The sequence below is a fragment of the Dermacentor variabilis genome, chromosome 2 (genome assembly GCF_050947875.1).
Source record: "Dermacentor variabilis isolate Ectoservices chromosome 2, ASM5094787v1, whole genome shotgun sequence".
Lineage (NCBI taxonomy): Eukaryota > Metazoa > Arthropoda > Arachnida > Ixodida > Ixodidae > Dermacentor > Dermacentor variabilis.
Window position 1 is genome coordinate 227,909,141 of NC_134569.1, and position 144,179 is coordinate 228,053,319.

General features: G+C 47.1%; 1 protein-coding gene and 1 non-coding gene across 2 annotated transcripts; both read left to right on the forward strand.

The window, feature by feature from the left end:
* Window positions 1-23,762: 23,762 nt before the first annotated feature.
* On the forward strand, window positions 23,763-94,305 carry LOC142571210 (uncharacterized). The gene is made up of 9 exons (XM_075679482.1): window positions 23,763-23,920; window positions 38,395-38,427; window positions 45,912-46,067; window positions 53,537-53,763; window positions 64,948-65,048; window positions 67,267-67,372; window positions 86,070-86,231; window positions 88,749-88,880; window positions 94,085-94,305. The coding sequence occupies exons 1-9, from the start codon at window positions 23,803-23,805 to the stop codon at window positions 94,274-94,276; spliced, it is 1,227 nt and encodes a 408-aa protein (XP_075535597.1). The 5' UTR covers window positions 23,763-23,802; the 3' UTR covers window positions 94,277-94,305.
* Window positions 94,306-131,453: 37,148 nt separating this feature from the next.
* Window positions 131,454-131,526, forward strand: TRNAP-CGG (transfer RNA proline (anticodon CGG)). Its single transcript has one exon. It is a non-coding gene; the product is annotated as a tRNA-Pro (tRNA).
* Window positions 131,527-144,179: the final 12,653 nt, after the last annotated feature.

The window sequence follows — 144,179 nt, forward strand, 5'->3', positions numbered from 1 at the left end:
AAATTTTTGTCATATCCATAGGCTTCCATCGTTTATTGTTTAACCACTCTGGGAACAGAATTACAAGTATCAACAGCATAATCACTGCATTTGTCTCGTGTGGATTGTCTTCTAGAACATGTCTGTTACTTGTATTTTTCAATAATCGACTCGTACTTTAATCATTCGCGAAAAACCCGCTCGTTCCACTGAAAACGCACTAGCTTCGCGGCTCTGCCACTCGGAACGCTAGTTGATGTGTGTCCAGAAAGGCTGCATATGTGTAACTCGATTATCTTTTTTGGTAACCGATTATATGTAACCAATAACATTTTCCACGAAACAAGTTCCGACAGCACCTAAATTTGACGGGAACTACAGTATCGAAAGGGATGAAAACTTGTACATGTACAAGTTACCTTCTTCCTACAGTCAGTACCCTGCAGCTACGTCTCGTTCGCCAGAACATGACAGGCTTGCAGGTTTCCCCACCTCACTTGGAAGTCTGACATCTGAGTTTTCCTCTTAACACATATTTTTCTTTTCTCTCTCCTTGAGGCGCCTTTGGGTGGCCTTCACAGGTGGTAAGAGTTGCTGCGCAATTTGGTTACCGCCGTCTGTGCATGGCTAGTCCGATACAGGGAGAAGTCACTGGCCGTTACGCGCTCGGGTTTTTATCTGTTTGATGAATGCGTGACTCATATTGATCCATTTCTGTGATTTGACAAACAGTGTTTTTAGGGTTGCATAATATGCAGCTTTATAATAAATTACGTTACAAGTTTTGCCACCCTTTCAAGGAGTGTGAATATTTGTTGGAGTCTGCTGCACTCAGTCGTCTATGTCTAAATAGCTAACCAGGGAAGGCCGCCGGAAGGTGTTCTACCGGATGTTGGCTGACAAATGAAACGGCGCTCCAATGCCTTCATAGCGATCGCCCCTTCGAACATTTGTGTTCAGCATTTACCTATGGATCCTTCCTCTAACCCGAACAACTATGAAACGCTGTGCTTCATGGAGGACCCAGACCCAAATATCGCGGCATTTTAGTAACCACAGCCTTTACAATCCATACGTTACAACACAGCGCTTTCCTCTAACGCACACATTGATTAAGGTTTCAGTGTCGCGGCAGCCATCTTAACACGAAACCTGTGAAAGCTGCAATGCCCTGAAACGGTCAAGCCGGTTCGTCCTCCTTTCTGTATATTTGTAACGTTATAATACAGTTATGGAAGAAAGTAACGCTGGTAATCGATTACTCTTAATTATTGTTCAGTTACTTCCGCAAGACAGTAATTGGTCAGTGTAATGGATTACATTTTTTAACGTAATTGTAATTGTAATCGTTGATTTTTTTCTGTAACGTGTACAACTCTAGTGTGTGTATGTGTATATGTGTGTGTATGTGTGCGTGTGTGTGCGTGCGTGTGTGCGTGCGTGCTTGCGTGTGCGTGTGTGCGCGTGCGCGTATGTGTGCGCGTGTGTGTGTGGTATGTATGTATGTATGTATGTATGTATGTATGTATGTATGTATGTATGTATGTATGTATGTATGTATGTATGTATGTATGTATGTATGTATGTATGTATGTATGTATGTATGTGCGAGGTGTGTGTATGTGTCTGTTTATATAGGGTGTGCCAACAATCATGTACCAACATTTCAAAATATGCATATGGCACGTAGCTGAGCAGAGTTAGGTAATCGTCTTTACCGTCGCTTGAAGAGACTCAGAGAGCTGCGTCGGGAGTTTTTCATGATTCCCTACAATTTTCTCATTGACACTTTTAATCTAATTAATATATTTGACAAGTTGATTCATGAATTAAGATAATGTAATTAGGTCGAATGCAAAAATTTATCTGAGTGTCTCCTAGCGATGCCAAACACCATTACCGTAGTTGTGTCCGGCCATGTGGCATTTGCATACATTTAAATCATGGTACCTGATAGTTGGGACACCCTGCATAGACATATTTATAGCGAGTGAGTCTGCCTCTGTCGTAAGATGGAAGTTGACTGATGATGGCGCTAGAGGAAGGGAAAAAGAACACGATGACTGCAACCTATACTAACAGCTCGTGTTAACAGTTTCTTTTTCTGTTGACTGTACAAAATGACATATACCAGGTAGCCAACCAGCTCTTTCTTTTGACACTGCCTGGTCTTCTGTGTAGCGCACCACGTCAGTGCTGCGGGTACGCTTAATTTGCTTGCGTTTGCGCCAGGTCGGAGGTGAGCGTGGCGACGGGGTCGACCCAACCGAGCGACAAAGACGACGAGGAAACCAAGAAGCGGATCATGGTGATCGTCTGCTGCGCCCTTCTGCTGTTGCTGCTGCTCTTGTACTTCGTCGCCAACGCGCTGCTCCTTGGTACGAATCACTTTGCAGAAAGAGAAAAAAAAAAGAAAGCCATCGTATTTTTTAGGAACATAAGCCATGTTTTTTCCCCAAAAAAACCTTCGTCGGTGCTTCGTTGCGAGTTATATGTAGAACCATGCAAGATGGCGCGACCAATATGACCATTTTTCTTCCTTAGCACACTACGCCGCAGTGGTCGTATAATTCACCGGCAAAAAATGCCTCGTAAAAGTTCGAGGCGAACCACGGTGAAAGGACCAGCGATACTGCCGGCCGAAGTAGCTGAAATTTATTATTTTTTTTTTTGCTTGTATATCTGCGTCGGAGTACGAGATATCTGATGTCCTCGAGGGAAGGGCTCTAAATGTTGTTTTTCTGCGCCTATGAGGAGTGTTCGCTGAGAGAGAGAGAAAAGTGGCTTTATTTGAACCCGTCAAATAGATGTCGGGGATAGAGCCTTGAGCCTAGACCCCCAACATCCTCCCTAACGTTGGCCGGGATCCCCTGCGACGCGACGTCGGTCAGGACGAGACCGATTACTTGCTGAGTTTTTTTTTTTGTCTGCCTGAATGTTCCGCTTGTAAAAACTTTGCGTAGGAAAAAAATTCACGGGGTCGCAACATTCATATGGGTACGGATTACTATTGAAACTGTTTGGGCTGCATACTGTCACGTAGTAGTGAGAGAGAAGGCAGCAAAACTGTGATTAACGAAACTAGCGTTTTATTGGGCGAACTTGTGCCCTCAAAAACAGGCTACACTCAAAGAACAACGATAGCGGCGAACACACTCGGCGATCGTCGAAAATCTGATCAGCGGCTCAAGCGCGTTGGCTTTTATACATCAGTCATCAAATGTTCCAGAGTATTCGCTGGGACCCGCGTGTCTTCCACAAAGTTCTACATTATTCGCGTCGCGCATACATGCAATCAGGCTACACAAGGTTCGGTCATAGACAGCGGATGAAACCATCGATAACATTCCAGAAAATTCCTATACATGCAGGCGCGTCCTGCGCTGTGCGATAACATTTGTTAGGCGGTGAAACGTGGTCGCCCGATAAAGATAAAGAAGTACACGTGTCAATACAAATTCTGCGCTTTTGCATGGTCCCGCTGTCTCTCGTTGTATTCGCGTTTCATTCGCGTAGACGCCTCTCCGGTCATTCCTCCGGCGTGCGCCAAAACAATACACCTTCACAAGCGTCGCGCGGTCACCGCACCTCCCATGCACCTGCTGTAACTGCTGCTGCAGCCGCACCGGCACCTCCGACATGCGTGACGTCATAACTACAGACGCGCAAGCCACCTGCACAGGCGCCGTCGCCACACTATTTTCCCCCTCCCTGCCCATTTTCATTGCTGTTGTGATGTCGCCACACTCTTTCCCCTTCATCCCAAACCGTTTCCATTGCTGTAGCGCGGTCGACACACTCTTCCCCCTCTCCCCTATCCATTTCCATTACTAAAGCACCGTAACCACACACTCTCCCCCTCATCCGATCCGTTTCGATTGCCGCAGCGCGGTCACCATACCCTTCCCCTTCATCCCACTCCGTTTCCACTGCAGCAGCGCGGTCACCAGACCCTTCACATTCATCCCAATTCATTTTCATTGGTACACCACGGTCGCCGCACTCTATCCCCATCTTCTCTATCCGTGTCCATTGCTGTAGCGTGGTCGCCACACTCTTTCCGCTTCTGCCCTAACCGTCTCCATTGCTAGAGCTCCGTCGCACACTCTTTCCTTTTTCCCCTACCTATCTCAATGGCTGCAGCGCCATCGCCACACTATTTACCCTCCCCCTACCCATCTCAATTGCTGCAGCGCCGTCGCCACACTATTTCCCCTCTTCCCCGGCCCGTCTCCATTGCTGCAGCGCTGTCGCCACACTCTTGCTGCCTCTCCTCTATCCATTTCCTCGCTGCAGCGCGGTAGCCACCCTCTTTCCTCATCTCCCCTACCCGACTCCATTGCTAGAGCCCCGCCGAAAAACTGTTTCCTGTTCTCCCCTACTCACCTCAATTGCTGCAGCGCTGTCGCCACACTTCTTCCCCTCTCCCCTATCCGTCTCCATTGCTACAGCACTCTCGCCACATTCTTTCCCCTCTTCACTATCCGTTTCCTTGCTGCAGCGCTGTCACCACACTCTTCCCCCTCTCCCCTACCCGTTTCCACTGCTGCAGCGTGGTCGCCACACTCTTTCCGCTTCTTCCCTACCCATCTCCAGTGCTAGAGCCCCGTCACACACTCTTTCCTCTTCTCCCATGCCCATGGATGGATGGATGGATGGATGGATGCTATGAGCGTCCCTTTTGAAACGGGGCGGTGGGTTGTGTCACCAAGCTCTTGCTATTATACTGCCTAATGTCCTACCTAATTAAATAAGGAAAAAAGAAAAAAATACACTATGAACTACCACGTCCAAATTTTGCGATCCCCTATTTCGGACATGTTTGCTTTACTACTGTTCCCGCTGAACCAAAGGGCATTAAGGAGGCTAGTGGTGCCTAAATGGACCGCTGGGTAGACGTCTTCACATTCTAATAAAACATGCTCCATAGTCTTTCTAGCTGTACCGCAACAAGAACATGCTTCTTCTTCCTTCTTCTATCTCGCTTTATAGGTGCGTGTTCTAAGGCATCCCGATCTCACTTCGAAAATTAATGAGCTTCCCTTTGAGTTATCATAAATTGTTTCTTTCCTGATTTCGTTTTTTCCTCTTAAGTAGTTACTCATAGCAGGTTTCCTTTCCATTGCCGCCACCCATGAGGTTATTTCAGCCTCTCTGACTTTCCGCTTGACCATCTTTGTTGCTGTGTTGCCCCTACCCCCCCCCCCCTACAGGCCGCATACTTGCTGGTAAGCTTCCTAGTTCTTTTCCTCCACTGTGAATCAATGTTTTTCCTGTACAGATACCCGAACACTCTCCCAGCCCATTTACTTTCTTCCATATTCCTCAGCCGTTCTTCATACTCAATTTTACTGCGAGCTTCCCTCACTTCAAAACTAGTCTAGCCCATATCACCCTGCACAGCTTCATTTGTAGTCTTCCCGTGAGCGCCCAATGCGAGGCGACCAATTGACCTTTGGTTCCCGTCGAGTCCTGATTGTACCCCTGATTTAAAGGAAACAACCGCATTTCCAAAACTAAGTCCTGGAACCATTACACCTTTCCACATACATCGGAGTACCTCATACCTATTGTATCCCCATAGCGCTCTGCGCTTCAATATGCCGCATTTCTCTTCCCCTTTACTGTTATGGTTTTCTCCTGTTTTTCCATATATCTATTACCTTCGTTTATCCATATACTAATGTATTTATATTCTGTTACCCGAGGTATTTCTTGGCCCTGTATCTCCACTATCTGTTCACTGTTTCCATTGAATACCATAACACCTGATTTTCTAACACTAAATTTCAAACCTAAATTGTTGCCTTCCTGTCCACAGATATTAGCCAAACGTTGAAAATCACTTTCCTTGTTAGCTAGCAACACAATGTTGTACGCTAAAATAAACCTGGGAGTTGATGCTCTACCACTCTACCCGCCAGTTTGTATGAGAGATTGAACTCGATATTTCTTCCTTTTAGCGCCCTCTCCATCCTAACCATGTACATCATAAACAGCAGCGGGGATAAAGGGCACCCCTGCCTCAGTCTCCTGTTGATATGAACTTTCTCCTTGCTCCTCATCCCTTCCCATTCGACGCAAACGGTATTTTCTAGGTAAATCTCTCTCAAAAGCTGTAAACAATTGCCACCTAAGAATTCCCCTTCCAGAATATCCCACAAAATGTTGCGGTCTACATTGTCGTAGGCTCCTGTAATGTCTAAAAAGGCCACATACAACGGTCTGCTTTCTGCTTTTGATATTTCAATACACTGTGTAAGAACAAACAAGTTATCATCCAAACGCCTACGTATTCTGAAGCCATTCTGAAGCTTTCCCAAAATGCCAATTTTCTCTGCCCATGCTTGAAGCTTTAATTTGATTGCCTGCATTGCTAGCCTGTATATTACCGATGTAATGGTCAATGGTCTAGACGAGTGAATTCTGTCTTTCTCCCCTTTACCTTCATAAATTAAATGCATTCTACTTTGTCGCCAACTGTGTGGTATTGGTCTATCTCTTAAAGTTTTTTCCGCTGCTTTCACCAGAGCTTCCTTGCTTTTTGGTCTTAGTTTATTTATCAGCCTAACGGGAACCTCGTCTAGCCCTGTGGCTGTGCGCTTAGGAATTTTCTCTTCCACTTTCTTCCAGTTTAAATTTGTCAGCACCAGCTCCTTTTCCACTTGATCTCGCTCATGCTCTTTTTTTCTTCAACTACAACCTCGTCATTGCCTTGGAAAGATTCGGCTGTTACTTTTCGGAAGTAATTTATTGCCGCTTCTTCATCCAGTCTGTTTTTATCTTCGTCTAGGATAGGTTTGTTGTATTGTTGTTGACGTCCTGCCTAATAGTTTTATGTGGTTCGAAAATATTCTAGGTGCGGCTTTCTTTTTCTAACGTATTTCTGACAACCAACGTTCACTTTCACCTTTTAATTTTGCTTGCATCAGTATTCGAACCATAGACTTTTTCTCCCGGTATATTTCCCATTTACTGGTTACTTCATTCTGCGGCAACTGCGCCTTTTTTGCCTGCCTGTGCTCTCGAGATGCTTTCTGTCGTTCGGCGATCGCTTCTCGTATCTCCTTGTTCCACCAGCTTTTCGGTTTCTTTTTTTCCTTTCCAACGAACATGTTGTTTGTTTTTCTGTATTTCTGTCGTTATAACACTTAGAAGCTCACCATATTCCAACTCTTTACTTGGCCATTTGCCAAGTTGTTCCTCACCTCTAGTGCCTATATTTGGTATTTGTTCAGCGTTCAAATTTGGACTGGCCATTTTGCTCTCCTTGCTCTCTTTCCCAACTACATCTCCCATTTTCAAAATGATGGGTTTATGGTCACTCCCTATGCTGCTATACCCTTCCTCATCAATGACCATTTCTTCAGCTTATCATGAATTCCTTCTGCCATCAGACAATAATCAATGGTTGATTGCCGGTTTCCCATTTCTCACGTGATCTGCCCTTCACACTTAGGCCCTGTATTCACGATAACGAGGTTATGTTGCTCACAAATGTCTTGCATTGACTTCCCGTAGTTGTCGGTATAGTCATCTAAATCTTATAAGTGGGCATTCATGTCACCTAATAGGACAGCTTCAGCACCATTCTCGAAAGCCTTAATATGAGCGCTTATGCATTCCACTAACTCTTTATTCTTCTCTGCGCAAATATTTCCGGTCCACAAATACGTAACGCCCAGCCAAGTTTCTTTCCCACTCATTGTACCTGATAACCAAAGATGCTCTTGACATTGTGAATTTACTCTTTCTCATTTGGCTCCCTGATGGATGAACATTCCGACTCCCCCTCCCTTTCTTTCCGACTTAGTTCTGCTGCACCCTTCCCAAACATAATTCTCAATAACTGGCGGCTCTTCTGAGTCTCTAAGGTGTGTTTCTGTAACCGCATACACCCCTATTTGTTCTCTACTTAACTGCTTCTCAATCTCTGCCCACTTTTTCTTTCTTCTGCCCCCGCTGCGTGTTTATGTAGCCTATTGCATGGCGAGCTCTCTTTCTTGCTTTCCTCCGTTATCGACGGCGATGCTGTTCTGATGTTCCCCTAGGGCACATTCTTCATTACTTCTACTCTGACCTCCTGAGCGCCCGCGGGCCCCCTAAATACGCAGCAGCGCGACCACCAAGTCGCCAGCCCCCTTCTCGTGCCAGCCTGTAATTGAAGTAGATCCCGTCTCCTTTGAAACCACCACTTCTCACTTCCTTGTTCAACCTCGAAGCCTTTCTCTCGGCTCATTTTCCATATTGCCTCATTAGCAGCCATTACGGCTCTTTGTACGTGACTGTCACGCACAGGCACCTCCGGCACCGTGCACACCACGACCTGCACCTTAGGGGATAGCTAGCGCAAGCCGTCCATCCCCTTCGCCAAGCGCTGGGCTAGTCCAGGCCCTTTCTTGTTTAGGACTTCATTTAGCCCACCTGCCACTATGACAAGGTTGCGCACGTGGGCATTTTCCGCGAGCTTTTCTTTTGCTCGCTCCATGACAGAAGCCAGTGTCAGCCCTGGAAATGTCTCTACCGCCACTCTTTTGTCGCCTTTCACCCTCTCCACAATTGCTTTTGAGCACCCAGCCAGGTTTGAGTCGCCGGCGATAATCACCCTTTCACTCTCTCCTACCTCGCCGTGCTTTCCTGTGTCCTTTTCCGCGTGATTCGGACTCGACTAGGGGCATTGTCCCCTGGGCTCCTGCTTTTGCCACTCTTTCCAGCTTGTGCCACTCTTTCGAGCGAACCCTTCATCACGCTGCATGGATTCCACTATCGCAGGATAATCGCAGGAGACGAAAGATCTGATCAAGAAACGCCAATGTATGAAAGCATCTAACCCTACAGCTAGAATAGAACTGGCAGAACTTTCGAAGTTAATCAACAAGCGTAAGACAGCTGACATAAGGAAGTATAATATGGATAGAATTGAACATGCTCTCAGGAGCGGAGGAAGCCTAAAAACAGTGAAGAAGAAACTAGGAATTGGCAAGAATCAGATGTATGCGTTAAGAGACAAAGCCGGCAATATCATTACTAATATGGATGAGATAGTTCAAGTGGCTGAGGAGTTCTATAGAGATTTATACAGTACCAGTGGCACCCACGACGATAATGGAAGAGAAAATAGTCTAGAGGAATTCGAAATCCCGAAGGTAACGCCGGAAGAAGTAATGAAAGCCTTAGGAGATATGCAAAGGGGGAAGGCAGCTGGGGAGGATCAGGTAACAGCAGATTTGTTGAAGGATGGTGGACAGATTGTTCTAGAGAAACTGGCCACCCTGTATACGCGATGCCTCATGACCTCGAGCGTACCGGAATCTTGGAAGAACGCTAACATAATCCTAATCCATAAGAAAGGGGACGCCAAAGACTTGAAAAATTATAGACCGATCAGCTTACTGTCCGTTGCCTACAAAGTATTTACTAAGGTAATTGCAAATAGAATCAGGAACACCTTAGACTTCTGTCAACCAAAGGACCAAGCAGGATTCCGTAAAGGCTACTCAACAATAGACCATATTCACACTATCAATCAAGTGATAGAGAAATGTGCAGAATATAACCAACCCTTATATATAGCTTTCATTGATTACGAGAAAGCGTTTGATTCAGTCGAAACCTCAGCAGTCATGGAGGCATTACGGAATCAGGGTGTAGATGAGCCATATGTAAAAATACTGGAAGATATCTATAGCGGCTCCACAGCCAGCGTAGTCCTCCATAAAGCAAGCAACAAAATCTCAATAAAGAAAGGCGTCAGGCAGGGAGATACCATATCTCCAATGCTATTCACAGCGTGTTTACAGGAGGTATTCAGAGACCTGGATTGGGAAGAATTGGGGATAAAAGTTAATGGAGAATACCTTAGTAACTTGCGATTCGCTGATGATATTGCCTTGCTTAGTAACTCAGGGGACCAATTGCAATGCATGCTCACTGACCTGGAGAGGCAAAGCAGAGAGTGGGTCTAAAAATTAATATGCAGAAAACTAAAGTAATGCTTAACAGTCTCGGGAGAGAACAGCAATTTACAATAGGCAGCGAGGCACTTGAAGTCGTAAGGGAATACATCTACTTAGGGCAGGTAGTGACGGCGGATCCGGATCATGAGACGGAAATAATCAGAAGAATAAGAATGGGCTGGAGTGCGTTTGGCAGGCATTCCCAAATCATGAACAGCAGGTTGCCGTTATCCCTCAAGAGAAAAGTATATAATAGCTGTGTCTTACCAGTACTCACCTACGGGGCAGAAACCTGGAGGCTTACGAAAAGGGTTCTACTCAAATTGAGGACGACACAACGAGCTATGGAAAGAAGAATGATAGGTGTAACGTTAAGGGATAAGAAAAGAGCAGATTGGGTGAGGGAACAAACGCGAGTTAATGACATCTTAGTTGAAATCAAGAAAAAGAAATGGGCATGGGCAGGACATGTAATGAGGAGGGAAGATAACCGATGGTCATTAAGGGTTACGGACTGGATCCCAAGGGAAGGGAAGCGTAGCAGGGGGCGGCAGAAAGTTAGGTGGGCGGATGAGATTAAGAAGTTTGCAGGGACGGCATGGCCACAATTAGTACATGACCGGGGTTGTTGGAGAAGTATGGGAGAGGCCTTTGCCCTGCAGTGGGCGTAACCAGGCTGATGATGATGATGATGATGATGGATTCCACGTATTTCGCTGACACTCCCTCGCCTGTCACGTCGGGGGTCTGCGTTCCATTGTCACGCACATTCTCGTTCACAATGGCGGCCCTGTCCAGCTTTTCCTCGGCTGCTTCAAGTCTCTCTTCAACTATCTTTCTTTCGTCACGCTCCCTGTTTAGCTCATTTTTGAGCTCTTGCACCTGTTTGAGAAGCTCTTCCTGGAAAGCCTCCATTTTCTGCAGCCTAGTATTGACATCACATTGTGTGCCGGTTGATTCGATGCCCTCTCCATTCTCGTCCGTCTCCTCATCTGCCTTGAGGGACCCCTCGCGCACTGCTTGTTTGCCCGTCTTTCTCGTCATGTATTGCACGGATTTTGCAAATACTACAATACTATAATAATGCTACTACTGATGCAAATAGTACAACACTATATCAGCGCAGAGCGCGTGCCTTTTAGCAAAGACCGATACGCACAGGATCCAAATCCTCAAGATGTCGCAAAGCAACTCTCACAACTGTTTCAAAAACAATGAATGCCGTGGAGACCGAAGGTATGACACGCTCTCGCACGCGCTCGACCACGCGGCCACGCTCTCACTTTCCTACCAAAACACGCACAGTAAAACCACTAATAGCTATTTTTCTTGCCACTTTCAAGCTGAAATTTAAGCGTCCCACCCGGTTGCACGTGTTTGAGCACGTGGCACGAAAGGACGCTCTAACCATCCTGAAAAACAAATGTACACGAAGCACACCCGCGCACCCGATACACGAGAGACAAAAAAGGAAAGAAAACGACCCAATTACTATCTAAAGGCAAAAAATCAGCAAATAAAAACAGAAGCAAGCTCAAAGCATGCTCAAAAATTTCGTCGCCTCCACGGAACCCCGAAAAACACGTCCATTCGCCACAAAATCCAAAGAGAAAACCATCTCAATCAATTGCTGCAGAAATCAACTACAGCAATCATCTCAATTGCTGCAGCGCCGTCGCCACACTATTTCCCCTCTTCCCCTGCCCGCCTCCATTGCTGCAGCGCTGTCACCGCATTCTTTCCCCTCTACACTATCCGTTTCCTTGCTGCAGCGCTGTCGCCACACTCTTGCCCGCTCTCTCCTAACCGTATCCAATCCTGTCCACGCGCCGTGTCCCCGATACGAGCATAAGCCGCCCAGGGTACCTTCCACGGGAACGCACGTGGGGAGCGCATACGTGGGCTCAATGTAAACAGCTTCGATTTAAAAATGTAGTGCCCTGAAATGGGTAAGTACGGCATTTTGTGATGGGTGTACAAACCTGTATAATCGCGTTTTATCATGCCGACCTAGTTACAATAACTGCATCTTATTTACCGGCATTAGGTATATACCATTTTTTCTTAACACTCGCTAAAAGTTGGGTTACGATCTAAAGTGCGAAAGTTGTGGCAATTAGAATAAAGGCAGAGAGGTTCGCATGAGGTACAATTCTCGCAAGTTAGCAGCTTTGCTCAGGGAGTAAGGAAATGTCGCAAAGAACGAAGAACAAGATTGGTGATGACGACGGCGGAGGGAAGAAGTACAATTGGCAAGTCTATTATGCTCGCGGGCAACTTTCTGTGGCTATGAAAGCAAAGCTACAGAGGCAAAGCGCGCACAAGTGAGAGCGCTTCTGAAGAGTGTCCCGCGTTTTCACCCACATTAGTTTAAGCTGGACAATAGAAAGCATACACACCTTATTAGCAATAGGTAAATAAGAAAAAGCACACCACTGAATGTAAAAGTTTACATATTTTGCGGCTGTTCTCTTCCGCGTCTGGGCAAAAGCGAAACCATCACATGTGTAGGGTGCGTCGATTCGCCGCCTGGTCTGAGCAACCAAAAGCTCTGTCAAACGCTGGCGAACTACTTCGCGCTGTAACACATGTGCAGCAGCTTCGCCTCTGTACCTTTCCACGGAATGTTGTCCGCGAGCATAGTAGACTTGGCCATTGTGCGTTCCACTTTCCTCAGCAGTCATCGCCCCCAATCTTGTTCTTCGTTCTTTGCGACATATCCTTACTCCTGCGCAGAGCAGCTAACTTTGCAAGGAATTTACCTTGGACGAACCTTTTTCCCTTTATTCTAATGATGAAACGCGATCATACACGTTTGCACACTCATCACAAAATGCCGTGCTTACCAATTTCACGGCATTAAACTTTTACAGCAAAGCTGTATACCTCTAGCCTCCGTATGTATTGCTCACGTGGTATAGCCTGCAGTCCAGGCCTGTACTTTTTCAATATAATTTAAACAAGACCTGCATGGCCTGAGAACTGAATTTACAGCCACACTTTCACTATGGCTGGGTGTCCAGGCGGGCACGAGCATCATTTAACATCTATCAACCTTCAATGTTCTGAGGGCAGTTACGTAGCACATGCTTTACAGATCCATGCACATGGCCCTGCTCACAGTCTGAAGACTCGGACCGCGCCTCCAAAAACAATAGCATCATGAGGGATCATGTTATGAGGGCACACGCACAGTCGTCTGCGCCTGCATTGTTACAAGAATGGCGTGTGCTGTCAGTTTCTCTTTGGTGCAATATCACTTTCATTGAGGCTGTTGTTGATGGCACGACCAATCATGAAGGCTGAGCCTATTTACAGACATCAGAAACCATGTCATTGGACATAATGCTAGGTGCGTTCTGATAGTGATAAATAAGAAGCAACAGTGTATTCATTTGTAACGAATTGCCAGGATGGCCACTAGCTTCCAGATATTCATTCCCTAAGTGCCCGATGAAATACTCGTCCGTTGACATACCAGTTAATTTTGGCTTCAATGAAAAAAAAAAAAACGGCGTTTTGGTAAATTGTACTTTAACAGCGAGTTTGACGACGCATTTTTTTAAAACCAGTGCCATTTCCAGAATTAGTTCCAATCAAATGGGCCTTGCAAACGCACCGGCTATAATTTTTAAATTAAATTCCAATATGTGCGGTTATTACTTAGGAGCCCAAATGGTCAAATTTTGTTAATTAAGAAAGCATGCTTCTTTGTTTCGTTGTGGAGGTAATGTCGGCCACACTGAGCGAATCAATTAAGGATTATTGTTGCACTTACTATCATAGGGAATTTTTTCTAAATACGTGTAGTCTAAAAATTCTGGTATACATTTAGTGCACTGACATAAAAACATATTCGTTGTCCGTAGCATTTGTGGCGGTGTTCGCAGCTGCACAGCCTTTTTCGTTTATTTTTCATTTGTCACACTTCATAACAATTTAAATTATAACCCGAATTATCTCCCTGGTTCGTAGGCGGGCATTGCGCCAGCTACGAGCCCATACCCTACGAGTTCAGGCGCCCATGCCGTGCTGCTACAGCGCTTGAAAACAACGCAGTGCGAAAAAACTGTGGCACCATTGCTTGTTTTTCTTTTGGACAAACTGCTGCATTTCGCTGTGGTGTACAGCTTTAACCATGATTTCAGAAGTGAATGCGTAACACCCCCCAACAGAGAGAACAACCACTATTGTATAGCAAGGAACTAGACGCCACGTAACTAAGAAATTTTGTGCTCTACGAAGCAGTTCTGTCTTGAACTTATTGCGTGCGGAAGAGTTCATAGTCTGGCTTTTCACTAGAACAAACGGTTTGTGATGATTTGCTGCTTAAAGAGATTTAACGAACGACGAGCAAAGAGTACTTCAACTCGTCTTTAGGTCAGAACAGCTGTGTCGGCTGCGACGCGGCCAGCAACATTTAATTTCGTCGTCTTCTGTTCTGGTGGATTTATGGGCCTCATGCACCTTACAAAGACGCACAAGAATACTTGATATTCAACCTAATAAGCTAATGAAACTGATATGTAGGTAGGTCATGACAACACTGCGTAAGTCGTCTTTTTGTGCACAAGTCATTTTCATTGGCACAGCCTAAGTGATCTGACGCTATACAAGTGGAATTTTTATATATTTGTGTTATTTTGTATTTAACTTGCCTTGCTTTTGTTTGCTACACTTACGTATTTACGGGAACTACCGTGTGTTTAACTTTCTTTACATCCTAAGACTATCGTACGTCTTTTATTTTGCAGACGAAGAGATGATAGACGGTAAGTAAAGTCATGGTACAGCCACGTGTACGAAGAACTAGCGAACGCCTCGCTTGTATTCACGGCGCCTAAGAACGAAAGTTGCTCCAATTATTTTTCCTCCACTTTCTGATTGCCCTTGGCGCCACAATGCTTTCCTTGGGTGACAACATCGACCTGCCCTTGCAAAAGCATTCTCTTTTCGAATTTCTAGCATTCATCAGTTCATGTTCAAAATTGATGCCGCTCTTCTGGCATTCGTCCATTCTTTGCCTAGTCTTTTCTTTTCTTGAAACGGTTGCAAACACTTGGCAGAGAGAAGGCGGGTGGAACATTCAGTTTACTTTGCCGCTTCCCGTCGATCTTTGTTGTGAAGGCAAAGTTAAGTCAAAGTGAATAATTACGATAGAGTTAATTAAGGCACTCGAACCAACGACCTTTGGTCGAAGTCGTACCCACGATCTTTGGTGTTAAGGCGAAGGTAAGTCATATTTAATAATTAGGGTATAATTAATTACGGCACTCGAACCAACGACCTTTACTGGGAGTCAAACCCACTATGTTTGCTGTTAAGGCGAAGTTAATTAAATCATAGTTAATAATGAAGATATAGTTAATTAAGGCACTCGAACCAACACCCTTCGTTGGGAGTCGAATCCACGATGCTTGATGTTAGGGTGAAGTTAATAAGACACAGTAATCAAGAGAGTTAAGGGCACTCAAACCGAAGCCCTTTGTTGGGAGTCGAACCCACGACCTTGCGTTGTGGCATAACGTCTAAGCATCGCGCGGTGGTCGCACTGCTTTCGCATTCATCCATGTAGGTATGAGTAAGTGCCACTTTAAGTTTCGGCCCCGTCTTCTGCGACCACTCACCCAACGGACCTCGACGGAATTTTTAATGGTCTTCAATTGCAATTGTCTTCACCTGAAGGGTCTTCGGGACGCATGGTTCCAGCATGATGGTGCCCTCCCCCCAAAAGCATTAGTCAAGCTCGAGGCTAGCTTGACGTGGCCTACCAAGGAAAGTCGATCGGGCGAAACGGACCAGTGTCATGGCCTTTAATGTCGCCATACATGACTCCAATATACCTTTTTTTAGGATACGTCAAAGACCGCGTATATTGAACCGAGACCATCCTACCAGACGCATCAAAAGTAGAAGTGCCCAAGTTTGCAGAAATTCCCGATGATGTCGTCAGGAGTGCATCGGGAACGTTTTAAAATGGTGTCAGTGTTGTATCGTTTCAGAGCGAGACTTCTTTGAGCACATCTTGTAGTGCGCAAAGACTAAAGTGAGGCGCCCGTCAAGTCTCATTTCGAAGAGCGTATACCTACACGGCGTATGTCCTTTTTAACGCCTCCTACCACTTCTCGGTGCCCCAAGATGGTGCCACAAGATGGCGTTCCAAGATTGTGTTCCAAGACTTGGTGGCCCAAGACTTGGTGCCCCAAGACAGCAGGGAAGCTGAAGAACCGGATTCCGTTGCTCCTTCGTATTTTGGTTTCGGCTGAATACCCTACCGCATGGTTTGCCTTTTACGTTTTACTTCATCTGACGTTTTGTAGCCTGACGTCCTGGCTGCAATCTTTGGAATAGGGAAATGAAGTTACGTTGTTCTATTCTTTGCACTCACAACTTAAGCCTGGCCCCCACGGAGCTTTCTTGCACGAGAAACGTGCGGCCGTGCTGCCCTAGTGGTGCTATCATACGCACTTCCCGCGCACTACGATGGTGCAATCACGCGGCACTGCTGCGTGCGTGTCACGCGAGGTGCATCTTCGCGTGCAAAAAAAAAGGCTCCATGTGGGCTAAGCTTTGCTTTCTACAGGAGCGGCGCTCGCTTGCTTTTCGTGACACATCAGCAGTTTCTGACGCGGCCACCGGAAACTCCAAGCCCGTCCCAGACAGCGTTGCAGAGACAAGCGGAATTTCGTTTCCTGATCGGTCGTCCGGGAGCGCTGAAATAGCGGCGCTATCCCGGGCTTGTTTCTGCATTTCGCGGGCTATCTTTAAGGTCAAGTAAAAGGAGCTCCGTCAATGGTACTTGGTTGCAAACACTTTAGTCGTCTATTTTTAAATGTGATCTACAACTTTGGTATTGGCACTTTTTTGGTAAAGCCAACATATAAAAAGTTAGGCAATTAGTTCATACTAATTAATTGACTTTGCAAAATAAGAATACCGCAGGTTAGGCCGCGCGTATCCAACCCCACTTAGTTGGCTTCTGTCTTCTAGACACTCCGTCGTTTTTAAAACATTGGTTACTTTTAGCTGAGACATCCGCTATACGACACCAAGCGAAACACTAGAACGCTTACAACGAGACTAATGACATGAAATTTCTGTTTTGCGGCACGCTTGAGTTAGGACGGCTGGGACGGACGGACGGACGGACGGACGGACGGACGGACGGACGGACGGACGGACGGACGGACGGACCGACCGACCGACCGACCGACCGACCGACCGACAGACAGACAGACAGACAGACAGACAGACAGACAGACAGACAGACACAGACAGACAGACAGACAGACAGACAGACAGACAGACAGACAGACAGACAGACAGACAGACAGACAGACACAGACAGACAGACAGACAGACAGACAGACAGACAGACACAGACAGACAGACAGACAGACACAGACAGACAGACAGACAGACAGACAGACAGACAGACAGACACAGACAGACAGACACAGACAGACAGACAGACAGACAGACAGACAGACAGACAGACAGACAGACAGACACAGACAGACAGACAGACAGACAGACAGACAGACAGACAGACAGACAGACAGACAGACAGACAGACAGACAGACAGACTATCGTTTCGTATCGTATCGTATCGCATACCAGTTGTACCAAGCCAAGCGACACCGCATGCTCATATGGATTCCTACTTCTCATATTTTATTTCAGATACAGACAGCGGTGAGACTGCCCGCACTTATGGTGAGTTGTAGAACTTGGTGGGTCGTGTTTAGCATAGGTTACAGCAAAGGAAAATGTTCGGTAGAGTTTTGTTATTTCCCTGCGCAATTACAGAATTCACATCTCAACTACACGCGCGAAACAGCAGGTGGACGCATGGGCAACCGATGGGCAACCGAAGACGCTATTAGCGAAAAAGGGTGTTCGGCTGCATGAACCGGCTCATGAAAGACCCAGGTCATCGTGCACACCGGTCATAGACATCGCGCGAATAAACCATTCATGACTAATGTGTGTGCGACCAGCAGTTCTATATAGTCGAGATCTTAGTATTGCCTAAGATAACCCAATTGTAATTACGCATGACGACTCCATATAAAATATACGCTCGTATTCACGTAATTTTTTTTTACTTGAGAACGTATCCTCGTTGACCGAAGTTCGTTTGCCGCTATGATATTGACCGGAGGGATAAAAATACTGCTGCTGTGGCGATTGCGAATAGCACACAGTATTTCTGAAATAGCAGTTTTCTGACGAAAAGATCAGTGTTCACAAATACATTCTCACGCTAGGACTACTCGTAAGAACAAATTCCAGCCAGTCCTTTTCATGCACGTAGTTTTCCCGGGCACGGCCAGCAAGTGAAAAAGATCAATGACGAGCAAAAAGCAATGTGAATACGGTCCAGATTCTCTGTGAGGACTGGAGCTTTAGCAGCATCGGTTAGCATGGCAACTCGTATTCTACATGGACACAATATTCACAAAATGTAATGTCAAATCTACAGTGAACTAGCCGAAGTAAAGTGCTGATAACGAAAGGAAAAAGACATTGTATTTTACAGTCGTTCGCCTGCGACATTACCACCTCTCCATGCGCTATGTCCCGCAATTTATAATTTGTGCCGACCAAAGAATGGAACACCATTATACTGCAGTAATGAATCGAGCCCATATTCGCTACGAGATCGGCGACAGCGCCGTCGTTGGGTTATGTGTGGATAGGCGGGTGGCGACGCGCATGGAAATGTACGCGGAGGCTGTGAGAGATTCGGCCAAATTTTCTGGCAATGAAACGCGCTGACTGTTGTGATCTGATCTTACATCGCCCTCCAAAGCCACATTCTTGCGCAAAATGCGCTACAACGTTTCTATTTACTTCAAACAAGCACGTACAATCATTTAACGAGGACTGGAGCTCAGCCGCACAGTCTCTAGACACTTTCTCGGGGCTTTTTGTACATGTTTCTCTTGCGTTCCGCCTATTCGGTTAATACTGTTGCACCAGTTATTAATACCGCAAGAATACTGCACTGGTTTAATTTCGGAAATCTGGACTCCTGTACAACGAAGTTAAAGTGCACACTCCACAGCTGCTTTTTTTTTTCTTTATTCGCTGAAATGCCAGCAGTTTGAATTCAATTAAGCAACCTATATGACACTGTTCGATACAGTACGTTAGCAGGGTCGTGCGGTTCATTGAGACGAGACTATTTTCATTGCCCTTGAACGCATACGCACACGACAGCGATTTCACATGGTTGTAACTGTTTCATGAGCTAAAATCATTAGGCAGTTTTATTTCAGCTAACAGTGACCACTGTGTTGCATCAAGCTCACAACACCCAAATGAAGAGCGAAAGGAAATGACAATATCCCGGCCACGGCGGCCGCAATTCAAGGGAGGGGGGGGGGGGGGGGTCAAATGCGAAAACACGCGTGTACTTAGATTTAAGTGCACGTTAAAGAACCCCAGGCGGTCCAAATTTCTGAAGTCCTCAACTACGACGTGCCTCATAATCAGATCGTGGTTTGGTACGTGAAATCCTGTAAGAAAATTACAAAGCCGCCTTTCAACTCAGTGTTATGACGTCCTGCGTCCAGAGACCAGCGTGTTACACGTGACCCTACTTTAACTTTCCTCTTGTAGCAGCGAACCAAACTAAAAAAGGGAGCGATTTATTTCTGAGGCAAAATTAATTCGCCGTAGTGCAACACAATAGAGCAACTTCTGTGGACGCGCCACCATTAAGCGAGAGTCGTGCAATTATCGCAATTATTAGGATGCAGTTATCGTGCCACAAAGCGTATGACGGGACGTGATATGAATGCACGCTTACGACTCTTTTCTTTTTTTTTATTGGCGAATGATGTGCACGTCACCCCGTTCGTGTTTGGTGGCATCACCGACATTGCGGAGTGATCAACACGTCGTGACAAGTCACTCAACCGCGTTACTCACGTCCGGCTACTACCACTTCAATAGTTTAATTAAAACAACGTAGAACGCTTCTTGTGACGTTCTCGGAACACGAAGCTATAGTAAAATTGATATGATTGTGGCAATTGGAGGGTGCCGTAAATCCCACACCGCGCGCTCGACAAGGTTTCATTGATCTCGCTATACCTCAAAGATGACAGTGAAACGCTAAATGCTTTTGTACACATGCAAACCAGCATTTATGACTGTGCTACAGCCGCGGTAGAACAGCGCGCACATGTAAACGCGCAGAGCCCAGCAGAGCCCGCGCGGTGCAATGCACGCAGTCGGTGGTTCAGCTGTGCCCTCGAGGCGGCGACTCTGCTCGGCCTCGCGGCCAACATTTATCGAAGCAAGACGTGGGCGAAATGTTTCTCAACGTTATTCTAGAACTGCTGGATATGTTAGCTGTATCATTAAATAAAATGAAGCTCTCTATTCATTTGCCTTTCAACTGCAGGAGGAGGAGGAGGAGGAGGAGGAGGAGGTTCCCAACGTAAGTAATTACCCTTCGGCAGGGATCACCGGTAAATGGCTTCGCGCAGCCTAGGCCGCTCGGCGCTGTTAGTAGCGGCATAGAGCAGATTAAGTATTTTAAAAATCTTACGCGGGCTATTTAGGCACTTGCCCGACCAGTGTACAGTATTGGTATTAGTGGCTATAGCATTGGTGTTGCTAACCACGTGGTTTCGGGTGCGGTTAATAGCATTAGTTACCACATTCTTATGCCTACAATAGACAAAGATAGTGTAATAAGATTTAGTACAGCGGGCTAAAAAGAAAAAAAATGCGAGGTGGCGAAAATTCATCGGCAGCTCTTCCCATGGCGCGATTTCATTCTCCGTAGCGCGTTTTCGTGACGTAGATCTGCACGCACTCGTTCGTGGTCAGTCAGAGCCTGTAACACGGGAAACATGGGCTGTAAATCACGACTAGATTTAGATGAGAAAGTACTCACAAACAAAAAAAAGTGTTCTTTACGCATTGCGCTAGCATGCATTACTAAGAGTGCTATAGGTGTGTTTCGTGGTTGCGGCCGCATTTTTAATTTACTTCAAGAATTTTGCAACGCCACTGTACAAACAAATTACGCATATCGAACGCACATGCTGGAATCTATATGACGCGAAGCTCTCGCGAAATGGTTAATAAATAAAACCCTGTAAATTTGCCCATTTCGTTCCTCCGTCTTGGCGTGAAGAAAGCTGGCGCACGCCTGTGCTCTCGCTTACACATCCTACGGAATGTGACAAATCTTACACTGGTTAACGTTTCCTCACTTGTCCTTATGTAAATATAGCGGCCGCTTCCTATCCTACTGCTCGTTGCGGGTATGTGCCACTGCACCAAAATCATCAGCACCGTTATCAACGTGCAGATGCACTTCGTGCGCGATCCTCCATTGTGGTTGTGTTCCGTAGCGTGAAAGTCGCGTTCATCATCAACAATCGGTGGTCATCCCAAAGAGCTGGTTGGTGGCGCGATATGTACCGGCCGCTTCTAGGCTAATCCCTCGTTGTGGGTGCGTGCCACAGAGAGAAATGACCACCATAATCAACACCCGGACACGCTTCTTTAGCCGATCCATCACTGTGGCTATCTGTCATAGTATGCAATTCATAACCTTCGAGAAGCGGTGATCATCTCAAAGAGATAACTGGCATGGCACAATAGGTACCGCCCACTTCTCGGCCAGTCTCTCGTGGTGGGCGTTTGCCATTGTACCGCCCGCTTTTTCGGTATGGAAATTACCTTGCCATCGTATGGAAATCGTCATCATCACAATCAATACGCTGAGACGCTTATTCGCTAGTCGCTCGTTGTTGGTATGTGCCCATAGTACGGAAATAATCATCACAATCAACACGTGGCGGCCATCTGAAATAGTTATTTCGTGTCGGCACGAGAGAAGTATACGTGCGATTGTGGCCGAATGGTTGGAGCGTGAAACTGCTTTGTTGGTGGGTCAGGGTGTGAATCCCGGCGCTGGATGCGCTTTTTTTATTTAGGGGAGGTTTAATCTACGCGGCAAGAGCCCAGCCTATTGGCCATATCACGGCATAATAGCCAAAGAAAGCTTCGCTTTACTAACATGGTGACTAAGCGCTAGAGATTGAACACGATCCCGGCGTTTTAACACACGCACACACACAAAAAAAGATATGTGCTGCAGCAGAAAGGCAGGCGTCCATGAGTCGGCTCTCACTGGCGGCTTCCCCGAAATAATAAAAGCTGGTCCCAAACGTCGTGTTTTTGTCTATTGCAGACACCAGAAGCTGTGACAGGCGCTGGAAAAACGCAATAACTACAGTGTGTGGCAACTTAGCCGTACGCAATAAATTATAATCCGCACTTTACCCCTCCTTTCCGAGAGCCGGTTTTGTTCAGAATATGTACGCTGAGCCCGAAAAATGGCGCAGCTCCTTGCCTATGTTGCAGCGTCCGCTTTATCCGCGAGCCGTGCTTCACAACCCCACGCAATTTCCTTTACGTGATTTCACGGAACTAAAATATTGCCCATTCGTTGGCGGCAACATAGCAACAATAACATAACGAAAGAACTTACTGACTACTGGTAGTTCCCGGCATAGTTGCCTGTAATACGGCAACGCCTGTATACAGCCTGTGACGGCCCTCTCAACTTTTCACATTCCAGCGAAAATTTTTTTCTTCTGACCTACTGCGACGACAGGTCACGGTGGTCCGCATACCTGCCTCCTATAGCAATGTTAGGCTGTCATTGGAGGAACCTGGCGCCTGCGTCTCGTCACGCAGCACGTGTGCGTGGGTAGAAACGCATGCCGCAGTTTCTGTCAGGCCGCAGAGGCAGGAATAAACGGCCGAATAACAGCCGCTCTTGCCAGTGCCCTTCACGCTCTTGTATACGTGAAATTTCTGTCCTTGAGCGTTTTTCTTTACAACGAAGCTCTCCTGCACGAACTCTTACAAGTGAACAGAGCATCGAACGGGTGCTTCAGCTGAGGCGCGACGTCTGCCCACCGATAGCGAAGCAGCGGCGTACCCAGTAATTTTTGGTTGGCACGGCGGCCCGGCAGACTGCATGCTTTACATAAATTCAGGAGGGGGGACGCACGTGCCCGCTCGGCCCCCTCCCCCACCCTGGCTACGCCGCTGCAGCCAAGCGGCGCCTTCCTCCCGCTGTCGATGCGGCCGTCTCAACTTGCATAGCAACGCGCTTGCCGCTCCCAACAATGTACTATATATAAATTACATCTGGCGCTTTGACTGCAGCAGCGAGGAACAGAGACGCGCAAGGTGTATATATGGGAAAGGACCACCAGACTAGAGAGGAGGGGGGAGGGCGGCTTGTGGCAGCAATACCAAGCTATCCTTCTCACCAACATAGTCTTCGCCTGTTTGTTTTTTCATTCATCCATCCATCCATACATTCATTGAGTGGTTTTAATGCCACGTGGAGGGTTACAGAGAAGAGGCCGCGGTTTCGAAGGGCAATGGACAAGAATTGCTTTCAATGTAGACGGGGAGGCATTTCCAACTGGACGCTGTCTTTGGCAAGAACGAGTCTGAATGGTGGCTTGTACGGCAGCTTGGGACCTGGACCCCGAATATGCGGTCGACGCGAGACGATGTAGTAAGGCGCTACGAGCTGTACTTACTCGAGGTCTTAATTGGTGTGTTTTACCTTGTGCAAAATGACAAGTCGTGCTATCTTTCGTAATCCTGGGAGAGGAGGAAGGTCAAGCAATTCCCTTCCTCTCACACTTACTCCCACCTTCTTTCTGGTTCTTCATTCTTCTCCTGCAACTGGCGACAACATGGGTATGTGCTCGAAGACTGCATTTAAAAACCGTGTAATGGCTATCTCTTTTTCGAAACGCAGCACCAAAGACGACGACAACAAGCGAGAAGCCAACGCAGGCGACGCCTATGACGACGATACCTTCACCACCCACCCGGCGCCCTGTAGCTCCTAGGACCACCCCTACCACTACCACCACCACCACCACCACCACCACCACCACCACCACCACCACCACTACCACATGTGAGTGCTCACTGAACGCATTGCGCCATGACGATGTAAGTACGAGGCATGCGCATTTTTCTCAGTGTGGGAAATTCTCGTCGTAGCGAAGAACAGAAGGGAATTTTGGCGGGTCGCTGTTCGACGCAGTTACTACTTAGTGTTGTGGCCCCGGCTAGTGATAATTTGGTTTAGCCTGTTTATATATATAGCTTCAAATCAATGCTTTCTTTGCCTGTTGCGTAAAATTCGTTCCTGAGCGAGTTCCTTGAAGTCTAAGGGATAGAAATAGCGCCACAAGGAAATAAACATTTGAGAAGGGAGAAGAAAAGCATCCCCCTGTTCCTTTGTACAGCCTCCTCCTTAAGGTTTTTGTTTCCGTGTCGTGCTATTGTGTATCCATTTCTTTGCATCTTCCCCGCATTTGTTCTGGGCTAGCTGTCTCCCTCTCTCTTACGCGATTGACCAGTACCAGACATAGTGCGTCCAAGTGCAGCATACAGGGTGTTTCACGTAACTTGTGCCAAGAATTTTAAAAAGGTGGTTAGCCGTAGCTTAATGAAACCAAAAACTTAGAACTTGCTGTACCGTGACGCTGCTTAAAGCATTTTTTTAATATTCGCCTAATTAGGTAATTAATTAATGTGAATTATGAACAAATTTTATAGTTACTTTAGGGCCAAGTGCATTTCGTTGCGTTGTAGAGGGGATTCAGCAACAACCGATCCATTTCTTTTGTCGCAACGTACCTGCTGCGTGGTGATTTTTTTCGCATATAAAGAAAACTCGCGAAATATGAAATTAAACCACGTGACTGCGCTCGTGCGCTATCGCATTGCAGCGCTCTCAACAGCGCTTCGTGCGGCAGGACCGTGCGGGCGGACCGCGGCGAAGTGAGCGGCCGCGGCCCGAGGCATCGGCTTCACAGTGCGTCAGGATCTCTGGCGGCTGCACGGGCAATGGAAGCGCCGCCGTCCCTCATAAACCAAAGGCTCGACGCACGCTTGCAAGCACTGCAAGATGACAGCGCAAGAGCGCAGTCACGGGCTTTTCTTGCTTATTTCGCGAGTTTTCTTTACACGCCGAAAAAAATCGCCACGCAACATCTACGTTGCCACAAAAAATTGGGTTCCCTTTACAACGCAACGAAACGAACTTGGCTCTAAAGTGAATATTAAAGATGTTGTACAACTCATCTTAGTTAATTAACTAATTAAGCGGAATATGCAAAATACTCTAAGCAGTACTGCATGACGGCAAACGATACACCGTTGGTTTCATGTAGCTCCGGCTAACCACTCTTTTTTTTTAAAATTGGTTCGAGTTACGTTGAACACCCTGTATATTGCAAACCCAGGAGGCCCAGGACGGCAGTTGATGCACGTAGGCATGGTTCTGAATTCCAACACAAACGCGTCATCTTCGTCATTCGATCGCCTTTTAGGGCGAAAATATTACATGCCCCATTAGGCTAAAATGCGTGACCGAAATATGGTACCAAAAATGGCCGACGGCGCGACGAGTAAAAACGCGCTAAAGTGCTCGGATTGACGTCAAACTTCTCAGGCAAGTTTCTGTTGTCGAAGTCAGTTACTGGAATTGAAAAAAAAAAATTGATACATATCAGTGTGGGTGGTATTCGAGCCCGGGCCTCCAGTGCGGTAGACGTGCACGCTTCCCCAACGCTACGGTGGCGCCACGGTCGAGGTTGACTAAAGTTGTGCCTAGCGCGTGCGTCATTGCACACGTCATGTGACTGCCTCCGTCACTGGCTCCCACGTGTCATTTGCTCTTCGGATTTCATCCGTGCTGTGTCTACTGCGATGCACTCTCGACGCCAAATCATGAGTGCATAAAATGAGGTGGGCCTAGGGCGTGCGTCATTGCACACGTTACGTCATTGCCTCCCGCGCGTCACTTGCTCTTCGTATTTTTTCGGTGCTGTGTTTACTCGGATGCACTGCGGAGTGTCGGTCCCAGCGGCATCTGCGAAGCGCAGTCGCTCACGGAAACACGCCGCAGAAGACGAAGCGACTGGAACACAAAAAGGAATGCCGTGCAAGTTTACAACGTATGGGTATGAGGAACCCGTATGGGTTTCCTTTGTAGCATTTGCTACGAACGGGTGGATGTCTAGTTTTCTCTTTATTAAGTGTACAACTTGCACGACTACATACGGATGAATACCGAAGTGGAAACATTTGCCCACAGCTACCACAATGCTTTCGCACTTCCACACGTAAGCAGTCCTAAGTGTCTCTGCCAAACTTTATTCTATTATCATTCCTCCAGTAACGTTGTCACGCCATCGCCAACGCTCCACCGTCTTTACTTTGTCGAAGTCACTGCGTTGTTGTCTTGTGTTCATCGCAGTGCCGTCATCATGTTGTCATAATAGCGACATCGTACCCGTGCAGTCGTCGTAATTTCATGATACGTCGTCATTCCAATCCAACCTTCGTTGTCCTACCGGAGTCACCGCGCCATCGTAATCATCCTGGCGTCATTCTTTCACCAAGCTCCCACCATTTCGTTGTTGCCATGTCATTCTCATCATTGCGACATCGTGCATTTGTCGACGTATTTTTTCATTCGAAAGCGAATAGTGTTCGTTGACTTTTTCGGCCGTTTTCGTTGTGTCGTAAGTCGGGTGATCCGACGGTGTTCTCGCGTAGGAGGGGGAAGGTGAGGAATCGCACCATGGATAAAGGCGTGTGCTCTTGGGCAACCGAGTAGCGAACAGGGCGAGGTGAGGGCCATCGTGCGTGAGCTCTCCTACCTCATTGTATTCATTACCCATTGGGGAAGAGTCACCATGGTACCCCATTGGGAAAGGGGTGCGGGAAAGTGGGGGGAATCAGCACTGCCGCTCGTTAGCTCGTTCGTCGCGGAGAGTGCAGGGGCACATGCTCCAGGGCATGCGAGTGTGGCGTGAAGGAACCCAATGAGAGAGAAAAGCAGATTGTCGCTCGCTCATTTGTCGCACATCTCGCTGGCCGCCCGACGGTGGTCAGCCCAACGTGAACGGCGCAATGGACGAGACTCCATAGCGGATTTTGTCGCACGAAAACTGAACCGCAGGTGCATGCAAACGTTCCGGCCAACGCTGACGGCGTTGACGCCGACGCACCAAGGACAGCAAGAAGATGACTTGTTCGCTCTTCACCGCTGCCACGAAGAAACTACCGGAAGGGAAGCGAAGTCGCCGAGAGAGAGAGAGAGAGTTGCGTGTGCTTTCGGGCAACGGAGTTGCGGGGATGGACGACACGGAAAAAGGGGTGAGGGGGGGGGGGGGGGGAGCGGCTATCGCTCGCTCGTTCACTCGTTCGTTCGTTCCTTTGTTCATTCGTTCAAGCCGTTTGCTTATGTTTACAATCATCGTCGATGATTTCCGCATAACTTTCTCCTTCTTTAGCTTTAGTATAGCGCCTGTACCTTCGCCAATCCCCATTGTCGGTTGTGTCATATGATAGTATACAACATCATAAACACGTTCTGATCATCTCAAAGAGGTAGCTGGCTGTTTGCACGATGACTAAAAAAAAATCTGGGGTTTGGCGTGCTAGAACTACGGTTTCCTTATAAGGCACGCCGTAGTGAAGAGCTCCGCATTAGTTTTGACAACCTGGTGTTCTTTAACGTGCACCCAAATGCACGATGCTCGTGAGTTTTTACATTTGGGCTTCATCGAAACGTGGCGCCCGTGGTTCGGATTTCATTTCGCGACCTCGTGCTTAGCAGCGCGACGCCATAGCCACTAAGCCAGCATGGCGGGTGGTACGATAGAAGTACACGTGTGTGTATGACCTAATGGTTAGGGAAAGTCAGCATAAAGACGTTAGAAGGGCTTGCTTCATGAAATAACATGGCGTCTTGATGAGGTATATTTGTTTCAGGGAGGATATTTAGGCAATATTTGTTTGATCACTGAATAATTCCGCAGAAAATTAGGCCAGCGCCATTAAGGACACTTATAAGGGTGGCAAAGACGACAGGGCTGTCCTATGTGCGAGTTACTCGGCAAGACAATAGCAGCAGCTCTCAGCCAGCGGACACGGTCACGAAATTCCAGAACGGTTCTAAAGGAAAGCTTAGCTTTAATAAAAATTCGAGCACCCGTAAGCACTCTGTATGAATTGTGAATTTCCAAGTGAACGCCGCTGAGCGCTTCTTCGAGTTACGAAATCCACGCGGGCACCCGAGCGCTTTGAGACGCTCGCCGCACTTTGATTCGACCTTACCGAGGCACAGTTATCAAGTAGGCGACAGGTTGCGTAAACAAGGAATGCACGGACAACACAGGCTTCCGAGAGCGGCAGTGCCCTCTCCCCTCGCGCAACACCAGTTATCGCAGCCAGCAGGTGTTCGCCCAATCTGCTCCCTCGAGGCGCGCTCGTGGCGTGCCGTCGCAGCCAATGGGAATTTATTGCACAACGTGGATTATGTACTGTGGCGTGCAAAATATTCGCGAGCGAGTAGAGTACGCAAGCACATGGTAATTAAAATTTCCTATTAACTGTCGTAAACTTAGCAATTTCGGTATAACCTCCATCAGCCGTTTTATTGCGATAGCAACTATGTGGACATCCCAGGTGCATTTGTGTCGTCGGCGTCGCCGTCATGTTCCGTATAAAGTCCAAGGGCAACGAAACCATGACCAAAACACTTAAGAGACAGTGCCTCAATAGAATACCACATACAGAAATCAAGAAACATGGCGAACAAGAATTTGGAAAGAAACTGGTCAATGAGTACCTGCCGCTGGTTCCAACCAATACATACGACGAGGAAGCCGACCCGACATGATATCAGACAGTCAAGTGCTGTAGACAAGCCTTACACCTTCAGTATGAGGGGCATCGCGTGGCGATACAACGTGATGCGTACGCGCGTAAAGTACACGCAGTGCAAGATTTCGCAGCGACTGTCGATTGGACAAATAACCACGAAAGGTTCTATATATACACACTCGACTAGTACTAGCAGCGTTTATGAATTCGTGCTGGCTCAAATAAAAAAAGGAAATCCGCGATTGCACGCCAAAAAACCACGATCAGATTATTTGGCGCACCATAGCAGGAGAAATTTGAATAATTTTGAGCACCTCGGCCCTTTTTACGAGCACCTAACGCACGGTACAGGAGCGTTTAATTGCGAAAGCATTATGCGTCCCATTACGAGAAAATCCGGCGTTGTAGTCGTGGGCGTGACAGAATGATGGTCGCAGAAATGGCCGACGGCAAAGAGTGAAAAACGCGTTAAAGATACTCAGATTCACGTCGAATTTCTCAGCGAGGTTCCTGTAAACAGAGTAAAACAATGCCTTTGCAGAAAAGTATTGGGAAAATTCAGGTCTGGGTGGCAATCGGCGCCGGGCCACCGGGGTGCGAGGCGAACCCGCTTCCCGGACGCTACGCTGGCTCCACGCTTCTGCCCGGCCGAGTGTAGGCCCAGTGCGTCCGTCGTGGGGCACGTGACTGCGCAGACAGTGGGTGGGAGGTGGCGCCACGTCATGAGTGTATAAAAAAAATTACAGCGCCTATTAAGATCTCTCCTAAGAGGTGAACGGCGAAAGCCTGCTCTTCCTCCTCTTGTCATTCACCTTATTAGTGATAATTTTTAGTCATTTATGATCAATTCTAGTCGTTACAATTCGTCGTTAGACATATTGGTCATTAGTAGTCATTACTAGTCATTACAAGGCATTCCAGTCATTATGAGCCATTACTGCTGACCTAAGCATTTTAGTCATGTGTAATCAATTGCGGCCATTACCAGCCATCGTTAGACATATTGGTCATTTCGTAGTCATTAGTAGTCATTACAAGTCATTAGTAGTCATTTTATTTATTACTAGGAATTATTAAAGGGACACCAAATGCCAATACCAAGTCGACGTGAACTGTTTAGATACCATTCCAGCAACCTCGCAACGCTTGTCTCGTGCGAAGAAAAGACTTAGTTTATGAAAAAAAAAATTGCTTTTGAATGGTCCGAATGCCTTTTTCGAAATTCAAATCCCCCGCCACCCAACCGGGGGAGTGGCGACGTTGCATATGCCATCACCACGCTTTGCTCGTCGATGAGTAAAATGTCGCGCGACAGACGGCGGTGTACCGGGCCAAGACAGAGCGGTGGATTCGCCGCTGCAGCTGTTTTTTTGGTCAAGTGGCGTAGGCCGTTCGGGCATTCCGCGACGTCATATGGACGTTGAATTTCTGCTACTCGGAAACCAGTAAAACGAGCGCAGCACTACGCGGTAACGAAGCAACTGAAATGAGAATGTGCGGGCAGTGCAGAGTCCAACGAAAACGAAACCTTTAGACCGCCCGCGTCGTTTCCAAGGGTAAGGCCATTGAGTTCTTTGCTCTAAACATGAAATAGAACTGCAGAAGTAGTATGTTCTTTTGTCTTACAATGCAATTCAATTCTGTTTTTATAACGAGTGCTTGAGTACTACTGACAGAATTTAGCTGAGGAGTCCTTTCGTCGTCGGGCGAGTACTTGAATATACCGGGGAAGTCTCTAATGATATCCTGCATTTACCTCACTTTATCGATTATTGAGGCTCTGTTCGCGACAATATTGACGCCTTAGATATTCTCGAGCACTAATCTATCATTTTAGCTTGACTTCTTATTTGCCTTTAGTGTCCCTTTAACCTCTACCAATCTCTGTTATAACGCTAACATTCACTAACTCTCACTATCAATCATTTTTCATTCTTTAATCTGTGTTTAATCTCTCTTCTATGGCGGCATGACGCTTCGGCGGACACTCCGGCGGTCAGGTCAGCTGACACAAACTTCACCATCAGGAGTTCGCTTTAATAAAAAAGCATTGATGTCCACTTTAACGCAGCTGAGTGGTCCTCCGTGTTATGAAACCCACGCGGGCAAGCGACCACGCTGATACGCTTGGCGCTTTTTCATTTGGCCTTACCGAGGCGCAGTTATAAACGCTGGTGACAGCTTGCGCGGACAAGGAACGCGCAGAAAAGAAAAACATTTCACTTGAGGGGCTATAATGCCTTCGCATTTCCTCACGTGACCAGTGTTAAAGGGCAACTCCGGCGATTTTTTTATGTCGACGGACGTCGATCAAATTCGCTGGGTATCCGTTCCTCTGCACATTCCCGTCATGTCCTAAAAAAAGCAGGTTTGAGAGTTGCAGATTCGTTACTAATGCATTTAGTAAATTGCCTCGAACACCCTTACCTGCTCCTCAGTTGAAGGCAACATTGTGTATGACGTCAGTGGAGTCCCACTCGGAGCACGCCGGGACCATGCAGACGACAGCAACGAGAGCGTGGAGTCAACGATCGTGAGTTAGTGAGAAGTTGGTGTCACGAGAATTCGCCTTCCCTGTGCACGGGCAAGTGATGGGCGGTGGCAAGTGGCGTTGCGTTGTTGGCTGCATGAACTTCAGCCCTCGCCATCCGCACGCACAGTTTGGTGCCGATGCCGATCGCGTTCAGCTGAGGTTAAACCTATATATGTCAGAGTCTCGTAGTTCATGCGTCTGCTGGTGGGGGACCTGAGTGACTGGCCTGAAGCTAATTAAGCCATCAGAGTGAAGAAAACTTCTGTGGTTCAGTTTGGCCCACACGGATTTGAAATAAACGATTGCTCATTTCGTACAGTCCATACACAAAAAGCGAGAAACAACGACACGGAGCAGTATCGACATCGCTACGTTGCCTTTTTCGACGGAAAGCTGCCCGCCGCACTTACCGGCACTTCCCTAAATTAAATGCGACTGCAAAGATGGGTGTACTTTAACGTGTTGTCTTGCCGACTCATTATTTAGCTTCCGAGGTGCACTGCTTGCCTCGTATCCCAAATGGGCAGCGAGCGTAGGCCCCTTCTATACAGCAGCGCAAACGCCGCCTCGTTCAGCTGCCAGCGGTGTCAATACTGGCATCGGCGTCTCCGCGAGAAAACTACGCGTTCTCTAAACGAGCAATCACGCGCACAAAGTCCTCATCTATGTCCACTTTACGGAACATATTGTGCATGAAGATAATACAAGAGAGAGAGAGAGAGAGAGAAATAACGTTTATTTGCACCCGAAAAAAGAGCACCGAGGAGTCAAGAGTCTTCCTGTCTCTTCGGCTTCCTCCTCCCTTTTCAGCTGGCTGATTCTCTTTGGAGCTCAGCGGTGTCCAGGACCATGCGGATGACTTCTCTTTGATCATCTTCCTTCGAGCTGGTCATTAAAGTGTCCCAGGATTGTCTATCCCTATTTGGTTTATTGTATCTAGGACATGTCCATATTATGTGGATCATGTCCGCCTTTGCCCCGCAGTGTTTGCAATTCATGTTCTCAATGTTATCGTGCCATTTCTTCAGAATGTAGGGGTTGCAGATCACCTCCGCTTGGAGTTGCCTCCATGTTACTTCTTCTTGCTTACTTAGTTTCTTATGCGCCTCTGGCAGTGTTTTCCTTCCCATTCTATAATAAGCGAGAATTTCACTGTAAGTGTTTATGCCTTCTTCTTTTTGTAGGGGCTCCCCGACTTGTGAGGCTGCATTGGTGTACCGGTAAATAAGCTCTCGGGCCAATGCGCGCGCTTTCTCGTTGCCGGGCAAGCCTTCGTAGGCAGGAGTCTATATAAGGTTTACTAATTCTTCTGGAATTGGTCCTTTCTCCAATATGTTGAGCGCCCCTTTGGAGATTCTCCCTGCGGTATAATTCCTGATGGCTGTTTTTGAATCTGACACTATGATTTTGACCCCTTTTTGAGTCAAAGCTAGGGCTACGGCCACCTCCTCTGCAACCTCCACTCTGTTTTGCGGGGTACTGCAGCTCTTTGAGTTCTCACCGTTAGCCTGTGTCGTCACTGCGACGAAACCTGGTCTGCTTTCATGTTCTGCTGCATCCGTTTAGAATACCCCTTGCTTTTTATCTAGCGATTTTTGTAATGCTTTAACCCTGTCTTTCCTCCTATCCTGGTGGTGAGTGGGATGCATATTCTTCGGGAGTGGTAGTATGCGTATCCTATCTCTGACTTGTGAGGGAATGGCTCCCGTGTTTCTTACTTTGTTGTGGGTTTTGTATCCTAGTTTCTCTAGAATTATCAGACCACCTCTGCTTCTATTAGTCTCTGCTGCTAGGAGACTAGTGTGGCTTCGATCAACTCTTCAAGGGCGTTTGGAATGCCCATGTTTAGTATCCTCTGCGTAGATGTGCATGGTGGCAAGTTTATGGTGGTTTTAACTCCTTTCCTAATGAGGATTTCTATTTTGTTTTTCTCGGCCCTTGTTAGTTTAAGGTACGGTGTCGCGTATGTGATCTTGCCGATAGTGAAAGACTGTACTATCTCTAATAGGTTCGCCTCCCTCATGCCTGCCTTCTTGTTGGCGATTCTTCTGAGGAGTCGACATGTTTGGCTTACGCTCATTTCAAGCTTTCTAATTGTTTCCGTATTTCTTTCATTGTCCTGAATGTGCAAGCCTAGCACTCGTATAGATTTTACGTTTGGAATCGCGTCCCCATTAACCGTGACTTTTATCCCCTGGTTAGGCATTTTCTTTCGCATTTTCTGTGAACTGATGAAGAGAGCCTCCAACTTCGTAGCTGAACATTTAAGGCCGGCTTTTTCTAAGTGCTCTTCAATTCTATTGATGGCATTTTGCAGTGTTTCTTCTATGTGGGCGTCACTGCCTCTATTTATCCAGAGGGTGATGTCGTCCGCATAGATCGTATGTTCTAGACCCTGTAAATCCTTAAGTTTGTGCGGGAGTCCCATCATTACTATGTTAAAGAGAGTTGGCGAGAGCACAGAGCCCTGCGGTGTCCCCTTATTCATGAGCTCTATCACTTTCTCCTCGTTACCCCCTAGACTGACCGTTACCGTTCTGCCAGTCAGAAAGTCCTTTATATACTCTTAGGTACGTCTCTCTACGTTTAGGCTATTCAATTGTTCTAAGATTGCCTTGTGGTCTACGTTGTGAAACGCTTTGGCCACGTCTAAGTCAACGATGGCTTTCGTGTCCTTAGTTTGGTGGTCGATAATTTGTTCTTTAAGCTGTAGCATGACATCGCACGCAGTTAGGTGTGCTCTGAAGCCTATCATTGTTCGTTAGGTTTATTATTGACTTTTCGTATAGGTTGCTCAACATCCGATCGTTTATTCTGTCCGGTCCTGCAGCTGTTTTCATTCTTAGTCGATTCAGCTCGGCCCTAACTTCTCCTACCGTGACGCGGCTGTCGAAGAAGGGGTTCTCTTCCCCTTTGTAGTCCGGCAGTGTTTGTTGCGGACCGCATTTAATATATCTATCCTTAACTTCAGCGCACAATTGTCTATTAGTACATTCGTATGTATACACTAGTTTCTGCATGTTTCTATGTGTCTATGATTTGCTGCTTCGGGGATCTAGTAGGTGCCTCAATAGTTGCCATGCATTTGATTTACCACTTTTGTGATCCATCTGTTCGCATATTCTATTCCAATTTCATTTCGTAAGTTCGAGTGCGTATTCTTCAATCTCTCCGTTCAGGTGCGCTAATGCCCTCCTAATGTTTTTATTGCTTCTATTATCTTTAAATTTTTGCTCTAGCTGCCTCTTTTTTCTCCATAGTACGACCATTTTCCGGTCTACTACCTCTTGCGTTTCGTCTGCCTCCGCCTTCTCGCTGGCCTCTGCAACCGCTTCCAAGAGGGCGTTGCTCCAACTGCCTACATCTTTGAGCTCCTCTTTTTCGGCACATTTCTGCCTAAAGAGGTTCCAGTTTACCGCTTCGATCTGTTTGGGTTTGGGAGTTGGTATGCCGTGTTCTACCACTGTCTCTTTTATTCTGTGGTCACTCCCCAAGTCCTCTCCCACGTTACACCATCGTGCGGTTATGTGTTCCCCTATGAGAGTAAGGTCCGGTGTGGTGTCCCTGAAAACGCTATTTCCTTTTCTCGTCGATATTTGAGGATCTGTTAGTAGTGTTACTCCATGCTTGGAGAAAGTATCCCATAATTCTCTGCCTTTTTGTTGCGAGATTTTGTTCCCCCAAGCCGTGTGTCGCTCATTAAAGTCTCAGACTCTGACTATGGGGCTGTTCCCTGCAATGTTTTTGGACGTTTCAATCAGCTGATCGAAGCCACAATTCTTCCTTTTTTTTCCTTAGGACAGCTGTATACGTTGAGAACGTATAGGCTGCTATCTTTTCTTTTCCTCGGTACTAGTTCAATTAGGACGTGGTCAATCTTATTTGTGTCAGTCTCGTGTAGGACTGCTGCTCAGTTCCTTCTAACTAAAATAGCTTTCTGCCGATTGTCTCCTTTCCCAGTGTAGGCTGTGTAGCCGGCCAATTTTGCATTTTTCCCACACTCTTGCAACGCAATGACATCTGGTTTATCGATGTCGGTTAGGGATGTTTGTAGGACTTCCCTTTTTTTCAGGAAGCCCCTGCAATTCCACTGCCACATCGTGTTATTTTGCCAATGCATTTTGAATGTTAATTGTTTTCTAAACCAATCGAATTCCGCTTTTAAAGCGAAGTCGCGTTTCTCGAGTTATGTTTTGAGGGGGATGTCGTGCTTTTCAAATTCTGCTCGCGTTTGTTCCCTGAATTGCATCATAGCTCCGTTTCTCAGGGTAATATCCTGAGTAACTTTGTCCATCTTGCTGTCTAAGTCTGTCTCTCCCATTCTCTTATTTTTGAGCAGGGGCCGATCTGTTTTGTGCTTTTTGTCCCCTACGCCCTCTTCGCGTCTCGTATTGTTTCCATCCTTCCCTTTTTTCATCTCCTCGATTATCTTAAAAAATGATTCTCTCTCCTTTTTCCTATCCTCAATCAGCATTCCAATTTGCCCTTCCTACCTCTTAATAAGCGCTTTTAGCTCCTGGCTTTCTCTATCCTTTCCTGAATCCTGGGCGACTTTGTCTGACCAGCTCACCTTGTTACTTGTTTCCTTCTGTTGTGTCTGGTGTTGCGGCGTCTGTAGCCTAGGGAAGGACTCCTAGCGGCTCCTGGTCCTGCTGCTCGATCTCTCGCTTGCCCTGCTTTTACGAAGTTCCTCTTGGTTCCCCTCCTCGGCCGCTTGTTTTTGCTCCCATTGTCTCTTCTGCACGACGTACGGGGTGCGGAATAAATTTCTGCACTTCTTATCCCCAGTAACGTGGTTTTTGCCGCAGAGCTGGCAATTTGGTTCGCATTGATCTCCTTGTGGTCTCGTTACCCCACAACCTCTACACCTCGCTTCGTCGTTGTCACACACGTCTTATCTGTGCCCGAGTCCTCCACACTTGTAGCTCTTCGTATCGTACCCCTTCTTGTATAGCAAGCACTGTAGAATAGCTTCCATGAAGAAAACCTTGCGTGGAACTTCCTCTTCGTCAAAAGTTGGGGGGAAGTTCTCGTTTCGCCCATTCTTCTTGCTTCGAGATTTCGTTCGAGGATCGTCGGGTTGTCTTCATCCTCGTTTAGGTTGATTAGGACTTCTTTGTCGGAGTACATTTCCTCTATGCCGTGAATAACTCCACGCCCACAGCTTGCCGGTGCGTTCACGTAGGTGACGACCCCATAATCCTTTTCTCCGATTCTGATGTTATCTATCTTGTTTATTCTTTTAGCATTCTCCATCGATAATGTGTGGTAGATGATCGTACCTTGTTTGGTCTTTATCACGAAGCGGTCTCCCTTGGCTTCTTGTAGGCTGACGCCAGCGCTTTCTCGCACTGCTCTTCCGAGGCTGACTTCCGCTGCCTTCTGAAGCACCGAGAGGCCTCCTCGTAGCCGTAGAGTAACTTTCCAGCCCGTGGCCGGCAGTCTCGGTAGGTTCGATGCTACCGATAGCTCCGCTTTCTTCTTCCCTGCTCCCTTCTTGTGCGCGTCGCGCCGAGCGCCCTTCGTCGTCTCCGCGCCAACTAGCACGGTCTTTTCCCTCCTTTTCGCCAAAACGGTGAACCATCCTTCGTTGTCAGATCCCTTAGGATCCTTTTAGTTGCCTTCCACCGTCACTTCCACGTCGCCGCTTCTCTGGGAGCCGCCGCTGGCTTGGGGCTGCCCGTCGACGCCGTCCGTGGCCGAGGCAATGCCGAAGCCGAGGTCAGGCTTAGCGTGGCGTTGTGCTCCGGTCACAGTCTTTTAGCCGTAAAATTACTAAAAATCCACTCACAGACACAAACAATAGTGTCCGCCGGCTCCTTGTCACTTCCGAAAATCGATTTTAGCACTTTCACAGATCATTTTGCCAGAATAACTACCAGAATCCTTGGTTGTTCGCGGAGACGGCGTAACCACGTCCTTACTCCTCGACGCTACCTGGCGTGCCCAAGAGAATACAAAGAATGATAAGTAGGCAGCCTAACGCTCCCGTATACTACAGTCTCCCGCTCGCTGTTTTCTAAGGTGCGTGGTCACTCATATCAGTGCGATTGAGAGTGATGCAACGATGCTTATGTGCACAAAATCTGCCTGTTTTGATACGATATGACATTGTTTGATGTCAACGTTGAGCGGCTAGTATTATATCTCAAGCGAACGACGAGTGGTCGCTGCACCTGCCGATCGATGTAAACAAATGCACCGTTCAGTGCTTTGGACTGTCAGCGGCGTTTTTGCGAGATAGAAATGCGGAAAATCGTGCTCCACATCTTACAGTGAGCATGCGAAGCGTTTCCCTCAGAAGGAGTGAAACACCTAAAATAGCAAGCAGCATGTATAAAGTCAGAGGTTTAGGCTACCCTTGGTCTTCAAGTTGCAGCGCGATATATATAGCGCAGGGGCGCTGGCTCTCGTGATGGTGGGTCGAATGCGAACGGCGATTCGTGGCTATCGAATTCGTAAGAATCATACCTCTCAATATCTGACAGATCCGAAGCGCTGGTGCAGCTCACATTGTCACCCGAAAATCCGGCGCGGTCACGATGCAGCCGAGCGTCTGCTCTTGGCTGCCAGCGGGCGATACCGGCATGCCTTGCGCGCCTTCCTCGGTGTAGACACTCGTGACGTCACACGAAGAGGTTCGCCCGGCTGCTTAGTCCGGTTTAGGTTTCACTTTTGCACTCTTTTGCTTATTTAAAGCTATTTTCCAATTTACGAAACATTTCTACTATCAGACGCGTGACAGGGGGTCTTGTGAACCTAAATATTCTACTACCTTGACATGGCCGAAACATCGCCGGAGTTCCACTCTATGTGTTCCTGCGGATTTGTTTTTGCACTCTGCCTCAATGGGAATGCAGCTGCCGCAGACCGAATCGAACCCACCACCTCGTGCTCCGCAGCGCAACGCCATGGATCCATTAAGCTGCAGCGGCGGCGTGAAGTTTCTCACAATGCAGTCGGCACTGATTTATTTCTGTGTAGTTCTGCGAAAAATTTTCCTGACAAAGCGTGGAATTTTTCTTGTTAGTCGTCTCTATCCTTCCATCTGCAGTCATATTGTGAACAAAAAAAAATCAACTTTCTGCATATTCTAACAATAAGAATCTTTTTTGCTAATTTAAGGAATCCCTTAAGAGTCCTAAATGAATTCTTTCTGTTTTTGTTTTCAGATCGGCCTTCAAATCCCAATTACGTGAAGAAAAGTAAGTCACCCGTTTTTTGTTTCTTTAGGCAATCAGATAGCAGCACACTGACAAGTAGGCAAGAATAGGGCTCAAGCGTTGACGTGTAAAGCGCGTGCATACATATTTTCGTGTGGTTTCCGCGCATGTGTGGCAAATAAAGAAACCTTTCAATGTGCGGGCTTCTGCTGCGTCACATCAAGGCGCCGACTACGGTGGGGCTCCGGACCCTGAGCTCCCTCCAAGGCTTCCTGGGGGAGGCAGAGCCCCCCCCCTCCCCCGGCGATGCCGAAGCCTATCCCCCCACCAGTCACACACAGACCTAAAATGTCATTACCATTGTTTTGTCACCCACATTATGGACAAGCCTGTGTCTAAAGAATGAATATGTTGCTGTATGTTCACCTCGACTCAAATTGCTTTGCCTGCTTTTTTGACTCCCCCCCCCCCCCAAAAAAAAGAGAGAATCCTGCAGACTTCAGTAAGCCCTTGGGCCGAGTATTTTATCAATGGCATGTGAAGTGCACGTGAATGATATGTGTTTCAGTATTGCATCTCCTTCTAGTAAGCCATTCTAACGACTCATGAAAGAAAAGATAAACGTAAACTCTTTTAATAGGTTACGACATTTATTAGGGATAGAAACATCGCCACTTGCATGTAGAGGTCATAAATATATACAGGGTGTCTTAATTAACAATGATGCACCAACATTTAGAAAAAAAACAGCAATTGCGTTACTCCAAGAAAACTTAATGCATATTGTTTCCAGTACAGTGGAGTAGCCCCAGTAATTTTTTCGTTACTGAGAGTTATTTATGTAAATATAATTAATTATCTACCTCGAGACGTACTATCCTAATTATCAAAGTGTCAGGCATTGGTAGGTACATCTAACTGCGGTATTTTCAGCGACGTACCAATTGCGTACAAATTTTTTTTCGACTGATATGCAAACCCCGCGAAATATGAAAAATACCTCGTGATTGCGCTCCCACCGGCATCATAAAACAACGCCCTCGAGCAGGCTCCCTCTGAGTTAGTCAGAACGAAATAAAGGAAATAAAGAAAAAACATCGTGATCGAGCCTTATCTGCCGCGCTTCGGCCGAGGTAATACATCGCGTTCGGCGTTAGTTGGCAAAAAGCTGTAATAATAATAATATTTGGGGTTTTACGTGCCAAAACCACTTTCTGATTATGAGGCACGCCGTAGTGGAGGACTCCGGAAATTTTGACCAGCTGGGGTTCTTTAACGTGCACCTAAATCTAAGCACACGGGTGTTTTCGCATTTCGCCCCCATCGAAATGCGGCCGCCGTGGCCGGGATTCGATCCCGCGACCTCGTGCTCAGCAGCCCAACACCATAGCCACTGAGCAACCACGGCGGGTGGCAAAAAGCTGTGTTACCTGTAGTATTAGCGTAGATAAATTGCACGGATTGTCCTTTCGTTTTGCCACAAAGCCTGCCATCACAAAAGCGACTTGACAACGTCAGTGCAAAGGTCTAAAGGTGTGTTTTGTTTCGTCCCAGTTGCCATGTCTTACTCTAATGAGCAGAAGGATAACATGATCCTTACCTTGGGAGCTACTAATGGCAACAAGAGGAAGGCGGCAAAAATATATTGGTCATGGAAGTGTGACGGTAGACTTAACGCATCGACTATAATCAGAAATTATGAAAACAATCAGAAATTATAAAAACCTGAGACAAACCGGCAGCTTCCAGAAATAGCGGTGGAGGACTCCATCTTCGAGTCCTAGCGTACGTACGGATGTTCTAGCATTGATGGCCTCAAACCCTCATGCTAGCGTCTTGAGATATGCCGCCCAGGTATCAGTTTTGAAATCATCAGTTTCGAGGATTCTAAATTACTCGGCCTTTCACTCCTACCACCTTAACCAGCACGAATGCTTGGAAGATAGGGACCTGCAGCATCGTGTAGATATCTTCAATTGGTTCCTCAAGAAAGCCGATGAGTAACGAGACTTTTTGTGCAGCATCATGAGCGCAGATGAAGCCAACGTTTGCAGAAGCGCCCAGGCAAATTTGCATAGTGCGCACAATTCGAGTGACTCCAATCCACACTGGGTAAAGCGCACTCGGCACCAGTGGGCGTTCATTGTATGGTGCGGAGTTTAAGCCGGGGCTGCAATCGGCCCCGTCTTCGATCGCACACTGACTGGACAGCGTTACGTGGACGAAATACTTGAAGGAGTGATGGATGAGTTTCTGAGCGAAGTCCCGCTGTCACGTCTTCCACTTCTGTGGTGCCGGCAAGATGGAGCACCAGCACACAGCAGCAGCCGAGCACAAAACTGATTGGATGGGTCTTTTCATCTGCAATAGATTGGAAGGCACGGGCCTGTAATTTGGCCGGCCAGGTCACCTGACCTCTCTCCACTCTACTTCTTTCTTTGGGGTTATATGAAAGATCGTGTTTACATGGTCAAGATGGACGTCAGATTAGCTCAAGGCAACGGTAATGGATCTCTGCCGTAGAATTCCAGCGTCGGTCATCAAGAAATCCACTGATGATGTGATAAAACGGACATAGTACTGAGTCGCTGCAAAAGGAAACCCATTTGAACACATCCTCTAGGCAGCAGCTGGTGTTCAACGGAGCTTACCAATTCACAGATAACAAAGGCACACTGAAATCTGATGGTTTTCTTTTTCTGTTGTTTTTGTGCAGATGTCCCGATTGCCAATTCGGCTCATTTAGAAGTGGTACATTTACTTTCTTGAACGCATTGGCTTTGCCTTTCCTCTACACGTGGGTCGCTTGAAGGTCTGTTTATTCGCTTTTATTTTTTGCCACGAGCTTGTTTTTGCAGCAGGTTTATACTCTCATGCAAAATAAAGCCGCCATTTTAATTTGGCTTTGATCCGAAGCAAGTTTCTGGCGCGAAATATAGCTGCGTGCGCACTCTGTCGATGCGGTGCGAGCAGAGCCGGGATTTTGAAACATGCTTTCCCTATTGCATTGCTTTTCGCGTTTTGTGCGTGCCCAGAGCAGCGTTTCGGCCACGTTATCAAGGGGCCTTTGTTATCAATGTGATCAGTCGGCCTTGAGAGACGGATAATAAGTGTGATGTATGAATTAGAGGAAGGGATAGCGGCGAAGCCCCGAAACCTGCTGCTGGTGCTCCTTCCATACCATTATCGAGGTGATGAGCTGTCTCTTCGGGTTTGCGACAGGCAGATCAGTTGCTTCCAATCAGCTTATTTGAGGGCGCTGCTTTATGATGCTGGTGGGAGCGCAGTAGCGTGATATTTTTGATATTTCGTGGAGTTTATTTACGAGCCGGAAAAAAATTAGTATGTCATTAGCGCCTTGCTGAAAACGACAGTTAGATGTCATATGGGGGTGCATACAAATGCCTCATTGAAACTTTGATAACTGGGACGGTACTTCTCGAGATAGATAATTAATTATGATTAACTGAATAAATCTCAGTAACAACGTGTCGAAGCCATTCTTCAAGATAACGTTGCTGACATCGCTGTTTTCACAGAAACATGGCTAACCCATGATGTCTCATCTGATGAGCTACTGACAAATATGCCATTTTCTGTGCACAGACGTGACAGGGTCGGACGGAAAGGCGGTGGTGTTCTAGTTCTCGTGAATCCCAACCTACCTTCCTCTGCACTCGATATTGAATGCCATCACGATATTCTCTGCGTCAACATATCTCTCCCTGGAAGCACTACATACTCATCGCTTGCTATCGTGCGCCTGACTGTGACATTTCCTTTCTAAAAGAACTACACACTGTCCTTCTCGGTTTGCACAACCGCCTTCCTAGAGCCAACGTTATTCTCTGCGGTGATTTCAATTATCCTGATATAATCTGGGATACTTTATGCGCTATTTCTGGGCAATCCAAAGAATTCCTCAATCTTGTACTTATGTATAACCTTACTCAGACAGTAAATATGTCAACTAGGATCAACAACGCCGTTGATCTAGTTTTTGTTTCGCACCCAGAAATGGTCCACTCAATGTCTCGCGCTCACGGTCTCAGCGATCACAATATAACTTTATTTACCCTATCAGTATCGAAGCCTCCCCGTAACTCTTCCACTAAAGTTATCCGTGATTATAACACAGCAGATTTCACTACTATGAACGCTGAACTCACGAATCTTTATCACACCTTTAAACAGCTCGCTCCTTCCAGGACTGTCAACCAAAACTGGTTAATATTCAAGCGCAAACTCTTGGCACTAATTGAAGCCTGTGTTCCAGTCATATGCATTCGTAGCGACGCTGGCAAACCCTGGTTCAGTAGTGCCCTAACTAAGCTATCCCGGAAGAAAAAACGTCCTCCCCCCCCCCCCCCCGGAAGGATGCAAACTTTCCGCCTATGCGTCAAATGGTATGAAGGCGCTTCTTTCCCATGCGACGCATTACTTTGGCCAAGTATACCTTGTTTTCTCAGTAATACTAATTGGTTCGTATCTCACACCTATGTATTGCCTTTGCGAAGTGATCCTGAATACGTCTGCGTGAGATACCCAGCCAGGTGGGCTCTGGCAAGCAACAAGACGTCAGAGCCTGGAGATGGCTAAGTTGTCGAAATTGATCATCTATAAATGGACAACGGGATAAATTATAATCTCACTAAATGAGATAGTATATGAATGCAGAAAGTAGAGAGTAAATAAATGAAGGAAACATAAGCCAGCAACATGGAAGCTAGGTGTATGCAGCACCAATGCAAGTGCGGTTACTTCAAACCGGACATTGTCCTCAGCACTTGCAGTCAGTTGCCCAAAACAGCTACGAATTGTCAATAATTGCGAGCTTTTGAAGAGTTCTTTAGTAGCACAATGGCCGCAACGGCCATGACTCTCCTGCTGGTAGGATTTGCGATAAAAATATACGGATAAAAAGAAGGAAAGAGTACAGTCACGGCTTGACGTCTGGGGATCCACACAGGTACCACGTTCCTAATTCAGAGGAAGGCATCGTAGTTGCCTTAAATGAGTAGCAGGTGACGCAATGAGAAAATGAACTTGGGGCGTTTTACTACCCGCCCGAACATTAGCAGGAAAAAAAAACATTGTCCATAATAGAAAACTATGCCTCCTGGTAACGGTAGACTTCAACTCTTTATTTTGCCGGGTTCAGCGCAGTGGGTCCAGATCAGAACGAGATTTCTATTCCCATGCGTTAGGAGCTTCCGAAGTAGTTTTCTCTTCGCAGCAAGGCTTGTAGTAGTGCCACACACAAAAAATTGTTCCGTTCAACTTTCCAATTTTGTTTCGTCAGCTGAAATTATTTTGAATATAAATAAAGTATATTAAAAAGCATACTTACGAAAACCGCGATATGATTACGAGGCACGCCGCAGTGGGCCACTCTGGCGACCTGCGGTTCTTCACCGGCCGCTCAATTCGCCGGCTTTCGTGCATTTCGAAATGCGGCCATTGCAGACGGCACTTCATCCCGCGCCCTCGTAGCGGCGCTACGCCGTATGTATATATATATATACAGGGTATTTCAGTGAACACTTTCAAAATATTTTAAAGGTTGCCTGTGGCAGATAGCTAAATTCTAGCTTATGAGACGGTCTACTCCAAGTGGCGGACACTACTTTCACCAAAAATTGAAATGCAAAATCGCCTAATTAACAAGAACCCACTAATTATCTTTTTAGCTAATTATCTTATTACCCATATTGCAATTCACAAATTCTAGCAGTTGACTTCGCAGGGCTGATCCACGTGGAACGAATTCCCAGGGCGACACCAGTTTCGAGATATAAATTCCGGAACTTTGCCGAGAAATGCATTGGCGTTCCAGTTACTTGTGTGCTACAGTGCATGAAACGACGTTTTGTTAACAAATATTTCTCCCCTTACCTTTATAAATTAAATTAATTCTACTTTGTCGCCAACTGTTTGGTGTTCTATATTTTGAAGTTTTTTCCACTGTAATCACCACAGCTTTCCTACTTTTTGTTCCTAGTTCATTAATTAGCCTAACGGGAACCTCGTGTAGCCTTGTGGCTGTGCGCTTACGAATTTTCGCTTCGGCTTTCTTCCGGTTGAGCTTTGTCAGCAGCAGCTCCATTTCCACCTGGGTCTCTTTCATGCTCTTTTTGTCTTTAAACACAACTTCGTCCTTGCCTTGATTCGGCTGTTATTTTTCGGATGTAATTTAATGCCGCTTCCTCTTCCAGCTTGTTTCCACCTTCTTCTGGGATAGGTTGCATTATTGTTGACTTCCTGCCTAATAATTTTATGTGGTTCCAAAATATTCTAGGTGCGACCTTCTTTTTCTCACGTATTTCTGACATCCAGTGTTCCCTTGCACCTTTCATTTTTGCTTGCGCCAGTATTTGAACCGTAGACTTTTTCTCTCGGTACATTTCCCATTTACTGGCCACTTCACCCTGCAGCAACTGCGCCTTCTTTGCCTGCCTGTGCTTTCGGGATGATTTCTGTCGTTCGGCGATCGCTCCTCGTATCTCCCTGTTCCGCCAGCTTTTCGGTTTCTTATTTTCCTTTCAAACGGACATGCTGCTTCTCTTTCCGCATTTCTGTCGTTATTACGCTTAGAAGCAAATTAAGATAACTGATAGCGCCATCTCTATTCAGTTGCATGAACTTATCGCCTTAAATTGCTTACATGGGGACTTAAATTGAGATTGGGTCTTAGCGTTACTCCTTGAGGGACAGGGGTCGTTCGACGGATGTGCATAGATCTCGAAGGCCCTCGCGGATCGCACAGACTAATAGCGTTTGTCGTAACAGCGGCTGCTTTTGTAGGAAACGGGCGCGACATTAAGTTTCGGTTCACAGTAGTTCCTTACCATCGCACGAATTGGTGAGAAGTGTTTTGTCACTGGACCAATACCGCACGGACAACATGACTGTTTCGTGGCAGGCCTGACGTAACGTGAGCGATTAAAAAGCTGCACGTACTCGGACACCGAAGGGATCATCCAGCAAAAGCATTTTATACAGCGATGATGACATTTAAACAAACCATTAACACTATCCCACATTAATGCAGCGCGAATGATAAAATACACTAGGTTCAAGCACATGTCATTTGACGTCAAATAAATGAAAACGACTTTCTTGTGCTTATTATGCCCATGGCAATTTGGGTTTAGTAACGTAACAATTAGCTGTTCGTGACATGTCACGTGAACGACGGCAGCAGCCGAGCCGCTAATCCTTTCACGCTTTTAGCCTTCAAGATTCGCTGTGTCATTGCCGTTTTCCTTTCAGCCCGTCTATGCAGCGTACGACCTAAACGACGCTTTCTCAAATAGTTTGCTTACGGAAGCGTTTTCTTGTTAGGTATGGCGCACACGAAAAAAAAAAACAGCTTAGGAAATGCTATGAGGCTCTGGTTAATCTTTAATCACTGCGGCTTTAGATGCAGAACAATGTTTATTTCTTGGAAACGTTTTGGGCTCGTTCCACAAACTAAGTATGCTTGACATACCGTGAGAGCGGCATGCTTCGTAACAATTGCGCAGACATCACTGGCCTGCTTTGCCACACCGTGGTGGATAGCTACCTCAAGTATGCGGTGCCGGCGGGTTGCGACTTCTTCATCGCCGATGTCAGCATCGCTGTTCCAACGAGGCACCCACGATACTGGCCGTACATGGCCACCGTCAACCTCAAAGTTGGTATGTAAAGTGTTACATGCGTACTGGTTGTTGCATACCTGCCAACCCTTAAGTTTTTCGTAAAGAGCGCAAATTTGGGTTTGTTCTGCTATCTTACGAATGTTGCGTTAAATTTTTACGAAATGTACATTCTGCTCGCAAAAAAAACAAAAAGGTTTTAACGTGTCATAGGATGGGGAAGCATAACGTTGCAAAATTAATAGCTATGATCGGCCTGGAATTCTGCGTCGCAAGTCTGGCCAACGTTCCAGCTCGCTTTCCGTTGTGCAGCTAATTGCCCTTGTCTACGAGAAAACGTCATCACTTTTGTCCCCTGCCTCTCCCCGAGCTGACTCACAGGCAAAGACGAGCCACGAAGGGAAGGAGGCTCGCGACGTCGCAAATCGACAAGAGCACCAAAAAGTTGGCGGCAGACACTCAGGGACTGGCATCGCCACGGGTGCACTCACAGCCCCTCCCTGACGTGACAAGGAGAACAAAGATAAGCCGAGAGGGAAAAGCGACTCCTTCCTCATATATCCTCAGGCTTTCCTGGACAACCCTAATTTGGAGGTCCCCTCGCATTTCTTGACAGTGGACCTCTCCGCTATACCTGGGATGCTATTTAAGGACGCCCTGGCTCCATTGTTATCCACAGCCTTTCGAGACCCTCCTCAAGTCACTACCTTCTACTAATCACGCAAATGTAGATACATTAGTTCTCGTTTTCATCATCATGATGCCCGCATTGGTTCCCGTCTCCCGATTCCTGCAGTGAAGACTCGCCTTTTTCCGGACATGGTCGTATCATAAAGCATACAAAAACAAAATTTGATGGTGCATATGCCGCCTTTGTGTGGCAGCGCAAGTCGCCTTCTCCTCGTACCAGAGCGGTACATACGTCCATCAAGTTTCTACAGAGAAACTTCTGAAACACGCGAAATCGGTAATAGTGAATCCCATAAAAATAAATGTCAAAGAAGAACGTGCAGGTTGCTTTGCAGCCGCTGTTGCGCCAAGTTTGTTCCTTTAAGTATGCTGCGTGTAAAGGCGAATTTTTGTTAATGCAAGGCATACATACCTCTCCAAAGGTATGTGCTCTGGGAAAACTTCGAAAAAAAAAATGCAGGCAGATGTCATCTATGTACTACTTTAGTGTCGTTGTACAGAAGAACGACGTCATTACTCCGACATGCATGTGCAGTGCACACAGACGGCGCCAACTTCGCGCAATGTGCGACGCAACCAGAGATAAGTGCAGCCTCATGTATGGAGTTGACAGAGGCGCCGGTACATTTGTCCATCCGAACAGGAATGGTCGCATTTTAGAGCGCTCGCTGTGCCATAGTAAGGTGCCGTGGTATGCCATGGCGGAGTGATGGCACATCTATCAAACTGGTGCTCGTGTGGAGTTACAAGACCTATACGTGCCCAATTAGTTGCAGAAATTTCACCCTTGCGCCGCTGTGGACTCGCACGTAAGCACCTAAGGTCGAGAAATGAAGTGAAGAGACTCGTGAGCAGCAAGACAGATGGATATTTAGCTCCTTCGGCCACGGCGAAAAGTGCTCGTCTGCATAGGGAGCGCAAGCACAGGAGAATGAGACAAGCGCAGGAGCCCCAACCATCTACAAATGCGGAGGGCCACCACACTCGAGCGAAGAAGGACCGTCTCGGGCGTCACCACCATTCGCGGGTCATTTCGCTACCCGAGTGCCCAGACACCCTCTGCTGTACGAACGAAGCTCACTACGACTATAGGGAGGAGGCACGATTGAAAAACTAGACGGCAACACCACGCTAGCTGTAACTTAAGCATGTAAGCTTTCTCATGTGTGCATAAGCACACCTTGTGTATTTGGTTACGTCACTGCTGTACCCTAGTGTCCATGCACCATTGGTAGCGCACGCAGGAACACGCGGCCCACTGCCGCTGCGTCCCTGATACAACCTACCAGAATTTCACTCTTTTTCTTTTTTGCTTCCATGCCCTTTTATTTAGTTATTTTCGCATACTGCAGTCCCTAGTCGGGCTATAGCAGGAGTGGATAATACAATACAAAAAAGAAATACAATCGGAAACAAAGAAAGTTAAGCGCAATGTTGAGGGAGCACAGACAAGAATTCATTTAATGGGAGAGAGCGGTTGGTTCCTGGTAGCGAATTCCAAGTTTCAATTGTTTTAAGCAAAAAGCTGTACTTAAAAGTATTAGTGCGTGCAAAAAAGGGTGCAATGTTAGGCGCGTGATGTCTCCTACTAGAGAAGATTTTTGCAAAGGTGATATATTCATTACTGGAGAGGCGACAAGACGAATGAATGATGCCGTGAAATATTTTTACAGAATTAACGTGTCGCTGTTCGGCGGGCGATGGTAGGTTGAATGAGGACAGGACTGACGATGGTGAGATGGGTAGATAAATTTATTGGCTTTCCTTTGGACGGCTTCAGCTTTTTCAATTTCATACTGCTTGTAGGGATTCCAAACGATACTACTATACTCAAGTATAGGGCGAACAATAGTTTTATATGACAGTAATTTAGTGTCGCGCGGAGATTAGACAGCGTACGACGTAAATAACCGAGTTTTTGTAGAAGTTTAGTCGTAATGGAATCAATGTGCTTTGACCAGGACAGGTTAGTGGTGAACGTGAGACTAAGATATTTATATTCAGAAACGCATTGAATGAAATTATCATTAAATTCGTTGCTGAAAAGGAACGGCTTAGCTTTGTTAGAGAAGGACATAACGGCAGTCTTACGGAAGTTAATATTCATTTGCCATGTTTCACACCATTTAGAATATCTGACGAATGATTCAGTAAGGTGAACATGATCAAAGGGAGATGAAATGTCATAAAATACGCAGCCGTCTGCATACATTCGGATTTTAGATGATATCTCGCGTGGCGAATCATTAATATACAGTAAGAAAAGTAGAGGACCGAGGACCGAGCCTTGAGGGACGCCTGATAACACATCCACCACCGAGGAATTGATCGAGCTAAACCTTACGAATTGAGTGCGGTGAGACAAAAAACTCTCTATCCAGTTCACTAATTGAGGGTTGTTAAGAATGGCATTTAGTTTGGACAGTAGTTTTGAGTGAAGTACAGTATCGAAAGCTTTGGAAAAATCTATGAATATAGCGTCAATTTGAAATCCCTTATCCAGGTTAGAAGCTATGTCATGCGTGAACTCGACAAGTTGTGCTATGGTGCTAAAACCGCGTCTGAATCCATGCTCTACATTAGGGAGAATGCGGTTTGATTCAAGGAATTCCATAATGTGTTTGTATATTATATGCTCTAGTATTTTGTATGAATATGGTGTTAAAGATATTGGCCGGTAGTTAGGGAGATGCTGCTTACTACCTGACTTATGTAAAGGAAGCACCTTAGCCATCTTTCATGATGAAGATCCTATGCCGGAAGTTAGCGATTATTTGAAGAGTAAGGTATCTTGAAGCCCTAAGGCATACCGAACGAGAAACAAATCCGGGATTCCATCAGGCCCTTCATTTTTCTTTGTATCAAGATTGAGTATGAGGTTTAAGACACCTTCTGTGCTAACTAAGATATCATTAATGGGGCAAGTCGGATAAATGTTTGGAAAAGGAGGAACAATATGATTATCGCAAGTAAAAATGGAGTAAAAAGTATGCGTTGAAGGCGTTCGAGATTAATAATGAATCACTAGTCATTTCGCTGTTCACACATAAAGATGTACAAGAGCTGTCACGAGGAAAAATGGATCCCCAGAACTTATGCGGGTTACTTTTCAACAGAAGCCGTATCTGCACAATATAAAAAAAAATCTTTAGCTGATTTGGCTTTTGTACGAAGGTCCTCCTTCGCCTTAGCAAATTTAGCAGTGTGCACGGGGTTACGGGAGTCCTTCAGTCGTCTAAGCCTGCGAACACGACGTGACAGATGTAGTGTATCTCTGTTCATCCAAGGGATTTTAGTATTTTTCTTTTTTGTTTTGATGGGAATGAAGTGTTCAATACAGGACATGAAAATATTTTCGAAATATATCACGAGAACACTCACGTCACTTGATATACTGAGTGTTTCAAAAGTGTCAAAGCCATCAGCCAATGTATCTACAATAGAGGTGTCGTGAGCGTGATTGAAATCGCGAAATGTAGTAAGAACGAAGGATGGTTTAGGAACAATGCACGGAAGGGAAACAAAAACAGCCTTCTGATCAGAAATGCCTTCTACCACTTCTCAAGTGTAATCATTCGCGGTGAGGTTCGAGCTAAAGAAGACCAAGTCTAAAAGAGCATTCTGCTTGGTAAGCTCGCAAACGATCTGAGTAAGCGCCAAATTCAGTTTAAAATTTAGAAGTTCCTTATCGAAAGTGGCATGACCGCACGTCGATAGAAAGGGCTAATGAATGTCCGGTGCGTTGAAATCACCGAGACAAATAAAGTTGGAAGGACCTAGGTTGTGCATTTGCATGAACGTTTCGATTGCTTGAAGTGAGTCCACCGTATATCGCGGGGGGCGATAGAAAGTGCCGATTACAAGGTGCATTTTTTCCAACTAAAGTTTGCACCAGGCCAAATCCGTATCTAGAAGAGCTGGAAGAACGGAAAACCTAAGATATGACAGAAGCAAAAGGGCAACGCCACCCCTTTGCTGTTCTGTCTGTCCGTCCGAATTGCGATATAGTCCGGTGGAGTGAATTCCGAGTCAAAAATCCCGTTGTGTAGCCACGTTTCCGTGATGTCAACACCGTGAGGACAGTACGAGTGAATAAGAGATAAGAAGGCAGGAATTTATTGGCGATACTTCGTGCATTAAGATTGAGTAAACGAAGGCAATAAAGCGATGTGGAAGCTGGTCAAAGATGCGATGATGGTGACACAGTATGGCTGCTCGCGTTGGCACGGTTGGTAACTAAAGACACCGATGAGGAGCGAAAAAAAAATACTGGAAGATTTCACCATTGAGTTAGACGCGTGATCCCAATGATAGCGAATCTTGTTAATAAAGACATGATCATAGCGCATTTTTACAACAAAACCTTTGTCGCGAAATGAACCGGAGTGCTCCCACAGCTTTTTGCGAACACATCTCACATTTGAAGACAGGTCATCGGTGAAGCGCAGATCGGAATTTTCTAGTTTGGAGGCATTTTTGAAGATCTGAAGCTTTTCCTGGAAACTTAAGGTCTTCATTATTACCGCGCGCCAGTGGCCTTCCCGAGGTTGACCCATCCTGTGACATCGCTCAATGGACGGACATTGCATCATCAGTGTCTAAGAGAATAGCCGTGAAACAGTAGCTAATAACGTTTCGCGAGTTTCGCCAGTCGGTTCATCAAGACCCCGTAAAATTATATTGTTGCGACGAGACCTATTTTCTAGTTCATCATTCTTGGAAAGTAGCCGTGTCACAGTTTTCGAAAGCGAAGCCACCTCTGCCTGTAGTTTGGTGCACAGGTCAGTGATCGCGGGGGCGTTATCCGCAGCGGTCATGCGATTTTCTATGTCCTAGAGAAGTGAAGAAACGGCTTTGAAGTTGTGTTGACTGAGACATTCTTCCAATTCACCATTCTGCGTGGCAAGCCTGTTCACTGTAGTTGTTAATGCCAGAATTTGATTTTGCACGCCATCAGACACAGCGCCAGAGGACGAGAATTAAGATTCAAGTGTAGCTAGACGGCTTTCAAAGGCCTGGAAACGGAAGTCACCGGAAGTTTTAAGATTAGCAATGTTTTGCTCAATTCTATTCTGTCGAGCGAGGAGCTGACAAAACATATCACCAACGTTGCGAGGGTCACCAACCGCTGCTGGCGACCTATGGAGCGTAGAGGTGCATATGGACATCACCACTCAACAAAATGCTACTAACAAGATGCACAAGCTCCGTCGAAATGTACGCGGAACAGGAGCTGCAGCATTGTAGGCAAGGCAGCAGTAATAAAGTGTGGTCATCAGATCAAATGCAGCAAGCATTATTAAAGTGACATACCTGCACAAAGAGCAGAATTCGTCTTAGCATGGTGTGGAGTTGCTGTCACCTTGCGCACTGAAAGTGGCCAGTGGTGCTGCTCTTATAGTCGCAGGTACTGACGTCACAGCGTTCGTTACCAATAGGATTGGACAGTCCGTGATTACGTAGTGGAACGGCAATAAGTTGAAATCGGCGGCGGTCGGGCCAAGGCTATCTTCACCAAAGAAGACAATGCAGGCCAGGCACGGGCGAGATGAATCCTGTATCCGTTGTTCCGGAATCGACGACGCATCCTGGAGAGCCGGAGGGGGGCCCGCAGTAGCAAGGAACCCGAAGAGAAACTGCACAAATAACAGAATTCGTCTTAGCATGGTTGCGGCGTTGCTGACCCCTTGGCCACTTGCTTGTCAGCAGAGCGACTAGATATCTTTTGTAAAGTGTTTTTCGTGCTTTTTTGATAAACGGTGTAGTAAGGCGGCGTAAAATAGAACTTCTGCCTACCGCGCGATAAAATCGTACGTCTCTCCTCTGCTGCGGAAGTGACTATGCCTGCAAATCAGGACTTCCACAAAGCGCTAATCGGAATCAGCTTCTGGAAAAATGGTAGTGCGACAGAAGCTTTGTTTTACGCTACAATATTACGTCGCCAAGGGGTTGGATAGAAAGCCGCGTTTCGCCCTTCCGCTTGCATAATGAGGTACGATAGGCGAACAATTCGATGCCTATTGTTTTGGTCTATATGGCCCCTTTGAAATATAAAAAAAACGGAACTAGACCTTCATGACAATTCCTTCCTACTTTCTAGCAGCGACATGAGCCGGGAAGTCTGTAAATATAAGAAGTTCATGTAATTAGTTAAATTTCTGTAGTGACGTAATTTATCTGTACGGAGGAGGTCACTTATGCACAATAATTACCAGTCCCCGAAGAAGCTTGTCTCACGATAAGCACCGTACGAATTCGATTCGTCCGTTTATCGACAAAGCAATTTACTATTTTGTCATTCTCACCATGTTTGGCTTCCTCCAAAACAGCGCTCGGCATTGTTGTCTTTAGCTACTTCAACGAGCACTACACTCTATGTATCTCGGCACGTGATGTTCCTTTTTTTTTCATCGCTGTCGTGATCATGGCGCATTAGACATAATCCTACTTACTTTTGTGTGTGTGTGTGTGTTTTATGATCAGGCTTCTCATTTGAAATGGCATCCGTATTTAGCGGCACTACATATATCACATAATGTAAACGAGCCTTTCGTTGCCAAAGAACCTTCCGTGCGTCCGCACAGAAACTTTATTTCAGTTCTCTGATTATTATAGTTAGGAATACTCGTTATTCGAATGCCTATTTGTTTGCACTATTCTAATTCAAACAAAGATTTCTAAATTTCGCTATTACAACGCCTGTGCATTGGATTCGGGCAGGTTGGTGCTGACGAGGACACGCAGTAGTGGGCGTGGAGCGAGAGAAAAGCGCACTGTCGAGGTTTGCGTCAGTCACACTGGGCTAAAATACACTCCAACAGCTGCGCAGAAGCAGGCGGTGATGAAACGGATGCAGCTGGCGCCGGGCAAGGGCCTCATCCTGATGGTGAACCGCAGCGCACTGCGGCCTCAGAAACCCCAGGCGCGGCCGCAAGCCATCGTGCGCGGAATCCTCCAAATCGTGACCGACATTAACGCCGACGGCGTCGGGCTCACCGACCAAAGCTTGCGGGAGAGCGACGTCCAGGAGGTCAGGTCCGATGCCGACGTAAGTGCTGCCCTGGGGGCCCTTCAGGATACGCTAAAGCAATGCACTAATTTAGCTTAGTCTGCAGTCTGACATTTCGAGATGTATTTACTTGGTGGAAGAACAACCAGGAGAGAAAAGGGATCGTAAAGGGTATTTTTTTTTAATTCTTCTTCCGAAATTTACACTGATAGCAGCAAATTACGTCCCCCTCGCCACACAACTTCTCTGCAAATTTGGTAAAAAGTTAATTCCGCCCCCGCGACCACCAGTTGCGCACAGCTGCGAGCTCGCAAAGAATCACCTCCACATGGCAAAAGAGGTAATGGCAATAAAAAGGAGTCGACCAAGCGTCGACGCTAAAGAAGGTAATTCCGACGTACAAGGTTGTACAAATGATTCGAAGAATAAGCGCTGATTATCTGTACCTATTCTCTCCATTTTTTGGTTCATTAATGCATTATTTCATAAACCTTGTTTGTATTTCACGCTGAGTTCCGTCGACCGTCATTGTGTTTCCTTGGCCGCCTTGCAACGTACAAGGCACTTCTTGTATTCTTCAGAGCTCTCAGCAACCGCGCGTCAATGATGGGCGACTCCGTTCCGCTCCGTGACCTGCAGACGCAACACAACGTCCTTCCGCTCCCGGCGGGCTCGAAGCGATTCACGCACTTCGACGAGACGTGTTTCGCGAGCTTCCGAGTTCTCTTCTTGCTGTGGCTGGCGCGTGCTTTGGCGAGTTGAGCTTCACGCGTATCGGTATTCCCATTGGCCCGTCGAATGGTTGCGGTCCTCGGCGCTCTTGCGTTTCCTTTCTTCAGCGCTTCAGTATTGACAGCTGTCTAGTGAAACGGCGACATGTGGCCGTTAAGAACCTCTCGCACGCCTCACACGTCCCCTGTGACTGCACCACGCTAGTTCGGGCAGCGTCAAGGCCACCGCGCCGACGCGAAAGCGTCGGCGCACGCTTGCAGACAAGCGCGCAAGCGCACTCAGGCGCGCTTTCCGACCCCCCAACTCTCTTCCGTCCAGAACTATATACCTCTTACAGCGCCGCTGCATGGGGGCTACCATCTTTGAACACGTGACTACGTCGCCATTGCGTGCCTTCTGGCTTCCAAACGCCATAGCGAACAACGTGCTGACTACGTAGAGAAAAACAAGGTATTCACTTTCTGGGGGGATTGCAACTCGCCAGTAATGTAACACTTTCAACGGAAAGCGCCAACAAAACATTAGTGTTGATAATTTACACACGGCCTTGGTTAAGCCTGATGGTGGTGAACGAATGCTTCCAAGTTGGCGCGGATAGGTCCATCGATGAAGCAATAACTCATCACGCGTACTTAGAGCGTAGCTTTCAGGCGCCCGTTCGTGGTTTGGGCGTGGGCTCTCTTTTTTTCTTCTATTTCCTTGCGATAGCAGATAGCTCTTACCACCTCAGCACTGTGTAATCCGTCACAATGGTGGTTATGTGCTAGCAGTATGTTGATAATATTGCTTTTAGTGTCATTAAAAACGTTATGTTCGATGACTACCATACTTCTTAATGCGAAATTTGAGCGCATCTGTATACGTCTTTTCATTTCGCGATATACTGAGGCAAGGAACTTGAGACCGAAATTACCCCACTGATTGGCGGTGGACCAGTGCCGTCAGCGCCTTCGCAGAGGGAGGCATAACGTGGAAACGTTGGCATGATGAGTGGCACGGGAGCCAGCCGTGGAAGACGACGAACGCGCGAGCAGTGCCCCGAGCATGTTCGCGCGGTGAGGCCCAGGGACGACGACGCTCAACAGAAACTGGCGCCAAGGAGCTGCGCTCTGAAAAAAATGTATCTGCATATTTTTTCACTGCCTCTCACAGCCATCAGTATTTCTTAACATGCAAGATACTGATACCCAAGCAGCAAGAATGGTCGCACGTACATACTGATGGAGGTCGGCCCACTTAGCGGCGCTCTTCTGATACTAGCTTATCGTTTTCCGAGTTAGACATTCGGATAAAATTAAAATGATTCAAGTGAACAAAATTTAGCGCTCAAAGTACCTTGGTAGTTTACGCTTCAACGAAACTGCAGTCGGTTAAAGACATTTCGTTGTGCTTTACATGCTCAGCATGAAATTCGCACTGAAGCAACGCCGTTGTAATTCTTGTACGTGGGACAACATAGGAGAACGGGCATACATGGGCTATACGTTTTCGGTTTATCATGACTGCGTACGGCAATCCACTGTGATTCCGGGTATGTGCGAGCACTGACTGGTCGTCTCCTCCTGCTAATAAGATGTTCATTACTGGACGGGAAATCGCCGTTATGAAGCGTGGAAATGCCGCGGCGTCAAAAGCGCATGTGCGAGAGGACACTCAACTGTTCCTAGCTCACTTGGGCTTTCAACTTAACGTAAGATTAATGTCGCTGCTAAGTATCATTTTCTTTTTAAAGCTGGCTAGCTTAAACAGTAAAAATACTTATTCAGATATGACAAACAACAATTTATTAGCTAAAAGACACTCTCCAAACAGCACGATAACTCGCGATTTCTCTTATTCCTGCTGCAGGGTACGCTTATATCGCATAGTGTCGGATGATACTGTTGCATGTGTGTACTTAGATACACTGCTTCGTTTATGCAATATCTTATCATAACCATTCAACGGAGTTAGCAAAACCCTATTCCCATTTTGCGCCAATTCAGGCACTCGGCTGTACCCAGAAGACGTCGTATGGCGACGGAACCATTAGTGCCATCTCGCGCAGGTCACCAAACTAACCGCTGTAAGAGGTCGGTAGGCTATCTCGTAGCGCGCGCCCCTCTCCGCGAGATCTTTCTCGTCTTTGCCCGAGCGTCGTGCGCATGCGTGAATTGCCTTAGCAATATCTGGGAACTTTTTGTTGCTCGAAATCTGCATTTCCCTAGGTACTATACAACAGAGGAAGCCGCCCTTTGCTCCCTTTGTCCCTAGCCAAGCTGCACTACGCGAGAGCGGGTTACTATGAAATAAGCTTGCTCTCGATTAGCAGGCTGAGCGTCTACGCGCGGCGCTTATTACCGGGACGTCCGCAGCTCAAATCGCGTGTTTGATAAAGTTGTTTATAATAATGTTCTAGCATAACTATGTCATTTGCTCCTTTGACTTCTGCAATAGATGGTTTTTTTTTTATCCTATGCTTCAACACGATGTCTGACACCGAGTGTCCCGCAAGGCGGGCGAAGCCACCGGGTTCGGAGCACTGGAGGGGGCATGGGGCAGGAGCGGAGGAGTAAGTTTAGGCAGACATCACTTTAGAGCAGCTTGAGATCAATTATTAATGGCACGTTGTTACTTTGCATTCGTTTTATTGTTAAATATTAATTTGGTGGTTGTACTGAATTCATGTTCATAGCTGGGCGGAGCATTTGCAGAAGAGGCTCATGTGTCGCATACTGTCCAGATCTTTTCCGTCGCCTGCGACCGTGACACTGGCGGAGCACCGAAAGCACACCTAAAAAGCTACTGGTGCCACAGTTATCCGCGACAGCCACTGAAGACAAACAGCCACTCCGCTAATGCAGATTCTGTATCGGCCGCTATGATGCCGTTTGAACGTAAGGTCAAGGCACTTAAACGAAAGAGGGGGGACGGTGAAGGAGGGAGTAGAGCGCGTGGTCCTGAGTAGTATCTAGGTAAGCGCACATTAGAAGCAAGAGACCGCAGCACTGAGTGCCCAGATCTGGCAAAAGTCCACAGATCCCTCTCTCGGGAATTTCTGACTCGGGCAAATACGACATAGAAGCTCTCGTCCCTCCCGCTGTGCGCGGCGACCAGCGCGCACCGACGCACCCAACCAAACTCTGGGACACTGTGAAAGAATAGACAGGTGTCCCAAGGGCGCCGTCGATCTGCAGAACGCGATGACTACGATTATGTTCATGCTTCTTTTAACGCGACAGCGTTAAGGAGCTCGTGTCGCAGAAAAGCCGGTGTCGGCGTCGGCAGCGTTGACCGTGAGCGATAAATCCCAGAACGCACTTCATAAATAAAAAAACATCTTGCAAGATGGGCTGGTGGGAATCGAACCAAGGTCTCCGGAGTGTGAGACCGTGACGCTACCACTCAGCCACAAGTTCGATCGTTCAAAGCGGGACAAAGTAGCCTCTAGCGAATGCGCGTTGCTTTAGAAACGTGCCGTTGAAAGTTATACTGCGGTGTATATCGGCAGTTATGACCATGTAAATTACAGAAGTCGCAGTTTCACGAGTAGCGAAGTAAGTTTCCGCTACATTTCTTCTGCGCTATGCACACACGCAGAGCCATCTTGTGGCAAACCCAGAAGACCACCTCCTCGCAATGTATGGCGCTGCCCCGACACGTGGCGCACCACTCGCCCCATGATCGCATAGTGGGCCGGCTGTTTGCCTCGCGTAGATCGTTTGAGTAGGCGGCAAGGTCGATTCAAATAGATCGCAAAGCTTCGGGCGAAAAGCGGTTCAGTACAGATTGTCACCGACATCAGCATGGGGGTTTATGGGAGCAGCGATTGAAGCGCGACTATGTTTGGAGGGAACAAACATTTGGAAAGAAAAACGCGTTTTTTTAATTCAAACGAGACACAGTTAGATTCATTCAACGAAAATAAAATTCCTAGTCATTTTTATATATTCGTGACGAGTTAATAAAATACAAGTTTAATTTTATTATTATTAATAAATGCATTTCTTTTCAGCGCCCATCGCTACAGGGGGCGTTGACGCCACTATCACTCGCAATGCAATGCACGTTTTGAAATGGGCAGAAAGGCGCACTCGTAAAGTTCACCTGTTGAAATACGCCCCCCTCACAGTGTGTGCTTTCTTGCTTGTCGAAGTATGTCTGAATTTGGTGACGCGGGTAGCTTCATCGCTTCTTAATCTGTTCAGTTCAAAGGAGTGGGTTACGACCGCCAGATAATTGTGTAGTTGTTTTCGTGAGACTGCGCTGGCCGACGGGCTTGGCATCCGACAATATGATCAGCACTCTACTCCTAAAGCTTTCGTCGGCCTCCAAAGAAAGTATGTTCTGTGCAGGGATGCGATTTCGACAACCATACGGCTGGCCTCTTCCTGCATCGCTTTCCACGCTGAAAGCTCGAAACACCCATCAAGTCGAATGGCGGGTCACTTGAATATATAGCTCCAAAGGAAGAACAACAAAACAAATTTCGCGCCTTCGAAAACAAAATGACGTCACTTCTGCTTTTAACGGACATGGCGTCACATTATTTTTTCTTCCGCCGGAAGTGTTCCCACCACATACAGATGGCGCTAAGCCCCATGAACCGCCGATGGACCGCCATGTTTTGAACGTATGGGCTCCTATGGAAGCTTCGCTACCAGGTATATTTACCTTGTAGGCGGTGCGAACGGGGTGCGATAACGCTATCGCGTTCCATTCTTGAAGGCGAAGCTTAAGCGTCCTCCACTTTCTTCCTCGCCGTCAGGAGCACTGCGGCAATGGGGGTAATTTTCTGTCGTCTGCTAGCAGCGTGAGGCCCTGAAGCTATATTGCGATCGTAATTATATGGACGCTCCAGGCGCATTTTCGCCATCGCCGTGATGTTACGTGTAAAGTCTAAGGGCGATAACACTATCGCCACGCTTCGCATTGTTTGAGTGAAAGCACGTGAGGGAAGCCGACTATCGCGGTTCAATCTGGCGCACGTAAAGGAGGAAAGCGGACAACAAACACATCGTCTTCTGTCGCGCGAAAGGCTGTGAGGGGATGTGACGGAGGGAGGGTGACGGCGTTGTGCTCCGGCAGCGACTGCGTATTTCGCGCAGGGACGCGCAGTGGGAACTGACGATCGTGGTTCAATCTCGCGCGCCATAGGGAGGAAAGCGGGGAGGCAGCGCGGGAGGGAGAAGGGCGGCTTCGACACCTCCAGCAAGTGCGTACTTTGCAAGGCCGCGCGCGGTGGCGCCCGCCGCATATTGAAAGGGATCTGCAGACGTGCCTTCGCACGCTCTGCGTCCTCGCCACTCTTGCGCCGAAGCAGTGGACAAGGGTCACTCCGCTCGCTAGCGCGCTTGCTCAAACCAGCGTTTTGACAGCGAGTGCCCGCGCTCATCGAGTGTGACGTGTTCGTGTTTGCTTGTGCGCGCTCACAGCATGCTAGTTAATTCAGTTACTAAGCGAATCTCTCAAAATTTACAAGGCCGGTGAGGCTGCTATCATTACTTCGTATAGCTGTCTACTAATTTCCTATGGCAATCGATGCTTCGGCTTTCGGGCGAAACTGCGACTTTTGTCGCTACGAAACGGCATTCTAATGGGTCATTTTACTTTTTCTCTGGCACCACTAGCTCTTCCCAATTATGTTTTACTTTTTCTCGTGGTATGTATATCGAAAAATTGAATACTCAACTATAAACCTTCTACTGAACGACTTCTTGGGTTTTGATTGCCAGTGCGGTCATCCATTATTGAAAAACGTCTCAGTTGATGCTTTCAGCAAGTTTTTCGTCTCTTCTTGCCTAGTTGTGTTTTTGTTGTGTCTCAGACAAAAAGTGCTGCAGCAAAGCCTCGATTGTTCGTTAGCGTGCAGGAAATGATACAGGCGTACTGAGCGGTCGACGCCGTGCGCACATTTTTGTCTAGATGTACCAGAACATTCGAAATTACTCATTTGTCAGTACAGGTCATCTTATCTATCCCTTGCATCATTCAGACATTAATATATTTCCAATTGGGAAATGTCTATACAGTGTGTACTTGTGTTTGCATCATTTTCGCCCCACCATGTCGTGTTTGTATTCTGTGGACTATAGGTCGGAACTACTCGGCGTAAATAAAAGATTAGAATGGAGTAACTTGCAAGATACTGAAGATTAGAGTAACCAATATTAACGGTAATTCGTGCGGTGGTTAGCAGAAACCTGTAGAAATGAGCGTGGTAAGCATGCATGCTGACCACGCACATTACCGCACTCGATAAGCTGTGGTTGCTCGCCTTGAAGAACAGTGCACCAGCACTTTTATTCCTCCAGAGCTTTTATTTCGAAGAATCCGTGCATTTCATTAATTTAAGTTGTGAAGAAGAAGACGCGCCTCGCGGCACAGCCGCATCGCCAACGCGCGGCTCGGCTCGGCTCGCGCTGTTGATTGCTGGCGTCTTTTTGGACAGTGCTTCGCGCTGCCTCGCCGTTCCCGGTCCCTGTGCCTTTTCATTAGGAGCCGCAAATAAACCTCTTCTGAAAGTATATATCTCGTGGTCCGCATATGTTCTCTCATTGTTCATCGTTGCACAAAGTTTCTTGGTAGAAAGAACAAGTACCGTGTCAATAACAATGAGAAGCGCAATTGAAAGAGTGATTTCGCCAGTGCAACCATGAATCACTCGGAAACTGACTTAGCGTGATTTGTCCCGCGTGCGACCTTGAAGTCATATGGGAAATCTGAAACCATGATGTAGCGCCCCCAGAAAATATATATTTGTGGCTCCCCGGTAACCATATTAGGAAAAAAAAATATCCTGCGTGAAATTTCAAAAGTACGGCATGCAAAGGTTATACCTGGCGTGCCTGTGCGCTTGAAGTGAACACGCAGGATCGGAGACGCAGACAATCTTGGGAATATGCGGCTACCCAGTGACCGTGTGGAGCTGTAATTTTTTAAGTAAATGTGGAGATGTAAAGCAAGATACACATCTTACGAATAATACGTGAGACAAAGGTATGTTCGAAGCAGCGATCGCCTTCCGTTAGTGAGAGCTCATGGCTAGAGGAAGTGTTGACGTCAAAATCGCGTGTAGTTAGAAACCGCTTTCCGAGAATTCTCCATCCCGCAACAGCCGGATGGCTTTCCATTCGTATCAAAATTGAGCGCTAGTAAACATGCCGTCTCCACAGTGGACTTTCAAAAGTGCGAAGCAAATGTAGATTTGGATAGTGCTGCGAAGCTTAGATATTCAAGAGGACATATCTAAGCTCGCTTCCCAAAGGGTCTCCAGACGCTTAGACTGGTACACGGGCATACGTGGGAGAATTCGCTAGCGATTCTTCTACGCGCGCGCGTATTTCAGGAGCCCCGCGCGCCGCACCATTTACTCTGGTCAACCTCCAGAAGCTCTGGCTCCCTTCAGGGAGCCAGAGCTACTCTTTTGTTTTCCGCGCGCCGCTCGCACCGCTTCCAGCAGTTCTAGCGCCGCTATTCGCCGAACGCCTTCACGTGGTCAAGGCGGGCTCCATTGTGCTGCGGAGGTGCCAACCGTCCGCAGGTGATGCCAACACTCAGCAGTAAACTGCCGATCAGGTGCAATTAACACCGGCAATGTTGTTATTCTTGTTGCTAGTTCCTCGATACTGCTGGTCGGAAGACACGTGTGCGCAGGCGTTATCTCGGGTAAATTTCGCAATCAATATCATGCGACGCACTGACAGCTCTTGCAGTACGACGGGGTGTACGAAAAAAATTCGTTTTTTTTTAATCTAATCCCGGCGCCACAAAGTTTCACAATGCGATCTACCCACGTGAACTTTACTCGTATAATAAATACCTAACGCATGCAGTTTTAGTCAGCCTATGTGTATGCTGCATATGACACCCACAGCGCGGCTAAATTTTTCCGGGATGCGTGAAACACGACAAAGCATGCTGTCATCGTTAGAATCAACATAGTATTGCAGGGGTCAATGCAAACAATGTACCAATGCATGCAATTCCGCCCGTTATTCACCTGAAACGTATTTAGCTCCATTACCTTACACATGAGGAATGTTGGACGCGCCCACCGCTGTTTCTGGTGTACGCGCATTCACGTCTATTAGCTGTCACGAGCCAGGGTCACATGCGTGACTAATCAGAATTATAACTAACCTTTGTGTTCGACGCTTTGCATTGAGATTGGAAAGGCTCACGAACGTTGCCACAGTGCGCATTAGACAATAAGGCCCGCAAGCATAAAATCCAGGTTCGTAATAATCAGGTGACAGATTGACTTGCACTAGTAAAATAATAGAAAAATTAAATGAAAGCGAAAAAATAAAGTGCTGCTGCCATTGTCGCACGAGCGCGGCTATGGCGTGCACGGGGCGTTCCTTTCCCGCGTAATTTCGGAGTCCAAGATGGCGTACCTTGGCGCAACTCTAGCTCCCTAAACGTAGCCTATACAGTAAATCTATGAACACCTAATGATCTGCCCCTTCTGCCGAGAGTGACGTAAGCCACGACTGGAAAAATCGTCCGCGCGGCGGCCCCGTTTCAACACCTAGTCTATCTTTTCCACCGTGCTCAAGGATGCTTCAATACGCTCCTGCTGCCCTGCTCCGTGCAGGGACTGGGGAGAGCTTGGCCGCCAAGTTAGATGGAACTTGGTGGATCCACGACAGAGGGAGACAGCGACTCATGTCCCGCGCTTTTTTCGGCTAATTACACTCGGGTTTTACTGCACCTTTACTTGTAGATATTTTTTACGTGTACTCGGCGTGACGAGGAATCATTTATCGCCATTTTCATGTCCCTACGGGATCTACAGGTCACCTAACCAGTTGTAACTTTTCTAAAAATGGTTACAAGATGCCCAGATCCCAAATACGTCAAATCCATCTGAAATCGCCAAAGTCCTTGTCTTCAAAACTCTATTCGGAAAACGGAAGTATACGAGTTCTGTGTGATGTGGGAAGTTCGAGAGGAGCCGAAAGCCTTAAGATAGGGCGCAAAGGCGGCGAGTCACACGGGGCCTGGGTTCAATGGGCGCAGCAAGGTACGAGTTAACTTACCGATCCAGCTGAGCCTAACATTCCCTTAAGCTTCTCTTCAAGGAAAGACAGAAAAAGAACACTCCAAACTTGGTTACTTCGCATTTTTTTTTTGCCACCATCGCCCGACATACGGTATAATCTCACTGCGTGGGAGATATTGAACAATGATCCATAACTAACAATTTTGAGGTGGTGTGAAAAACAATAGAAATTATTTTTTGCCTACGTGATTCACTTGAAATTATTAGACGCAACAGAAGATCCGGCAAACGGGTAGCCTTCCGCGGCAATGTGGTCAGCGCTATTCGTTGCTGTTTGGTCGTTACTGTATTGTTGGTAATAGAGGGGCACAAAATTCTTGCTAATTAGCGGATATTGACCCCAATCACAACAGGAGGCCCCCAGTTCTTTGCTATATTTCTAAACCTATATTTCCGTGGAGGTGCTAAACTCTTATAATTTTATGTAGTAATTAGTTGTAACGAGTGCACGAGTTGCCACTGTCGTAGGAAATGTAGGGTTGTTGTCACAGTTGTGCGACTGTCTTGTAGCCACTTATTTTCATCAAATCACGTTACTTGTAACCTATAACAAGCAAGTGTGTCAAATTTTCTTTTATCAATTTGTTCTCTATTTTAGACGCTTATTATTTAATCTCTGCAACTTTGCGTTTGAGCAGGAAATTGGGAAACAATGGCTACAGCAAGACATTACACCAGCAAGGTAATATCGAGAGATCTATATTTCTTATTGAAAAATTGATAATTTGCATAGCAGTACGATGTAATGGTGGTCGGTATAAGTAGATCGTCCATATAATAGCGGATGAGTTCTTAGTTCGAACCTGAGGTACGATACATTTTTTATTAGTTAATGCACCTTGCATTAATCTTTAGATACAATTTTTCTGTCCAGCTATAGAAGCCGACTATTTTTATTAAGACCCTGTTACGGTGGAAAACTAATTTGACAAAGGTGCTACTAGGTAGTCTAAAGGACATGTTACAGGTTAAAGGCAATTTAAGACACACACAGAAGAAGGAAACAGACGACGGCACTGGGCAACAAGTTTGGAAAAGACACACAAGAGGCCGGTTGTACTACAAATATGTTTCAAGGGCTCTGTTTACTAGATGTAAAGAAAAGAAGCTATAGCTATAATTTGCGAAACAAACCATGCCCTTCAGCAAATACCAACTAGGCCAACACACAGTTAGGTAGGTTGAGTATAGAAAAGAAGCGCGACCAAGCTCAATACAGCTAAGGGCAGGGAAATACATGCTTTTCAACCGGTTCGCATCACTTCTGGCCGAGCACCGGAAAGGTTATTTTTATGCTGTATAATAAGAGGCTACACAACTCCACCACGGAATTCGAGCTGGCAGGTTCAGTATATATGTGGCCAACTTTTTCAGGCTAGGAGAGATCCTTGTTAAAATGAAGTAACAGATATTCGTGAACTTAAAACTTCAGTTTCTTGTTTCAGATATTGTCGGACGAGATGCGACAATACCACGGTCTCTACAGGCACGAATTGTACACCGGATCCCACAATGTATTCAAAGATCTGGTCACGCACATTGCAATGTAAGTGGACCAAGTACAATAGGCCTCAATCACCTGATTGCTCTGTCACAACCGAGACAACTGCTCTCGACAACTACGAGGTGTGCGTAAAAATTTTAGTTCTTTAATTACATACCAAACCTACGCATATGCCTACATACATATCAGCCTACATATCGGAAGGCTGATATGATGCAGTGGAAAGAAAGCTGATTCGCCAGATATCGACCAATAATCCAGATACGGGAATCTTGGAAGAACGCCAACCTAATCTTAATCCATAAGAAAGGGGACGCCAAAGACTTGAAAAATTATAGACCGATCAGCTTACTGTCCGTTGCCTACAATGTATGTACTGAAATAACCGCAAATCCAATCAGGAACACCTTAGACTTCTGTCAAGCAAAGGACCAGGCAGGATTCCGTAAAGGCTACTCAACAACAGACCATATTCACACTATCAATCTGGTGATAGAGAAATGTTCGGAATATAATCAACCCTTATATATATAGCTTTCATTGATTACGAGAAAGCGTTTGATTCAGTCGAAACCTCAGCAGCCATGCAGGCATTACGGAATCCGAGTATAGACGAGCCGTATGTAAAAATACTGACAGATATCTATAGTGGCTCTACAGCTACCGTCGTCATTCATAAGGACAGCAACAAAATCCCAATAAAGAAGGGCGTCAGGCAGGGAGATACGATCTCTCCAATGCTATTCACAGAGTGTTTACAGGAAGTATTCAGAGACCTGCATTGGGAAGAATTGGGGATAACAGCTAATGGAGAATACCTTAGTAACTTGCGATTCGCTGATGATATTGCCTTGCTTAGTAACTCAGGAGACCAACTGCAAAGCATGCTCACTGACCTGGACAGGCAAAGTAGAAGCGTGGGTCTAAAAATTAATCTGCAGAAAACTAAAGTAATGTTTAACAGTCTCGGAAGAGAACAGCAGCTTACGACAGGTAGCGAGGCACTGGAAGTGGTAAGGGAATACATATACTTAGGGAAGGTAGCGACCGCGGATCCGGATCATGACACTGAAATTATCAGAACAATAAAAATGGGCTGTGGTGCGTTTAGCAGGCATTCTTAGATCATGAACAGTAGGTTGCCATTATCCCTCAAGAGAAAAGTGTGTAACAGCTGTGTATTACCAGTACTCACCTACAGGTCAGGAACCAGGAGGCTTACGAAAACGGTTCTACTTAAATTGAGGACAACGCAACGAGCTAAGGAAAGAAGAATGATGGGTGCAACTTTAAGGGGGGATGAGAGAGCAGATTCGGTGAGGGAACAAACGCAAGTTAATCACATCTTAGTTGAAATCGAGAAAATGAAATGGGCATGGGCAGGGCATGTAATGAGGGAGGAAGATAGCCGATGGTCATTAAGGGTTACGGATTGGATTGAAACTGAAGGGAAGCGTAGAAGGGGGCGGCAGAAAGTTAGGTGGGCGGATGAGATTAAGAAGTTCGCAGGCACAATATGGCCCCAAGTAGCACATGACCGGAGTAATTGGAGAAGTATGGGAGAGGCCTTTGCCTTGCAGTGGACGTAGCCAGGATGATGATGATGATTCCAGATGTCGAACGGTTTCTCACGCAGGCGCTGTGGCTGTATTACGAATGGCGAATGCATGTATGCGGGCTTTCGCGTGTAAATAAATTAGTTGGAAGTGACTCTCTGTACGTCCTAGTTCTTTCCGCTGTCCGTGCTCTATTTTCGTTTTAGCTATCTTAAGATGATAAAATAATGTATGCTTATGTGTAAAGAAAGGTCACTTGGAACAACTGTGGTACACCTGATCTTCTTAAAATAGTACAACAATTTCACAAAAACAGTATAGAGGAGAAGGTTAAACATCTGTAGACCGACGAATAGGTCACAGCGATTAATTATTTCCCAAAATACTACAGATATAAATTAATGAGCGCAGGTTAGTTCTACACATTCGCTCGCAGTGAGCAAAAACAACAGTAAAATGGGTGAGGAAAGTTTTACTAAGGGTTATTCTGCTACAAGGCAACGCGCCTGGACCCATGACTTCGAAAGCACTGACTGTCTTGAATACCTTAGTCGACCAGCCTTCTTCAAATACCTTGCTTCACCTGAATTTCTTGCTGCTTGTTCTTTAACGCTTTCGCCCATCCCCCCTCTTCATTTAGCATTTTCTTATTTGTTTTAAGTGGCTGCTTCAGTAATGCCATCGACGCCGTATGTCTTACGCAGGAAATCTTCACTCGTCTTCGTATACAGAGTCTTTGGTCGCGCGACATACTTCTCAGCTCCCTATTACACCAACTTCTTTATGCAGAAAAAGAACGACACACCAGTGGTGAGTAGCCATTCCGTTTAATTTTAGGCGCGCTGGTACTGTGGATATTCATTTATTTATTTATTTATTTATTTATTTATTTATTTATTTATTTATTTATTTATTTATTTATTTTTATTTATTCATTTATTTGACATACTGTCACTCCCTCAAGGGATCATAACAGGAAGGGCAAGTAGAAATGGTAGTAGGATCGACATTTGGGCGAGTTGGTACTGGTTGAACATCAGCTCTGTCCTGTGTATTCCTGCCTTCTGTCTTCGTATTATTGCGCTGCCCCTTCAAGATGTTACAAATGGTAGTATTCCTGAACAAAAGATATAAATACATTATATAATTACGAGTGTGTTATTACAGAGGTATTGGCTTCACTAAACAAAAAATTACCTACTTCGTTACAAATGCAATATATGGGTACAAATAGTATAACCAAGAAGAAACAGAGAAAAGAAGAAACCAAATAAAAATAACGCCTGGAAACGCTTGTGATATAAAACACCTAATGAGCATGATAAACACGATGCAGTCATGCATGTAACGCATCATACAAAAAGAGCCCTTATAGAATAAAGCGTTAGGATATGAAGATCGGTAACAAACCAGAGTAAGTAAATCATAGCTGTAAGGCGAGAAGATGTTTTTCCACTGAATTGGCAAATGTATCTAATGATAAGCGGTGACTAATGGATTCGCTCAGTGTATTCCACTCTCTTATCGCCAAAGGAAAGAATGAATTCTTGAAGCAATCGGTATGAAAAGAATGCTGATTGAGTGTTTTTGTGTGTTTATGTCGCGTTGGCCGTGTTTCATTTCAGGAGGATCTATCTAGAGGTATCAATATTAAGCTCGTTGTGTAGGAGCTGGTATATAAGTTTAGAACGGGCTAGGACTGCTAGGTTTTGTACTGTTAAGATTCCGGCTTTGTTAAGTAGTTCGGTGGGCGAATATGTTAGGTTATGTTTATTGTATATATACCGTAGAGCTTTCCTTTGTACACCTTCTAGCTTTTTAGTTAGTTTAATGTATGGGAACCAGATAACATTTGTGTAGTCAAAGAATGACCTGACGAAAGTTTTGTAAGCCACTTTTATATCGTCTGGGGCTAGCCGGAGGTGTCTTCCAGGAAAGGAAATGTGTTTCAATGCAGTCGCAGTAACGTTGTTTATATGGTAGTTCCATCTGAAGTGAAGTATTAATGTTAATCCGAGGTACTTGTGTTCATGAACTCGTATTAGCGACACGTCGTTAACGGTATAAAGCTCGAGTTACCTTCTTTTCTAGTGATTGAAAGACAGCAGATTTCTTAGTATTGATTGTCATCTGCCAGTCGGCACACCAGTTAGACACAGGTTTCAAGTCGTTGTTTAACGTTGTGTGGTCATCACGCGAGTTAATATTTCGGTAAAGAATGCAGTCGTCTGCAAATAGCCTAATGTTGCCTGCGATTTTTGCTTGTAGATCATTAATTTATTTCTTTTGTTTATTTATTTATACCTACTGCAGCCCGTTAGGGCTATGGCAGGAGTGGGTGTACATGCGAGGAAAACTGATTATGATATGCAGAAACAAGAACACAGAAATATAAAAAAGTGAAGGAACTATACAACAGCAACAGCATTTAAAAATTGGGAAATGGGTAACAAACGAACTTTGGCAGGTAACAAAATCCACTGTTCAATCATGCGGGGAAAAAAACTGTATTTGAAAGTGTTAGTGCGTGGATGGAGTGGTCTGATATTAGAGGCATGATGAGCTCTAGTTGAAGTCGGGCAAGCAAGCAATAAAAGGGAGGGATCTAATAGGTGACAAAGAGAGTTCTTATCAGAATAGAAAATCTGCAGAGATTCTATGTGCCGCCGTCTAGAAAGAAACTGGGGGTTTAATTCCGCAAGAGCAGTTGATGGTGAAAAGTCTCGGTCGAAGCGACGGTAAACAAAACGAATAGCCTTCCTCTGGACCGACTCAATACAATTAATTTCACATTGTTTATATTGGTTTCATACGGAGGAAGCATATTCTAAAAGTGGGCGAATGAGTGTTTTGTATGCTACTAATTTAGTGTCCGTCGGAGCAAGAGACAACGTCCGGCGGATGTAACCAATTTTTTTAACGCGTTACTACAAATGTAATCTATATGTTTAGACCAAGACAAAGTGGGTGTAAAAATGACGCCTAAATATTTGTATTAAAAAACTCGTTTTAGTGGTACACCGTTGCATATATAATCATAACATACAGGCATGTGCCTGTTAGTAAAAGACATTATAGCAGTTTTATAAAAATTTGTGCTCATTTTCCAAGTAGCACACCAGTCACAAAATGAAACAAAGGCATCTTAAGGCGCTGATGATCAGCGAGTGAGTCGACTGGGCTGTATATAACACAATCATCTTCATAGAGGTGTATTTTTGAAGTAACTTGGTCTGGAAGGTTGTTAATAAACAATAAGAATAGTAGAGGGCCAAGTACGGATCCCTGTGAAACTCCTGAGGTGACGTCGACTACAGACGAATCCGCAGAATCATAGCATACGAATTGCGAACGCAAGCGAAGGGAACTAGAAATCCAAGACACTAACTGCGGGTTATTTAGAATATTATGGAGTTTCAAAAGCAATTTAGAGTGTAGTACTGTGTCAAAAGCTTTGCTAAAGTCAACGAAAATGGTGTCAATCTGATTACTTAAGTCAATCGATGTAATGGGAAAGGTCATGAGTGAACTCCGTAAGTTGTGTTAGAGTACTAAAACCGCGTCTGAAGCCGTGCTGAAAGCTGTTCAATAGGTTATTATATTCAAGGAACAGTATTATATGCTTATAGATTACGTGTTCTAGTATTTTACATGGGGTTGCAGTTAAAGAAATAGGCCTATAGCTAGATAAAAGCCTTCTGACACCAGATTTATATAAAGGTAGTACTTTAGCTCTTTTCCAGGAAGAAGGCGCAATGCCACTATTAGGAGACTTCTGACATATAATGAACAGATATTTAGATGTCCATAGCGAGAATCGTACTAAAAAGGAATTCGGAATTCCATCAGGGCCGGCTGGTTTTTTAGTATCTAAGTTTAGTATGAGATTCAAAACACCGTCGAGGCTAATGTTAATATCATCAATTGCATATGAATTGTTAGTTGAAAATGTTGAACGACTGGAATCATCCGAGGGGAATACTGACTGAAAATATGTAATAAACGCTTCTGAAATCTCTAATGGATAGTTAACAACACTGTTGTTGATTTTAAAAGATGTGGAAGAAGAAGAGCCAGAAGATATGAAATACCCGAATTTACGGGCGTTAGACTTGAGCAGTTTCGGCAACTGTACATTATAGAAGAAATTTTTGGCCGAGGTGGGTTTTTTCTGGAGTTGATTTTTTACCTGAGCAGTGCTGAGAAAAATCAAATCCAGTCATTCGTCACTACGGGTGGGACTGTGAATGACCTGCTTTAAGCCAAGAGATAACGATAATTCAACAAGTTTCCTGTGTAATGCATTACCATGATAAAAATGAGAGAGACTTTCAGTCGATTCCGGGAGCATTAAAATCACCCAGAAAGACGAAATTTGAGGTAGCTAAATTCTCTTGCAGTAAAAGTTGACCATGGTTGTCAAGAGTTTCCCACGAACTATTAGGGAGGCGATAGAAAACGCATATGTTTAAGAATTGTTTACCGTAGTAAAGTCTACAGCAGACTGATTCTATGTCTAGTAGAAAGAAGAGGACTTTGAATTTGAAATCCGAGCGATAAAGCAATGCAACATCACCACCTCTTTGATTATGACGATCATTTCGCACAATGACGTAACCTGGCGGTGTAAACTCCGAGTCATGAATACCCGCATGTAACCAAGTTTCGGTGATACCAATAATGTCAGATGAATAGGACAAAACAAGAGCCAGAAAAAGGGGAAATTTATTAGCTTTGACGTTCATAATGGTAAGATCTCTTTGGGTTGTATATGAAGGTCAACCTGTTGCTGACTATGATGCGGGACCTACAGTCTTAGAAAAGTTGCGACGATTGGAGATTTTTACAAGAGAGTTGGTGGAATCGCACCAGTTATACAGAATGTTGTCAATGAAAATATGGTCAAACCTTATCTTAACAGAAGACCCATTGTTGCGATGCTGACTGGACGCCTCCCATAGTTTCTTCCGAATACCACGAACTCTGGGAGAAAAGTCATCAGAAAGCCTAAGTCCGGAATCCGTAAGCTTAAAACCATTCTTCAGCAAAGTAAGCTTTTCATTAAAATCAAGCATTTTCAAAATTACCTGGCGTGGATGGTTTTCACGAGCTCTTCCAAAACGACGGAGGCGTTCGATGCGAGGACATTGAATGCCAAGACTCTGTTGAAATAATTCAGATATTTTGGAAAGAAGGGAATCGTGAGTTTCATCAACAGTTTCTAATAAGCCATGCAAAAACATGCTGTTCCGCCTAGACCGATTTTCTAGATCCTCATTCTCTCCAATCAACTCAGTGACTGTACGCTTCAGTGCACCTATTTCGTTATGTAACTGACCATTTTCAGGCCGTGAAGCAGGGGTGGCCAATGCCTTTTCAAGAGCGGAAATGCGCAATTCAAGTGCCTCGAAGCGCATACCAACAGAACTTTTTATCTCTGCAATGTTGCGAGCCATGTCCTTATTGCTAGTCAATATTTCAGTCAAAAGTTGTACAAGCACAGAATTATCGGAGTTCGACAATGCTTCCTCAACCAGCAGCTCTCCAGTAGGATTAGAAGCCCTCGGCGAATTAGCAGAGCGGCTTGAATAGCCCAAAAAAGCGCGAGCCTTTTTAGTCGATTTAGTCGACCGGGTTCCCGTAGTGGGTCCAGGGTTAAGCTCGATATCACCACTCAAGAGAAGGCGGTTGAGGGCCGTCAACATTACAGAGCATAAATCATGAAAAAAAAAGTGGCTGTGGGCAACACAGCAACAGCAAAAAACGATCGTCGGACTTTAATCAATGAGCCTTTTTGGGCAACATACCTGCATAAGCAAGAAATAGCATTTAGGCGGCATTCCGTAGCTGTTTCCAAGCTGCCCACTGACGAGGGGAACCAAACACAGGGCTTTTCAACTCCTGCCTGATGATGTCGCTGAGCTGGGAGGGTTGCTGATTGGTTTGTCAGGAATGACAACGTTGAGGGCGGTGTCTAGTGGCAGAGATGAGTGGATTGATGGCCCGCACCCATGACACACGTGGGCGATAGTGCAGACCTGCGCAGCTTCCTCGATGTCAGCCACGTGCAATTGCACCGGTGATGGTGCAGTCAGCCGCGTGAAGGCAGCAGCAGGGACGACAGTTCCGAGGAAAAGACTGGCAAACTGCACAAGCAAGAAACAGCATTTAGGCGGCATTCCGCAGTGTTACGTTTCGCCTACGACGCGCGGTTTAGCCGGCGCGGATGCAACGGACGCCGGGGCTTCGTTCAAAGCGGCAGACATTTTGGCCCGTTCGGCGCCGCCGCTACGCCTCCCCGCCAAGCGCGTCCAGGCATGTTCCGATGCCACGTGTCTTCATGTGCGTGTGTGAGTGTATGTGCATATTGGTGCCCACGCTTGTCGAAGCGCGGCAGCCGGGGAGAGGAGCTCCCAACAACTGTGAAGCGAAGGGGTCTGACAGGCGCCGACACGACAGTGTGAGCCACCTTCTCCTCCCCATTGTGCCCGACCGGCGCCGACACGACAGTATGAGCCACCTTCTCCTCCCCATTGTGCCCAAACGGCGCCGGCACGACGGCTGCGTCACATTATCCCATTGTCCCCGAGCGGCACAGTCACGTGCTCGTCTATAGAGGAGTTCCTTCTTGCCCTCAACTGCGAGAGTATAAAAGCAGCTGCCCCCGGACTCGAAAAGAGGGCTCCGTTTTCTTCTGTTGAGTAAAGTGCACTCCCGTCTCTCTACTTCGGTCGACCTGACCGCCAACTCTTTGCGTTGTTAGAATAAACAAGTTGTTTTGTTGTTACCAGTCGACTCATGCTTTGCCGGGACCTTCGGATGCTTCCAGTTGTACCCCAGGCCGCCAGGCCAACGCTACCCTTGGGGCTTGCGACCCAGGTGCAACAACGGGCGTCAGCGCCGATTTCCCAACAACTTGTACCAGCGGCGCGATTCAAACAACTGTCTGCCAGCGGTGAGATCGCGACAACGGAGGGCCAGCAGCGAAGAGATGCAGTTGACTGTATGCTGAGCAGCTCATCGACGATCCGGGAGCAGTGCAACGAGCCCTGTGTGATGACTGGTTGCCTGAAGCGGAACGACTGCGCGGAATTCTTGGCTGCGAGGTTTGGTGAGTGCAGGACTTTCTTCTTCTGAGCTTTGCCAGGCTTTTGTTAGTGTCAGAAACAGAGCTGGTAATTGTGGTTGTCGTTGCTGCCGGGTTAGTTTGCGGCAAGACAATAGTAGGCAGTAGAGAAAGCAGCATTCAGAGCAGCCATGGATTTGAAGTCGTTGCGCAAACCGAAATTGCTGGAGCTTGCAAGAGAGTTGGGTCTGGATGTCTCAGACAAACTCAGAAAACCAGAACTGCTAAAGGCTATTCTTGAGTTAGAGGCTGAGGATGACGAGCTGTCGGAATGCCTTGAGACTATTGAGGAGAGGTCAAAAAGACATGAGCGCGAACTTAAAGAGCAAAAAGAGAGACAGGAGCGCGAACTTAGAGAGCAAAAAGAGAGACAGGAGCGCGAACTTAAAGAGCAGAAAGAAAAAGAAGAGCGCGAACACGCTTTGGAAATGAAGCGTCTCGAGGTAGAGATGGAACGCGCTCGTAATGGAAGTCAGGCACACGGTGCAGGAGAACGCGTATTGTTCAAAATGACTGACCTGATGCGGCCGTTTAAGCTTGGAGAGGACATTGGTTTGTTCCTGGTTAACTTTGAGCGAACGTGCGAGAAGCAGGGGTTCTCTCGGGAAACGTGGCCACAGCGCTTGCTCACTTTGCTACCCGGCGAGGCGGCCGACGTAGTCGCTCGCTTGGATAGAGAGGAGGCAGAGGATTTCGACAAAGTGAAATCGAGTCTGCTAAAAAAGTACAGGCTGTCAGCGGAGGCGTTCCGTCGGAAGTTTCGGGAAGATGAGAAAGGCAGAAGTGAGTCATACACTGAGTTTGCGTACAGGCTAATGTCAAACATGCAGGAGTGGCTCAAAGAAGAGAAAGCGTTTGGTGACCACGAGAAAGTTCTGCAGTGTTTCGGGCTAGAACAGTTTTATAGTCGGTTACCTGAGAACGTGCGGTACTGGGTCTTGGATAGGCCAGACGTTTGTACGGTGGCTAAAGCCGCTGAGCTAGCCGAGGAGTTTGTGACGCGTCGGGCTCGCGGAGCTAAGGACGGTCAAAAGGGTGAATTTGGCTCCAAGTTTGAGAGGCCAAAGTTCACACCCATGAGAGCAAGGGGCGACACACGTAGTGCGGATGAAAGGAGACGGCGGAGACGGCGGCAAAACGAACCTAAGGAGACGGCGGCAGCCGAAGCCGAACGCAGAAAGCGGTTCGAGACGAGGCAAGCGCGCATTTGTTATACGTGCCAGAAGCCGGGTCACTTTTCGGCGCAGTGTCCGGAAACAAAACCAAAAGTTGTGTTTTTGTCAATATGCAGCACTGACGAGAACATGAAGCTTCTCGAGCCTTACATGCGAGACCTCCTCGTGAACGGGAAAGAGTGCCGAGTGCTTCGCGATTCCGCAGCTACAATGGATGTAGTTCACCCGTCTTACGTAGAACCCCATATGTTCACGGGCGAGTGCGCATGGATCAAGCAAGCCGTGGAAGCTCATAGCGTGTGTCTGCCCGTAGCAAAAGTGCTTATTCAAGGACCATTCGGAGCGCTTGAGACGGAGGCCGCAGTGTCATCTATGCTGCCCCCTCAGTACCCGTACCTATTTTCGAACAGGTCCGATCTCCTCCTGCGCGAGAAGGGGCTTTTGTTTGGTGAGGCTAGCGTTCAGGCCTTAACCAGATCGAAGGTTCGGGAGCTCGCTGCAAAGGCGGTAGTTGCGGGGCCGACGTTATTAAACAATGAAAAAGGGTCAGAGGCGCAGCAAGCCGATATTCAGAGCACGCCCGAACTGAATAAAATTGAGTCTGTAACGTTAAAGGCACCAGATACTGGAGAGGAAATTCCCGATGCGGGAAAGTTAGAAGAGCTATCTGCAGATTTGCTCATCGCGCCTACGTCAGATGGACTTAATAGGTTGCTAAAAGTCAGCCGGTCGGCTTTGATAGCCGAGCAAAAGAAGGATGGCAGCCTAGAAAACATACGCTGCAATGTCAAGGAAGGTATCGCCAAGAAAAATGCTCGCTTTGTGGAAAGAGGTGGAGTCCTGTACCGGAAGTATCTAGACCGCAGAGGAGTGGAGTTCGATCAGCTGATCGTGCCTCAATGCTATCGTGAGGATCTGTTGCGCTTGTCGCACGGGGGTTCGTGGTCCGGACACCTTGGAGTTAAGAAAACTAAGGACCGTCTCTTGCAAGAGTACTATTGGCCAGGGTGTTTTCGGGACGCAGAGCATTTCGTGAGGTCATGTGACACCTGTCAGCGGGTGGGCAAACCAGGGGACAAATCGAGGGCGCCGTTGAAGTAGGTACCTATCATTACGGAGCCTTTTAGACGGCTCGTTATTGATACAGTGGGACCTCTGCCGGTAACAGCCACGGGGTACAGACACATTTTGACTGTGATCTGCCCAGCGACAAAGTTCCCTGAAGCAGTGCCGCTTAAAGAACTCAGCTCAGTTGAGATAGTCAATGCACTACTGTCCATATTTGCGCGAGTTGGTTTTCCTGCGGAAATCCAATCAGATCAGGGCACAGTGTTTACTAGCGCTTTGACGACAACTTTTCTCGAAAGGTGTGGGGTAAAGCTGTTACACAGCTCAGTGTACCACCCACAGTCGAATTCCGTTGAGAAGCTCCACTCCGTCATGAAGCGCGTGTTGAGAGCATTGTGTTTTGAACATCAAACTGACTGGGAGCTGTGTCTGCCTGGGGTGATGTTTGCATTAAGGACCGCGCCGCATGCGGCTACGGGGTTTTCGCCAGCTGAGCTGGTGTACGGTCGCTCGCTTCGGTCTCCGCTTCGCATGCTTCGAGAATCGTGGGAAGGCAGGGGCGACGACCCAGTCGTGGTGGAGTACGTGCTTAAGCTCCTCGAACGCTTAAGAAGGGCACAGGAGTTGTCAGGTGAAGCAATGGCAAAGGCCCAGCAGAGGGCCAAGGTTTATTATGATCGGACAGCCAGGGCCCGTCGTTTTGAGGTGGGCGATGAGGTCATGATATTGCGCACATCGCTAAACAACAAACTAGACGTGCAGTGGGAGGGCCCAGCACGAATTGTTCAGAAACTGTCGGACGTTAACTACGTGGTGAGTCTGCCAGGAAAGCGGAAAGCACAGCAAGTTTACCACTGTAATCTGCTCAAACCTTATAGACAAAGGGAAGCAGTGGTGTGCATGATGGTAAACGTTCCTGAAGAGCTTCCGGGACTAGGCTCAGTGACGAACAGGGAAGACACCGGTCAAGTCATTAGTGACCTTATCAGTAAAGCACCGCTGTCGCCTGAGCAGAAAACCGAACCACACCAGCTCTTACAAGAGTTTCAAGGTCTGTTCTCTGAGAGGCCTGGTAGGACTTCTGTACTTACTCATGATATAGAACTTACCTCCCCAGAGCCAGTACGATCCAAGGCGTATCGGGTGTCACCCCGCCAGAACGATATTATGGAGGCTGAGGTAAAGAAAATGCTACAGCTCGGTGTTATTGAGGCAGGTGAGAGTGATTATACCTCCCCTTTGATTTCAGTTGAGGTACCGGGCAAGGAACCTCGTCCTTGCGTCGACTACCGCAGGCTTAATTCCATCACTAAGGATCAAATTTATCCGATCCCTAACATCGAGGAGCGCCTTGAGAAAGTTAGTAGCGCTCAGTTTATTTCCACTCTAGATCTTGTCAGGGGTTATTGGCAGGTTCCACTTACAGAAGAGGCTAGTAGGTATGCGGCGTTCATTTCACCAATGGGAACATTCCGTCCTAAAGTGTTGAGTTTTGGTTTGAAGAACGCGCCATACTGTTTTTCAAGCCTCATGGATAAAGTGTTGCGGGGACAGCAAGAATTCGCTTTACCGTATCTAGACGACGTAGCGATATTCTCCGCATCCTGGTCTGAGCATATGGCACACTTGCGGGCAGTGCTAACCCGCCTGCGCGAAGCGGGCTTGACAGTCAAGGCTCCTAAGTGCCAGTTAGCACAGGCCGAGGTTGTCTACCTCGGTCACGTGATTGGTCAGGGTCGTCGCCGCCCCTCTTAAATAAAGGTGGCCGCTGTGCGAGACTTCCCGCAACCGCGCACGAAGACCGATATTCGGTCGTTCTTAGGTGTCGCCGGCTACTATCAGAGGTACATCCCCAGGTACTCTGATATCGCGGCTCCCCTGACGGATGCTCTAAGAAAGACAGAGCCGCAAACAGTCGTCTGGGACGAGACAAAGGAAAGAGCTTGTAGCGCCCTAAAGAGTGCCCTAACAAGCCAGCCTGTGCTACGATCGCCAGACTATACAAAAGGGTTCGTTGTTCAGTGCGATGCTAGTGAGCGAGGCATGGGCGTTGTACTGTGCCAACGGGAAAATGGAGAAGTAGAACACCCCGTCCTGTATGCTAGTCGTAAGCTGACCAGTCGTGAGCAGGCGTATAGCGCCACCGAGAAAGAGTGGGCGTGTCTCGTGTGGGCCGTTCAGAAATTGTCATGCTATCTAGCCGGCTCGAGGTTTATCATTGAGACGGATCACTGCCCTCTCCAATGGCTGCAGACCATCTCTCCCAAAAATGGCCGCCTCCTGCGCTGGAGCCTCGCTTTGCAACAATATTCCTTTGAGGTGCGTTACAAAAAGGGGAGTCTCAACGGTAACGCCGATGGCTTAAGTCGAAGCCCCTAACGTAGGAATCAGCCTCAAAATTGTTTGTTACTGATGTTTTTCTTCCTGAGGCAGGATTTTTAACATATTGCTTTTGTTTAGTGTTTCAAAGTGATGACATGCTTTCTAGTGCAATTTTCCAATTTGTGGACGCGTTCTAAGTGCTGCTAGACTACTGTAAGGAACTAGGCAGTGGTATAGAAGGGGAAAGAGCCTGGCAGGGCTTAGTGAGGGTTGTGCCGTGCTTGCTGACTGAGCGGTTGAGTTTCAGCGTAGTTCTAACGCTTGCCGGGAACGAGAACAAAAATGTGAACTCTCCCGAAGTCACTTTGCAGTGTCCTGTGCGAACCTGAACGAGAGAACGAGGCCTTCTCTGTGCGCTGCGCTCAAGAAACGTCGAGGGACGCCCGACTTCGGTTATGAGCATCATCGAGCGACATCCCTCCGCACAGCGGATGCAGTCCCCTGACCATCGGGATCTCCTTCCCCCGGCGGGGCGGTCTGTTACGTTTCGCCTACGACGCGCGGTTTAGCCGGCGCGGATGCAACGGACGCCGGGGCTTCGTTCAAAGCGGCAGACATTTTGGCCCGTTCGGCGCCGCCGCTACGCCTCCCCGCCAAGCGCGTCCAGGCATGTTCCGATGCCACGTGTCTTCATGTGCGTGTGTGAGTGTATGTGCATATTGGTGCCCACGCTTGTCGAAGCGCGGCAGCCGGGGAGAGGAGCTCCCAACAACTGTGAAGCGAAGGGGTCTGACAGGCGCCGACACGACAGTGTGAGCCACCTTCTCCTCCCCATTGTGCCCGACCGGCGCCGACACGACAGTATGAGCCACCTTCTCCTCCCCATTGTGCCCAAACGGCGCCGGCACGACGGCTGCGTCACCTTATCCCATTGTCCCCGAGCGGCACAGTCACGTGCTCGTCTATAGAGGGGTTCCTTCTTGCCCTCAACTGCGAGAGTATAAAAGCAGCTTCCCCCGGACTCCAAAAGAGGGCTCCGATTTCTTCTGTTGAGTAAAGTGCACTCCCGTCTCTCTACTTCGGTCGACCTGACCGCCAACTCTTTGCGTTGTTAGAATAAACAAGTTGTTTTGTTGTTACCAGTCGACTCATGCTTTGCCGGGACCTTCGGATGCTTCCAGTTGTACCCCAGGCCGCCAGGCCAACGCTACCCTTGGGGCTTGCGACCCAGGTGCAACAATGGGCGTCAGCGCCGAGTTCCCAACAACTCGTACCAGCGGCGCGATTACAACAGCAGCTGTTGCCGAGCTGCCCAAAAATTTGAAATAAAATGGGAGCCAGAACACTTCCTTGGGGGACTCCCGATGTTACCCGGCCTGTCTGGGAAATCTGTCCGTTCACTTCCACAAATTCAGTACGGTTAGTAAGATAGTCGCAAGTCCAGTCAATTATAGGGCCTCTGCCTAATGTAACCTCAAGTTTCCTTATTAGCTTTTTGTGTGATACCCGATCAAATGCCTCCGAGAAATTGAGTAGGATGACGTCTGTTTGTCTGTGTTCGTCGATATTAAATTATATGCCGTGGGTTAGTTCCAGTAGTTGAGTGATTGTAGAAAGGCCTCTGCGAAAGCTGTGTTGATATCGTTTTACGATACTCTCTTTTTCCAAAAAATATGGTTATATGTTTTCGTATGATGTGTTCAAAATGTTTCCACACGGTACTCGTAAGCGAAATTAGCCGAAAGTTGGACGGGTAGTCTTTGCAGCCTGATGCAGCGTGATTTATGTAGTGGGCCAACTTTTGCAGATTTCCATTCCTTTGGAAGAACCAATGATGATAATGATTTGTTAAACATTATACAAAGGTACTTCGTCGTCCATTCTGCGTATCGTTTCAAGAAAGCGTTTGGCATTTTGTCCAGGCCTGGCACTTTTTTCGTGACCAGGTTTAGGAGAAGTTCAATACTACGGCCTCCGTGACGGTCAGAAAGTTTAGTCTGCTCTTAACGGTGATGTCGATATGAGATACTTTCCCATCGTGAGTTGTGAATACAGAACACAAATAGTTATTTAGTAAACTAGCGCTTTCTTTGTTAGTTTCGGGCGACACTAGGGGATCACTTGAAGCCTTAGGTTCAAGGTAGTTGCAGAATTTGCTCGGTGAATTTCTTAAGAATCCTTGAAGTGTATTTGTGCAAAAGTTTTACTTCGGGGTCTCTATTTTAAATTTCATGTCTTGGATATATGCAGTAAGATTACTTCGAGATAAAGGATTAGATGCTATTTTCATTGATTTTCTGAGACGCTTGACTTTACGTTTGGCATGAATGATGTCACGTGAGATCCATGGATTGTGCTTCTTAGAAACACAATTAAACATTATGCTCTTGATACTATGCCACAATGTTTCGATGTTTGTGGTGCGATGTACTGAAAGTGCTTCAAAGGCGGTAAATTCGTTAGATAAGTAGTCAATAATACTGGTATTGTCTGCTCTACATGAAGTTCGTGTAAGTGATGAGTGGTTGGGAGGAAAATGCAGTATTATGAGCAGGTACAAACATAAATTAATCTTATAATCAGATATGTCATTGATGAATTCAAGATACGTTTGGTCTAACGAAAAATGATGGCCAAAAGAATAGCTAATCAAGTGTGTTCGAAGTAGTTCCTGGAACACGTGTGGGCTTTCTTACCATTTGCCTGAGATTCAATGAAAGCATAAGATGGAAAAGTATATCAGCACTTGATGGGTGGTGTTCAAATGTTTGCCCGTTCACATCAGGCAGGTTAAAATCCCCTAGAAGTATTAGTCTGGCCCCCAAAACGTTATTTCGCGCATACAAGCACAGTCTTTCCATCACTTTAACCTCACATGAGGGACTACGATAACTACAGCCGACGGCAATATTATATGTCGAAAATGTTAGCTTACAAAACATTCTTTCCACTCCTGTGACATCAGGTAACACGGTATAAGAGATTTACTTTTTAATCAATAAGGCGACGCCACCGCCACATGTTAAGCGGTCCTTCATACGATTACGTAGTTTGGCGGTGTGACTTCAGCCTCCCTGATATCGGTTGTTAGCCATGTCTCAGTTAAAGCAACAAAATCTGGTTCGATACCAAGAAGTAACGCTTCAAGGAAGTCAGTTTTCTTTAGTATGCTACGCGCGTTATTATTGCAGAAAGTTACTTTGGACGGAGTGCGTGGCGTCGAAGGCGTGTTGCTTGCCTTCCTGCTTCCTGTTCTTTTTTTTTTGCTCAAGGTAGCTGAATGCGGTTAGATTAGGGCCACATCGCTTGTTTCGTCATCCCATCGGTAGAGGTTATCATTGATACGCAGTTTTTCGTAGACCAGCGATACCTTGTACCCAGATAGTTTTCTAATTTTCGCGTAGTTCCATAGTTTTTCCTTATGTTTCTTACACGCCAGGAAAAATCTTCGCTTACTGAAAAACTGCTCCTCTTCAGCTCATAACAGTTGTTTCGGATTCGCGATGTGTCACGGTAGTCCAAGAGCTTCAAAATAACCTTTTTACCTGCTGGCCTGCCCAATCTGTGAATCCTTTCAATCGTTACATCTTCGACTTTGAAAACACCTTTAAGAATGTTTTCGTGCACTTTGTGTTCGAGTGAGCTTTTGTTTTCCTTAGCTTCCTCGGCAGGACCGTAAACGGTTATATTTGATCTTCTGGAACAATTTTCGAGATCGCCCACTTTTAGTTCAAGTGACATTAGTGCTTTGTGCAGGCTAGTAATTTGTTCCATGCATGTAGGAGCCTTGGTTTCAAGATGGCTTAGGCTGTCCAGCTTTAAGTCGATGATGTATATTTGGCGTTCATCTTTGACAACATAAAGGTCGCCTGCAATATGTTTTAGCCGCTTGAAAAACACATTATCAGGCTATCTTTCAGGTCATAATCAGGCTATCATAATCAGGTCATATCTTTCACTAACGGTCAGGGTGCAAGAAGAAACGTATGAACATGTGTTTTTTCAAGTTCTCAGGCCTTGCAAATGGCAGTGCAAAATGATTGGAAGCGTCATGTGCGCCCTGCGCCCCTACTCCCTGTCGTCTGCATCACATGTCATTGCTCCTACTGCTGCCGTCGGTGGCGCTGCTCGCCTTGGCGCTGCTTTATAGACAGACCTTTATGAGTAGCATGTCTTTATATTAAGGAAGCTTTACGACAACGTAGTCTGGGAATTCCTATGGGATATTCTCAAGGCCGAGAACATAGACAACGATATTGTGGAGCTGCTGAGGCACAAGTAGGAACAGCCAAGTAAATATTGTACGGCAAGACCGGAAACACAATGAAGTTGTGCAAAATCACCGATGAGTGAAGCAACAATGTCATCAGGCTCCATTGTTGTTTACGCTTTATGTTAATGGCGTAGAAAGACGTCTGGAAAGCACTGAATTAGGGTTTGATCTATCTGACATCCGTCATGGCCAAAATGTGCAGCATAAGTGCCACTAGTGGTCAACGAAAAGAATTTACAGAAACTTGCGAATATAAGTGGCAATGCAAAGGCAAAATTTCGCCTTACATTTACGCAGAAAAAAAATCGGAATTATTATATTCACTGTAGAGACAAGTATTGACCTGGCATCAATTCAACAGGAAGTCATACCCGCTGTAAAGCAATATACCTGGGTGTATCCATAAGCGGAGGAAAAGCCTACTCAAGCGTCCACCAAGATTATATAATAATGAAACGGAAGCGAACTGGGAGCAATAATGATACTTGGAGCACATTGAGGCTGCAATAAATGCGAGGTGGTGCGAGGAATTTCGAAAACTGTAATGGCGCCAGCGCTAACATTCGCAAATGCAAGTGTGTGCTACTAATAAGAAATCTGGTCGGGGCTGGAGAATAACCATAAGGCTGTGGGCTGACTGGCGTTGTGAGCTAACGGCCAAAGCACAAATGAACCAATGCAAGGTGACATAGTTTGGGCTTTTTTTTTTTTTTAATCAGAGAATCTTAGAGCAAGATAAGTTTTGAAGAGAGGCTACGGAATATGGGTGAAAAGAAGTGACCGGCTAATGTGAAGAAATATTGCTACCTCAAAAGCGTTGACACGGAAGGTAAGAAGAGGTCACTGAAGTTGGCAATGAAGTACAGGGTAACTGAAAGTGTAAATACACAACCAGGAGTCAGAAAAACGTCGCAATTTCGCCAGAAAGAGGAAGCATCCAGCGATATCAAATTATTACACATCTGTAGGAGGCAAGGATGGTAATTTTGTCTGCCGTATATATTTGAAATATTCGCTTATCGCTAAATTAACAATTAGGCATGATGCCACGCGCGCACAGGAAAGCATGAGCAGATGTCATTCGACGAGCGCGCGCACTCGCTGTCAAAACGCTGGCGCGAGGAAGCGCTGCAGCAGCAGCGAGCGAAGTGCTCTCTTTCTCTTCAACGCGAACTAAGCGGCACAAGCACAGCGCACACGAAGTTATCAGCCCTCAGCACATCTAGACTCTGTCCCCATTGCAGATAGCTTTAAGATGAAGCTCGCGCAGCCACCGCCGGAATAGAACGTCCCTCACCCTCCCCCCCCCCCCTGTCCCTGGTGTTGGAAGAAGACGCGCTTCCATTATCGCTAGATTATGGCTCACTATGTCACGGAACATTCATCTTCGAATATTCGTGCGCATTCGGTACAGTTGCCTTCACGCATACTTCTGCTCATTGATTCAAGAGCACGCATTTTCGCTTATTCCTTATTATGCGTAGGCGTTACAGTGGGTGGAAGTTTTCGGGTCTGTTGGGGTGGATGTGTATGGATAACATGCAAGAAACTATGCCAGGAAGCATGCGCTACTCCTTTTGTACCCATGTAACAAGCGCTGCACACTCTTGCCGACTTTCCGGAGTTGAAGTCCTTTCTCCGGAGGCTGGCAATATAAAGCAGGCGGATGTCATCGCGAGGAAGGCCGCGCATCCAAAAAGGCCGACAACATAAGCAGTCCACTCCTTATGTAGCAACTTGGCCCCACAGATTCTTTCGATTCCTTTGTAGCGACCGTCGCCTTGCTAGGGAAATCTAGTTGGCCTCGCCGTGGGATCATTGTGTCCTGCTCTATCTTGGAACCGAGGCGGCTGACCGACGGGGCCGCCACCACAGCTATTAGGCAAAGCTGCTTATATATATATATATATATATATATATATATATATATATATATATATATATATATATATATATATATGTATATATATATATATATATATATATATATATATGGACCTCCTGGCCAGGCTTTTTAGGGGTGCGTTGTATATATATATATATATATATATATATATATATATATATATATATATATATATATATATATATATATATATATATGTATATATATATATATGGACCTCCTGGCCAGGCTTTTTAGGGGTGCGTTGTTTGGGATAGGTTCGTACAAACCACGCCAAGCGGACACGAAAGCACTAAAAGAAGGTGTATACACAGGTATGGTTAGAATGCTGGACATATTGACTGCATACGTGCCATGCATAGACCATTTCAACGAAAGAGGTGGAAAGAGGGAAACTGCGCGCGCCAAGCCTTTCCTCCTCTCTGTTTGTGCTGCCGGCGGGGCCTTCTTTGAAGGCGTTGCCATCGCATGCTCATGAACAATTTGGGGACGTTTTAAATTGTTCTTGAGGCAAGAAAGTCACTTATGACAGCTCATACAAGATCGTTGAGGAACAACTGTGTAGCCTTCTATAGCGCAGGAGCAGCTTCTTGGCTGCGCAAGCACACGACGTGCACCACGAGCCATGGTGTTTGGCACGCGTTGTTTTGACAGTGTCAGTTACCATTCGACGAAGAGCAGCGACGTGTGCAATATCTGGCTTAAATTTGAAAATCTTCTCGCTATCTGATCACTTGGCCTACTCGTGTATGGCCAACCCTACGCAACCTGAAATATATAAGCGTCAATCGTTATAGAATATTTCTGGCAGCGACCCGCGTCGTTCTCACGCAGTTGAGGTCTAATATACGCCAAGTCTTCGTTAGGCTCCTAAAGGCCGATGGCGTGGCTCAACACAGGGATCAAATCGGTTGGTAAAGCGGCGTGAAATATGCAAGCTTTGTGTTTCAGCATTGCCTTTTTGCCTTGTAATCCAGTATTATTCAAAGGGGAATCGCATACAAAAGGCGACGGCCATTTGTGAGGATGCGATTTATGTAAAACGGGTGAGCACGCCGAACAAGACCGAACACAGAAATTGGTACTGATCCCTTTGCGCCTTGTTTAGCTCGAGTCACGCTTGTCTAAGTTAGAAATGGACCGAGTTTACCGCAATCCTTTGCGCGAAAAAGTGACGCGGGCTCACGCCCAAATAACGCCCCGTATGGTGATGCCGCATGCTCAGCCCTTGCGATGGAACACACAGACCTTAGGACACTCGCGTAGTGCGCAGCTGGCCAGTAGGTGATGCTCTTATTACTAGCAAAAACTCTTTTTTATAGTGGAGAAAAAAACGTCGTCGTAGGAACGAGTTAGTCACGAAATGTATATACAACAACTGGAACGCCTGTCAAAGTGCCCAACTTCTCTACAGAGCGGTACCCACGCTGTTACGGTCGCCGTGTACGTTTCTTAGTTACTCATTGCTGCTAAACCGTAGCTTAGAATTACAGAAAGAATGTTGCAGTAAGGTAACATTCGCTAGACGGATTTATAGAAATATACGGCCGATTTCTGGCGCTTACTAGGCTCAAACACGCGCGCTCGCATGGCGCTGGGCGCACCGATGCCCGCACTGTGTCTGTGTGTTTGTGCAGATGGAGTACATCAAGCAAGACGTCATCGCCCCGCTATCGCAGAAGCAGGGCACCAAGGCTGTCGCCCTCTCCATGTCGCTGCGGGTTCGCAAGTGCGCCAAGTACTCCCTGGACGGAGACGAGCCACCCAAGTGCACAGAGTTGCCTCTAGACTTCCAGCGCGTGGGTGACACTTGCTTTACGCGCGGGCCTTTGTATTATGTCTGCAACAACGCAGGTGCGTGCTCTGTGACGCACGCACGCACACAAACGCACACAAGACAAGGCATATCGTGTCGTGTGGGCGCGGCAAGAAACTCGTTTGAACCTTGGCACGGCGTCGGCCCTATGGCGCTCCTTAGGCGTCGCCCCATTAGCCTCGTGACCGCTGTATAATTATCCGCTACCCCCTCCAAAAGCACTACAGAAATGGCAACGCTTACCTTTCTACTAACGTGCAAGCGCAGAGGGAAGCTAGATAGAATGCTAGAGAGGAGTGGGCAGTGCAGGCAGAGAATGGGTAAAACCGACGCAGTCGCGAAATGAGTGAATAACAGGCTTGCCACTCTGCGCTTGCAATTCCCGTTCAGGTGTGGGGGCAGAGGGGGGGGGGGGTGTATACGCAAAAGGTGACGTGAGAAGGCAAGGAAACGCTATTACGAGTACTGTAGACACGACAGCGGTTGCGGGCAAACAGGGTACCTTTAGGTTCAAGGTACGGTACGGTACGTTTCTGATATTTCTGAAAAATAAACACCATGCATATTCGTCAAGCGAACAACTAAGCAGGGCGCGCAGAAGCAGAGCCGCATTACGGCAGCGGTCACACGTGAAATCAACACTTCTGTACCGGTCGCGGATGCTTGGCGGCTATGGCATTGCTCGAGGTCGCGGCTTGATTGCGATCGCGGCAGCCGCATTTCGACGGGGGCGAAATAAATAAAACGCACTTGCACTTAAACTTACGGACACGTTAAAAGGACACTAAAGGCAAATACCATGTCAAGCTAAAGTGATAGATTAGTCCTCAAAAATCTCTAAGGCCTTAATATCGCGAACAGAGCCTTAATAATTGAGAAATAGAGGTGAATGCCGGACATGATTAGAGACTCCCCCGGGATTTTGACGAAACCACTCCTTAATTAAATTCAGTCACTAGTACTCAACCACCCGTTGCAAAAAATATCGTTGTATTGTATTATACGACGAAATAATATTCTACATGCCCAGTTCTTTTTTTTATTTTTGGAAAAAGAACTAATTGGAAATCACCCTTAACAACGACGTGGGCGGTCGAAAGGTTTCGTTTTCGCTCTACACGCTTCGCCGCCCGCGCTTTCGTGTTTCCTTAGTTTCGGACCCTTGAGACGCAATTTTCTCGTAAACAAAGTCTGTTCTTGGCACCAAACAAGCGTTCCCAAATTTCTGTAATGGTATTTAAATAGTCTACATCGACTTGGTAATTGCCTTTAGTGTCCCTTTAAAGAACATCACTGTTTCAAACTTAATCCAGAGTCCGCCACTGCCGTCTGCCCGATAACCTGATTCCGGCTTAGCATGTGCAGCCCCACAATTCTAATAAAGTTCAATACTTATGCCGCGATGCCATTTTCCATGTGAGGCATTGAATACGTTCTGGCCTTTCCGAGATTATGAAATACAACGCCACAGCAAACACCTCCCTCTGTGTTCTTTGTACTACGCAGACAAAACAGCAGTGGTGCACGCAAGGTAACGTTTAACATCAACTCACCGCTTTGAACTAAACCTTGATGAAGTAAACAGTAGCCGTCAACCTCACCGCTAATTATCATCGATCAAAACAAACCGCGCAGAAATCCGCGCACATCGATCTCCACAGCACAGTGCGTGGGATCCGCATAACTTTTTTCAGGCCTGTTTTCGGTTTCTTTTAAATGAGGACCGGAAGTTGTAATATTTTTCTTGCTCGTTCTTCTTGTGATTTGGTTTGCTCAATAGCCAATTTGTGCAATAACAGCGGCGCACCGACGTTCTTGCCAATCATGAAAGCAGCGGATTTTGAACCCAGTTGTTACAAAATGTGGAACCAGGAAGATTAGCCCGGCAAAGTGTACAGCGCTGGAAACATGCAATTCTGACGGTTACCTTGGTTTTCTAGAACTTGCTATTTGGCACCTCGACGGTAACGAACGCAAAGTTACTGTAGCTACAAAAGTGTAACTCTCGACTTAACGTGCTACTTCCAGTATTTCAGCTCTGTTGTGAATACGTATTTGTGCTCCTTTGTGTAGGATACTCAGTCGTGCAGGAGAGTTTAGACAACTTCAGTGAGAACTCTCTTCATGTGGAACTTCGGGGTACAATATGAGGCACTTAGAAAATAGAGGACGAGGATGCCGTTTGCACTCATGTATGCATTGTTCACCTCCCGCTTTGTTCTGTATTACTACTTGCTGCAGAACTACATGGTTCGTATGCATTGTGTAACTGTAGTCGCGGCGCAATGTGAAGTAAGAACTGGAAAGGAAGCATCATCTCTTTGCCCTTTTCTGAGTTGTCCTTACTTCACAGTGACTTGTACTGATCGACCGTTCACGTAATGCAGTCACTATTCGCCGACCAGGTCTGAACCTTCCGATTCCCTAATTTTTATCCCCTTGTCTAACACGTGACAGAAGGATGTCAGACGGTAGAACATTGACGCCCTTCTCTTTTCAGATCTGCGACATAAGCATAGCGAACATCGAGTGCCATTTTTATTCGTTGATGACTAGGCGATGGATGGGGGGATTGGACGAAGACCTCACTGACATCCATTTTTTCGAAGTTGAAGAAACCGTTTCGAGGAAGGTGAGAGGCCGAATCTGCGCCCCGCTGTCATTACACGCCGGGGTGGATCTCTAAACAATAGCCTACAATTGGGATAATTGCCTTGAAGTAGGGCTCCTGTAAAATGTTTCATCGATATCTAAAAAAATAATGAAGTATACGTTAAAGAACATTGGCTTAAAGCGACCCCTCCTGGTTAAGCATGCACCTCCTCTGAAGGAGAGGCTGGAGCTCTCAAGAAATGCCGCGGCGCGTAATTAAGAGCAGCGACCACGTCTGTCGAAACTCGGCTCTGCCAGCCACTTCCTCGAGTCGAGGTGGGGTGCTGAACGGAGGCATGTTCTATAATACGTGGCTAAGGCTGCCGGAGTCAAGACGATCATTGCGCAATCAGCCAGAAAAAAATCGAACAGAGAGGCACATATTGTAACAATCGCAACACGAAGCCAAGAGGCAATGAAGCCAAAGGAAGCATTGCGTAAATTGACACTTGTAATGATGAATTAGGTGCAGTCAGACATACAGCAATAAATGGATTGGGGGGGGGGGGGAGTGATGAGTTTCACTCGTTCACTCCTGCGTCGAAAAAGAAACTTCGCGGACCTATTGGTGCGCGTAGGTGAAGGCGATAAGTCGCAATCACGGTGCCATCTGCAGAGACGTGAAGGCGTAATTGGGTGCGCACAGAGTTCTACAAACTTTGTATAATGATCTCGCTCAATATTGAGCCCTCGCTGCTCTCCTTCGAGTTGATATTTTAAGAACCTTATTCTCGAGCCTTAGTTTCTAATGTGAATGAGCTTTTCTGCACGTTATGATCGTTAAATAAGAACTGAGCAGCGTTCAAGTTGCATTTGGCGCTTGTGCGCATGAAAATTGCGAAATTAAATGGTGTGTTAGACCTCCTCCTTAGGTTGCTTCATGTGCGGCCTTAAAGGGAAGCTGAAGAGTCCGTCCCATTCAATAACACGCTCATATACGGATGTGGGAACCTTATAAACAACGAAGGTAAAATTTTGGGGGGGATTTTTCACTTAGGAGCGACGCAATCGTCGGTTAACATTGCGCTGTAGCTCCGCCCCCCGTCCAGCGCCGCGCGCTGCTGCTGGCGCTGACGATGCGAGCGGAGACGGGAAACCGCGGCTTAGTGACGTCAGCACTGGTGTTCGGTTCCTTCGCAGTCTCCGCGACCGTGCCTGACTGGGCTCATTTCTGCGTGCGTGCCGTCCTAATCTACTTCGCTCGACCCTACATTCCTTTGTTTGTTTGTATATAGTAGTGGTAGTTGGCGTGTGCAGCATCAATTGAACTTGTAGGCCGATCATGCCGGCGTTCTGTGCAGCCTACGCTTGCACGAACACCAGCGGCCGCGACGATGTTCCGATGTTCCATTAGTTCCTGCAAGACAAGAAGCTTTCAGCTAAGTGGGAGGCTGCTGTGAAGGGAAAGAACTTCAAGCGCTCAAGAACAAGTGTTGTGCTCTAACCACTTCCGTGACGATTACTACCGGTGTTTATCAATAATGCGTGCTTTGGGTTCTCCTAAAGAAAAATAGTTAGCACGCTGAACGGAAGGTGCATGTTTATCGCCCACCCTTGACGGAGGTTTCATCGCCAAGCGCCTCGAATTTTCTATTCGCACGTGTGTTGTGAAACAGCCTGCATGCAGCTACCATAATGCAGTGCAAGCGTAAAGTTTACATGTGTTGGAAAGCCTGCTCACGCTAGGACGTTGCGCTCCCCCTTCTCTCACACAAAGAGAAACCGACCATCTCAAGTAGCCGACGGAATTCGCCGGTTACGAGTAGCGTGCGGATGGCGCGCTGATGAAGGTTCTATACTACACGTGCTACAACAGCCGGTAAACTTTTCCCGCGTTTAAACCGTCTGTGTAGATTGCCGACAGCTTTGGGGCAGCGCACAAATGCTGCAGATCGCATCACCGCTTACGTTCTACGAAGAGGCATGCAGGAACATAACACTACAGTTGTTTGCCCGGAAACGTACTCACTGGAACGCTGAATGCAGCTTAGCAAAAAACATACTCGCCAAAGAACATTGCCAATACAAGGAGATGCTAACACTTCGCTTTCATTCGCGTGGAAAGGAGTGCTTGCACCAGCATTTTTCGCTTCTTGGAGAGGCCGGCTCTTCGCAATCGGCTCGTACATGTAGTATGTACAAGTATGTACGTACGTGTAGTGTGCACAAGTATAAACCCCTTGCAAGTGATCTTGCACGCGACAGCGACAGCGCTACAAGCGAGGCGATGGCTGTCGCGTTCACTCGTCGTCTGCAAGCCGAACTCTACGCGAGCGACGGCTTTGAGCGACGACTTCCCGGTATGAGGGCAGCAATATACGCGCCGAAACTAGCGTGACGCATGCTTTATCAATTTAAGTTGATCTATTTTACTGAAGAAGGAGCATAAAATATTTCTGAAGGTCTTGCACTAGGTTCTTATTCTTGCACGTGTAAAATTCTATAGTTTGCTCGTTCCGTGCGACAAACAGTAGTATTTGAGTTATGTACATCCAGTTTCGGCTTCGCACAATTGGCTAGTCGCTCATAGCATTTCCGGGCGACGAGCCACGAGTTCTAGATTTCTAGAAACGAGCGATCGAGCGACAACACCGAGCGATTTGTTCAAGCGACGGTCCGTTTTGTCGCTCGAAGCCGTTGCCCGTCACCGTCGCGCGCGAAATCGCTCTCGTAGAGTTTGGACTTAACGCCGAACTCCTCAGAGAAACGCAAGCTCTCGAAAATTTCCATGACCGTCTCAGCAAAACACCACCAAACTACTTTGCGCCGTGCTTCGTGTGTAGCGGCAGCAGTCGGTCCGGACGAACACCATTGTTGACGTCACGAGGCGCCCGACCAGTCAGAGGCGGAAACGAGGCGCGCGAGCTGGGCGTGTCTGCTGCTGCACTTTTCGTCGAAATTAAATATGTTTGCGCTTTCTATCGCTCGATTTCGATGCGATATTGGAATTCAGAGGGTTGAAAACCACGGCGTACTGCTCTTCACTCACTTTTTCTGGAAAAGCTTTCAGCTTCCCTTTAAAGGGCCCCTCACCAGACCCCATAGCAAATTTTGGTTATACACTGGAAGTTCTTACGTGTCCTCTAGGGAGCGTTCTGCCGTAAAAAAATTTTCAAACCGGCTCACTATAGCCGAGATAGAAATATTTCAGTGCCGCGAACTCATGATTTCAGGAGACGAGCTTCACTGACAAGCGAGACGTTCTCTCCCCTCGTCCCCTCTAGCCTCCGCAAGCGAAATTTTTTCGCTGCGTTCTCCCATTCCGGATCCCAAGGATCGCGGGACGCATACGTCACGGGCCCCGCTTTAATTTTTTTTTGTCGCTTTTTTGCGGCGCGGCGCACTTTTGCTGACGGTGTCGTGCACGAGCTGTTATTGTATTGTTTCGTGCAGCGCACGATTTTGCGCGCTGTGCACGAGGACCCCTGACAAGAAGTACAAAGTCAGTGCTACACGAATACTGAGGCAGACACAAGCCGATCGCAGAGCATGATCCCACGCTGGAGCACGCTAGAAAATTACATCGTTTTGTTGTCTGCGCACGCGACTGCACAACGTGGGAACAAGCAGACGAAGCGGAAGTACATACCTCTTGCTGCAGCGTGAAGTAAAACAAAAACATGTAGACATTCGATTTGTGTGTTTTATCATTTCTCTAATCTTTAATTCGTCTATTCAAGCAACATATTACTCAAATAACAGATTTATTTAGAATAATTGTCGAAGTCATGTGTCACCACGAGGGATATAACAGCAGAAACACGTGTACGTAGACGCACTAGCACGTGTACGTCATCCTCCGGCTTGGAGTGCGGCGGCCGCGAGGAGAAGGAACAATGGCGTTCGGTTTGAAATCCCGGATATTTCCGCGGCGCGTAGCCATGTAATACTTTGCAGACACAATCGTTATCGCGCATTTTGTATGCTCTGCGCTTCTCAGTTCAAAAGGGCCAGACCTGGTGAGGGGCCCTTTAAAAGAAATCCACTGTCTTATATATTCCAACATCAGTTTTTGCCCAGTAGTTTCGAGTGCCTTCAACGATCACAAAGACTCACAAAAGTTACAGCATTACAATACGTTACTGTGTGGCTACCTCGTACTTGGAACGGGGAATCGCATACTAGCGACACTGGTTGATTTTGTTCTCACACCTTCTGTTCCTTATTAAAATCCCGAGTTAAGTCGTCTGAATTTTACGCTTCTCTTCCTGTATTCTGCAATAAAAAGCTGAAGCGAAGGACGTACAGTCAAGCAAGAAAGTTTACCGGCAGTATGATTTAATAAAACGCTGAATATCTACGCAATTTCGGAACACGGATTTTGTACACAGATTTCCAGCCATAACCAGCATATACGAACAACACATTATTCTACGGTTTAGTTGACTTCTGCCACAGTGTACTCGGAAATTCAGCTGTTTCCCAGTTACCGTTTTTCGTACTTTCGCGGTTGATTGTGTTTCGTCCGGCAAAGTGGAACACGTCAGACACATCAGACCTCAAGACATTAATTATAGCAAAATTTCTGTCCTCTAAGTCCAACCATGATCATAAACAAGGAAGGAACGTTTACAATGTAACTAGACCAGGCGTTTTGAAGAGCCAGTGAAAGTATATCCCTTTAGAACGTGAGATGTCTATTGAATTCCGTGACGATTCATTTTTCATTAAATATGCAATTATAGGGGATAACATACTGAACGTAGAAATTATAACAATCGATGGCCTTTTTTGTATGAGATTATATATTTAAATTTCAATTTAAAGTAATTTTAGCTTTGCCAGAAGTCGTAGCCTCTGTAATTCGTAGCTGTGTTATGTACTGTTCCACCTCTCACTCTGACAGACCTGCCATGGTGGCTCGGCTACTGAGCTCGAGGCTACTGACTCCCGGCTGCGGCCGAAATGCGGAAGGGCTCGTGCGCTTATATTTGGGTCTACGGTAAAGAACCAGAGGTGGTGGGAATTCCGGAGTATTCTACTACCACGTCCTTCATAACATGACGTGCACTTTCGCGACACTAAACCCCGCCACAACTGACTACTGTGCCGGACATAGGGACATACCAGGCATTTTTAAACCAGTCGGTGCATTGTGCACTTTCGAGTGCGTGTGGTTTAGCCGCAGAATTGTTTTGATGAGTTAATTAGTTGCGTTTCGCTCTTTTTCCTGCCTTTCCACAGGCCCGCCTAATGGCTGACCAGCTGAAGAAGGCTGGAATTAAGACGATCGGCATCATTGTCGAGCATTACGAGTATGACGCGGACAAAACTGTCATGACTTATTCACACGACAAGCAACGGAACGTTTCGTGCAAGGTGACCCCGTTTGGCATCACCAATCGCACGAAGGCGCAGCTGGGCAAAGTGCTCTAGTTTCCTACTGCGGAATCACGACGTCCAGCTGATTGCGCCCTTCAATTGTGTGCTTCAGATTCAGCCACAAGGAGGTTACAGTCCTGTGCTGCACGGTCAACTTTTCGCCTTTTTTTAACTTCCTACCTAGGCTCAATAGCGCCTAGTATTTTAGAGTGCCCGTTTTTGAACATTATACTTGGACGTTCGTCAGTATTTCTTTTTTCATCTAGGACTTTATTGAATGTATTTATCCCTAGAACGTACGCTGTTCGCTTTGTCTGGACCACATCCAAGATGTCAGCAAAAATGAACTCATTTGATGTTTATGAGCTTGCTTGACCATATGTTAATACCGAAATATGTCAAAGTCAAAGTCGAAGTATTTTATTTAGGCATCAGAAAACGGATGCCTAGGAGGCAGACACAAAGACAATTAATGCATGGTCATGCATTTTAATGTTGTAACTCAGTTTATTTTTGTTAGTCACTAACAAACCAAAGCGGGCCGGTCGACTTCGCTTACACATTTTGCGACAACCACAATGGCCACACCATTTCCCCGTGCGTTGCACTCCACTGCGTAGCTCATGACACGGAGCGGAATCGGTGCTGAAAAAAAAATGCTGAAAATACTATTTTTCGCCATTGAATTGTAATTCTTTCTTTGAGCTAATTATTTAAAGCACTGACACACACAAACGAAAGCCGATGCCATTTTATTCTCCAGCCCTCGCCTGCTTTCGGTAGCTGCCAGCTGAAGCCCACTGCAACTTTGCCTTAATAATACGTTTTTTTTTTCGCAGAGGTTTCATATTTGCAGATTGTTGTAGCCAGGAAGGAAGAGTGAGATGGCGAAACGAAGAGCCACATACACACACGTTTAATGGTTTCTCAGACGTGTTCTATCTCAAGAAGAAGAAGAGAGTCGATAAGAAGAAGAGAACCTGAGTCGATTCCGAAGGTGATGGCGTATGGACAAAGTGCGTCAAAAACAAAGGCAGTAACATGTCGCATAGTGAATCAAAGTGCTGTAGCTGCCACAGCCGCAGGTTGGGGCAAAGTGTCGCGACTACACACCTTATAATGAATCCTGGTTATCCGTTCTAAGACACGTGCCAACTGCTTTAAAACGTTTGCTGAAACGAGTAACAGAGAGTGGTCAGACTGCTACTGACTTGTCGCGTGCGTGCGTCCGTGTAATAATGGGTTAATCGTCCTTCTTTTTGGCTGGGAGTGCCCACGATTAGAATCTCGCCCTCGGAGACAATTTTGCCGCAGTATGAATGGTCTTCATACAGAGAGCCAGTATCGGAATGGAACGGACCGAAATGTCACAGCCCAATATGGCAGCGCTCGGTCAAACGCGTAGCAGTTTACTTATATTAATTTGTTTTTAACGCAGTGCAAGCCGCAATAAGGTCCCAGGAGGACAGGCACGCATAACAAAACGCAAACAGGCACAAAATTCACTTGCAAACATGACACTACAAAAAGCACGGTTGTATTCTACATATAATACGTATAAGACTGAGTCAAGCGCTTCCTCTGGGATGTTGTTTGTGGATAGAGCGAGAAGTGAAAAGGGTTAATTTTAGCACAATACGTAGTTGGATAATGGGCTCGATGATGATGTACATGCCTCGTGGAGAGAGGCAATAAATATATTCGAGAGCCAAGTGCTAACTTAAGATCAAGATGCAAGTAAAGAGGCTTAGTTGGTTCTTCGTTCTTCGTAGTTTAAATTTTTTCATATTGTTAGCAGTCATGTGCTCAGTGTGCAATTAGGTCGGTAAGCCCTTACAAAAATTTTTATAGAAAGTCCATAGACAGTCTATAGACATTTGTCTATGAAGTCTATAGACTGTATATAGACATTTCTTTAGACTAGTCTATAGACAGTCTATAGACTTATGGCCATACACTTTTTATAGACTAGTCTATAAAAAGTCTGAGTCTATAGACTGTCTATACACAGTCTATAGACAGTCTATAGACTTATGGCCATACTTTTTATAGACTAGTCTATAAAAAGTCTGAGTCTATAGATTGTCTATAGACTGTCTATAGACTTATGGCCATACACTTTTTATAGACTAGTCTATAAGAAGTCTGAGTATATAGACTGTCTATAGACGGTCTATAGACTTATGGCCATACACTTTTTATAGACTAGTCTATAAAATGTCTGAGTCTATAGACTGTCTATACACTGCCTATAGACAGTCTAGAGACTTATGGCCATACACTTTTTATAGACTCGTCTATAAGAAGTCTGAGTCTATAGACTGTGTATAGACTGTCTATGGACAAGTGTATAGGCTTACAGTTCTACTTTTGTAGACTGAAGTCTATAGAATGTCTACAGATGAGATTTGTCCGTAGACATTTCATACACTTCAGTCTACAAAAGTAGAACTATATATATACAGTTCTACTTTTGTAGACTGAAGTCTATGGAATGTCTATATACAAATGTATATAGATAGTCTATAGACATTCTATAGACTTCAGTCTACAAAAACAGAACTTTATAGTCGGATACACTTTTTTTCTATGACATTCTGCAGACATTTGTTAACAAATATGAATTTTTTTAAATCTATAGGCAATATATATACACAGATATCTTATAGACAAGTCTACAAAGAGTGTATAAGGCCATAACTCCATAGCGGCTATCTACAAGTTAGTTTACATTTTTGTTTACATGCGGTAGCAAAAAGTTTTGAATGTATTTATGCATGTGCACCTGTTGCTTTTCATCTAAACTTATGCATTACCGTTAGTACATTAATAATGCTTCTGAACCAGCTGTACTTTCATATATGTTGCATAAACAGAAAGAATTTATATAGTGCTGAATCATGCAGTGCGAAAAATAAAACAAATGCACCAGCAATGCATTCACCGTTTTTATTGCTCGATATAATAGATGAATTCCTTAAATTCATGTCGTATGCTATTATGGAAACAGATTAAATATTTACACTACTCCTTGGCAAGCATGGTCGCCAGGCTGGCCTTGACCTTTGTGTCATTAGTCCCAAAGGTGCTGCAGGTGTATGCTGCAAATAAGTAGATGCAGCAATATGAGGCAAAAATAACAAGTGTATATTCTTTGTGTGTTCATTAAGCAGCTTAATATATTTGCTCAAACCATCTAAGTCAATACTTAATGCGGTTTAACTATGACTAACGGCTGCTTGTCAATACAAATCAGCACGTTTATGCAATGTTTTATTGCATGGTATCGTGAACAATTAAACAGTCACAACTGCTGCTCGTGCCAGCAACAGTATGTTCCCTTTTATGACAAGTTCATATATGATGCATTATTGTACTTATCCCAAATGGTCTCTATATTTATTGCTGAAACGTTACCCAGTTGGGCTGTCTGTACATTTTTTTTTTGGCTGGTAGTTAAGTATGCCCGTGCAGAGGGATATTTTCAGAAGACGTGACTGGAATATTCACAGTATCATGCCTAAGATTGTAATTTATTTTGCTTAATACACATTTAAATGTCTTTCTCATACTTTTAAATGAATGGGTGATTGGCCATAACTTCAACGGAAGGCAGATGGGCTGATTGTATCGATATGGTCACTTAATTTGTTACAGGTAATGAGGCCTCTTGGGCGTGCTAACAGGTTTCCAAGTTAGGTATACCACATGAGCACCCGCAATACCACACGAGCACTTTGTGTCATGGCACGACAGATATGCACCTCCTAGGAAACAGAACTGATAGTATAGTTCGAATGAATTCTATTACAGTAAATTATTTAAGGTGCTTTGAAATATGAAAATTTTTTCTAGGCTATCGAGGTTCAGGACGTTTAGTTAACGCAAAAAAAAAACACATATTGAGTAAGAAATGCCTTGTCAGTAAGCTTGACTTTCTTTTACTTTTCAATAAATGGAACCAATTTCCTTCAATTTTTATCAGGTGAAACGTTTTAAAAATATATTTAACTCAGAGATTCTCTGGAAACTTTGTATGACATATAACAAGACAGCATACCTATGTGGCCATTTTAAAATTTCCCGATCTTTTTCCAAGCCTTCCCTGGCTGTTTTCATGAAAATTTTCTGGCAATGGATGACGCCTGCAGCTTAAGTGTAATAAAAAAAAATATTGTGGTTTAATGCTTGCCAAGTACTGCCAGTCCATAATATTTAGACAAAACGAATAACACGTCAGTCACTTGACATGCAGTATTAGATTCAACTGACTTGAATCCCTTGATTAATAAAGCTGACAAGGGCTTCGGCAAGTTCGTAATTGATGGCCACACGTGTACAGCACGGAAGACACAGAGACACACGTAAAGCAAATGCAACAATGTGAGGAAAAACTATACAATGAGTTATACAATTAGTTATTTTTACGGTTCAATAGTAGTTTTCAATATAATTTGCTCTCATCACTTATGCCTCTAGTTAACTTTGTTTACCTCTGACTAAAGACTACATGGCAATATTAATCAGTACCATTATGATGTTTCGTTATACTACAGTATGATAAGCAGTTAGACAACCGTAATGGTCGCCGGTGCCAGCAACGGTACGTTTCGTTTTAAGACAGGTTCATGTGACACACAGTGTACTTATAAAAATAAAAGAAATGCGAGAATCCTAAACGATTCCTATAATAATACTTGTTGAAACAAAGATACCCGGCTGGACTGTGCACATTTTTCAGGTGTTAATGCAATATGCCCGTGCCGAACGAACATGCTCAGCATACTGACTGCAGTTTTGAACAATCACGTTAAGATTTGCAATTTATTTCCGCTTAGAACAGTCTGCAATGTCTCTTTTCTCATACTTCGAGATGAATACATTTGCCACACTTTCAGTAGAATGCACATGAATGGGGGCGTACTGATCAGGTTACTTATCAACTAAAACATGTTACGATCTCTTAGGTGTGTTGATAAGGGTAGAACAAATGCAATGCCCACTGAATTATTTGAATAATCTGTGCGTTATCTACTTAGAAAAGATCACCAAATTGATAATCTGGCTCTTTTTTCTTTTGTACAGCGCATATTGTATGCAGTCTGTCCAAGACGACGGCCCTACATGCAACAGTAATGAAAACCGGAACACTTATTACGCACGACAATGGCTTCATACCATGCACGATTAGCACAATGCGAATCTGCGCCCGCAGCTGCCTTGTGATTAAGAGCACGTAAACTGCAGAACGCCGAAGCATCGGAAGCCGCTTAACGCTTTTCATATAGCTCGAAAGATAACTTCTGCTGCTAAATTGTTTAAAAAAAAAAGAGACAAAAACAAATCTTCCAACTACCGTCAAAGGCAATGCCTTCAGTTTGAAACGTGTAAAGGTGTTCCCGGAGCGACTAATTTATTGTTCTCTAATTTTTTCGGCTAAGTTGCGAAGCTGCAAGTGACTGAGCTTATCGCAGGTTTCATGCTCCAAAAGCGTTTGTGGTTGCATATAAATAGATTGGGTGAATCTAGAGATTTCTACTAGATATTTCTTCAAGTCTCGTGTTTTGCTTGCTGTAACTTCCCAAAATTATTTAGATTGGTTGCCAGGAACCTTAAAAATACTGCTACTATTAAACTATGCGAAAACGGCAGCGCACACACTGCTGATGCATGCCCCGCAAACACGGCCTTTCATCCGAGTACGCTAGCAGTTATTCAACTATGCCTGTCTGTTTGAAAATTCTTGATGCTAACACAATTTCGAGATATATACGTAAAGCGTGTCACGAGAATTTCACTACACATACGGTGCAGCATTCATCGCGGCCGGATCAAGCGCCACTAAATGAGATCTACCACACTGGCTGCCCAACACACACAATCCGCTTAGTGGTAGCTCAGTATCAAGTTAAAACATGGTGTACTTCCTTTTTTACGCACCTAAGCTATAATGATAAAATCAACAAGCACGAGCGATCGCTCGCCGTAAAACATTCCGTATAGTAGAAGCGAGAACAAGAGCGCGTTATCAAACCATGTCAACGACAAACCGACACTATGCCCGAGTCGCCTGCGCTACATGCAGCCGGTTCGCGCTACGAAATGCGCTCACATAATCATGAGGTATTGACGCAAAACGTCTTTGATAAAGCTTACCATTCAGTGTAGTTGACGTGTGATGCCACAAAGACACGCATACACAGACACCAACGTTCAGGGAGACACCGCTCACCGGCACAACCGTTTACGTGCCTGGCGCACTCGTTGAGACGGCGCAACGTCGCGCATGCGCAAGAGCTACGTGCATGCGCAGGAGCTCCGCGCGGGAGGGCGTGCGCGCTCGGAGGAGTGTGAGCGCCTTTTCCTCCTTCATTTTTTTCTTTGTCTCTTTCTCTCTCTCTGCGCGCCATGCGCGCCGGAACGGGTGGCTTTTCTTTTCCGTTATACATTTTTTTCGTGGACGAAGGATATGCGCTGGCAGGTTGTATGACAAACGCTGTGGGCTATCGTATGAGACTGGAACGCTAACATGAATGCGCTGTTTGTAAAAGCCGTTACGGGGCCCTTCAGACGTTTTAGACGCATTATTGCCAGAGTCGATGAGTAATACAGCGTATTTGTAGCATATCTTCCAGCGTACCGCCAAATGTGATGCCCGCACGTATGTTAGTGCTAATTTTCTGTTCGGATGATAGGTCAAAGCAATCAGTACAGCATTGAGGTACTCATATGCGTGGCTGCGCAGGCATACCGCCGGCGAAATACTGGGTGGGCTCAGAGAATTTGGCACCTATTTTAAGTGAATGAGAAACTTTGATGAGTTTATAGTGCAGGATATCAGGCAACAAAAGTCGCCCGATGTTAGTGACGCAGCCGAGATATGAAGACAATGTGAAAAGTATCCGAGAATCGGACGGCACACAACGCGAACACCACATGCGCGACATCGGTTCATGGCACATTCACAAAGTCCGCGTTGTCAGCTACAAACATTACGACTGTCTTTGCTGTTAGCTTGATGCCTGTTTCGAATCCACTTGTATCTGAAGCTGGCGTTCATAACATATATTTTAACAATTGGATCGGCGTTTTGCTTCCGTTATTCTACTGCCGCAAAAGTGATGCGACAACTGTGAAGACTGTCTTGGGATTGCCGAGAGCGACTACGTAGATCATATGTGGTCAACAAATGCGGAGGTATACACTATGTGTATACTAAAGTCTACAAATAGGCTCTACAGCAATCTCAGCAGTATACAACTTTAGTGGCTTATATCAAATGCAGCTATGTATTATCCACCGGTACCTACGCTTGGTTACAGCGTACACGGGTTGGGCCCAGATTAACGATGTTTGTCTATTGTTAATCTATAGACACGCAAGACCACGACAACTCAGAGGTGGTGAATTCACCACCTGGTTTGCGGGCTTTCCCCACTTATTCGCCACATTCGCCACATCTTCACCATCTGACCTTCACCACCCGGTATTCGCGAAGTGTACGTCCGGGAAGCAGCCAGGTTTAGGGCCTTCGGGTGCCTGGAAGACCTTGGTGACTCGGACGGCGCCTGCTCCGCCGCGATCCTCGTTCGGTGCAGCTGCACCGAACGCAGACTAGCAGTCTGCACGGTTTGCCCGTCGCGCCGTGGTTGCGGTGCCGTCGTGCATGAACCAGTGCCATATCATCGCGTTCGCAGAGGGCGGGGGGTATGGGAACTCGGAATTACATATTATCGACTTTCTTCTATAGACATTCAATACACCAGGAGTAGAGTAAAAAATAGAAACCTTGTCGACTATTGGCCACAATATAGAGAGTCAACAGACAAAGTATGGACAAAAATAAACAGAAACTGTATCGGCTTTCGTCTACAGGTAGTCCATATAGAGGGGAAGTAGACAAAGAAGAAACAAACTCCTTATCGAATTTTTTCTATAGACCGTCTATAGACTGCGAGTAGACAAAAATAAATAGAAATCTTATCGACTTTCGTCTACAGAAAGTCTATAGACAAAGTATGGACAAAAATAGATAGGAGACTGTATCCACTTTCGTCTGTAGGTATTCTATAGAGGGGAAGCAGATAAAAAGGAAACAAACACCTTATCGACTTTTTTCTATAGACCGTCTATAGACTGCGAATAGACAAAAATAAATAGAAACCCTATCGACTTTCGTCTATAGAAAGTCTATAGACAAAGTATGGACAAAAATAGATAGAGACTGTGTCGACTTTCGTCTGTAGGTATTCTATAGAGGGGAAGCAGACAAAAAAGAAACAAACACCTTATCGACTTTTTTCTATAGACCGTCTATAGACTGCGAGTAGACGAAAAAAAATAGAAACCCTATCGACTTTCGTCTATAGAAAGTCTATAGACAAAGTATGGACAAAAATAGATAGAGACTGTATCCACTTTCGTCTGTAGGTATTCTATAGAGGGGAAGCAGATAAAAAGGAAACAAACACCTTATCGACTTTTTTCTATAGACCGTCTATAGACTGCGAATAGACAAAAATAAATAGAAACCCTATCGACTTTCGTCTATAGAAAGTCTATAGACAAAGTATGGACACAAATAGATAGAGACTGTGTCGACTTTCGTCTGTAGGTATTCTATAGAGGGGAAGCAGACAAAAAAGAAACAAACACCTTATCGACTTTTTTCTATAGACCGTCTATAGACTGCGAGTAGACAAAAAGAAATAGAAACCCTATCGACTTTCGTCTATAGAAAGTCTATAGACAAAGTATGGACAAAAATAGATAGCGACTGTATCCGCTTTCCTCTGTAGGTATTCTATAGAGGGGAAGCAGACAAAAAGGAAACAAACACCTTATCGACTTTTTTCTATAGACCGTCTATAGACTGCGAATAGACAAAAAGAAATAGAAACTTTATCGACTTTCGTCTATAGACAGTCTATAGACTTCATATCAACAAAAGTCCAAATCTATAGAAAGGAAAGGTCGTTTATGAAAAGTCTATAGACTTTCTAGAGACAGTCTAAAGTCATTTTTGTAAGGGAGCTTCAACTTTGAATACACAAATAGAGCGGCTTTCCTTCGTATAGCTTCATGTGTCTTGATTTTACTTTGATGGATTATACCAACTATGGCTGAGTGAGCTTTCTCAAACACGACCACTCCCGCTCAGATCTATAAACGCGCTGCCGAGCTATGCCTTTCTGAACACCGAGCGAGCGGCTAAATTTAGCTACCGTTGTGTCATCTGCGGACGCGACCAGTGCGTCACCAGTGCATGCGATCTATGCATGATCGAGTAATGGCTCTTTCCTCTACGCAGTGATGCGAAGGTAGGGCGCGTGGGTGGTACGATTGAAAATATTCAGTTCAGTCCAATTTAGTTTATTCAACATGATTTCATGATGTCAGCAGAACAGACAAAACGCCATTTTCATTGTTGGCTTGAAATCTGTATCCCCGGTGGTTTATAGCTTAAGAGATGTAATCGATGATAGTATGAATTGTTTTTGTTACATGCAGTTTTGGCAAGCGACCCCCTATGCTAACCGAACTGAAAGACGTTTTGCGTCAAAAATTATTAGAACGTAGCGCAACAATTTTCATATCGCCAACTGTGTCTCCCTCATTTGAGGTCTGAGACACATGGTTCTTGCTGACACCTAAGTCGCTCCCTAACTTACTACGTTCATTTTTTCAGAAAGTTCGGCAGCATTGTTTACCATGAAATATATTTTCATTCACGCAATGCATAGCCCAAGTTTTTAACTTGGTTTACTTGGTATGCGCCTCTGCCCCGTGTTTGCCACTCTTTAATCAACCTCATTCACGCTAGCGTGTGTAGGTTCCACTCGATATGTGTGGCTCTTCAACGACAAAAAAAAAACACATTTAAAATTTATCTGGTTATGGGTTGCATCGAATTCGCGTCATCTAGATCACGACCATCTTGTCTGACATAAACCCCCACACGCCACGTGAGGACTTCGCGGACGCATCGATAGGTGGCGCAATGTGTCCAGCGAAACGCGCGAAATTGAAGACCTGCTGCATAGACGCCTTATACATGACGCGTTTGTCTCTGGCAATACTGCCTGTCGATGCATGGCTTCAATCCTAACCACGTTAATGGCGACATTCACTGCGAAATTGGGTCTCCCGGAATTCTGTCTTCATTAATAAAAAAAAAGAAAAAGAAGGAAGTTTGCTCACAAGTAGCACGGGTTATCCGAAAACCAGAAGTATGCACCAACAATAGGGAACTCAGACACTCTTGCCTTTTCAAAACGAACAGCTTTCCTTTACTCTTTCGCCCATTTTCGTGGTGGTTGGTGATGTTTAGACTTTCACCGCAAATACAAAGGTAGCGATGCAAAGGGCACGTGGTTTCTTGCAACCGAGTTGCGGAATTCGAACACCAAATAGTAAACCTCATTAGGACATGCGCGCTGACGCGCACGACTTATGGGTCTTCTGAAGGTACGGAGGTTGCAGTTACTACATACATATGACGAATCGGCCTATATCCATGTCACCTAGAGGTGGGCAATTGCTCTAGATTTTTTCCTCCCTCACCCTCACAACGCAAATAATGTCCTCACCTCACCCTCACATTGAAAATTTCACCGCCCTCTCTCACCTTTGTCATCACATATAAAAAAGTTACCAGCCCTTCGTCACCCTCACTCTGAAAAGGCTACGATCCTTCTCCTACCTTCCGTTTTCTACAATTTTAAATGAACCATTTGCTCGACCCGCGAGCTTACTTTACTACGCTGATTGTCTAGTGTCATTCGTATTGTCAAAGCCTGCTCACTCGGGCTCATAGGACTGTACACAGTCAAGTTCACTCGGATTCAAACTCACTAGATCTGTACTCAGCGAGGCCCACTAGCACTAAGAATCACCAAAATTCTATTTAGCCGGGTTAATTCGGACCCAGACTCACGCGAATTCTACGCACCCGTACTCACTCGGACTCAGTCTCATCAGAATTGTGCTCAGCCGGGACGACTCAAACTAAGCAAAATTCTATTCAGCCGGGTTCACTCGCGCTCACACAATCAGACCCACAAATGTTTTCTTGGACCACAGATGTCACCAACTTTGTCTTGAATTAAACACATAAGAAAAAAATTCGTTCATACCAGACTAGTGTATAGGGAATACCGAGGGATTGCAACCGCAATTAATTGATCATCATTCGTCACATTCTGTTCTGCCAATGCAAGTGTTGCATTGGCGGACTGACACGTTTGACATGCGGCGCAGTCATTTTACCTACGTCACCATTTATTTTAGAGCACAGCTCTTAGCCACCGGTTCCTCGTCGCGCGTCGGCGTGCCTCGTGCTCCTTCAGCGTAACCAAGCGAACGGGCACAGCGAACGCGGAGCGCAGCGGCGGATGAAGGATGGCAAGAGTAACGAGAGCGCGTGGAGGAAAGTTGGGAGGAGGGTGCAGAGGAGGCATGGGAAGGAAAGTGGAGGAAGCCTCCTCGAAGCACCACCAGATGGCGCTCACGTCCGCGCATCCGGGGCAGCGGGGCACCCTGCCGTGAGGGGGAAAGAAAAAAGAACCAGAAAGCTCGCCTCCGCCGCAAGAGTTTCCTGTTAAAGATTACGCATAAACTCCAGCATGCGGCAACTGCGTGGCTGGCCTATATATATTGCCGCGCAATGTGGCTCTGCCAGTCGGTGCGGGTATCGGGGTGATGCCTCACTATATCGCGAAATGAAAACAAGTATAGACCTGCGCTCAAAGTTCGCATTAGGGTTTATCGTAATCGTCGGTGAATTTTCCTTTCATTTCCATCCATCATTGACATCATCAGCCTGCTCACGCCCACTGCAGGGCAAAGGCCTATCCCATACTTCTCCAACAACCCCGGTCATGTACTAATCGTGGCCATTTCGTCCCTGCAAACTTCTTAATCTCATCCGCCCACCTAACTTTCTGCCGCCCCCTGCTACGCTTCACTTCCCTTGGAATCCAGTCCGTAACCCTTAATGACCATGGGTTATCTTTCCTCCTCATTACATGTCCTGCCCATGCCCATTTCTTTTTCTTCATTTCAACTAAGATGACATTAACTCGCGTTTGCTCCCTCACCCAATCTCCTCTTTTCTTATCCCTTAACGTTACACCCATCATTCTTCTTTCCATAGCTCGTTGCGTCGTCCTCAATTTAAGTAGAAGCCTTTTCGTAAGCCTCCAGGTTTCTGCCCCGTAGGTGAGTACTAGTAAGACAGTTATTATACACCTTCCTCTTAAGGGATAATGGCAACCTGCGGTTCATGATCTGAGAATGCTTGTCAAACGCACCCCAGCCCATTCTTATTGATCTGATTATTTCCGTCTCATGATCCGGATCCGCCGTCACTACCTGCCCTAAGTATTCCCTTACCACTTCCAGTGCCTCGCTACCTATTGTAAATTGCTGTTGTCTTCCGAGACTGTTAAACATCACTTTAGTTTTCTGCGGATTAATTTTTTAGACCCACTCTTCTGCTTTGCCTCTCCAGGTCAGTGAGCATGCATTGCAACTGGTCCCCTGAGTTACTAAGCAAGGCAATATCATCAGCGAATCGCAAGTTACTAAGGTATTCTCCATTTTTATCACCAATTCTTCCAAATCCAGGTTTCTGAATCTCTCCTGTAAAAACGCTGTATATAGCACTGGAGAGATGGTATCTCACTGCCTGACGCCTTTCTTTATTGGGATTTTGTTGCTTTCTTTATGGAGGACTGCGGTGGCTGTGGAGCCGCTATAGATATCTTTCAGGATTTTTACATACGGCTCGTCTACACCCTGATTCTGTAATGCCTCCATGACTGCTGAGGTTTCGACAGAATCAAACGCTTTCTCGTAATCAATGAAAGCTATATGTAAGGGTTGGTTATATTCCGAACATTTCTCTATCACCTGATTGATAGTGTGAATATGGTCTATTGTTGAGTAGCCTTTACGGAATCCTGCCTGGTCCTTTGCTTGACAGAAGTCTAAGGTGTTCCTGATTCTATTTGCAATTACCTTAGTAAATACTTTGTAGGCAACGGACAGTATGCTGATTGGTCTATAATTTTTCAAGTCATTGGCGCCTCCTTTCTTATGAATTAGGATTATGTTAGCGTTCTTCCAAGATTCCGGTACGCTCGAAGTCATGAGGCATTGCGTATACAGGGTGGCCAATTCTTCTAGAGCAATCTGCCCACCATCCTTCAGCAAGTCTGCTGTTACCTGATGCTCCCCAGCTGCATTCGCCCTTTGCATTGCTCCCAAGGCTTTCTTTACTTCTGGCGGCGTTACCTGTGGGATTTCGAATTCCTCTAGACTATTCTCTCTTCCATTATCGTCGTGGGTGCCACTGGTACTGTATAAATCTCTATAGAACTCCTTAGCCATTTGAACTATCTCATCCATATTAATAATGATATTGCCGGCTTTGTCTCTGAACGCATACATCTGATTGTTGCCAATTCCTAGTTTCTTCTTCACTGCTTTTAGGCTTCCTCCGTTCCTGAGAGCATGTTCAATTTTATCCATATTATACTTCCTTATATCATATGTCTTACGCTTGTTGATTAACTTCGAAAGCTCTGCCAGTTCAATTGTAGCTGTAGGGTTAGAGGCTTTCATACATTGGCGTTTCTTGATCAGATCTTTCGTCTCCTGCGATAGCTTACTGGTATCCTATCTAACGGAGTTACCACCGACTTTTATTGCACACTTCTTATTGTTGCCTCTAAGAGTGTCCTTCATATCTTCAACACTAAGATCCTCTTCCTGAGTCCTGTCCTTCCTGTCCTGTAGCTTGATCTGGAATTCCTCTATTTTCCCTCTTACCGCTAGCTCATTGATCGGCTTCTTATGTACCACTTTCTTGCGGTTCCTCCTCAGGTCTAGGCTAATTCCTGTTCTTACCATCCTATAGTCACTGCAGCGCACCTTGCTGAGCACGTCCACATCTTGTATGATGCCAAGGTTAGCGCAGAGTATGAAGTCTATGTGATTTCTAGTCCCGCCGTTCGGGCTCCTCCACGCCCACTTTCAACTATCTAGCTTGCGGAAGAAGGTATTCATTATCCGCATATATTCTGTTCCGAAAACTCTACTAATAACACTCCCCTGCTATTCCTAGTGCCTTGCCTTGTCTCCAGCCTGCTTCTTGCCTACCTTGGCATTGTAGTCGCCCTTCAGTATAGTGTATTTTGTTTTGACTTTGCCGATCGCCGATTCCATGTCTTCATAGAAGCTTTCGATTCCCTGGTCATCGTGACTGGACGTAGGGGCGTAGACCTGTACCACCTTCATTTTGTACCTCTTATTAAGTTTCGCAACAAGACCTGCCACCTTCTCGTTAATGCTATAGAATTCCTGCATGTTACCAGCTATATTCTTATTAATCAGGAATCCGACTCCTAGTTGTCGTCTCTCCACTAAGCCCCGGTAGCACAGGACGTGCCCGCTTTTTAGCACTGTATATGCTTCTTTTGGCCTCCTAACCTCACTGAGCCGTATTATATCCCATTTACTGCCCTCTAATTCCTCCAATAGCACTGATAGACTCGCCTCACTAGATAGCGTTCTAGCGTTAAACGTTGACAGGTTCACATTCCAATGGCGGCCTGTTCCGGCGGCCTGTCATTTCCATTCGGGAAAAGATAAAAACTTGTAGCCACTGCCTTCGAGCACGCCACTCTGTTTTTCTTCTTCTTGGTCTGTATATGTGCAAACGCGCAGAGACGCATGATGGAAAAAAAAAAAAACAAGCGATTGTGTTACACTCTGTGCGCCGCCCGCAAAAGTCAGAAGGCGTACCACAAATTTCAGCGGACAATTACGCAGCGTTAAATAAGCTACAGTGAATTGGAGGCATTCTACAGAGGCATGTTAGTCTCGTGATGTATGTTGTCTTTCTGTGTTGAATCAAGTTACCTCGATTGCGGCATATGTTTCTGTTTATTGTTCCTCGTGGGTGTGCACGCGCATGTAATGAAAATCTGCGTTATAGATTTTGCAAGGACTGGTAGCTCTAGGCAAATAAATACTCCGTTAAGATGGTCTGCGTGTGAGTTCGATACAACAAGTATCGTTGAGTGGGCTAGTTGGTGCATCGTGTTCTTGTCTCGGTTTAGCGCAACTCAGTTCGAGTGTGAAGGAAAAGGATAGGTGACAGGATGAGGGTTAATCCTGTTACCGGTCCTCATCCTTCATACTCGAAGTGAGTTACGCTAAAGCAAGGGAAGAATGTGCTCGATACATGTATACATGCATGCATGCATGCACAACCGATTCACCTTCCAGTGAGTGTTGCGCGAAAGTTGTACACGCCTCAGACAATCACCACTTTAAGAACGCGGATGCAACGGTGCGAAAACACGCACGTACACACACAAACATATCTAATCATTTTTTTTATTTATTGCTGCCGCATCACGACGCAGCAGTATACATAGTGATAATTCTTAAGTTTTACGGTATTTTTAACAAACGCCTATGGCAGGTATAGCGTAATTGTCGTCCTTGAGCGGGCTTATTCGAAGAGTCGGTTACTAGCACAACCAATCGAAACGCCTATTGTACTAATTAACAAAAGTTGCCTATTTCTTAATTAGTTACGTTACTGCACATGACAATTTACACGTTGTAGCCGGTAAGCATGCAAGATGTATCCACTTGAAAGGCATTTTCAGGACGACGCTCACTTCGAGATATTGACACGTGTACTTGTTTGTCTTTAGTAAAGCAATGAAGGGGGCTAGTTGGTGAACGTTCATGGTTCAAGTTTGTAAAACTGAGCGCAGTATAACCATGTTGTTTGTCTTTATCGGGCGACACGTTTCACCGCCTAACAAATGTTATCGCACAGCTCAGGACGCGCATACAAGTATCGGAAGTTTCTGGAATGTAACTTTACGCTTGCTCCAGACACACACCTACCCTAGCCCCGCTATCTTACACCACTGCTATCCGCGTTTGTATCGAACAGACGCGTGTAAAACATGCGGACACAGAGCAACGCTGCGACACATGCTCTGGAAGTGTGCCGGCAACGACGGTAATCAAAGCAGCTCCGTTGGCGACGCGTCCATAATCGCGGCTGTTGCCAGAGTAGGAGAAGGCTCGAGCTCCGTTCTTCCCGACGCCGCCCCGGATGCGGGAGCCGCCGGGGACCTTCTCCGTAGGCGTCGCCGCCGCTGGGAGGCGGCTATCAGAAGTTCAGAGCTAGCAGACCAGCTCTGGGCCGTCCGGCAAGCCGAAGATGCCGCTCGAGTCCAAGAACTTCGAGCCGTCACCTGAGGCCACCACATCAAGAACTGCCGGACTATTCTTTACTAAAGTTTGTTCTTCTTCTTCTTCTGGAATGTTATCGATGCTTCCATTCGCTGTCTGTGACCGAACCTTGTGCAATCTGATTGCATGTGTGCGCGACGTGAATGACGTAGAACTTTGAGGAAGGCAGGCGGGTCTCAGCCATAACTCTGGAACATTCGACCACTGATGTATAAGAGCCGACGCGCTTCACCCGCTGATTAGATTTTCGACGATCGCCGACTGTATTCGCCGCTATCGTTGCGCTATAAGTGTAGCCTGTTTTTGTGGGCACAGGTTCGCCCAATAAAAGTTAGTTTTGTCTTTCACAGTATTGCTACTGTGTTCTTCAACGTCACCACGACGTGACAATATTATTTCTGAAAGTGTGGAACGGAATACATGGGCATTGCAGTTATTTTCGTGCTTCAATGCATAAAAGAGCGTTTTTTTAAATAAAATAAGTGGAGCAACAGTGCATTTTTAGGGCGAATTTAATAGTATATAAGACATGATTACTAGCGCTGCAAGACAAGGACTGAAGAAAGAACACGGGGCCAGGCTAGACTTGAACTGAATTTATTACTTGCACAAGCAGCCATACGTGCAAAAGCATCCCCTCAACGCATGCGCACTCGAAAAAAGTAATCGTGCACAATAATCGTGACCATGTGCCGCTCTGCTCTTTCGCAGATTATCAAGTTCCTTGTCCGAAAGGGCCAAACAAGGACTGCTAACGCAGGTGTCTCCTTTACAACTCTTAAAACTACGAAGCTCAGTAGTCTTATCGCAGTAAAGGCGACAAGGGCATCTCCTACAATGATCCGCAAGGTGCCCACTCGCCGCTATCGCATATGTACTGTCGCACGATGCCCACGCAGTCTTGTTTATGTACCGTCCAGTTTGGGCGACGCAACGCCACCCATATGACAGCGGAATACTTAAAAAAAAAGAAACTGCTGTTTTGCACTAAAAAAAAAATACAGCGCGACATGGTTCACACTGCATGCCTTGCCTTAACTACGCTCATTTACTTCGCCGCACACGCGTGCCAGCTCGTTGGGCGCTGCAAAATCGGCAGGAACGGCACACTTTCCAGCCATCATGTTTAGACTGTGCGATAGCACGTAAGAGATGGGCACAGGACGTGGCTGTTGCACGCCGTCCTCACGTGTGAGTACGTTCTCGCCTGCCTCGTTGATCTGGCTCTGTGTTACGGACGCAGTCGTCACTACAGGATATTCTTGCTGCTCTCAGGCGTTCAACTTATTGGCTTTGTAAGTAGTTTCCTTGCTGTCCCTCATTTTCGCAATTTTTTGAATGAGCCGAATTTTAGATAAGAATTGATTCCTTTGAGCGAGGTCGCTGTTGCCAGCAAATATGATCATTTACTACCAAATGCAAATTCAAAAAGTGCAAGCAACCCTCACTTGGCATTTCTGACGCGAACTTGAGACCCACACCACAAGACCCTCACCAAACACAAGTGATTACGTGTTTCGAGTGCGCATGCGCTGAGCGAATGCTTTGTGTATATGTGGTTGCTTCTGCAAGTAATGAGTTCAGCGTGATCCTTCTTTCTTTCTTTAGTCCCTGTCTCGTTACGCTAGTAATTATGTCTTATTATGCTCGTTACCAACTGGCCCAGCTTTCTGCCTTAAAGGGTTTGATGGCACATGTCTCCAAACTGGCGTCATTCTGGAAATTCATTCTCAGTGGATACGCCTTGCAAACTCACCGGCGACAATTCGTAAATTGCAATATTCGACGCAAAGTAATTGATTCGAAATGCTATTTATGAATTTTTGTTAATTGCTTGAATATTTGTGTCGATTTCTCGTGCGATGTCCACCTCTCTGAATGAGCTGGCACAAGGACTAGAATTATGTTATCCGCAAAAAATTATGTTATCCGCAATTTAAAAATTCCATATAACTTTAAAATGATCACCCTGTAAATCGCTATGTACTCCGTTTCGCCTGGCGAGATGGCGCATCTATTCTAGCGGACACCGCGTTTCGGGGGAGGCACAATGGAAAAGACGCCCTTGTACAGTGCACGTGCAATAACCCCAGGCCGTCTAAATGAGGAGAAAGGGAACTAACCGAGCGGCCCGATTCTTATTAGTCGTATCATAACAAGCCAACAAACACTGACACCAAGGACAACATAGGGGAAATTACTTGCGCTTAATAAATGAAATGAAGAAACGATAAATAAATGGAAATGAAAGTGGATGAAAAACGACTTGTCGCAGATGGGGAACGATTCCACAACCTTCGCATATCGCGTGCGATGCTCTACCAATTGAGCTACTGCGGCGCCGTTTCCCCATCCACCTTTCTTGGGTATTTGTTTCCCAGTAGAACCCTGGGAGTTTTAGCCAGCCCCACCACTCACAGACCTTGGCGGCTGACATGGAACGTTCTTTCTGCCGCAGGCGACATGAGAACGTGATCTTCTTTTGGGTGAAGGCGACTTGTTAATAAACGCACACATGCTACCTTAAAGTGCACGGGGAAACGGCGCCGCGATAGCTTAACTGGTAGAGCATCGCACGCGAAATGCGAAGGTTGTGGGATCGTTCCCCACCTGCGGCAAGTTCTTTGTTTCACACACTTTCATTTCCATTAATTTATCGTTTCTTTATTTAATTTATTAAGCAGAAGTAACTTCCCCTATGCTGTCCTTGGTGTCAGTGTTTGTTGGCTTCTTATCCCCAAGTGATATAAGTTATACCGGAGTCGGCGTGTCTCATATTCATATCGTGACATATTGGCAGGTAAAAGCACGGAAGTTAGTTTATTCTTTTGCATTCCGTCTGCGAAATTATTTTTAGCAGCTATAACGCTTCAAACAACGCTAAGCGTGTTGAGCAGAAAACATCCAGTGCTTTTAAAAAAATAAAGCAAAAGTAGTTGCGCTCATATGTAGGCTTAACAGGCGAGCGCATTCCCTAATAATTCGTCGTTCTGAAGCCACCGCGTTGCGTAGCTTGAGCGCGAATTTGTGATGCTGACGTGTTGCAGAAAAGGGAGAAATAGGATTTCCTTTCCTTTTTTTTTTAGGCAGAGGGGGGGGAGCCTTTCGCGCGATGGAAGACGGTTCGCTGCCTCCCCGCTTTCCTGTCTTGCGTGCACGAAATTGTGCCGCGATTGCCGGCTCACCTTCGCACGCTTTCATTCGCACATGCAGCATATGGCGCGCGGCGTCGATGTTATTGCCCGTGTACTTTACACAGAACCTCACGGCGACATCGACGGCAGAAATGCCCTTGGAGTGCTCATATATTTGCTATCGAATTAAAAGGACATAGAACTAGACAAATAAAGAAGAAGCATAGTAACGCCTCTCGAAAGGAGATGCCGCCGTGTGCATATACTATCTCCCGGTAGAGGCGCCATATTAACCGAAATTTTAGCCAACAAGCTTTCTCCCACACTTATCATTGCGTTTTCCTTACATGACAAAGGGTACTCAAGAATTATTCTAAATTATATAGGGTACTGTTGATTACCATCTCAGTCCTTTAGCGATTGTAAATGCCCAATAGTATGCAGCATCATCGACCTCCCACGTGGCCTATCGGCTCGCCGCTCAACATTATAACGGTTTGCCGCGCGGCTTCCCAGTTCATTGCTTCTACGGCTTCTTGTTTCATGAGCTAAATCCAGTTTATTGCACTATGCATTATCCGGTTATTTCGCTTGTTAGAAGTGACGAGTTCGGGAGCGGAGAAATGGAGATTTTTAGTCATGCGGGACCACTCCCCATCTCTAACCCGCTGCCCCTTTCCTTTAAAGAGGCTTGGCCTCCCGATTCCGACATGGGAGCAGCCAGCGGCGAGCCGGGGGCCCCAACGGGTCTCCACCGGCTAGTCCCTCAGGACCTGAATAAAAGTTCATTGTCTGTCTGTCTGTCTGAGCCATTCCACTCTTTGAAGGTTTAGGACCAGCGAAGGTGATCCGATCGGCGTTGAGCTTCGGAAGATTCGCCGGCACATGCGGCTACACGTAAACGTTCTTCGTCATGAAACGTGGCCCCGGGCCTTTCAACAGAGTCTCTGCACGCGTGCTGTACTGAACCGAGGCACGTTACCCTTTATCAGCGCCTCCTTGCACGTGCCGCAGGCTCGGAACTCCCCAACGTTCTCGCCGGGACAACATCGTGTCAACACATCCACCGCCTTCTGCCGTCATCTTTCGACCGCACGCTGTTGATTTCCGAGAAGTCGTTATCGAACCCTACGTGATCCCATACTGGGCAGCTTCATCGAGAAAGTCTCCTTGGAGCACCGTCGAATCCCGGCACCGTGGCCTGGTGGCGCGGACGACTCTTTGCGGCATTCGCGGCGTAGAGATATGCGTCGCTGACTCTTGCTCGTCGCTTAAGTACCACACCGCGGACACGCTCTTCTTCTCGGGCTGCCGGGTTGGCCCGACATCGACCGTCTCTCTCTCCCGCCGCTGCTCTCTGTCGCTCATCGTAGATACGCCGCTGTTCAGGCGTACGGACCCCGCGTGGCCTTCCCGTAGCAACGCCCGTACGCCATGTATTCACAGAGACACAGCTCCGACGGCGCGCCATTTTAGACACAGGTGGCCGTTAAACCGAGCTCTATACGCCGTGGTTGTTTAGTGGCTATGGTGTTGGGCTGCTAAGCACGGGGTCGCGGGTTCGAATCCCGGCCACAGCGGCCGCATCGATATGGGGGCTGAAACACCCGTGTACTCAGATTTAGGTGCACGTTCAAGAACCCAATGTGGTCCAAACTTTTGGAGTCCCCCACTACGACGTGCCTCATAATCAGATCGGGGTTTTCGCACATAAAACTCCATAATTGAATTTTAAAACGGAGCTCCGATTGGAGGGGCGATATGCGTTTCCTTTGTTGTTTGCTCTTTCACTGTCACCTATTAGAGGAGAGTTTTTCTGTGCGGACGCCATAAAATACGTATCATAGCCGTGGACCGCTTCGCTGTGAAATGACACAGCGTTGTTACTACTACACCTCGTGCAGCGTCGATGTACGATGAGTGTAACAGCACTGGTGGCGCGCTTTTCATGACGCCACTGTTGGGAACCCGGCGCTGACGCCCGTGGTTGTACCTGGGTCGCAAGCCCCAAGGGTAGCGTTGGCCTGGCGGCCTGGGGTACAACTGGAAGCATCCGAAGGTCCCGGCAAAGCATGAGTCGACTGGTAACAACAAAACAACTTGTTTATTTTAACATCGCAAAGAGTTGGCGGTCAGGTTGACCGAAGTAGAGAGACGGGAGAGCACTTTACTCAACAGAAGAAATCGGAGCCCTCCTTTTGGCGTCCGGGGGCAGCTGTTTTTATACTCTCGCAGTTGAGGGCAAGAAGGAACCCCTCAATAGACGAGCACGTGATTGTACAATGGGCTAATGGTGACGCACACTGTCGTAGCGCCGCCGGTCGGGCACAAAGACTGGGAGGAGAGGGTGACCCCTGCTGTCGCATCGCCTGGTTCGGGCACAATGACTGGAAGGAGAGGGTGACCCCTGCTGTCGCATCGCCTGGTTCGGGCACAATGACTGGAAGGAGAGGGTGACCCCTGCTGTCGCATCGCCTGGTTCGGGCACAATGGCACATACACTCACACACGCACATGAAGACACGTGGCATCGGAACATGCCTGGAAACGCCTGGAAACGTCTGGCGGGGAGCGTTGCGGCGACGCCGAACGGGCCAAAATGTCTGCCGCCCCGCCGCAGTCGCGCCGGCAAAACCGCGTGTCGCAGGCGAAACGCAACAGACCGCCCCGCCGGGGGAAGGAGATACCGATGGACAGGGGACTGCATCCGCTGTCCGGAGGGATGTCGCTCGATGATGCTCATAACCGAAGTCGGGCGTCCCTCGACGTTTCTTGAGCGCAGCGCACAGAGAAGGCCTCGTTCTCTCGTTCAGGTTCGCACGGGACACTGCAAAGTGACTTCGGGACAGTTCACATTTTTGTTCTCGTTCCCTGCAAGCGTTAGAACTACGCTGAAACTCAACCGCTCAGTCAGCAAGCACGGCACAACCCTCACTAAGCCCTGCCAGGCTCTTTCCCCTTTTTATACCACTGCCTAGTTCCTTACAGTAGTCTAGCATCACTCAGAACGCGTCCACAAATTGGAAAATTGCACTAGAAAGCATATCATCACTTTGAAACACTAAACAAAAGCAATATGTTAAAAAAAATCCTGCCTCAGGAAGAAAAACATCAGTAACCAACAATTTTGAGGCTGATTCCTACGTTAGGGGCTTCGACTAAGCCATCGGCGTTACCGTTGAGACTCCCCTTTTTGTAACGCACCTCAAAGGAATATTGTTGTAAAGCGAGGCTCCAGCGCAGGAGGCGGCCATTTTAGGGAGAGATGGTCTTCAGCCATTGGAGAGGGCAGTGATCCGTCTCAATGATAAACCTCGAGCCGGCTAGATAGCATGACAATTTCTGAACGGCCCACACGAGACATGCACACTCTTTCTCGGTGGCGCTATACGCCTGCTCACGACTGGTTAGCTTACGACTAGCATACAGGACGGGGTGTTCTACTTCTCCCTTTTCCCGTTGGCACAGTACAACGCCCATGCCTCGCTCACTAGCATCGCACTGAACAATGAACCCTTTTGTATAGTCTGGCGATCGTAGCACAGGCTGGTTTGTTAGGGCACTCTTTAGGGCGCTAAAAGCTCTTTCCTTTGTCTCGTCCCAGACGACTGTTTGAGGCTCTGTCTTTCTTAGAGCATCCGTCAGGGGAGCCGCGATATCAGAGTACCTAGGGATGTACCTCTGATAGTAGCCGGCGACACCTAAGAACGACCGAATATCGGTCTTGGTGCGCGGTTGCGGAAAGTCTCGCACAGCGGCCACTTTTATTTCAGAGGGGCGGCGACGACCCTGACCAATCACGTGACCGAGGTAGACAACCTCGGCCTGTGCTAACTGGCACTTAGGAGCCTTGACTGTCAAGCCCGCTTCGCGCAGGCGGGTTAGCACTGCCCGCAAGTGTGCCATATGCTCAGACCAGGATGCGGAGAATATCGCTACGTCGTCTAGATACGGTAAAGCGAATTCTTGCTGTCCCCGCAACACTTTATCCATGAGGCTTGAAAAACAGTATGGCGCGTTCTTCAAACCAAAACTCAACACTTTAGGACGGAATGTTCCCATTGGTGAAATGAACGCCGCATACCTACTAGCCTCTTCTGTAAGTGGAACCTGCCAATAACCCCTGACAAGATCTAGGGTGGAAATAAACTGAGCGCTACTAACTTTCTCAAGGCGCTCCTCGATGTTAGGGATCGGATAAATTTGATCCTTAGTGATGGAATTAAGCCTGCGGTAGTCGACGCAAGGACGAGGTTCCTTGCCCGGTACCTCAACTAAAATCAAAGGGGAGGTATAATCACCCTCACCTGCCTCAATAACACCGAGCTGTAGCATTTTCTTTACCTCAGCCTCCATAATATCGCTCTGGTGGGGTGACACCCGGTACGCCTTGGATCGTACTGGCTCTGGGGAGGTAAGTTCTATGTCATGAGTAAGGACAGAAGTCCTACCAGGCCTCTCAGAGAACAGACCTTGAAACTCTTGTAATAGCTGGTGTAGTTCGGTTTTCTGCTCGGGCGACAGCGGTGCTTTACTGATAAGGTCACTAATGACTTGACCGGTGTCTTCCCTGTTCGTCACTGAGCCTAGTCCCGGAAGCTCGACCGGAAGCTCTTCAGGAACGTTTACCATCATGCACACCACTGCTTCCCTTTGTCTATAAGGTTTGAGCAGATTACAGTGGTAAACTTGCTGTGCTTTCCGCTTTCCTGGCAGACTTACCACGTAGTTAACGTCCGACAGTTTCTGAACAATTCGTGCTGGGCCCTCCCACTGCACGTCTAGTTTGTTGTTTAGCGATGTGCGCAATATCATGACCTCATCGCCCACCTCAAAACGACGGGCCCTGGCTGTCCGATCATAATAAACCTTGGCCCTCTGCTGGGCCTTTGTCATTGCTTCACCTGACAACTCCTGTGCCCTTCTTAAGCGTTCGAGGAGCTTAAGTACGTACTCCACCACGACTGGGTCGTCGCCCCTACCTTCCCACGATTCTCGAAGCATGCGAAGCGGAGATCGAAGCGAGCGACCGTACACCAGTTCAGCTGGCGAAAACCCCGTAGCCGCATGCGGCGCGGTCCTTAAAGCAAACATCACCCCAGGCAGACACAGCTCCCAGTCAGTTCGATGTTCAAAACACAACGCTCTCAACACGCGCTTCATGACGGAGTGGAGCTTCTCAACGGAATTCGACTGTGGGTGGTACACTGAGCTGTGTAACAGCTTTACCCCACACCTTTCGAGAAAAGTTGTCGTTAAAGCGCTAGTAAACACTGTGCCCTGATCTGATTGGATTTCCGCAGGGAAACCAACTCGCGCAAATATGGACAGTAGTGCATTAACTACCTCAACTGAGCTGAGTTCTTTAAGCGGCACTGCTTCAGGGAACTTTGTCGCTGGGCAGATCACAGTCAAAATGTGTCTGTACCCCGTGGCTGTTACCGGCAGAGGTCCCACTGTATCAATAACGAGCCGTCTAAAAGGCTCCGTTATGATAGGCACCAATTTCAACGGCGCCCTTGATTTGTCCCCTGGTTTGCCCACCCGCTGACAAGTGTCACATGTCCTCACGAAATGGTCTGCGTCCCGAAAACACCCTGGCCAATAGTACTCTTGCAAGAGACGGTCCTTAGTTTTCTTAACTCCTAGGTGTCCGGACCACGAACCCCCGTGTGACAAGCGCAACAGATCCTGACGATAGCATTGAGGCACGATCAGCTGATCGAACTCCACTCCTCGGCGGTCTAGATACTTCCGGTACAGGACTCCACCTCTTTCCACAAAACGCGCAGTTTTCCTGGCGATACCTTCTTTGACATTGCAGCGCACGTTTTCCAGGCGGCCATCCTTTTTTTGCTCGGCTATCAAAGCCGACCGGCTGACTTTTAGCAACCTATTAAGTCCGTCTGACGTAGGCGCGATGAGCAAATCAGTAGATAGCTCTTCTAACTTTCCCGTGTCGGGCGTTTCCTCTCCAGTATCTGTCGCCTTTAACGTTACAGACTCAAGTTTATTCAGTTCGGGCGTGCTCTGAATATCAGCTTGCTGCGCCTCTGACCCTTTTTCGTTGTTTGATAACGTCGGCCCCGCAACTACCGCCTTTGCAGCGAGCTCCCGAACCTTCGATCTGGTTAAGGCCTGAACACTAGCTTCACCAAACAAAAGCCCCTTCTCGCGCAGGAGGTGATCGGACCTGTTTGAAAATAGGTACGGGTACTGGGGTGGCAGCATAGATGACACTGCCGCCTCCGTCTCAAGCGCTCCGAAAGGTCCTTCAATAAGCACCCTTGCTACTGGCAGACACACGCTATGAGCTTCCACGGCTTGCTTGATCCAGGCGCACTCGCCCGTGAACATATGGGGTTCTACGTAAGACGGGTGAACTACATCCATCGTAGCTGCGGAATCGCGAAGCACTCGGCACTCTTTCCCGTTCACGAGGAGGTCTCGCATGTAAGGCTCGAGAAGCTTCATGTTCTCGTCAGTGCTGCATATTGACAAAAACACAACTTTTGGTTTTGTTTCCGGACACTGCGCCGAAAAGTGACCCGGCTTCTGGCACGTATAACAAATGCGCGCTTGCCTCGTCTCGAACCGCTTTCTGCGTTCGGCTTCGGCTGCCGCCGTCTCCTTAGGTTCGGTCGCACTGCTTCCACTCGCATCCGCACTACGCGTGTTCCCCTTTGCTCTCATGGGTGTGAACTTCGGCCTCTCAAACTTCAAGCCAAATTCACCCTGTTGACCGTCCTTAGCTCCGCGAGCCCGACGCGTCACAAACTCCTCGGCTAGCTCAGCGGCTTTAGCCACCGTACATACGTCTGGCCTATCCAAGACCCAGTATCGCACGTTCTCCGGTAACCGACTATAAAACTGTTCTAGCCCGAAGCACTGCAGAACTTTATCGTGGTCACCAAACGCTTTCTCTTCTTTGAGCCACTCCTGCATGTTTGACATAAGCCTATACGCAAACTCTGTATATGACTCACTTTTGCCTTTCTCATTTTCCCGAAACTTCCGACGGAACGCCTCCGCAGACAGCCGGTACTTTTTTAGAAGACTCGATTTCACTGTGTCGAAATCCTCTGCCTCCTCTCTATCCAAGCGAGCGACTACGTCGGCCGCCTCGCCGGGTAACAAAGTGAGCAAGCGCTGTGGCCACGTTTCCCGAGAGAACCCCTGCTTCTCGCACGTTCGCTCAAAGTTAACCAGGAACAAACCAATGTCCTCTCCAAGCTTAAACGGCCGCATCAGGTCAGTCATTTTGAACAATACGCGTTCTCCTGCACCGTGTGCCTGACTTCCATTACGAGCGCGTTCCATCTCTACCTCAAGACGCTTCATTTCCAAAGCGTGTTGACGGTCACGCTCTTGTTGCTCTCGCTCTTTCTGTTCTTTACGTTCACGCTCTTCTTTTTCTTTCTGTTCTTTACGTTCACGCTCTTCTTTTTCTTTCTGTTCTTTACGTTCACGCTCTTCTTTTTCTTTTTGCTCTTTAAGTTCGCGCTCCTGTCTTTTTGCAGTCTCCCTCTCCTCAATGGTCTCAAGGCATTCCGACAGCTCGTCATCCTCAGCCTCTAACTCAAGAACAGCCTTTAGCAGTTCAGGTTTTCTTAGTTTGTCTGAGACATCCAGACCCAACTCTCTTGCAAGCTCCAACAATTTCGGTTTGCGCAACGACTTCAAATCCATGGCTGCTCTGAATGCTGCTTTCTCTACTGCTTACTATTGTCTTGCCGCAAACTAACCCGGCAGCAACGACAACCACAATTACCAGCTCTGTTTCTGACACTAACAAAAGCCTGGCAAAGCTCAGAAGAAGAAAGTCCCGCACTCACCAAACCTCGCAGCCAAGAGTTCCGCGCAGTCGTTCCGCTGCAGGCAACCAGTCATCACACAGGGCTCGTTGCACTGCTCCCGGATCGTCGATGAGCTGCTCAGCATACAGTCAACTGCATCTCTTCGCTGCTGGCCTCCGTTGTCGCGATCTCACCGCTGGCAGACAGTTATTTGGAGTCGGAGGCGATCCCACCGCTGCCACCAGTTGTTGGGAACTCGGCGCTGACGCCCGTGGTTGTACCTGGGTCGCAAGCCCCAAGGGTAGCGTTGGCCTGGCGGCCTGGGGTACAACTGGAAGCATCCGAAGGTCCCGGCAAAGCATGAGTCGACTGGTAACAACAAAACAACTTGTTTATTTTAACATCGCAAAGAGTTGGCGGTCAGGTTGACCGAAGTAGAGAGACGGGAGAGCACTTTACTCAACAGAAGAAATCGGAGCCCTCCTTTTGGCGTCCGGGGGCAGCTGTTTTTATACTCTCGCAGTTGAGGGCAAGAAGGAACCCCTCAATAGACGAGCACGTGATTGTACAATGGGCTAATGGTGACGCACACTGTCGTAGTGCCGCCGGTCGGGCACAAAGACTGGGAGGAGAGGGTGACCCCTGCTGTCGCATCGCCTGGTTCGGGCACAATGACTGGAAGGAGAGGGTGACCCCTGCTGTCGCATCGCCTGGTTCGGGCACAATGACTGGAAGGAGAGGGTGACCCCTGCTGTGGCATCGCCTGGTTCGGGCACAATGGCACATACACTCACACACGCACATGAAGGCACGTGGCATCGGAACATGCCTGGAAACGCCTGGAAACGTCTGGCGGGGAGCGTTGCGGCGACGCCGAACGGGCCAAAATGTCTGCCGCCCCGCCGCAGTCGCGCCGGCAAAACCGCGTGTCGCAGGCGAAACGCAACACCACTGTTATGAAACGTCTTGTATATAGCTGAAAGGGGGTCTTTGCGTTTTTTCCAGCAAGAATCATCATAAACGTACCATGCCATGCGCCAGAGAAAGCTTCTTCAGCGTCACCGGTGGTATCACCTCGATGCGGCGATCTTCTCTATTTGATAGACAGTAGATCACGGTATAGAGTGACGCTATGATGATTGGTTAAAGATGTAGTGTACAATTTGCATTGGCGCGATATTGTGATTACTGCGAAAAAAGCTACGGCCTTGCTTAACAGCGACTTTAGTTATCTCAGGGGCCGTATTCTGTAGCGGTTCGCTTTGGAACCGGTTCGGTCAGGCTGTTACGTCTGGATTACGTCACTCGGAGAAAGAGTGGAACGGGACGGCGTGAGGGGAACCAATCAACGAGCGGCGGTCTGCCGGAAGATCACGTCATCATTTTTGTTTGTACTTAGGGGAGGGTATAGCAATTGAAGAATGTTGCTGGTTTGATAAAAAAAAACATTCGTTTGTATAGAACACTGGCAAATATAATTTTCAGTAATAAATGTGAGCTTGCGGCGCAGACGGCTATACTGGGAGTTGTAATTTTATTTGTGTTGTTTTCTTATTTAGACGCTAGGTGGTGTGCCATACGTTATGCAAATAACTTGCCTCGCTTTGTTTACGTTTTGGACTTGTTCGCGCGCCGAAACCGAAACGAAGTCGTCGCACAAAAACAGGCGGCTGGGTCCTCATGTTTCAGCGAGGCAGCGCGAAATACTCATTTCATTTGTCGAGGAGCACCCCTACCTAGCAAAGGCGTCGTGTGTGTTGGGCCAGCAGCTGACGGCGGCTTCCTGTTGCGCCATGGATGGGAATCTAACCCATCCTTTTTCTTTGCGCACAACCGTAATGGGCATGGCGACGGCTGTAATGATCCGGCTGACCGAAGGCTGCGACAGTGCAATCGCTTCTTCATTCCCGACGCACTGGAAAGCTCCCGGTGGCAAAAAACCGCCGCGCGCACTTTAATCGTAATGTCGACACAACGAAATCTTTGAGGTCCGAGATGTTTTTCCAGCTCACCGCTAAGACGTCGCACTATGTCTTTGGAGAGCCTAAAATGCCTTCAAAACTCTTCTTCGGCCATGTCGAACGCGTCGCGTCGTTGCCTCTCGTCGCGTCGTTTTCTTTCGGCGCTCGCCAGCAGCACAACCAAAGGAGCCGCCATTTCCGTCTCTGTCTCATCTCGTCTAGGTGCCGGCTCGTCAGCTGGCGCGAGACTAGCCGGCAGCCACGGTTGCCTTAGCAACCCTCGACATCATGCTCGCCACCGCGCGCAACCCTCGAGCGAACCACTTCTCCGCGGTTCCTCTCGTAGCAGGGAACCGGTTCCTTTCCGGATGATTGGCAACCTGTGTGACGTCAACAAAATTTGTCGTCCCGCCCACCAGGGATGACGACAATGAAGCGCCGACCAATGGCAACAGCCAGACCAAAGCGGTTCCAAAGCGAACCACTACAGAATACGGCCCCAGAGCCATGGTTGACGTGTTGCCGCCGTTTGAACGACGCATCACATGCCTAAGCACTTTGACTTGCCAACGGCCACTTAGCAGAAGCTGTTATTACCATAAATGTGACATCATGGCCTTCGTGATTAGACCACGCGATCGCAAAGACCTTCAGAACACCGCCAACAGGTTGAGCAGGCTTGGGAACCGTGGCGCGCCGATTTGAGCTAATGCCCTGCTGCTAGTGGGTGGCACCATATGACGTCATGGGAGAGTGAAATGTGCAGCTCGAAGCTGGAGAGTGGGTAATTCTCAATTTGCTTGTAGTTTCAATTTTTTCTGACCAATAAGTTCGTTTGATGTGGGCCAATTTTCATAATTCCTTTAGGCCTGTGTTCTGTGACGTCCTAATAGATCTAGAGCGAATATGGTGACCCGAAAACGGCGTTGCGGGACCCCCTAATTCTCAAGACGCGCCAAGATGTCACACCAATGTGTACACCGTCCAACTAGTCCAAGCACATCGCTGTACCTTGCTATCGCCGCCAGTGGTTCGCCCATTGGGTGAAGATGTCAGTTTTGCAACGACGCTGTTCGCCGCTCGGTGGTTGGAATCTTCGTGACTGCGTCCTTTAGCAAAATGTGGGCCGATTCCAGCGGTACTGCGGGCCACGAATAGGGCGGCTCGTACCTCGGTGAGGCAGCGGCTTCAAGCATTCAGCAAATTGAAGCGAACAGTGCGTACATATTTTTGGAATCACGCATAGAACATACGGAACAGCATACGTTTCAATAAAGAACAAGTACAAAACAAGCACCCGAACCGCATAGTTGTATGATCAGGCGCTTCTGATAACAGGGCGGAGCACGTAACGCTCCCCGTATACGTTACGCGGTAGATAAATGTTGCGCAAGCTGCCGCAGCGACGGAAGCTTGCAACGTATGGAGCGACATCTCTAGCCTATCGTTTATAAAAGAACCAGCCTAGCAACTGATTTCAGTGTTGTTGCAGCACCAGTATGGACGGTAGCGTGCTGTCAAAATTACCATTACTACCATTACTCTAAAACGATAAAGCATTGCATATCCCACTCAGCCGTCGCAGTGGTTTTCAACAGCTTTGCTGGACATTCACTTTAGTACGGCCGAGATGGCGAGTCAATTTTTTAAAATATAAATAAATCAATTAAGCTGTCCAATGGCCGGATTCAAACAGAGGGGTCTATAGCACAGAAGTCCGATACTTTAACCATTACGCCACGGACGCTTTTCCTCCACAAAGACGCCCCTCATATTCAGATCCTAGTTTCCGCATGTGAAACCCCCGAAGTCGCTTCAAATTAATTAACGCGTAGTCACACGCCTAAATGAGCGGCGATCCAGAAAATGGTGCAGTGTAAAAATGTAAGTCGATCCCGAACATGGAACAGTAAAAAAAAATGTAATAGCCGGCCGCTCCTCCTACTCCCCTCGCGGGCGATGTGACGCAACGAAATGCTCTGCGCAGTGACTCCGCCCCTATCTCACGTTCAACTCACTCAGAAAGGCTTTATCTTTCATCGACGTCAACTGTGCGTTGAAGCACATTCCAACATTTCTTTCTCTCTCTGGCTTAGCGCCTGTGTCAGATATCGAAACTTCTCACATGGATAATTTTTATTTCTTGTAGAATGAACCAAGCGCGAAAGGAACGGGAATATGTTTCCACAGAACTGTTGGTGTGGCCTAGTTGGTGCTTGCTGAAAGACATGTTTTTCGCCGAAAGTTAAAGCATACACAAAAGGAAGACACATAGACGACACGGGCGACACTTCCAAATTCGCAAGCCTATGATCTCCAGCGATCGAACAATGTCGTCTCCGCGATTTGCAAATCACAACAGATGTGCCGCTAATACAACTTTAACCTTTCTTGTTTACATAATAGGCTTCCATTAACTCACGTGCTGTTTGATTTCTGCTTGTACCGAGAATCTTAATGTCCTGAAAACGTGGTTTACACATGGAGGCCTTGCAGTTCACTGGCAAATGTCCCGCGGCATCTTTCGTTAGATTTTGGTCGTGTTCAATGGTTTCGTTCACTTATGCAGCGTCCGTAGGACGTGCCGCACTTAAGGGGAATTTCGTAGACCACCCCCGTGGCGCATTGCCCGTAAGTGGCGCCATGTTTCTTGCCACAGCCGAGCAGTCTCCTCGTGAGTGGTTCTCGAGCAGAGTCTAAGCAGTTTGACGGGGGAAGAAAAAACAGTGGATACCCCATACCGGGCTTATGTGTGTGTTTTAACCTGCGGCAAAAAACATGTCTTTAAGGAACGGGAATGTTTCTCTGTGTTTGTGAACTTAATGTGCGGCCGGAAGAAGCGAATTCACACGATTGACGACGCCTGTGCGTCGCTCGAAAGATGGCTCGCTCCTGCCTGAATTGTCGAAGATTACCGTACATACGAGTGTTTTCAGTGGTGTGCACGCGGTTCGTGATCCATGTAGGCTATAAAGCGAAGTGGTGCGCGAAGCGTGACATTTCAATGCGCGTTTTGGGCTACAGTATTGGTGTTTAAGCTTTGTAACCGAGGTCACCGCATTTCCTTGCGATAGCAATCACATGGTCACTCCAGGCGCATTTCTGCCGTCGCGGCGTCGCCGCCGCGTCAACCGTGAGGTTCCCTATAAAGTCCAAGGGCGATAAAATTGATGCCACGCGCAGTATGCTGTATGTGCGAGTGAAGGCTTGCGAGAGAGTAAAACATCTTTATTAATAATATCTGAATGGCGAGAGCAGTGTGGGAGGAACCCTCAGTGCAGGGTCCCTAAGATGATTCCGGCGATGTTTCGCGCCCGTTGTATCACGGCTCGGAGGACCTCGGGAGGTCCGTCGCGGAGGGCATCGTCCCACAGCTCTTTGTTGCGTAGGGGGTAAAGGAGAGTTGGCAAGGGAGGAAAGAGGTTTGCAGTGCACTCAATCGTGACGTGAAAAATTGTGGGCGAGCTACCACAGCCAGGGCAACGATCTGCATAACAGTGTGGGTAGAATTTATTGAGAGAGACAAGATTTGGAAAAGTTACGGTTAGTAACTGGCATAATGCCACTGCTTCCTCCCGCGAGGAGGACGGCGGTGGTGCGGCGTGGGTGCGACGAATGCGTGTATAATGACGGAGTTTGTCTTCGTAACGGAGCAAGGGATCCGCCCACTCTGAACTAGTCGCCTCACCACGCCGAGTCGCCCGGAGGGAAATTTCTCGGGCAACCGCATGTGCGCGTTCATTACCCGGCAGCGAGGTATGACCAGGGGTCCAGAGTAAGTGGATGCGGGGAGGTGCGGTTGGTGTATTTTGCGGGATCTGTTTGAGAATTTGGTGCGCCGCTCTCGGGATGCGTGCGCCGCTCTCGGGATGCGTGCGCCGCTCTAGGGATGCCCTGTCCTGATAGGAACGCGCGGCATGCTTGTTGCGAGTCCGTCAATATATACACTTCTCTGCAGGAACACGGATGGCGTATCGAATTGCAAGAGCAACGCCGAGAATTTCTCCGTAAGCGGCATTTGTTCCGCGCATTGCAGCAGAGTCAGGGATTCGGTGCCATCCAAAACTATCGAGGTATAGCCTTCTTGAGTGCGTTATGTGTCCGTGTATAAAGTATGTGTTTCCGGGATGTTTGCAAGCATGCGGCCAATGTATCGTACACGGGCTTTGCGCCGCCCTTTGTCATGCTCGGGGTGCATATTACGTGGAAATGGATGAATACGTAGTGCTTGGCGTATCGCTGACGACAAGATCGTTGGACGGGTTTCAGACTCAAGGGGTGGGACAGAGTATCCTAGCCGTGTGAGAAGATGGCGGCCAGTGGGAGTGAGTAGGAGGCGCTGGCGATGGCTGACCCAATGTGCCTCTAGCAGCTCGCCTAGTGTGTTGTGTCCCTAAGTTAAGGAGACGGCGTGTGGAAGTATAATTCGGGAGGCCGTGGGCCAGCTTCGTCCCTTTGCTAATCATTGCGTCTATGCGAAGTTGTTGCGCTTGGGTCAACCGCTGAAATGGGAGATGGTATGTAAGGCGGCTGATCACGCATGCCTCCACCAAGCGCAGTAGGTCCTCTTCTCGAAGGCCCGAGCGCCTGTTGGAGACCCTCCGGATCATGGCCAGAATTTGCTCAATCTGTCTGGATATAAGGGAAACAGTGTAGTTTGACCTGTCATCCGCTTGGACGTGTAAGCCGAGGATACGAGCACGATTAACCTGTGGTATCGGTGTGCCATCCACATGCACAGTGATAGGGGGAGTAAAGGAACGGCTCCGGGGGTGAATGATTATGAGCTCCGACTTTTCCGGAGCACATCTTAAGGCGCATTTTCTCGCGTAGTCGGAAACTGTATCGACTGCTTGCTGCAGTCGGTCCTGCATGGCTCCGTCGGAACCCCGTGTCGACCAGATAGTAATGTCGTCCGCATAAATAGCGTGGGCGACATCAGGGATCTGGTCGAGTAGCCGGGGGAGCCCTGCGAGCGCGATATTGAATAGAGTAGGGGAAAGAACTGAGCCCTGGGGTGTCCCACGTCCTACAAGGCGAATCGTACCGGATCAATGAGGTCCCATTCCTACGGTGGCTGTGCGATCTCGAAGAAATGCGCGGATATATCCATAGTTGTACATACGAATTCCACAGTGTGAATGTGCAACTATGCGAAGGAAGAGGTCATGTTCAACATTATCGAATGCCCGTTTTAGGTCTAAGGCGATGAGTGCTCTCGTTTGGGCGGACGACGGAGGTCCTATGACTTCCTCCCGGAATTGTAAAAGCACATCTTTGGCAGACAGATGAGCCCGATATCCGAATTGAGAGTTAGAAAAGAATGACTTTTCTTCGAGGAAGGGCTGCAGACGCCGCAAGAGTACATGCTCCATGAGCTTACCAATGCAGGATGTTAGGGAGATGGGTCGTAAGTTTTCAACCTTAACAGGCTTGCCCGGTGTCGGGATCAGTGTGATGTCGGCGTGTCGCCATGCTTGGGGAAGCATGCCCCTGCTCCAGCAATCATTGAAGATATCGAGGGTGAGCTGACGATCGCGGCTCCATCACGCGCACGCAGGGGAGGAAAGCGGGAGGAAGCGCGCCGCCTTCTGTCGCTCGCACTATAGCTAGGTGGCTGTAGGAGAGGATGGACGCGTTGTGCTCCGGACGGCTGCGAGCGCCCGCCCGCGCCGGTGCATCTTGAAAGCCATCTGCGATGGGTACAAAGTGCGCCGTGCGCTGTTTTTTCGCGGCTTAGTTCGCGTTGGGATGTGAGACGCAACACGTAGGTCAATTCGCTGGCTGATGATGTCGCGCTTTCTGACTCCAGCGTTTTGACATCCAGTTTCCGCGGTGAACGAGTGAGGTGTGTTCATGTTTGCTTGTGCGCGCGTGACGCTATGCTTGTTAATTTAGTTAGCATGTCTATGTTTACATCATTACACTGTCGTGAAAACAGTTTACCGCGGTCCCCTTTCCTTCCACGAATGTTGCGGGCTCCTCGATGCGGGGGAAGCCTTTGTGCAGAAAAAACAGCGACGGCGCCTCGGGCATGTGCTCCCGCTCGGCCGACGCCGCTGCAGCTGAGACGTCACTACGTGCAAGTGTCGTGCTCTCTTCCCACGCTCGGCTGTATCGAGTGTCAAAAATTGATTTTGTATGCGGAGTGTTTAAGCGACTATTTTTGACCTCTTAAACTCTGGCTCTTCTTGGATGCTGTCGGCCTGCCTGATTGGTCGAAATAACCAATTCGTGGAGAAGCCTGCGCCTCCCGCCGGTCCGCGGGTCCCTTAAATGCGGCTGAAACTCATTTAAATAATGGTTGGAATAGTTTTGGAAACAGAGCAAGGAGACAGTAGCACACGGCCCACTTCACCATGGGAGGCCAGGTCGGTCAGGCAGGCCGTCAACGACGGGCATGACATCGTTTTGTATATAAATATGTGTACAGTGCAAACTTAAAGTAAATGACAAGTTAATAAACCTAGTTGTGGGAATTCTACTTCTCGTCGTCGCACCTGCGGATCTGCACTTGCCCCTGCCGGAGCTCATCCCACTTCCTCTTCGTCGCCCTGGTGAGCTGATGCGTCCGATCTCTAACAGCTGCATCATTTCGCTACAATACAGCCGATAAATCTACTATCCTTACTTCGCATACCTTTCCACTAATTTGCTATTGAAATCGATGCTTCGCCTTTCTGGTGAAACTGCGAGTTTTTTTTTTTTTTTTAATCTGCGATCAAATCATCCAAAAGTTTTTGACGACGTGTTTCTTTTCGTTTGACCCACTTTCTCTTCCCCAAATACATGAAATAAAGGAAAGCATTCCTGCCCAACAAGGTCATGACAACGAGGTTTTCGGGTTGATTCACTTCAAAGCAAATTTACTCTGTCTGGTGCTCATGGAGTTGACATGACCGTGCACTTCCGCGTGCCGTAAGGTACTTGCAGTAATGCTTTGCTATCTCTTTCTCAATTCTCACAAAATAGTTCAAGAAGCGTAATTACGTTTCCTCTAGAGTAGATGCTGCGCTTAATCCACCATAAATCCTTTATTTTTGAGTGTGTGGCCATACAGCTGCACTGGGGCTCCCGCACTGGTGGCGTAGCTGGACAGGGCCATCAGCTTTCTCCGCCGCAGCCGCACGAAATCCTCCAACGTGGAGACAGTGAAATTTCACAATAGAAGATACAGTTGATTACTGACAAAAAAATGGGCATAAACGTTGCTATATAATCCAATGTGGTATGTACAGGTTAACTTTTATTTCATAATCACTAATAATTACATTTTAACGCGAACCTTTGGTGACCGCCCCTACGCCGGCTAGGTTGCAGCAAAACGGCGTCAGCTATCAGCGTTACAGCCGTACAAAATCCTACCTGGGTCGTGTATCGCAATAATATTCCATTCGCATTTTATCCGATCTGACGATGTCGAATTTCGGTAACCGCAGACGCTTCGCAGACGCAAGCGTCGTATGGTGACCAGCAACGTTGTTTCAACAACACAAACGCACTCCTCGTTTATAGAAGTTTAATTTTCATGGGCGCCGCCATATTGCGTAGACAGTGGCGCCATCTATTGGCAGTCGGCATGCTGGCTTGGTCGAGCGCTCCATATTCTATGCTAGGTACACGCTGGGTAGCAGTTTCCGATTATTGCTTTCGCACTCCCATAACCTGTTCGGTAAGCCGTGACGTCTTCCACATGGGTGACGGATCTGTGGGACGTCCTGAAGTAATTTATGTCGGCATTGCTTGAGTTTCTGCGCCGTTGGTGCGGACGCAGCAGCAAACGTGATGTGGGAGTGCGTGTTTGAGTTTACAATCAGCCTCAGAGATAGTTATGCCTTTCTGAGAATTTGTTTCACGAATGTGACGTTACTGCAGCATTCTCACCGTATTTCACCCAAAGATAAGCTTCACCCAAAAAGATCACGCTCTCGTGACGCCTGCGGCAAAAAGGACGTTCGACGTCCGCCGCCAAGGTCTGTGAATGGTGGCGCTGGCTAACACTCCCAGGTTTTTACTAGGACACATAAATACCCAAGAAAGTGGATGGGAAAACGGCGCCGCGGTAGCTCAATTGGTAGAGCATCGCACGCGGAATGCGAAGGTTGTGGGTTCGGTTCCCACCTGCAGCAAGTTGTTTTTTCATCCACTTTAATTTCCATTAATTTATCGTTTCTTTATTTCATTTATTAAGCACAAGTAATTTCCCCTATGTTGTCCTTGGTGTCAGTGTTTGTTGGCTTCTTATGATATGAGTAATAAAAATCGGGCCCCTCGGTTAACCCCCTTTCTTTTCGTGTATTTCTAAGTTGTCATTCAGCAGCAATGAGTAGTTACAAAACATAGGACTACCCTAACAGCGTGGGCACAGTTCTGTTGCGTAGCGAGTTGTGCTGTTTACATTGACAAGAGTTTAAATTGTTATCTGCAGATACATTGCGCAATTCTTTCATTTGTTGAACGAGGCCACGAATAAAACAATTTGGGTTCGTAGTAACAGCATACCGTACAGTGGGAATCGCACTTGTCGAGTGGTCGAGCCGCCGGCGGCGAACTGCACGAGCGTCCGAAGCAGTGCTAGATGCTGCGTTATAAATCTGTCTGTTCTTCATTAGCGGCCAGAATTTGGAGTGGCGCCCTCTCGCGAGTGACGTCACGGCCAGGGCGCCGCTCGCTCCGGCTCACTCGGCGGCCGCGCGCGCGCGTTGCCTTCCTGTACGCTTTGGGTACGGGTGGCTCGAGCCGTAGCTATGGAAGGGCATGTCGGCTTCTTTCTGCTGCCGTACCTGAACCATTGGTCCTTCTTCAAAAGCGCGTGAGTCGAGAAAGGTTGCGGCTTGGATATCGCATGCTATGTAGCGTTGAAGGGCTCTACTAGTTTTGCAATGCATATATGCGCCATGTCTGTCCATAAATTTTGCGTAACAAAAGAATGCAAATCCAATACGTGAAGTTGTGTACGATGCTTCGCTAAATACGTAACATTCCCTTAGTACTTAGCTATAAGCGACATTTTACATGGAAGAAAAATCTTGGTATTTGGTGTCAACCTACGTGTTGTCCGTGTTAGAAAGACACTGCTCTGCGAAGCTCTCATCATTATTCTTATTACTCTGGTGAGTTGTTCTTGTCAAATATAGGCACTTTATTTATGCGTAAAAGAATGAGGCGCGCATTTCGTATGAGAAAGTTTGCTGCTAATTTTACCGCTGTCTCAAAGAAGGCCCCGTAAAACGAATTGCTCATGGCTGCTAACACGACGGCGTGTCATGTAGATTATTTACATAGTTAATTTACAAATACTATAGTAGCAATAACCTGAAAGAAAAGTGTCGTTGTTAAGATTAAGAGCCAATTAATAGCAAGCGATGAAATGTTTCATGGTGGGCCTCAGTAGCCTTTATCGACAATATGGTGCAGACCTCAAACAACGGTAGCAACCGACTGTACTTATGGCGAGGCACGCATCGATCGCGAAACCCATCAGTGCCGTACAAGTTTGAATTGAAACCACAAAGCCTAAACTATACTCGAGTACTGCAGCGCAGCTTGTAGGCTGCCTAGGAATGGAAAATTCAAGCACCTTCGGCTCCACCATGTCTCGACCCAGCGTTGTTTAACTCTACAACCGGAGAACTATTCGCTTCGTCAGTACATAAAAGAGAACCTCGCAAAACTTCGTGAGGAAGACACAACAAGCCTTACATATTTCACTTGATTTTTTACCCTCCACCGGGGAATTATATTTTCAATATGTCCCATGCTACTAATGAATGACGGTTCGGCTTCTTTCTGTGCAGCCATAAAGTCCAAAAGGCATATCTCACTAAAAAATTTGGGCAGAGAGGCCTGTGTCAGATCGCCAAACAGATTCGTCATGTATATTCCTCAAGCAACAAACACCAGTAAATTTCTCAGGTAAGTTCAACGTGTAGCACGGTAAAGGGAATATATATTGGTACATTCCTTTTCTTATTCCCCAAAGAGCTGTAAGAGTCAATTAGCTTTACTTGAAATTACCGCCATTAAGCACGCGAGAAACCGATTAATTTTCAGAAGTAGTTGAAGAAGCAAGTGGGGCTGGTAGAATGCAAACTGCAGTGTTAGTTAAGTCCCAGTGTTACTGCGAACCTGTTGTGGCAGATTAAAATCGAGGTAAATGTTGTAGAGGTCATACTTAGCCAGTGTTTGTGACATATTTGTTGCACCGCTGCAGGCGTGGTATCATAACTGGATTCTTATATGCTATGTTTTTGCGGTTGTCGATCCGCGCATGAAAAAGCCGCAATTGGCTGGTCTGCGCTCGTTCGGCTGGCACTGTAGCTTTGCCTTTGAGAACTGTATTGCCGTCTAAGAAATAAGCTCTGCATAAATTTTCCCGAACGAAGACGTCGTAAAGATATATTTGAGACGACCGCCATAAATATACAAGCAGAGGGAACGAGAGCGCACAAACGAAAGCACAGCAGAAGGCGCCCGGACACCGGCCGAACTGCAGCAGACGACAAGCGCGAGTACTTGCCCTGACGTCACGTGAGCGGCGCTCGCAGCGCCCCTGTAGTTCGTTCTCGGGGCTAATAGCAACGTGCTCCAACCATGCGGCGGGACCATGCGAGGCCTCCTTGCGGCGCTGGCTAGAGTGGAGTTTCTTCACTCCGAAAAGATGTAAACCGATTACATTTTTGGACTTGTTCGTTTCGTTGTTCACGACGTGCTCACCCGTCTTACGGAAATTGTGTCCTCAGAAACAGCCGGCACATTTTTTCATGCGGTTCCTTTTAATATTGCTGCGTTAAAAGGCCAAAGGCAAGGTCGACTCACAAAACCTATAAGCTGGTTCACCAACCACAGTGACCGCTTGTTGAACAAAGGCATCGGCGTCCTGCAAGAGGCTAACCGAGAGGTGGAATAGTGATTTCAGGTCTATTAGACTTGAAATACTGGAGAGCGATGCCGTGGGCTGACGCAAATATCTCATAACTATTGGCGCTTACATGCTTCGGGGTTGCATTAGGTGGGCTGTATACGAGCACTCTTGTGTTTCGGTTCTTACGCCGAGCAATAGTGAGAGTTTCCCATTCACGCTGTCAATTCAGAAACGCCGCTGCTCTTCGTCGAGTAAAAAGTAATACAGCCCAAATAGTTCACAACACGCACCGCGGCTGATGATGCGCGGCGAAGAGACATTTCTGCATACTGCAGTTGCCGCTGCACCGAAAGGTCACACAGTGGTTCTCTGACAACCTCTTGTGAACTGACATCGCGCTTAATTTCACGGAAAGCTAGCTAAATCACCACCAAATCGTTCCGCAGCACGTGACAGCAGTTGATTTAAGCAGCGCCATGCCGGCTCCCGCAAGCCAGAAAGGAAGGCTCGCCGCGCGCCCTTTTCTCTTCGCCCGATGAAAAGGTCTATAGGGGGTCATTTTCGTTTGCTTTCAGAGCAAATATCATTGGCTACATTGTAAGGTTTTCTTATATATTGACAGACAAGAGCAGAGGAGCACGAAGAAGTGCACAGAGCATCGGTGGAACGAAGCTAAACTCGCGCACAAGTGAGAGCGCTTCTGAAAAGAGTTCCGCGTTTTAATCCACGTTTGTTTAAGCTGGGGAAGAGAATACATACAGGACTTCATTAGCAACAGTTAAATAATACAAAACACTCGACTGAATCTGAAAGTTTGCTTGTTTTGCTGCTTTGCCGTTCCGCGTCTGGGCAAACCCGAAACCGTCGCACGTAGAAGTTGCGTCGATTCACCGTCTGTTCCGAGCAACCGAAATCACTGTCAAACGCTGGTAGAGTAAGTACTTAGCGTGGCAATACATGTGCAGGAGCTCCGCCCCCGTAGCTGTCCCTTCATAGCCACAGAATGTTGTCCGCGAGTGTAGCACCATGCATATATATAAAACGGCCTAAGAGATAAGTGCCTGCGTCTTCGATAGGTCCGCTTCCCCTTGCTTAGCTCGCGGGGTCTGGTCGAAAATCAGGCACTGCGCAGCGGAGCGCTGAAAATCGTGCTGAGACAAGTCCCCAGAGAAAATGATCAGCCGAGCAGTGTCGTACGCGTAACAAAATGGCTCGGCCACGGTATACTGTCACGCAGAAATAAAGAATATTATACGCAAAGACATCCAATCTGGGCGCCAACTCCGAGTAGCCAGTGCCAGAGCGATCGACGGGCAGCCATCTTCCATTCCGTTCGGAAAGAGACAGTTTCCGGCTACTCCGAAAAGCATTTCAATTTTTTTTCGGCATATACCGCATCTTTAGCGTGCATCTTTAGCGCATACATGCAATTTTCGCGTGGTGAGTTTTGCGGTTTTGTGACGTCGGGTGACAGACTAAGTGGGCCCAGTCCGAAATTTTGTCGACCAATAACGGAGGGCTAATGGCGAAAAGGGCGTAGAATTGGCAAAGAACTTGCTCTTTTTTGCGTAATCTCGCATAATCAGTAGTAACATGTCAGCTCAGATGACGAGTTTTTGCAGTTTTCGTGCCATCACATGACAAACAGCCGAGAGGGGCGGTGCCAAAAATTTTTGACCAAACGCTTTTCAATACATTTGCTAATGTATCAAGTAACAGAAATCCAACTAGCCCAGCTTCCTGTCATAATTTCGACCAGTTAGCGGATTATTGGTTAAAAAACAACGCTCGCATGTTTTTGCTTCTTTAGTGTTTTATTGCTGAGTGACAGAGTTCCAAATTTAATAGTTGATCTTGCTTTTTTAACTTTACTATTTTCAAGAGTTTCCAACAACTTTTGTAAAGATTGATTGATTGAGTAACTTTTATTTTACAGTCCTGCAGAACGCGTATTAGCACGTCGCGGGCAGCTCCCACGTCGGGACCGACAGGCCTAGCCTGCCAGCCGCATCGTGGGCCTGCTGGACAGTCCAACGTTGCTCAGCCAGGAGGGGGTTGCGGAGGGCCGCCTCCCACCTAGCTGAACTGAGGTCAGGGCTTGCTATAGAGATACATCCCCAGAGCATGTGCGGAAGTGTTGATCTATCCCCGCAAGCAGGGCACGCGTCATCAGTGTAAATCTCCGGATATATCGCATGTAACGTGAACAAGTTGGGATAGGTTTCTGTCTGCAACAGTCTGAATGTCAGTGCCTGAGGCCTAGTGAGCTGGGGTGAGGAGGAGGGTATTGTCGCCGCGAGAGATAGAAGTGTTTAAGAAGTTCATTATAAGTGGCAGGCGCGTCCCTACCATGCGTAACTCTCTCTTCGGCCGTTACAGCGCCAGCGCGGTCAGTCAGTGCGCGCGCGGCAGCGTGGGCCGTCTCATTGAGGTTCGTGGGGACACCCGCCATTTGCCCAACGTGGGCTGGGAACCAAGTAAGCAAGTGATACTTGATTCTATCCGGACCTGCCTTACTATCGCAGCCCAAAAGCCTGTTCTGAGATCACTCCACACTGAAATGCCCTAATGGCCAACCGTGAGTCACTGTAGATGACGTCGCTGCTGTCATCAAGCATCGCCAAAGCAATGGCCACCTGCTCGGCTATCGCCGGATCTCCGGTTCGTACAGATGCACAGTTCGTGAGTCGCTGCTTGGAATGCACCACTACTGCAGAAAAGGAGCACCCCTTCCGATATGCGGCCGCGTCAATAAAGCAGGCTCTACGCCCCTCTGTCTGGATCTGTTTGAGTATGGTTGAAGCTCTTGCTTTCCTTCTACCCTTGTTATATTCAGGGTGTACATTTCTTGGTATCGGCGATACGGAGATCAAATCTCGTATGTCCCGTGGTAACTGGCATTTTCTTGGTGCTTCTGCAGATGGTGAGTAGCCGAGCTCTTGTAATATCCTCCTACCGGCGGCGGTCGTGGAGAGTCTGGCAAGTTGCGCTCTTTCCTGAGCCTCTGCAATCTCCTCCAGAGAGTGCTGAGGCCGACCACATAATAAATCAATCAGTTACAAGCTCCTCAGTTACCCGCACATCTCATTGAGAGCGGTCTCACATTCATATGTCAAGCACATAGACGACGATTTCTCTCTTTTTTTTTCGAACTTCTTTTTGTCATGTGGACTCCGAACGGGCTTCCTATTTCAAGTTACTTTAGGAATGAAAAATATTCGATTCGGCGCTAGGTAGTCGTACGAATACCCTTATTAAATTTCATAATAAATCAATCAGTTACAAGCTCCTCAGTTACCCGCACATCTCATTGAGAGCGGTCTCACATTCATATGTCAAGCACATAGACGACGATTTCTCTCTTTTTTTTTTCGAACTTCTTTTTGTCATGTGGACTCCGAACGGGCTTCCTATTTCAAGTTACTTTAGGAATGAAAAATATTCGATTCGGCGCTAGGTAGTCGTACGAATACTCTTATTAAATTTCATAATAAATCAATCAGTTACAAGCTCCTCAGTTACCCGCACATCTCATTGAGAGCGGTCTCACATGCATATGTCAAGCACATAGACGACGATTTCTCTCTTTTTTTTTCGAACTTCTTTTTGTCATGTGGACTCCGAACGGGCTTCCTACTTCAAGTTACTTTAGGAATGAAAAATATTCGATTCGGCACGAGGTAGTCGTACGGATACTCTTATTAAATTTACTTAGACATTTCACCCTTCGATCACCGCCTACCTTTACTATGCTCCTTCGTTCTTGAACTACTTAATATTCGGGGGGGGGGGGGGCGTATAAGTCAGGTGGTATATTTAAAGCGGAGGGAAGACAGGAAATCTTTATTTGGTCCTGCAAGTAGTGATAATTAACGACTAAGCGGGCAGCTCCCACGTCGGGACCGGAAGGCCAAGCCTCACGGCCACGTCGTGAGCCTGCTGGACAGCCTAGAATTGCTCATCCAGGTCCGGGCTGCGAAGTGCAGCCTCCCACCTGGACGCATCCTTGATCGCCGAGTCTTCAATTCTTTCGCAAGACCACAGCATGTGTTCGAGCGTGGCTAAAGCACCACAATCTTGGCAATAAGGCTCTGTATACGTCTCCGGATAAAACATGTTCAGTCTCCGTGGGCAAGGATAAGTACCAAGCTGTAGTAAGCGTAATGTAAGTGCCTGAGCCCTGTTTAGTTTAGGATGCGGCAAACTGTAAACCCTGCGATTAAGAAGGTAATACTTCGTGATTTCATTGTATGTGATAGGGGAGTCTCTGTTCTCGGGGAGTACCGCCACGCCGTTGCGCGGGGCAGAGTGGAGGGTAAGATCTCGCGCTGCCTCATGAGCGGACTCATTGAGATTCCGAGTGGCTCCCTCGATCATCCCAAGGTGAGCAGGGAAGCAACATAAGTAGTGTTGAGAGATCTCACATGTCTGCATAATTTTAAAAGCAACCTTAGCCACCGAGCCCTTCTCAAAGGCCCTAACGGCCGACTTTGAATCGCTATATGCAAAAGGCCTGCGCTTGTCAACCAGGGCGAGCGCAATAGCCGCTTGCTCCGCGACCTCTGGCCTATCAGTGCGAACGGTAGCAGCGTTAACGACACTGCCCTCATTGTCCACGACAACTATGGTAAACACCTTCCTCTCCTCGTTATAAAAAGCATCGACGAAGCCAACCTTCTGATTCTCATCACGAATGAGTCTCAGCAGGCAAGCTCCCCTGGCCTTTCTTCTACCAACATTTCGTGGTGAAATCGCGGGGTCTTGTTAGGTGGCCGCCCATAGGTCGGGATTTTCTCTTCTCAGTTCTAGAAGCAATTACCATAAGCAAAGGTCTCCTTTCGGACACAAAAGTTCCGCTTAAACAAGCGATATCACTAACAGGAACACATAATAGAAACAAGATCTGCTCAAAGATGGTGTGGAGAACTCATGCCTGCAAATAGTCGCCGTACGGCATGATTAATAGTCACAAAGGAAACCACAAGAACAACCACAACGAATGTAAATGGGTTTGGCGGGGTTTGGCGAACCCTTCTTTATTTTGTTCTCTCCACTTTTCTTAAAACCAACATATAAGGCACAGGTGGTGGTGGTGGTGGTGGTAAATATTTATTGCTTGAGCCTTTTTACAACATTACTAGTGAGGGGGCTCAGGAGCGCGTAGGGTGTCCGGGAGTTTGTGGCCCTCGGCGACCCTCAGAGCCCAGTCCACCAGCCGTATTTGGTCGGCTGGGTTGGAGCTAGACACCGCGGTCTCCCATCCCTCGACGTCGGTGAGTTGCCACTCAGAGGGTGGCTGGAGCTCAGGGCATAAGAACATAATGTGATGGAAGTTAGCTCTAGGCGCGCCGCAGAGCGTACATTCCTGTTGATATAGGCCTGGATCAACCAGGGCGAGAAAAGCTGGAGAAAGAAAAGTTTGTGCCTGAAGCTGGCGCCAGGTACTTTGTTGGAATTTTGTTAAGGATTTATCTGGGGGAGGGTATCTCAACCGCATTTCGCGGTAGTGGAGGGTGATCTCGTGGTATTCGACCAATCGGTCTCTGGCGTTATCTAGGTCATCGGACGGCGTGGCTCGGTTGACGGCTACTCGAGCGATAGAATGGGCCATCTCATTGCCTGGATGGCCTGCGTGCGCGGGCACCCAGATGAGCTTAATTGGTCTGAGGGGGGTCTGATGATTGAGAATTTTCAGTGCCGGTTCATGAACTCGGCCTTTCGAGTAGTTGCGGATTGCAGTTTTGGAATCACTAAGGATAACCTCGGCAGCGGTGGTTGAGATGGCCAGCGCTATGTCAGCCTCCTCCGCCTCTATGGACGTGCGCGCCTGTATTGTGGCAGCTGTGATGTAACCAAGTTGATGGGACACTGCACTTACGGCATAGGCTGATTTCTGTGGGTAACTAGCGGCGTCGACACACACAGTGAGGTGGTCGTGTTGGTGTTGTTTGTAGAGGGCTTTTGCCCTAGTCTGCCTGCGTGCCTCGTGATGCACGGGGTGCATGTGTTTAGGCAGAGGGAGAATAGTGATGCAGTTTTGTATGTCCGATGGTAAAGGACATGTCTGATGGGCCTTGGAAGTCGGGATTAGTCCTAGTTTGTCCAGGATGTGCCTACCTGTGGTGGTAGAGGACAGCCTCTCAATTTGGGCTGTGCGATGGGCTTCCGTGAGCTCATCAAATGTGTTATGTACCCCCATGCGAAGGAGGCGCACGTTTGGCGTGTGCCTGGGGAGGTTAAGTGCAGTCTTATACGCTTGACGTATAAGGGCATCCACTATTTCCGTTTCCGTCCGGTTGAGATGTAGGTATGGGAACGAGTATAGTACTCTGCTTATGACAAAAGTCTGCACTAACTTTCTCAAGTCATGCTCTCTCATCCCATTGTGTCCATTGGCTATCCGCTTAATCAGGCGCATAGTGTCGTGTACTGTGGTGGTGAGTTTGTTCAAGGTCGCCGTATGTCTGCCGTTGTTCTGCATGACCATGCCAACCACTCGTAGCTGTGTGACCTCTGGAATGGAATACGTCTTCATGTGGATACGGATGCTGGGGTTTGGAGTTGGGTCTGTGCGACTCTTCGGGGGGTGAAGAACAAGAAGTTCCGACTTGGTGGGGGAGCACGTGAGACCTATTGCCATAGCCCGCTCCACCACCACATCGGCCCCTACTTGTAAGGTCGCCTCCATGTCGCCTATGCTGCCTGTAGTGGTCCACAAGGTAATATCATCTGCATACAGGGAGTGCGAGAGGTTGGGAATATTTGCCAGGTCTCTGGCCACGGGAATGAGAGTAAGGAGGAGTGGCGAGAGCACTGACCCTTGCGGTGTGCCTCTGCTACCCAGTTGGACCTTGTCTGTTGTCAGTTCTCCCACAGTAAGGACCGCAGTCCTGGCCTGTAGGAAAGCTGTGACATAGGCGTGAGTTCTGCCGCCTACGTGTAGATCGGATAAGGCGTTCAGCACTGCGGTATGTTCCACATTGTCAAAGGCCTTGGTCAGGTCGAGTGCTAGTATGGCTCTTGTGCGTTTGGCATGCCGGGGGTGCAGGACTTCTTCAGAGAGCTGAAGCATGACGTCTTGCGTGGATAGATGCCCGCGGAAGCCAATCATAGTGTGAGGGAAGAGATTGTATGTTTGCATATGCTGTTGGAGTCTTTCTAGTATGACATGTTCGAAGAGCTTACCTAAACATGAAATGAGTGAAATCGGACGTAAGTTTTTTAGATCTAGCGGCTTGCCTGGCTTGGGAATAAAGGTTATCTTTGCATGGGTCCACTGTGGTGGGAGGGTTCCTGCGGCCCAGTGCGAGTTAAAGAGTTGGGTTATCGCCTGTATCGACCTGTCATCAAGGTTTCGAAGGGCTTTGTTCGTGATGTTATCCTCCCCTGGAGCGGATGTGGTTCTGAGCTTATGTAAGGCTGCGCGGACTTCCCAGACAGTTATGTCTGCATCTAGTTCTGGATTGTCCTGGCCGGTGTAAGTAGGTAAGGGGACCCTTGTGTGGTCCGCCAGATATAGGGTTTGCAGAGAGTCCAGTAGTGCTTTGTCTTCCGCTGGGTTGCTGTGCAGCAGCCGCGAAAGATTCTTGCGCTGTTGGATCTTGTTGTTTTCGGGGTTTAGCAGGCATCGCAGGAATCACCACGTGTCCTTTAGGCCTAAATTCGCACTCATGCGGTCGCAGAACTGCCCCCACTGTTGGCATGTTAGGTGTGTTGCGTGCTCTTCTATTTCCCTGACAAGGGCCGCGATTCGGGTTTTGAGTTTGCGATTGTGCTTATTTGCTAGCCAGCGTTTCTGTAAACTGTTGTGTGCCTCCCACATGTGTAATAGCCTACTGTCTGCGAGTTCTGAGTCTGACGCGGTTGGTAACTGGGATGTGGCCATTGTGGTATCTGCCATTAGTTGCTGCACCCACGTGTCCAGGTTATCGATGGTTTCAGGTGCGGCTGCTCTAATCCTTCGAAACCTGTCCCAGTCAGTGATGACGACTTGGCGGCGTTGTGTCTTGGAAAGCGTACGGGTAGGGATGTAGGTGCTAAGGATGAAGTGGTCACTGCCCAATGAGTTGAGCGTATTGAGCCATGTACCATTGGGTATGTGCTTAGTGAGAGTAAGGTCCGGGTTTGTGTTATGTTGGACACTGTTGCGCATTGTAAATGATGCCACGTACCGCATCGTCAGGGGCGGCCACGTAAGCGCGGAGTGGATATTGCACGGTATCTAGTATCAAAGAGTCCACAGCCTCATACCTCTTCGCTCGGTCCTCCGCAGGGGTACTGATCGAGAACGAGTTGTTGAATGGGTTCAGGCGCAGTTTGTCCTGCTGCCGGGCGGTGTTATAGTCAATGCGGGCGTTCGCGCATACGAGTGGGAGAAGCACTCTGCCGTTGCACTGTCGCATGCACAGTCCGCCGCCGGGTCGGAATATGACCTTGAGGTCCGTTTTGGGTAGCTTGGGTAGAGGAGCGTGCCTTTTTGGCTTGCCGGAAGTCAGCGGAGCCATCGGCGGGGTGGTTGAACTAGAACTGCCGGTAGAACCGCCCGATGGCGCCGGGAGCGGTCTCGGCGCCAGGTGTTGGAGCTTGGGGTAGGCAGCCTTCCGGGCTTCAAAGGCCCTCTGCCACCTTGGGTCACTTGCGAACTCCTCTGGAGTGATATTTTCTCCCTCAACACAGTAAGCCATCTCCAAGGACGGCTCCATGGCGCTGAGCGGCGTCGGAACAGACGCCGGTAGGCCAAGACCTAACCGGCTGTCGTGGCGAGACGCTCGTTGCGTTAGGCGTAAAGTAGGCCTATAGCGCGGCGGCCGCCGCGTCAGATAGAAAAGCGCTTCTCGCGCACAAGGTCCGGTCGGAAAGTTCCGAAGAAAGGTGAAGACGGGTGCCGGGCACCTGCACTGACCTTTGGGGACCGGTTTCAGGCCATTTACGGTGAAATATCCGCCATCTCGGTGAAAAATTCTCGGAGCCGATGTAAGGTGCGTCCGCTCTGCTCCGCCGCTGGTGGCGTTCCTCATATAAGGCACAAGAAATAGCGCTCACATGCACGCTTCGCAGGAGATCTCATGCTTTTCCTTATCTTACAAGCACTTGTTGACCTGCGTGGTCATATGCCTTGAGAGCACTTTTGTGTCCATATTGTAGACCTATCGGGCCTTTCGTTCTTCTCTGTTGTCTTCCTGCTTCATTGTTTCGCAATACACGCTGTTGCAACAACCCAATGATATGCCAACTAGACGAATCAGCCACGCGTCCCCGAACGCAACGTGGTTGGTCGAATGACCTCTCAACATCTAAGCTACCGTTCCTAATGCTGAAAGACATCAGCGCTCCGTTCATTCGCTGCCCGAGTGCATCAGCGCCGTTTATGCACGCGAATGCGGGAAGTGCAATGCTATGCGCCATCGTCGTATTCACGTAAATGCCACTACTAAAACAGTAGCAAGATTTCGTTCACTCCAGGTCGGCAGGTGAGAATATATTTTCAAGTGTCACTTTTTGACTGAGTGTTAAGCAAAAACAAAGCACGTACCACTTCCATTTTAATAATAATAATGATATTACGGTATATTTTGTCCACTTGCTCTCGAAAGGTGGCCAGTTAGCCAGTGCTTAGTTTTGTGACAGCTGCATTTATTAATATTCTTTACGAAAGGGCAACCTATGGCGAGAAATATGCTTTACCCCGACGTTCATAAATATAGGACTTTGTCTAACAATCTTGAATTATCGCGTTTTGCTCACTTTAAGGGACCCTGTTCCAAAACAAATAGCTAACTGCTTCTCTAAAGCATTGCTTCATTTAATTTAAATTTGTTCGTTCCAGATATTCTTTACTAACTGTTCTCATGCTTGTGAAAATTTGTTAAATTTATTTATTTATTTAGTTAGTTATTTATTAATTCATTAATTAATTTA

Excerpts from the sequence above, each read along its gene's own strand:
- LOC142571210 (XM_075679482.1), top strand. The coding sequence starts at position 23,803 with ATGACGACGATACCTTCACCACCCACCCGGCGCCCTGTAGCTCCTAGG. Across the intron at positions 46,068-53,536 it reads CACCGTCAACCTCAAAGTTG|CTGCGCAGAAGCAGGCGGTG; the intron begins GTATGTAAAGTG and ends ACACTCCAACAG. Across the intron at positions 86,232-88,748 it reads TGCCTCTAGACTTCCAGCGC|ATCTGCGACATAAGCATAGC; the intron begins GTGGGTGACACT and ends TTCTCTTTTCAG.